Here is a 144,179-nt window from a genome sequence, read left to right on the forward strand (position 1 = left end):
TCGTCTTCCTCAAATAAAAAATTGAGCGGCAATACAAATTTGTGCCAATGGGTACTATAAGTGCCAGCACGTGTTTTATTAAGCAGTTGCTTTTATTATTTTGTGATCCGTCCTTTCGAAGTTTAGGATTTAGATAGTTAATCTGGAGTAGTTAGGACGAATGGACCACTACCGCAGATACATGAAGAGCTTGAGGATTCTGGTCATTCGCTACTTTTTATTCAAAGATCGGGAAATCCATCATACCCCTCCTGGCGCAGTGGTGCAGCGGCTGAGCGATGCGCCACTGCCCTGCGGTGGCAGGTGCTCCCAGCGGTGCGCTTTGTGTAGCCCAGGTAGCTCTTCCCGAGTGACCACTCACTAATTTATCTTTCACCTGCCACGGTGGGCAGTTTGCTCAATATCCGGTGGGCAGGTTGTGATGACGCCGCAATGACACATGACCTTGGTGGCCCCCCTTCCTCCTATAGGTTGCTCTATGGGGCCACCTGCCAGAGTCATGGACGTAATTTTTCACTCACAATGCAGACGACGCCGACACCGGATGTTCTGGACAACAGGGCCTTTAACGCTATTGTGTTAAAATATTGAAAAGCGACTGGTGTCCCCACCACCGGTCTATTGGGCAAGTAAAATGCACGCGTCGACACCCATATTTCGGCGGGGATCCCGGCCGGAGGCTGCGCCGCAGTGCCGTTCTCTTTAAAACAATGCCAACCCGTCGTCTTCGTTAAGAACGTCACCATTTTGATTCCACTAGTGGGAAAATTTGAATGTGAATTTTCCTCGGCGTGAAATGCAACCTTTGTTGCCAGGAAACCAAGAATGCACTCAGAAAAAGCCGAAGAGTTTATTTTCACTCAGGACAATATTTATGTCCAGTTTTCCCAAGAGTGTTTTAGAAACCATAGGTGGTCAAGATTTACCTGAAGACCTACACTACGACGCTTGTTTCTCTAAACTTTCAATCCCTAATTTCCGCACTTTCGCATGTGGTTATCGGGGAGCCGGAAGTGAGACAGTTACTGAGCATTTCCTTTCCTAAAAATTACTTTTTTCTTCTCACTTAAAGCCCACCGCACTGGCTCAGTAGTTAGGGCGCTCGGCTAGTCAGCCGGTGGACCTGGGTTCAATTCTGGCCGCCGCAGCCGCGTTTCGAAAATAGCTACCGTGTGCTGCGCGATGTCATTGCACGTTAAAAGCCCCAGGCGGTAAAAATAATGCCGGAGTACTCAACTACGGCGTCCCTCACAGTTCATTCGTCGATTCGGGACGTTAAGCCGCCGAATGTAGAACTTAGAATTTTTTGGTTAGCTCTTCGCGTTCGCTCTATGGTTCCGGCGTTTGTTTGTGGAATAAATTCAGGCAGTCTCAATGAAGGGAAATCCAAAACGTTCCATTGTGCTAGTGCACATAAACTTCAAAGTGTCTAAATTATTATGTAGCATACTATTACGGCTTCTTTTTGCCCAGTTATTCTCTAACTCCGCCCTTCATTTTTTCTCTCAGGATGTAGTTAAGATGTTAACAAAGAGCGAAATACTTAGAAATTCATTTCTTTACTAACAACCCATTTTTATTCGGTTATTCCTATGATGGCGGTGTGGAACCAAATGGCGGTGACTCAAAGTAACGACAGTTCCTCTTACAAGTACGAGTGTAAAACAGCTCTTGTATTTTAAGCGTCTCTGAAGCGTCAGCTTAAGTCACTGAAAATGTTTTTCTTGACTGCAGCCTTAGCTGGCTTGTCCTTGTTCTGACCGCCTTTCATTAACGAGAATATATTTCTCAGAGAATGGAATCTGTGCTTCAACGAAGAAGACAACTACACGGACCTCATAATTCCTGATCTGAGGTCCCAAATACTGTTTACTTGACTATAGCCCGCTTTCAACTATCCCAGCGTCTCCACTGCTTGAGCCATGAGCCTCTTCTTGCTGCAGCGGATTTTAAACGACTGGTATTTCCTTGGGGTGGGCGGATGTGCAGTTCAAGGCAATGTCAGGTGTCCATGACCCTCTTGCACTGCATACCGCGGCTAAATCTTTATTTACGTCGATCTGGGTTATCTGTGACGAACCTTTGTGAGTATTATGGCAAAATTGAGTCCGTAATTCGCTTTTTCCTCTTCTCCCTGCAGTTCGCTGCTATCCGTAGAATTTACTTGGAGATTCCCCTCGCTCGACTAGGGCTTCCTATATCCATTCCGCCTCTCCTATCCTTCGGGGCAAGCGCCAAAGATGTGCCCTAAATAGAGAGTTTTAATATACCGTATGTAGACATATGCAAAGGCATAGCGTACGCTATAAAATAGCGTCAGTCGAACTGCGCATGCGCCAAACGCTATTTCAAACCGATGTCTTGCGTACGTTTGCGTTACGTACGCTATTTTTCGAATTTAGCGTGCGTGCTCTTGCGTACGCCAGGAAAAATAGCGTCGTCAACATGGCGGCGCCCACGTCGCCCGCTTCGGAGAAAAGATGTCATGTTGTTGGGTTTTTAGGCACATTCATTTCCCTTAAATGGAACGTGTGATATTCGCTTTGCCTCCTCTCGCCGACAGCAGAACGAATGAGTGAAAAACTTGCCATATTTTGGATTCTGTGTAACGATTCTGCCGTTCCTAACCCTATCAAAACACCGCCGACTGTGGATTGGCTTGATTTGGATTTTTATGGCAAGGTAGTCATAGCCTTGCCAAAAGTAGCCGTTTCGGCTGTAGGGCAGTAGGTGTCCGAGAGAACAGTAGTACATGCCATGACGTTCTTAAAAAACCTTGCTCGATTCGGTTACCTAAAAAAATTAAAAAGAAAGATAGGCCCTGCCTCGACTGCGCAGTGCGCGACTCATCGGGGACGCCATGCAACCCAACGTTACTAGAACGAGTAGGTTCTAGTAACGTTGATGCAACCGGCTATCTACGTGATACGACTTGGATCAGCTTGGCCGGTGCCTTGGCTAACCGCGAAAAATAAGACACAAAATGTTTTTACCTTATAACACCAGATGGCGCCACTGCGGCCTTAGCTATCGTTGCTTTCGGGCTGTTGTACGGTAAACTAAAAGTGCTCTTGCGACTTCAACGATAACCTCCCGCTAAATGCTTGCGTATAGCGTACGTAAGCGCTCATACGCTATACTAAAACTCTCTAATATAGCAGTGTGCTGTTATGTTCACGACTATATAATTACATGAGGTAGATTCCTCTGCTAGAATGAGAATTCACTCCTTTTTCTTTTTCGTATTTTTGTACAAATTCTAGTTTTAAGTCCCAAAAATATCCAAATTTTCCATTCTTTGTACATGAGTGCGTTTGTATCCGTTGTGCACTCTGGCCAATTTCGAGCCGTGGGTATGTGCGGTTAAGGCTGAGGTCATCATCATCATCATCATCGATTCCTGATGCAACGCCTGTTGACGTGCGATGCCGCTATGTAAAACGAGGTAGAAGAATACCGGCATTGAGCAGCTGAGTGCGGCCTCTAACATCGTTGGCCATTTGTCGCCATCTAAAACGACTGCGCGTATTTCCGTGTTGTCCAACACATCCGCGGAGACATGATCGAGGCCTACGCTGCTGCAACGGTGAGACTTTTAGTTTTCGAATGGAGGGTGACAGCATTTTACGGCAGCACTTAGCAGTGCCGAGAAGCTGAGGCTTCAGGCTGCCGGTCTTTGGTGGGATTTGGGCTACATTGAAAGTCCCGTTTTTTTTTTTCATTGCCTCCGTCGACGCGAAATGGTGGGGTAGTTATGTCCTTAATGTTGCGGGCAAATGCTGCAGTTTCTTCCCGAAATACTCCGAAAAATATTTTTTGAGATGAAAAAAATATATTCGGAGGCCTGAGGTGATAGGGGGGAACACTCAAGGAGAGTCAGCTGATTTCAGTCTGAGACATTTGCTAAAGCTGCGCAATATATTTAGTACCTGCATAGTTTCTCTTGAATTTATGCAAAGGTGTAATCTTGTATGTCCACCGATTTGCAAAATTTAGAAAATAACGTGACCCCTTGATTTCGCGATGACTTTCGTGCGTGTTCAGACTAGTTATTTTGCATCTGGAAGAGCTTTGTTTAAGCTGCTCAGGTTCAGCTCAGATAGTGCATTAACAAGATAACCGGCAGGAATGAGAGCTCCTCTAATCCAACGACTTTAAAAATACTAAAACCGTTAAGATGCGAGCCACGAGGCTTTTTCATTCCTCCAGCTTAACGAACTCTAACCATTGGAGCCGATGTATGGTGCTGACAAAAGAAATTTCGAAAAGTTATGCTTTAATCTCCGAAGGTAATAACCAGCTTGAGTACTGCAGGTGACGTACAGAGAATTCCGGAAGCGTTCACGGACCTCATGTCATGCGCCCTCCTACAACCGATTTCATGTCCCTTGTATCTTTGGTGAATTCAAACGGACTACATGTAGCCGTTAAGTAATTTCTGTAGGCCGTTAACGCTGCTAGTGAATGCGAACTTGGGAAATGATTAGTTAATTTATGCTGCTCAGTTATTTCGCCGATTGCATGTTCCCAACTTTAGGCGAGAGCTTGACTATAATTGTGACAGCCTGAATAGAAAAGGGGGAAGCATAGGATACACCGGTGAGGGCTGTGTTGAAGTACTGAGGCTAGGAAGTATATAGTAAAAGCCTGTTTCTGAAAATTTTTGAAACTCATTGCATTTTCTGTACACAACACACAGCGCTTAGGAAAACTAACAGTACAGTTGCTGTGTCAACCATTGTTTTCTCCGTCCCCTGTGCTTAGGCTGCGGACAGTATCGCGACCTCGAGTGTAAGCAAGGAAAACAAGCATCATCTTGTGCACATAGGATGCGTGGTCATCGTGATCCTGGCGATCATCGACTGCGTGCTGCTCTATCTCTGGATCTCGGCACCTCCGTTACCGTCTGGTTCACGCAAGGCCGAGAAGCTTCGAAAGAATTCAGGCCGAGACTACGAATACGGTGAAAGGGACCCGCCTCTGGTGAGAGAGAGAGAGAGATAAAACGTTTTAGGTGTTCTTTTAAATGTAGGACGAGTCAGGTGGACCGACTCCTTTGTTCAGGACTACGGTGGCTTACGCTGATGCGTGGACCCGGAGCATGGTCGGACGTCGGCAGTACTGACTATTGCCGGTCAATGCTGCCGCCTATTGCTCGTATGCTGTCTGTGATATTTTTAGGTGAGATGATTTTCTCGCACACCACGGAATGTGGAATACCGGGGGCTTACCGCCCACCAAGGCGAGGCTGGTGAGTGACAGTGAATTACAGTGAGTCTGCCCTATAGCTCCACTCTGCCAGACCTGTCCTGTACCGGTACTCATCTATGGGGCAGAAACATGGAGGCTAACAAAGAGGGTTCAGCTTAAGTTAAGAACAACGCAGCGAGCTATAGAAAGAAAAATGATAGGTGTGACGTTAAAAGATCGGAAGCCGGCAGAGTGGGTGAGGTAACAAACGCGCGTTAATGATATCCTAGTTGAAATCAAGAGAAGTGGGCTTGGGCAGGATATGTAATGCGAAGGCAAGATAACCGCTGGTCCTTGGGGGTAACGGAGTGGATTCCTAGAGAAGGCAGAAAGTTAGGTGGGTGGATGAGATTAAGAAATCTGCGGGAAAACGCTCGGCGCAGCTGGCGAAGGACAGGGTTAATTGGAGAGACATGGGAGAGGCATTTGCCCTGCAGTGGGCGTAGTCAGGCTGATGATGATGATGATGATGGCCATGCGGGTTTTTTTGACGATATTGGCGGGTGACGAATTGTGGTGTTGCATTCCAAGAACTGTTTACTTGCCTGGTCATTTCGAGGCAATGTTTTGAGATTATTATTTTTATTTTTTATTTTTTTTTGCAGTTAGCAAAATACAGATGGGTGTTCTATTTATTGCGGTTTAGGGAGAATAGAAGTTCATTCGAAATCCCGTTGTTACATTAATGCCTCAGCGGCGTGTGAACTTCCTTCCTCTACGTATGTTTTAAACGTGAAAGTAAAAACTACTGCTCAGTAATATTTTGCATATTTTGCAATTCCATCACAGCGAAATAATTGTTTTATGATAATTGCTCATATTTGCGCTACGTTTTGACCGTGGTGGCTTCGGTAGGAGGGAGCATTGTGGAGGGGTGGGGGCAAAGGTGGATCTTAGCTTCCCCCATTGGGGAACCCTGCGCACGCCTATATTTTTATGGGTGTTCATTGCGGTAGCCGACCCCTCACCTGTCTCACTGTCACATGTGCTCCTGATGCCCCAGAGGGCGCTTCGTCTTCTTTGTGGCTAAGAGCTGAAGTCTATGGGTATTAGCTGCTAGAGGTTCTTCTGAAGGTTGATTGTCTCGCGGTGGTGTGGCAGCAACACCTCGTGACTAGGCTGTGCGCAGCTCGCATGTGTCTGTATCCGTGTCGACTTCTTTGCGGCTGAGAGCAGAGGTTGTGCGGGGAATGCAGTTTCTTCGTCATGGCAGACGCGGAAACGTCTCATCTACAACAGTCAGCAGCCGCATTCAGCGCCGGAAGCGGCGGAATCCAGCGGCACGTGACGCTAGGTTACGTGGTGAATTCGACCAACGTCGCGAGATGAACGCAAGATATCTCCGGTAGAGGAAAGCATTCGGACTAGCGGGTTGCCTTGACTGCTCCCTGACTCTCGACGGAACCGCATGGCAAAAGGGTGCAGAAGATGAATTGCTATTCTCGCAACGTGTAACATCGGAAACATCGATGAGTGGCAACCTTTCGCTGAATTGTTAGTGTCAAGCAGTAGCTTAGACGTTCAAGGTATTTTACTGCCCGGTACAGATGTGTACAGACGTCTGCTTGTACAGATGATTGTGACGCGCCTTCCCCCAGGAGGACTTCCCAGATCCCATTGGATCCAACAAGGGCCGCCAGAATAGTGCCGGTCGGTTCTGTTCAACATCGGCTTGTGCTTGGCTGGACTCGTACCTGGGAGAGGATGCTCCCGACGCTGAGGAGCCCTGCGACGACTTTTACGAGCATGTGTGCGCCCAGCACTCTCACTCGATCTACGCGGACGGCCGCGCTAGGCTCATGGTCGCCGTGAAAGACGTGCTTCTGGAAGCGGAGGATGCCGTCGCAGGGCAGCGCCACAATAGACCTTTCTGGCAAGAGCACGCTGTCGTGCTTCAGCGCTGCCTTGACGGCGGACAGTCCATGCTCAGCGCCGCCGACGTCGCCAGGCAAGCCGCATCATTCTCATAAAAGTACTTGTATCGCAAGAAGAAAGATGTTAGGAGAAGGTAAGTGACGCCAACCAAGTAAAATACAGGAAAAACACGACGTTTCGGGACCGGCTCGGCCCCTTCTTCACGGTGTGACTACGGGCGAGCGCAGCTTGGCTTTTTAAGCCCCTGTGTGGAGGACCTGCGGGTCAATGGCCGCAGCCCATGGACGTAGGATCCTACGTCCATGGGCTGCGGCCATTGACCCGCAGGTCCTCCACACAGGGGCTTAAAAAGCCAAGCTGCGCTCGCCCGTAGTCACACCGTGAAGAAGGGGCCGAGCCGGTCCCGAAACGTCGTGTTTTTCCTGTATTTTACTTGGTTGGCGTCACTTACCTTCTCCTAACATTAAATTTCCCAACCAGACAGACTTCTGTCGAATGTTTTCTTTTAAGAAGAAAGATGGAAAGAAAAATTATAGGTGCAACGTAAAGAGACCGGGAACAAACGCGGGTTAATGACATCCCAGTCGAAATGACAAAGAATAAGTAGGCTTGGGCAGGGCATGTAATGTGAAGGCAAGATAACCGCTGGTCCTTAGGGGTAACGGAGTGGATTCCAAGAGAAGGCAAGCGTAGCAGGGGGCGGCAGAATGTTAGGTGGGCGGATGAGATTAAGAAGTTTGCGGGGATGCGGTGGCTGCAGCTGGCAAGGGACAGGGTTAGTTGGAGAGACATGGGAGAGGCCTTTACCCTGCAGTGGGCGTAGTCAGGCTGATGACGGTGATTGTGGTCTTATCAAGACAAGAGCACATCTTAAATTCTGCATCAACGTACTGTGCTACCATGAGCGCTGTATGGGAGGTGCCGAAAGCCTTGCGCGGAGAACATACAGCAAGCAAGCAAGCAAATTAATGACAGCCAATAATACGGTTTCTGCCCGTAAGAGACACCGGGTTTCCTAAATTGAATCACTACGCTTTACCCAAAGATCAGGAGTGATGGCAGGGCGAATTGCCTTACTTGCAGTGGTTGCGAGGATCCCTTGCCGCAAGACTGCCCACTGAAGATGCCTGAAGCACCGACGATTACATCAGACGAATTCTTCCGAGCGAATCCCAATGCTACCGTAGACGACTTCGCTGAGTTCATAAAAAGGTGAGAGCTCCCATTTCGACATCATAACCAAGGACTCATGTCTATGTCAACCATCCAAACGTTTCTTCTGTCGAGTCCAAATTCTTAAATATATGTGGAACTATATTTCGAGACTGTTTGTTTCCATTGGTTTCATTTCCTTCTTGTCTATTTATTATTAAGCTATTGAACAAAATAGCTCTCTTCGCTTAAGAATGTGCATTTCTTTATCAGTGACGGTGGATAATTGTGCGGTTGAGTGGTTGTGCAGTTTTTCTTGTTACCTGTGTGTGTGCGTCTCGTTCTCTTGGCGCCGTCTTAAGCGCTCTAACACCCTACCGTCAATATTGTCACGTAGTGATGACGGTAGTCCGGCAGTAATGAAGACAGTGAAAGGGACTTCCAAAAGGAGCTCTTTATTCGATTGACCTGGTGCCGTATTTCATAAGCTCTCCATTTTAATGGCCATTTCTCGTATGTCTGGTCCTCTGTCATTGGCCACTTAGATTTACCTGCGGCATTCAAGCGTCTGTGAAAAAGCGACCCGGATGAGTGTTGGCAACCGGACCTCACCATTGGTCGGCATTGACTGCGATATGCAGCCTCTGGTGTAGCGCATCGCAGAACTCTGTCAATAGCAGGCGACCGGAACGGCCCACTGGCTGCCAATCGCTGCGATATGCAGCCAACGGTGACGTTCTGTCGCCTTCCACCCAGTGGCTGGGTCGCTTTCCATGGACACTTGAAAGACGCGGGCATATATGAGTAAACAATGACAGAGGAACAGATGATTGAGAAACCGCCATTTAAAGGGCAACTGCAACACTTTTTTAAGAATTTCGCGATATCCAAGAATTCCAATCTATATAGGCTGTAGGTAAAGCATACCAAGTATTTTTGCACTAGCATTTGAAATAGTGACGTTATCGACGATTGAATTTTGCGCTTCTTCTCAATGCACCCTAGGAGTGCAGTGAAGCTGTGCGTGACGTCCCGGAAGGTATGATTTCAAATTACCGCTGTCGTCAGCCACACCCTACCCTGGCTCGCTAGACGCTTCCAAACAACTCTCGGCAGGGTTCGCCTTTGGTGGCGTTGGTTTTTTTCCTTCAAAGCAGGGGTTTGTACGTTGGAAATGTACCGATACCTTCGATAACGTCATCATGCGCCCCCCACTTGGCGTTGTGCGCTGCGAAAAAGCTTGAAGGGTGTCCGGATTTTAATCGGCGATTACTTCACTATTTAGGGCTAGCCCAAAAAGACTTCGCATGCTTTGTCTGCAAGTTTCACACCTTCGACCCTCTGAAGCTCGTTTATTTCTGAAACCTATGCAGTTTTCCTTTAAAATGGGAAGCTTATGAATACGGCTCCTGCGCCCACAAAGCACTGAATGACTCGGCGGTGACGCTGAAACAAGAGTGCTCGGCGGTCGTCGGAACAGAATGCCCGCCGCTCTCGGCCGAGCTCAATGTAAAGATGGCAAGGAATCATTGAGATAAGTCGTCAAATCAAGTACAACAATCTCGAACAATGTGGAAGCAATCCCTTGTGGCGGCGATAATTTGAGATAAGTCTGGTCGCATCTCGCGTCACAAACAAAATGATACATCGTGGTGGAGCAGCGCAAAGGACGGGACACAAGAAACAAGGAAGGACGTACACAGGCGCTGTGGAGACAGTTAACAGAGCCCGATGAACAAGATATGAAGTTCAGAAGAGCAAGTTGCTGGGCTAGTTGGTGCTCTTGCATCGTGGTGGAGCAGCGCAAAGGACGGGACACAAGAAACAAGGAAGGAGCCTGTGTACGTCCTTCCTTGTTTCTTGTGTCCCGTCCTTTGCGCTGCTCCACCACGATGCAACAGCACGAACTAGCCCAGCAACTTGCTCTTCTAAAATGATACAGCCCAGCGTCTTCAGCTGCGAGCGTGAGCAAACAAACAGTACATAGATTTGTGACAATATATACCTAACAGCCTGCATAAGCTTGCTTCTGGCAAACTTCATCTCTCCTGCACAGCCGAAGGCTTGCCGCCGTTTGCCTACCTTTACCCCCTCTTGGAATCAATTAGGTTTGATTTGGTTTATGGGGATTTAACGTTCCAAAGCGACTCAGGCTGTGGGGGACGCTGTAGTGGAGGGCTCCGGAAGTTTAGGCCACCTGGGGTTCTTTAACGTGCACTAACATCGCACAGTACACGGGCCTCTAGAATTTTGCCTCCTTCGAAATTCGACCGCCGCGGCCGGTACCGAGCCCCCGTCTTTTGGTTCAGCAGCCGAGTGCCATAACCACTTAGCCACAGTGGCAACGGAATCAATTCGGTTACTCAAACTGGCAGTCATTCATCTTTGTTTTGCAATAAATTCCCTGCTCATAACCATTTTCAGTCCTTGATTTTAGACATTTGAGACGCGCCTCTTTTACATCTCTGTAACGCTTTCCCGACAGTTCACTCACGCGAGAACTCTGCGTTATAATTTGCCTGGAAGTAACCCATCTTATTAGCGTCTTTTTTTTTTTTGCATTTGCGACGTTGTAACGCCAGTCTTCTTGGCTCTACTTTATTGCAGAGTGGTCGACCAGGCGGTTCTCAGAGACGTCAAAGGCAGCGTGAGCGACGACGTCGCGCATCAAGGCGCCGGTTCAAGACCTTCCAGCTTTCCTAAGAAATGGCTGCAGTGGGCCTGCCGATGGGTGTCGCTAGCCGCACGCTGCCGCCTATCGGGTTCTACGAAACGCAGAACGGAAACCCTCCTAGCCTACCAGCGTGTCTGGAAGACCATCTACTTTGCACCCTTTTTGGGCCCACAGGTAAAGTTGCTCGCATCTAAATCGGACAATTGGAACGCGAATGAAAATGCTCAAAAAAAGTAAGATTTGTGTTTCCCCAAAGTAGCTGTCCAGAATATTATACAGAGATGCATCCCACAACTCTTCTTTTCTGAGCCACCGCGGTGCCTCAGTAGTTATGGTGCTCGGATACTGAACCGAAAGACGCGGCCGCTGCGGTCCCAATTCGATGGAGGCGAAATGCTAGAGACCCATCTACTGTGTGATGTCAGCGCACGTTGAGAAACCCCAGATGGTTTAAATTATCTGGAGCCCCCCACTACGGCGTCCCTCATAACCCGAGTGGGCTTGGGACGTTAAACTCCTTAAACATGCAAACACACACTCCTTGTATCGTTTGTTCTATTTGGGAAGGTGTAAAAAATGGCGAAGTGAGAAGTAGTGGGTTTGGTGAAACGACGGCGCCTAGCCATTACTATCAGCTTGGTCAGCTTTGTCTCGTAAACCGCTGGATAGATTCTCTAAAAGTAATCTCCAAGTGCTACCGTCTTCAGTTAGCAACGTCCGGTTGCAGTGAAATTTTCCTTATTCAGTTTGTCCACACTGATTCCCTCTATCCCATTCATTTCAGTCGTTTCATATTGATGATCGTCAGCAGCTGCGCTTTTCTGCGCGTAACCTTGATTTTTCTTTTGGGAACAGATTATATGCCCTATCTACCTGATTTACAAGTCTTTGTAGTACAGATCTCTGAACAGTTGTAAAGAGAACTGTAGGCCTGTTTGCTGTGCTGTGCCTTTGCAAAAGATCTATGTGGGCAACGTTTGTGCAACGACATTGCCGTAAATAATAACGCAGCGCATAGATAAGAGCAAAAGCTTCCAATTTTGCCGATCTAGACGAAAGGCGGTTCCCTCTGCTAGCAAAAATCTCACGGGAAAAAAATCTCTGCCTCTCCCGTAACCGAGAGTAGAGTAAGCATGAAATGTTTACGGGCATAACACATTGGTTGTATATGGTACGAGTCAAAATCTTGAAATGGGTCTAGTGTTCAACACACCACACCACACCCCACTCTTCTTGTTGCGTCCAAGCGATCGCCTGCAATAGTGCGGGCTTAGGTAGGCAGCCGCGAACCGTGGCGGCCCTGTCGCTTTCGGAAGTGGCCGCATAATCATGGCATTGTCGGCAGGGGCGAGCAGTCGTCTGCTGTGGCGTATCACTCGCAAAGCAATCGCTTTCCGCAAGACGCTTCCTACTTCTCCTTTCATCAGGCTCCATTGCTCGGCTTAAGCAGCTGTGACGGTGGCGGCATTGAAATGCAGGACGATGCAGAAGCGCACGCGGACACTACGAGACGCAGGCCTGACAAGAATGTATATGCAGCGCGTTTGAATGCTCCGCGAGCGCGTATAGATCTGCCTGCCAAAGGGGGAAATGTCATCAGCTGATGGGCCAGCGGCCGGTCTTTTACAAAAATGCGTGAGTATGGGACCGCAGCGCCATCCTTGGGGACGGCGCGGAAGCAGTTTTTTCGCCCAAAGCCCTTCTCGCCCTGGAGCTCCCCTCTTGCTCTAAGCGACCCTCTCTCAAAGCCCCTAACAGATCACGTATGTGTCTCGTTAAATCTCGTACGGTGCCCAGATGTTCTCGTTTCAGTGTCCGGATGAGTGAAATTCAGTGCCCGGATGTTGGCTCTCGGTCTCGGCGTGACGTCACCGCACTGCCGATAACGGGAGCTAAAAGCATTTCATGCTTAAAAATTCTGGTGTCCCAGGTTTTTTACCGTGACTTAGAGCCGCTTAGCAGTGGCTTCAAATAGTAACACGGAGAGTCTACTCAATATGTACAAAATGAGACAGGAAGCCATTTGCCATTCGTGTACTTGCAGGCGGAGCCCCTGCTTGGGCTGGTCTACCGAGGCCCTCCTGCTCCCCGCCTGCAGGCATGTATGAGCGTCATGTTGGATGCGTTCGAAGACGAGACGCTGGCCGCAGCCAAAGAGGTGCTGGCTGGTACTGTCGACGACCTTGACAGCTTTCTGTTGGAGCTCGGACGCGACGCACGTCAGGTTAGCGATAATTATGCGTTTCTAAACCATGCATGTTGAAGAGCCGGAGGGTATGTGGACCACCGTCCTTAAATAAAACCTGGGCGACCGTGGGCCCGTAGTTTATTTTAGACCTGCTCATCCTCGACACAGAAAAAAGGAATCCATACAAGGGTTAATATTCTGAGCAGTTCTACCAGAACCATTATTTATTTTGATATGGAAAGGCTTTCACCAACAGAGATGTCATTAACACAATGGCTGAAAGAAGGAACAAGAAAGGATGGAGGCGAAAACCGTGAGTTAATGACATTCTAGTCGAAGTCAAGAGGAAGAAATGGGCTTGGGCAGGGCATGTATTGAGAAGGCAAGATAACCACTGGTCCTTAAGAGTAACGGAGTGGATTCCAAGAGAGGGCAAGCGTAGCAGGCAGCGGCAGAAGGTTAGGTGGGCGGATGAGATTAAGAAGTTTGCGGGGACATGGTGGGCGCCGCTGACAAAAGACAGGGTTTATTGGAGAGACAGAGGCCTTTGCCTTGCAGCGGGCATAGTCAGGTTGATGATGATGATAAGGATGATGCAAAATGTTCGGTTAGAAGCGTCCCGAAACCCCGATTGTGTATAGGTTTCAGAAGCAGCAAATACACAGGATAATTGGAGGATAAATAAATTCGTGAAAATGTTCGCTGTTGCAGTGGTCTTCAGTACAGTCGGGGACAAAAGTCTATGGACCACGTGTTCCTTAACGAAGCCGATAGCTCTATTAATATCCGGCGGCTGGATACCACACTTGTAGAGATGAAAGAACAATATTCAGACTTTAACTTCCACAAGTGTGGTCTCAAGACGCCGGTAAATAGCAGAGCTATCGGCTTAATTTGAGGAACATGTGGTCCACAGACTTTTGTCCCTGACTCTACGTTCAGACGAGTTGGCTGCTCCGCATCCACTCTGACTGTGAGCATTTGCATACGCATAGAAAGGAATTTGAAGGCCATGTCAGATGAATATGGATACGTGTACTGAATTCTTTCTCATTTCAGCATTCCTAGAATTTCAGTTTAATAGATCCTTTCAGGTGCCATGAGTTCGTCTCCTTCCCATCGGCGCTTGACTCCGCCACTGATCTGTGTTTCTCTGTATGTACTTGGCCTGTCTGTGGGAATCGACGACGTTTGCAACGTTGACACACTCGGAATGGAAGAGTGGCAGAATTGAGAGGGCACTGGGCTGAGTTATCTTTCATGGAGGAAAGTGCGCCGTTGAAATACTGAGCTCATTTCTTTGCTAACCTCATATACCCTAGGGAACTCCTGGCCGTTTTGTTGTTCTGTCGATGGTACACTAATTTTGAATCCCTCAAAAACAAATCATCACCCTGAATAACAATTGACGTGCTGTTAACGATGACTGTCCCTTTCTCTCGGTCGAAGCAACCAAAGAAAAAGAAAACATATGGGGCTGTAAATTAGCGTAGAAAGTTCGGACTAGATTTCCCTAGGCACATTGACCAATTTCCCTATAAATACTGCGTCTCCGCGCAACTTCCGGGGCATCTCACGCGATTAGTTTTAATTTCATTAAGAAGAAAGAATTAGGCTAATTCGCGTTGTGGGGTTTAAAGATCGACCCTCCTTTTTTCTGCAACTCATAGCGCTTTCTTCTACCCCTTGCTACCATCTCTCCTTTCAGCTTTACCTCCAGACTAGGCTAAATAAGGTAAATGCTGTTAATTACAAAGCTAATAAGAGCGGTTTTTTAAATTTCGGAAGTGTGTCATGCCCTATACCTTCCTCTTGGCCGCATTTTCGTTCTTTCCACACTGGATATTTTGGTGAATGTTCCATATCATTTGGTAAAATACCAAAAAGCAACTGGTTCGAGGCTTTTCTCTCTAACCGCTTGTAATTCGTTTCAGTTAACGACATAACCTCAAAGCGGAGCCGACTTCACTCAGGCATACCAACAAGGCTCCGTGCTTCATATTCGCTTCTTGTGCGCCATCACAAATTTAGTTATCTGCTGATTACCAATTTTATTGAAATAACTTTTCATGGTGGTTTAGCAAAGCTCCAGTGTGAACTTGAGGACATTTCTGCATGGGGTAAATTCTGATTATTTGAACTGATTGTTCGGCGTGAGCCCACGCACGTATCAAATATTTATGGCGAGCTAACCGTGAACTTTCTTAATAAACTGCCCTCAGATGCTTTATCAACTTACATATTCCTCGCCTTTAAAAATTCTTTAGATCTCCCTTACAGCATTGACTTCGATATAATGAGGATATGAAGTCAATGCTTTCTACGCGGGACGCAAAATTGTAATGCGGAAGCAACACTGCGCTAGGTGTGAGTGATTTCGCGGAGCCCCGGAGAGCCCCAACTGCGCATGCGCGAGGAGCGAGTGTGAGACAGTTACAACGTAATTTCCTTTCATAAAACACCATTTTCACTTTCTTCATTACGGCCCCCCCTTTCTCTTTCTTTTTTCCCTCCCATTTCCTCCTTCCTCTACAAACGGATGATGGGTGTCCGCCGAGATATGCGAGACAGTTACTGCGTAATTTCCTTTCCTCAAATACAATTTTCAGTTTCTTCATTACGGCCCCTCTCTCTTCTTTTACTCCTACTTCCTCCCTTTTTAATGCGCCATTTCCTTTCCTCAAAAAGCGTTGTCTTCAAAGGGCAAGGCATCGCGCCGAACGGGTGGTAGCGTTCCGTGAACTCCCTGGCAGCACTACAACATGTTGTCGCGTTTCACTCCTACAGGCGAAGCTCAAGCGTCATTAATCAGCAGTTAATTAGTAATTAGTCATTGATTAGTAATTTTCATTACATAATAGTTATTACTTAATTATGTGGGGCGTCATCCAGTGGTGACGTCACCAGTGCCACGGAGGCAGTAAATTGGTGCAGAAAACGCTTTCGCCTCTACGCAACAGTCAAAGTGCAACCTGAGATGCCACCGCCGCTGCGATTGCCGCGCCGTTGCTTCCGCAATACTACTCGGGATGGCCATTGGTCAAACCACAGCCAATTCTTTTAAAGGCCTTCTGGCAACCACCCCCTCATTCACTTATATTACCACCGAAAGTCGAGTAGGCCGTGGCAATTTGAAATCCATGTCAAATATACTTAATGTGCACATTAAAACTGGCTCAAAATAATTCTGCTCATTTTATTATTTCTGACTGCACCAGGACCGCGAATGCCAGCACCATGAATTCTATCCTTGAATTACCATCCTTTTCATGTTATTGTCAAAATGTTTCCCGAGTGCCTTTTTAATAATCCCAAGAAATTACGCCATGACCTTACCTCACCGCCTTCGCGCGTAACGCGCAGACCAGGTCGGCATCCGAGGTCGGCATCCTGCTCTGGCGGTGAAAGGCTTTCTTTAAATATTTTTTATACCTTCCGCATCCAACGAGCGGAATAGCCATGTCTCGACGACATTCTTTTTCCAAACGGCCTGCGTGAAAAAACACGGCGCGCCTTGAAACTCGTTCTCCGCTTTCTCGAAGAAACTGCACTAAGAGCGCGATTACAGCCCTCTAAATGTCACTTTAGCATGAGACAAGCCGTCTTTTTCATGCAAGTTTCGTCCACAGCCCTCAATTTCGAGCGCTCCCTTTCCCATTGGCCCGCCGCTCCGCGAATCCGCGACTGCGCCTCCCACGGGTCCGCGCGTGACCCGTGAATGCTCGATTCGAGCCTATTTCTTCCTCTCCGCCTTTTTGCCGAATTTTTGTCCTTGCCTTGCCTCCATTTCCATTCACCCAGACCCTTTTCATCACTATCCTTTCCCTCCAACTACCCCAAACACGGCGCAAAGGAGGTGATTCCCTCACAGAGGAGGCAGTTAGTTGAACGCGCCGTGTCCCCACTTTTCAACTCATATTCACCAAGAATCTCAAGAGGAAGAAGAAGGCGCGCGACGCGGCCGGTTCTGCCGCTCGCTCTTCTCGTAGTGTACGCACCCCGCTTCCACCGCGGCGACTACAGGCTCTGGCCGATCTCGTTCCGGACGGCGAATGACTTGCTCTCCTTACTTGCGACCCGTGCTCGATTGGTCTCGCGTCTTGTCTGCCTCATTTGCCTTTCACCCAGACCCTTCACATCTCTATTCTATCGACCCCATTTACCCAACGAGGCGCAACGGCGGTGATTCCCTCAGTTAGAGGAGACAGTTGAATGCGCCTCGACCCCCCTTCCTTCCTTCATCATCATCAAGAACCTCACTCACTCACTCCCCTTTTCTAACTCATAATCATGAAGAACCTCAAGAAGAAGAAGGAATGCTATAAATAGCATCCTCTGTCTAAAACTATTTTTCATATGGTTCCACGATTGAAGTAACTGCACCCACCGCTGCGCTGCTATCTATATTTTCATATTTGTCCTCAGGGTGCACCAAACAGATAAATACCTATAATCCGCTCTTTGTCTGGAGGTGGCGTAAGACGCTAGGGCACTGCACCACCTTCCGAGTTGCACTTCCAGCCACTCCTGCAAAATGGTTGTGTCCTAACAAAGCAGTATACAATATGCGGTACAATTACACCTGCTCTCAGGCGGCGCTATTCCTTTAGGTTGCTCTTACGTTAGACTCTAGACGTCGAGGCGAGGGAATTCACTGGAAGCATGTCCATGAAATCACCGCGAAATCACTTCTGTCGAAGAGAGCATTCGTGCACGCCACACCTCCGGAACAAAAAATGCTTCACACTAATATGTGTACGTAGCCAACGAAAGTGAAGAACGAAAGTTCGAGGCGCTTTTTTATAACGCGGGCAAAGAGCGGTAAGAATAAAACGTATCCTTCTCTTGCAAAGCCTACCCAAAGCATTAGCCAAGGCTGTTAACATTTGTTAACATATGAGGAGAAGAGATAGAACTACAGCAGTAGTTGAGTTTTCACAACAAATAATAGATATTTACGTGCCAATATAAAGTATGGGTACTCAAAAGTTATTCTTTAATGAATTTGTAATTCCAAACGAGGCGTACGATTCTACTTAAAACCCCTTTTTCAAAAGAATTCAGTGCTCACGTTTGCAGTATGAATGAGCATGAAGCCAACGAAAGTGAAGAACGGAAGTTCAAAGCGCTCTTTTATAACGCGAGCAAAGAGCGTTAAGAATGAAATGCATCCTTCTCTTGCATAACCTAACCAATGTGTAGAGTAACATTTCTTCTCATATGAGGACGAGAGATACCGCTATAGGAGTAGTTGAGTTTTCATAACACGGAATAGATATTTACCTGCCAATATAAAGTAAGGGTAATCAAAAGTTTTCCGTTAATGAATTTATAATTCAAAACAAGGCGTACGGTTGTACTTCAAACCCCTTTTCCAAAAGAATTCGGTGCTCATGTTTGCAGTATGAATGAGCTAGCATGTTTCTCATTTTAGCCGTAACGACCTAGTGTTCGGTCATCAACTTTTATGCGTAGCATATTGCAATCACTCAGTTCAGCCCTTGGGCGCGGCCGGGCAGCCACCAAATCACGTGACGTGACGTCACGTGGTTTGGTGACGACACGTCACGTGGTGACGTGACGTCACCAAACCACGTGAAAAAAAAAGAGAGAAAGAAGAGAGAAGAGGGACAAACTAAAAAAGAAAAAAAGAAAAAAGAAAAAAAAGAATAAAAAGGACGGCTGAGCATGGTGGCGGTTGCCACCGCCCCGTCTCAAAGGGGGCGCTCCTATCCATCCATCCATCCATCCGTCCGTCCGTCCGTCCGTCCGTCCGTCCGTCCGTCCGTCCGTCCGTCCGTCCGTCCGTCCGTCCGTCCGTCCGTCCGTCCGTCCGTCCGTCCGTCCGTCCGTCCGTCCGTCCGTCCGTCCGTCCGTCCGTCCGTCCGTCCGTCCGTCCGTCCGTCCGTCCGTCCGTCCGTCCGTCCGTCCGTCCGTCCGTCCGTCCGTCCGTCCGTCCGTCCGTCCGTCCGTCCATCCATCCATCCATCCATCCATCCATCCATCCATCCATCCATCCATCCATCCATCCATCCATCCATCCATCCATCCATCCATCCATCCATCCATCCATCCATCCATCCATCCATCCATCCATCCATCCATCCATCCATCCATCCATCCATCCATCCATCCATCCATCCATCCATCCATCCATCCATCCATCCATCCATCCATCCATCCATCCATCCATCCATCCATCCATCCATCCATCCATCCATCCATCCATCCATCCATCCATACGTCACGGAGGAAAAGCTGCTGAGAAAATCGAGTGCCGCCAAGCAATACCTCGCGCAAAAAGACCGCGCAATATGCAACGCATTCTTGGCTTAACCAAGCTAAGCCTGGGCATCTTTTTTTGTTATTGTCTTCTTCTTGTTGACTGCGTTGTAGGTGATGCGGAGATTCTTCCGCTTCACGACTGCCCAAGCTGACACGGACGCCGAGTACCTGGCCTTTCCGCGCGACTTCTTGTCAGGGGAGAAAGACGACACGGTCACCGCTCTGCTGGGCCCCAGCGACAGCGCACCGGTCAACATCACGCTGTTCTCCCCACAGGTGGGTGCACTGTCGAGGCCAAATCCACTGTATGCACAAATACACCTATATGGGCATAAAAAGGGGGTAAGCTCTCTTCTAGCACACTCTCTTTTAAGAGCACTGTGTGCTACCCAGGTTCCTGGGTAGGTTTAGGTCACTAAACATACGTAATGCTTACTCTTGACAACTGGCATATATTCCCACTGGCGAGCATAGTAACTTGATGCCGCTAGAGATAGGAGGAGTCTTTTAAACGCAGTACCGGTGGTCATGAGGTTAGCAAATAGGGGAGACTGGAACCTGAGTTAAAATCTTCGTAACTGTCCGAACTTCCCACGTTTTGAAGAGATTATTTGTTTCCGTTGCCAATCGTACGCATTCCATATTTCTAGCGATTAAAATCTATCCTAGGACTTGAACAGCGCACCCTTTCCTTTAAAGGGAGTCCGCTATAGCGCAGCTTACTCCTTTTTGCACTTTTCGTGTTGACAGTGTCTTTAGAGAAAGGGGGTAGGGAGGTTGAAGCTTTTCTACGGGAAATATTTACTTAGGTCAGCCTCATGGTCACCAGAGGGTTTCGTTTGGTAACGTTCGCCGCACATTGCTCGAATTAGTTTGGTCCTTCAAAGTGTTGGGCCTGGGAATCTTCTGTCAGTGTGCGGCACTTTCGTACTGTACAGCTTCCCCAAAACCAATCGAGATTTGTGGAATCAGAAACGTCAGGGATAGGACTACCTGCGTTACATCGCTGCTATACCGTTACGTAATAAACTTTTGTGCATGCTAATTGTAAGCTGTTACCCGCGAGACAGCGTCTGCACTTTTATCAGATATTTTCGCTGGGAGAAAACACGAAGTGTGTAACACTCACGCTTAAGCTCAAAATATTTCGATTAACTTCTGGTTTTTCAAAGAATGCCTGTGACATCCAGGCTGTTCTCTGACAAACGTCCATGACCTTTCGGGCCAAGATGTGCATCTAGTTGCGAGAAACTGTTACGGGATACAATGATGATCGATTTGCATCGAATTCTATTCATCGCTTTATTTCCGCAGATAAGCAGTGGCCATCCGTTTGCATTGTTCCAAAAGGCTAATGCAATGGTTAACCACATTACAGAAGATTAGGGGCGACACGCTCGCCTATGGTTAATGAAGTAGTACTAACACAATTTGCAGTAACACGTATCTCGGTAGGTGGCGCGAATTGGGGTCGCCACATGCGGGGATTGATGTCCCATGGAAATATTTGTGCATATTGCGCTGTGACGAACCCACAGTTTAAGATATATAAGTGTGGACAGTTACTGCCCGCCATGGGGGAGAGCACGCAGAGTTACTGTTCGCGCTCTAGAACATGCGCCGACCGCAGCTACGCGGGGGCGCTGCGGCGTGCGGTCCGCTTACGATGCAGTAGTTGCGTGGCGACGGACACAGCGAAGAGGGAGGTCCAGCTTTCGGTGGCGTTTGAAGCTGTGTTTAACTCAGTTTTCTGCCGCCAGAATGGATCGCAATGCGTGAATGTTAGGTTCTTTGCCTCTACGGTGTGGCTAGCACTTTGCACGAGTAGCGTTTACTAAATCTAGGCTTTGGTGTCGCGGTTTGGTACCACCTACAGTGGTCGTTGCGCAGACTCCCGTGGTTGGCCGAGACCGTTCGTGGCGGCCTATCCGCCTGGTGGCTGTGATGTGTAGGCGGTAGGTGCCGGCTACCTGCGAAGTCCAGCCAGCACTGCCTTCGGATGAAATTCGCCTACTTACCATTTTGGTAGAGTACTGGAACACCTTAGACAAGCGGACTTGTAATTCAGTTTAAAAAGATATGCAGATGTCCGAAATGCGGAATATTCATGGCAGACAGCCTAACGCAATCGGCATGTATACCTACAGCATCCAACGCGGCTTCGGCGAAGGCTACAATCTCTAATACGATAGCATTAGAAACCTTACGACTCGCAAAACACGTCCTGGTTAGTCATAAACTTCGCTGTTTGGTCGAGACAATGATGACGTGAGAGGGTCACATGACATGGACGCGCGCTGGTTGGTCGACTTGGTGAGTGACGTCATGAGACATCGCCGAGTTTGCAGCTGTGCTGGCAGGTGGCAGGTAACATGGCCGAGCGCTGATTGGTGGCCGGTGTATGTGAAGTCAGGAAAGCACGTGAAATGCCAGTTTGCAGGTGCCTTAGGCGTCGGTACGAGCTCTGGTCACGTGATATGGTCAAGCGTGGTGGCGGGCTAGGTGACAGTTAGCAGCTGCACTTGGTTCTGTGCAGACATTCTAGTCAGATCCGCGTATCAGGTTGTAATGGAGTTGGAATCGACGCTGCGTGTGTCTACCGAAATCCCCGCAAGCGGACAGGGCAAACACGGAAGTAGGTCACTGAAGACGCAGTAACGGCGCTTGTTAGGCTCAGCGTATGCGGCGAGCATTAATGGCAACAGAGGAGGAAAAGGCAGAGTGGAATTCAGTTTTTAACGCTATCGCATTCTCAACACATACCGAGGTTAAGTTTCCCTTAGATTTTTATATTGCAGGTTACCAGCATCCCTGGAGAGGAAAATGTAAACAGCTGTGCTTGTCTACTACTCACCCTTGGGGTGGAAAGGCTAAGGAAATGGTTTGAACCTAAGTTGTTCAAAGCGCAGCCAGCTATGGAAAGGAAAACGACAGGCGCGACGTTGAGAGGGGAAGCGAGCCGAATTGGTCAGAGAACAAACGCGAGGCGATACTATCCTAGTTAGTTATAAATAAAGGAGAAATTAGTATGGGCAGGAGGTGTAATGCCAAGGAAAGACGATAGATGGTGCTTAAGGTTTGCTGAGCAGATTTTAAGAAATGACAAACGTATCAAGGGGCAGCAGAATATCAGGTGGCCGGATGAGATTAGGAAGTCTTTGCAGTTGAGGCCGTCGCAGCTGGCACAGGGCAAGATTAACCCGGTGAATATGGGAGAAGCTTTTGCCTTGGAGTAGCCGTAGTTAGTTTGTTGATGATGTTAATAATGTGTTTTTTACAAATTTTGTCACAAAATATTATTTTGGCCATTGTTGTTTCCCAACTGCAATGTTTTTGTGCAGCAACAACTGAAATAAAGCAAGACTCAATTCATCCTTAGGCAGCAGGATTTGTCCGCAAAGCAAAACGTTGACCAAGACCAGAAGTGATGGCTTTTAACCTTGCTCGTCAATTCGTCCTTAGGCAGCAGGATTTGTCCGCATAGCAAAACTTTGACCAAGCTCAGAATCAGTGGTTCTTACCCTTACTGCTAAATGTTCTGCAGGCCCGCTTCATATACAAGGGTCGGCAGCGTCGACTGCTGGTCGCACCGGGCCTCCTGGGCCTGCTGGTGAACGTCTCGTCTAGTATGGGAGCCGTGCTGGTCCCCGCTATAGCTGCGCCTATTCTGCGAGCTATGCTCACGGATAAATGGCTCGAGGAGGCGCAGACAATGTCGCCCGATGGACTCGTGAGCAGTGTGGCGCAGTGTCTGGCCAGTCGGCTGAACATGAGTGAGGCCATGAGCAGGGCGACTGCTGCCGAGTCCGTTGTCCTGGAGCCGCTGATGCAGTTGTACAGGTAAGACTATTTTACGTCTGTGAGGTAAGACAACGGGTTCGCGATGTATAGAGAGTCGAAGATGAATGAACGCAATCTTTAAGGCGCGTGCGTTATATGCACTTTAAGGTGAACTCTAGACGGAATTCAACTCAAAGGAACTCAAGGCGGATGAGAGGCAGCAGGCGTATCTTTTTTAATAAAAAGTACAGTCGTGTCTCGTTAAAATCTACACTTTCGTCTGCGAGAAAGAGTGTCCATAAATAGAGTGTTTCCGTAATAGCGAGTCATAAAAAAAGGCGTAAAAAATTTGCGATAGGTCTGTTCTGTACTCCGTGGCCGCCAGTGATGTGGGAATTGACGAAATCTGGGAAGCTGCAAGCTGCCATCACCTTTTGTGCATTTTCACCCTGTCTATTTTCCGGACAGCGATTTCCCATGCTCACTGGGCCTAAATACATTCAGAAAGTTTCGACCCCGGAAAATCTGCCCACAATTCGAGTAGTCGGTAAAAATCATCATCATCATTTATTGTCCCATAAGGGCCCTGGGTTGGGCATTGCATAAGGGGGGGGGGGGGGGGAGGGGGTAACCAGTAAAGTGTGCACGTGGTCATCTTATTATACAGCGAAATAAAAAAAACAGAGAGGCAAGGTAACGTTATATATTCCTATAAAACCGGGGGTAATGAAAGGACAATACGAAAAAAAAAGACGAAGAGAACACCCATGCAATTCATTTCTGCATATGTGTACATGACATTCAACATCGTCATTCACAACTGACATTCCATTACGGGTGTGTTTTCGTTGCTTGTTGCTTGCCGTGCCATAAACTCAAGATTAGCGAGTGACAGATCAAAGCTGTTGATATGTGGAATTGTTGACGGCCCCTGGTTGTGCGCATGTGATGTGACAAGCCTTTAAATATGTACTCTAGAGCGAAAAATAAAACCAGTTGTTAGTAGCGCCATAGTCCTTCAATGAAAAAAAAAAACATTGAACTACTATGGTAGCGCCCTTCTGTGTCGTGTCGTCGTTCTCTCACCTGGTGTTCGTCTTTACCTATTTCAAAGAATAAGTACTGAGAAAAACATTACAAAAATATGTCTTTGGTGTCAGTTTCGCTGGCTCATGGAACAGGAAGAAAGGTGAAAAATTTATTCCCCTACTTCCAGGAAACGACTGTCCGACTCGGAGGGAACCGGCACCCTACTGCATTCCAGCTACACCAACGGCCAACTCTTCTACGTTCTATGGGCGCTCGGATACTGTGGCGAAGAAGAGGGCTCTGCCCTGGTCAATTCCGTGGCAAGGAACTCTGATCGTTTTTCCAGGGCATTCCAGTGCACGCCGGACGCTGCCATGTTCACCTTGGAAAAGTGCCCGCTGAACGCTGCAGTGTGACGATACGTTGGAGTCCTACCAACGTCGATTTTGCGTTCAGTCTCTTCCATTGTTTTCGTAGAGTACAAAAGGAAATGCGTACAGATGTTGCCATGGCTCTGTTTATTTGAATCACAAATCGCTCCTTACGCCAGAAATGAACGAAGCGTGAAGCGCAAACTTATGCTTAACTTTCAAATTAGCTTTCCCAAATTTTCTTGCACTCTCTGTTGCACTTCCTGGCAGGTAAGTTTGAAGCGTTTAAAATAGGTAGCGCGTGGCTACCATCTGCTGCGTATTAATTGCGCCTGTGCGATGACGTCGGTATTGCCTTCTCAATGGTACTCTCTAATCACCTATGCAGAAAAGCGGCGATGAATTCCTCTGTTTTCAAAGTTTTCTATATTTTATCATGGCACAATTTTAGCTGGCAATTAAGTGCTCGAGCTCGAAACCTCTCTGAGTGGAGGCGCCGACGATACAGGCATTCAGGCAGTGGCAAGGATTGAAGAGTATTCCACTGACTTTACAATTTGTTAGACCTTCTTTGCTAACGCAGTCGGAAGTTCCTCTCAAATATTTCATTTTACTCGGCTGCAGGCCACGCCACTCTACGGTCACTAAAACTGAAAGCAGGAGTCGCGCTTGATGCCAGTTCGCTGTGATGCTGGTGTATGGATTGGCCGCGTTCTACGTTGTTAATAAAACCACTGATAATATCTGCATGGGTAGCAGTCATCTTGATGTGTTTCTCTGCCTGCGGTGGTCACTTTGTCGGACTTTCCAAGAAATCATGCGCACAAGGCCGAGGACGGCGAAGCAGTCAAGGTACGAATTATTTCGAAAGCATAGTGACTCTTCTCCGTTCGTCAAAAAGGCGAGATGTTTATCATCGTAACACTATTTTCTGCGAAACTTTCCTCATGTTGTAAGCAAAACTCTGCGCATATTGCCACGTATCATTGTAGTGTCCGTTCGTTCGCGCAAGGCCGCAGGAAATGGGTGTTATCATTTTTGTTCTTGACGCGAGAAGCGACTGGACTAATCTCGATTGTTCACAGCCATGAAGAGCTGCATCTACGCATTTCCAGATTACTCTAGATGATCTCGACCTGTTATCTAGAAGTTTCCTTGCCGGCTTTAAATTGAACGATGCTGCGAGCAGTGGGCATTGGTAGATCGACGATTGACGAGCACGCTTGTTGCTTACGCCGCAACCGAGTGATTCAGTTCTTTTGCGGGCGCAAGTCAGCCCTAATAAAGAGCTTCGTTTCCAAGTATTTCTGCTGTCTTCCTGACCGCTGGACTGCCGTCACTACAACGTGACAATATCATTGGAAGGCTTTCACGCCATAAAAAGGAGTGTGCATTTTTGAGAAGGGCATTGGTGCTGCCAGTGTTTCCTAGTTGGGGGACGTTTTTTTTTTTTTAACTGAGGTGGAATAAACTTTATTTACTGAACATAAGTAGCTCTCCCAAACCGGGGGGGCTCCTAAAAGACCCGGAGCCCTCGGGCCTCCACTTCGCTGCTTGCCCGGGTGACCAGTCTTCGTTGGTTTATCGGGTCGGCAGATAGCAGAGGATCGCCCCAAGAAAAAAGTGATGGGTTTACGATGCGGCGACAGGCCGCGGTTGCCGACAGGTCCACAGGTAATGGTAGAGTTCTGCCTCTGGGGCCGGACAGGTGGCACAGTGAGCGGAGTGTAAGGTAGGATGTGTGGTTCGCAGTTACCGGCTGTGCACGCAAGTTGTTATGGAGCGTTCTCCAGACACTGAACTTCCGTGTGTCGAGAGAGGGAAGTTGTGGATACAGGCACCTATTCTCATGGTAGTAAGTAGCCACGGCGTGGTAGTCTGGCATGCCGTCGACGCCGATGCCACGATCTAGGGTTGGGAGATGGTTCTGTCAGCGCTCGGAAAAATTTTTCGAGCCTGCACATGCATGGCACGTGTTCATTACCGTGATACCCTGGTGCCCAGTTCATCACATGACTGTTGCGGGGTGGGTGAGTGTTCTAGTCCGAGCACGCGTAGGCGTTGTAACGAGGGGACAGCTTGGCCGTTGACGCTGACTTCGATGAGGAAGGGTTTTGTGGGCACGAACGGATCACGAGGAGTTCTGTTCTGCGGGGATGAGCAGGATAGGAAAATCTCGCCCGTGAACCTCTCGGCCCTCTCAATCTCGATTCGAAGGCTGTCTTGTGCCGCGCCGATCGACCCTCTTGTGGTCCAGATGGTGACACCATCCGCGTACATGCGTGATGCAAGTCGGGAATGTCGGCCACCGCTCGTGCGATTGGAGTCACGGCCACATTGAAAAGTTGGAGAAGTTTCAGCTCCCTCTGGTGTGCGTCTGTTTGAGAGAGAGAATATCTGGGTGGACACCGCTCTCGCGCTGAATTCCCCTGTGTGCTCCGTGAGAAAAGCTTTCGCATATATTCCAGATTATCATGTCACACCTTATCCTGGCGTGCGTGAGGAGGACGTGGTCACGGTGGACGTGGTCATAGAGGATGTGGGCACTTGTAGTGCCCGTACGGCCCAGATGTCGCCCGTGCGTTTGCGCGTATGGCGGACGGCTGCTTTTAGCTATTGCAAGACGTCCTGCGCCGAAAGATTTCGGTTGGGGCGAAGAACCACGCATATTCCAGGTGAAGCGTATCTGCCCTCCTGCCTTAGTTAAGCATGCCAGTCAACTCCACGAGGGACCCGTCATGCAGGTCCTCCCGGAGCCGGAGGCGTGTCTTAAAGCGACATCTTCTGTTGGATTTGTAAAATCGTCCTGCGTCACCCTATGATAGCAATGTCGTCTCTATGCCCCCTTAAAAGTTGCAATTCAGGTGAGAAATGTTCGCAAAGTTACTTTAAACTGTAAAACGCGTCCCTGTTGTGGATGTTTTATTGCCTTTAGATGTCATTGCATACGGCGGCAACAGAGGTACGGGATTGGTTTCATTTACTGACAGAAATAAATTGCCTTTTACGAGCAACATATATTTTCGTTGTGCTGACGCCTATCAGGAATGAACGATGACGGCAAAGGACTTTCGAAAGAAATGGTTTATTGGGCGAACTTGTGCCCTCTAATGTCAAAATACCTTGGTGACAGTGATAAAGGAACTGCATGTGTCTGCTGTCGAGAACAGAATTTCATTCACCCTCGGTCACACTCAATCTAGAGACTACAGCAAAAATCCTGGACAACCAGTTTAAAACGCCGGCAACGACCTCGACCTTCGTCGATACGGCCGCCCGTGATCCCATTCTTTTGTAATAAAAGAAATTTTCGTGGAATTAATTATCGTACTCGGCAAAATGCCCTAGGTAATTTTTGAAAGCAAGCTTACGTAACCTTTGGACAGTTTCCTCTCAGTCGGAAGAAATGGGAGCGCCTTTGTCGCACTATCCGTCGACGAAGATAACGAAGTTCTCCGGTTCGCCCCGCGCAGCGCGCGGTGGCAGCGCGTGAAAAAGGTGACAAGGGAAAGGCAACACCGGAGGCTCTGGGTCTTGACGTCGCTGGCGAAAAAGGGTAAGTAGCGTGGTGACCGCCGTATTTATCCCGTCCCTTTCTTACTGCCACTTTTAGAGCCCTAGAAACGCGCTGGCATCGGTGTCAGGTCTAGAGCTGGCGCCTGATCTTTGCTTGGACCCGTCGTGAACGTATTCGGCATTCCGCAGCTCGGACGATTTCAAGAGTTGAAAACAGGCGTTCCGCAGACGGACATTGGTCATTCGTCACAAAAAGGCGTTCTGTAGCTGGCGCGTACTAGGATGTCGCAAACGCGACGTTCTATGTCTTGCACTCAGCCAAGCCCCATGAAAATCCCGGTGCACAGATTTGACTTGACCGTGTGTTATGAAGGTGCTGTTCCACTGCTTCCAACGTAAAGGCACCCGTGTGCTGTGTGATGTCAGTGCGCGTTAATGACCCCTGGAGGTCGAAATTATTCCGGAGACCTCCGCTACGGCACCTCTTCCTCTCTATCTTCTTTCACTCCCAACTTCCTTCCTTCCCTTACGACGCGGTTCGAGTGAAACGCAGCCGCCGCGGCCAGGGTCGAGCCCGGGAACTCTGGGTCAGTAGCCGAGTGCCCTAACCAGTAAGCTACCGCGGTGGATCGATCGTCAGAACCGCCGCAAGTTTTCTTGCCTGCTAACCGCAGCGTCCGTTTCGCAGTTATGATGTTCGGTGGCTAATGCAGCAGAAGGCGAGGTCGACTGCCAGCCAGAAAGAAGACATTTCAATTCAAAATAAAATAAAAAACTAAACCTTGGCGGCCTTTTTAAGCACATTCTAGAAAGGAGAAAATTCTATAGCATTTGTCAGTTGGCTCAACCCACGAATTTCTAAACGACTCTTAAGATATTGGATGTGCGCCCATTCCAGAAAATGGATTAAGGTGGAATAGTGGGTTGGATCAGTGTACTTCCATATGTTAATCCAGTGTAATGTACTCGAACATTATTTTAATATGTAACATTATTAGGGGTTATTGGGGAAAGGAATAGCAGTAACTGTGTCACTTCTCAGTCGACACCTATAGTCAGATTTTAAAATTTGGCGTTGCTGATGACTTCAGGACCTTCTCGACCAGAGAATTTCCTTACGGAGAAAACGAAAAATTTTTGAGAGGACGACTACCTAAATGCTATCTCGTTAAAAAGAAAACATTCCTGTGCTGTGCGATGCCAGGTGAGGGTAAATAATCTTATATCTAAATTCGAAGTTCGCTGTTACTGTCTTTTGTGTGCAGCCTTGAGGCTCTCAACCTCACATACCTGACAATGTTACTTTAACGCGAAAACAGTTCTTGTCTCATTAGTGGCGTATAGAGGACCTGTCAGCAGAGCGTGTCACCAGATCGTCTCAGCATGAAAAATACCATTGCAAAAAAAAAAAAAAAACTTCGCCGGCATTGCGGTTCAAGCCCCCGTCCTCTGTGTATCAGGCGAGCGCGCAAACAATACGCAGGGAAGGGTGCTCCATTTTGTTTGTTGCCTGTTTTGAAAGTTTACAATAGGTCGTTGGTTCAAGCCTGTTAGAGGGGCACCAAGTGATCGCATTGTGGTGTGTACGATGGTAAAGCGTGTTCGGGATGTGCACTGTTAGTAGACAACGATGAATAACAAAAAGAAGTTTCTGTCGCCATCCAAAAGTGAGATAGAAGCGTCACGTGACAACGAGGACTTGGAAAGAAAAGTTCCTGGCGTTCAAATGCAAATGCATTTCTACGATGCAGCAGACTACAGTGCTCTCCAACTTTTTCTCATCTATTCCTTTCAGTAGGACAAGGTTGCCAACGTCGAACCTTCTACCACCAGCTTTGAGAGGGTGACTGTCGTCTACCCAACGCACAACGGTGACCGATGGCGCGTAACGTGGCTACCTTTCTCTGGAGGACGCTGATTGTGCAGGCCATTTGCCGGCACTACGTCTACACAGTCTTGGAGTTGGCGTCCGTACCCCTGCTCACCTACCTATTCATTTCAAGCGCTGGCGGGTCACTGCCACTGAGTAAGGAGCTGGAACCGATTCAACTCCCGGAACCGGAAGTTCCCACGCACGTGGTGTACGGACCCGACACTGAATACAACAAGAAGCTGGTGACCGCCGTTTACGGAGTCATCCTTGCGGCAGCAGAAGAAAATAAAGGACAAGGTTAGTCGCACGCGCCTGCTCGTCCACTTCCTCCACACGTTGCAGATCTCCGTTTCCGATGCATGCAATGATTGTTTGTATTAAGTACTGCTCTACAGCCCGAATTAGCTACAATTTAATTACAACTTATAAGAACAGACTTAGATGTTGCATCCCATTGGTTCCAAATACAGGGTGTTACACGTGAGTCTTTACACAATTTTTAAAGATATGCTTTTGAGTAATAAGGGCGCCTTTTTCGACATAGCAGTGCGAGGGGTGTAGTACTATCGGGGACAAAAGTGGTATACTCCACGCGGCGGGAGCCGGAGCAAAGGAAAACTGCGTTGCAACGCCACCTACAGGCGCAATCTCGGACCCAGATAACCAATCTGTGACCTTTATTATCAGCAGGCATGTCGCTTGGCTCGTTTGTTTCAAAAATGAGCTGCTTCCACGGCAAGTTAGCCACGCGCGCGCGGGCGTTTGATCGCATCATGACGGTGCGAACGCCGGCTCGGGAGCCATATCTCGAACGCGCGTTGTTAAAAAGAAGACACAAAATGAAAAGACGGCCACCAGATTGCTACTGCTGCGGCGCCGCTCGACATTTTGGCGAGCAAAAGCACGAAACATTGAAACGAGTCAAAAAACATGCCTGCTGATAATAAAGGTCACAGATTGGCTGTTTGGGTCCTGGATGCCGCCTGCAGATGGCGTTGAAACGCAGTTTTCCGTTGGTCTGGCTCCGGTCGCGTGGAGTATACCACTTTTGTCCCCGATAGTACATTACTATAGAGTTTAGACGCGCTAACTATGAGGTTGGTTAGCTAACATTGAATAGTTAACTTTTAAAGTATTCTTGCTAGGGCGATGTAGTACATTAGGATACAGTTAAGATCTGCTATCAGGCTGGTTAGCTAACCTTGAATAGTTAACTTTTTAACTATTTTTGCTAGGCTCTTTAATTATTGAGAGGCGTGTAGCGCGCCGTAAGTAATATTCATGTCAGTTTTTAGGATCTCGAAAATGTGGTTACCGTTGGCGCTATGGCCCAACAATTTTTGGCCACTTAGACGACTAACGTGCACTGGAAAGGTTGCTTTGCCCGCAAGCTTCTCCAAGGCGCATTTATTTTGGCACGGTGTAGACAAAATTTGCTGGGTCACAGCTTCGAGGATAGCCGCGTTTTCGAAATTCTAAAAACTGATATAGATATTACTTAATAATTAAGGAGCCTAGCAATAATAGTAAGAGTCAACTATTCAGGGTATTGTGGCGGAACAGCGCAAAACACCGGGACAAGAGACAAGCACCGGCCCAGACGAATATTTTTATCTGTTCAGTTTCTGAGAAAGTCCTTAGTAGCCGTATGGCTGCGCTTGGGTGGATGCCGATGAGTAATTACTCCCTTATTACAAATCTACTCCACACTGGGGGATTCCCCTAAACATTTCAATACAAGGCGCAAGACGTCAGTTCTTAATCAGATGATGAATTCATTTATTTGAATAATTAGGATATAGTTCAACCTATTTTAATGTGTTGTATCCCATTCCCACCTGGCATCCATGGCAGGCGGAAAAGTAGAATGAGGCAAATACCACTGAAATTTAGGTGAGTGGGAAAAAGCGTAAGTGTGAGCGGGTAGAGAGGGTGCGAGGCGACGGGTGCCTTTTGGCTTGAGAGATTATGGCAAGTGCGGAGGTATACATTACAGGAAGGCGGCCGCCACGGAAAGAACCCCGAAGGTGACTACTCTGCAAGGAGGAGGGCGGAGGAAGGCACAACCTGAGGGTGGTTTCAAGCCAGAACAAAATGCAAAGTTATAATCGCTTCTCTGATTCACGCTCTGAGCCAGTAAGCTTGGCTAATATTGACACGGTGCATTCCTTGTGTTCGATCTGCGGAGCTACCGAGGGCGCGTCTCCCCGACGTGAAGAAGCTGAAGTGAAACCTGGGCAGCTAATGTTCAGCCGTTCATGGTTAGCCTTCATGGTCAGCTCAGTTAGTAGAGTGACTGCTCCGGATAGGCGGCGATTCCAGAATCAAGACCAAGACCGTGCCAGTTTTTTTTTTAAACTACGAAGATTCGGAAAAGCTGCATAGATTCCCTTTGTAGCCGCGGTGGCTTAGTGGTTATGGCGCTCAGCTGCTGACCCACGGGTTCGATCCCGGCCGCGGTCGTCGCATTTCGATGGAAGTGAAATTCTAGAGGCCCGTGTACTGCGCGATGTTAGGGCACGTTAAAGAACCCCAGGCGGTCGAAATTTCCGGAGACCTTCACTATGGACGCCAAACCTTCATAAACTAATAAGCGAATCATGTCAATGTTTTTCCTCTTCAGAGCACCCTCAACTGCCACCAAGTGCTCGGAGCGTGCTTCGAATGGCCAGCTTCGCGAAGTTGAAGGCTGAGGACGACAGCAGTGGTCCTAAACAGCCCGCAGTACCTCCGGCTGAGCCCCCTGGAGAGACCCCAGGTGGACCACCAGCCGGTCCTCCCGGCGGTCCCCCAGGCGGGCCCCCCGGAGGGCCTCCTCCCAGGCCCCCTGTGAAGTACATAAACGAGAAAAGTGCCGACACTGTGGCCGAAGCCTGTAAGAAGGTTTTCACGGAGATCCCAAAAGAGGGTCCACGCCACAGGATAGTGGCGCTGTGCGTATCGCTACCCTCACCACCCAAGACCGCCGGGGCTGGTAGCCTGACGTACACATTGTTCACGCCTGTTGAGGAAGCGGGGATGATGAAGACTACCTTTCCCTTGGGCCAATATCTCGAGAAGGACCATGAGATTGGTGAGTAAGCCGCGCGGATGGCGGTGCCGCTAAGAATGGTTACTGAGAACCAGGCCAGCTATTGTTTCCTCTTGGTAAATGTCGGTTGTGTAGCCCTTCGTGACTGCTACAGAGGGCGCATTTTGGGATGTGAAAGTTTAGCTTAGGAACAGAAGGTTTTTATAGCGCGATCGCATAAAAGACCCCGTTACGCAGAAAATTCGGCGTCGGCGTTGTGAGCGAAAAATCACGGGCATGACTCTGGCAGGTTGTCCCCAGAGAGCAACCAAGGAGGCAGATGGGCCCCCTAGGTCACGTGACCTTGCGGCGCCGTCACAACCTGCCCACCTGATAGAGAGCAAACTGCCCACCGTGGCAGGTGCAGTTAAATTAGTGATTGGTCGCTCAAGAAGAGCAGCCTGGGCTGCACACCGCCCACAACCGGGAGCACCTGCCATCGCAGGGCAGCGCTGCATCTCTTAACCGTTGCACCATTACGCCGGGAGGGGTATGAGGAGTCCCATTAATCTGTTAATGTGAAGTAGAGAATGACCTTCTGCTTATAAGGGAATCAACTCGTGGACGCTACCGCGGCATACTCTTAGTGTCTCCTCCGAGTTTTTTTTCTTTTTTTCACGCCAGTCTATATACAGGGTGTTTCACCTAAGACTTTCTGCAATTTTTTAAAATAAGCTATTTGAATTAGATGCGCGCTTTTTCTGCCATAGCATTGTCAGTGGTGTAGTGCATCATAACGCAGCTAAGACGTGCTAACTAGCAGGCTTGTTAACCAATATTTAACAGTTAACTTTTAAACTATTATCGTTGGGCTCCTTAATTATTGAGAGGCATGCAGCCCACCGTAAGTAATATCCATATCCGTTTTTAGAATTTCGAGAACACGATTATCTTCGGCGCTGTGGCCCAACAAATTTCGCCTACATCGCGCAAAATACATGCGGTTTGAGAAGCTTGCAGGCAAAGCAACCTCTCTAGTGCACGTAACTTGTCGAAATGGCCATAATTTGTTGGGCTACAGCGCCGAGGATAATCGCGTTCTCGAAATTCTAAAAACGGATATGGACATCACTTACGGTGTGCTACATGCCTCTCAATAATTAGGGAGCCCTACGGTAATAGTTTAAAAGTTAACTATTAAATATTGGTTAACAAGCCTGCTAGTTAGCACGTCTTAGCTGCGTTATGATGTACTACACCACTGAGAATGCAATGCCAGAAAAAGCGCGCATCTAATTCAAATAGCTTATTTTTAAAAATTGCAGAAAGTCTTAGGTGAAACACCCTGTATAAACTCTTCACGTCTCGAGAACAAGGATTCGGAGATCGGCGACTAGAAGAGCCAGCGACTAGACTCAGGGATGCTCGTATAAAAAAATTACTGCGGCCTGCTTGAGAAAAGGAGCGGTTGTGAGCATAACTATATTCCATACTTTGGTATTGTATATCCTGTAAAAACTACGTTATAAGTCTGAGTATTCAAGCTCAGTTTTTCCTCGATTTCCTTTCAGGAACAGGGTGTGCTAAAATGGAACAACAATTTGATTTTCGGTTTTCTAACAAAATTGAGTGCTAAAACGTTCCTGAATACTATTTACTGACTCGGATGCTTTTCCATCCTTTAGTGGAGGCATAACAGGCCTTTTTTTGCAAAAACGAGCGGCGAACGGGCACACCCGATTTCATCACTGCCTGCACCTGCTCACATATATGTGATAAATAACTATTAGAAGCAGAACAAGGAATTTCAATAGCCTCCGCAGGTTCTCGAACAACTCCAAGGGAAAGTGGGAACGTGCAATCGCTGAGAGAATAATATGGACCATGGTGCAGAACATTTCTGCAGAGGCGGAGAGATTTTGCGAAGGTGGGATTAATAATCGTAACGCTTTAAATAAAAAATAACAGGCACTACAAACCTTTACATCGTATAATGGGAGATCTTGTTTCTATCAATAGCCCTAAGCACAGACGATTCTGCAAAATTTCTTCCAAAGCCCACAAGAAAACGCACATTAGACCATCCCATAACCACCCACTCCTCCCCCCCCCCAAAAAAAATAAATAAATAAAACTAAATAAAGCATGCACGCTGTAGCGGCGTTAGAGCTTCCCACGCTGTAAACTCGGGCCCTGCAGAGTATGCCCCGTCTGCGGGCCATCGAGCAAAATATTGTTTTTTTCAATTCAATTTTCAATTCAATCAATTTATTTAGCATTTCTTTCAATACAGAAATAAATGCAAGGATAAGAACAAAAAGCTGCTTCTCGAGCAGCTTGACAACGGTTCTTACCCCTTGTTTTCTCTTGGCAACGGATAACAGCAGAAATAATACAAAGCTGCGATTAAAATTGTACGAAGATAAGAGCATGTAGTATACATAGAAACTGTAAACACAAAATATATAGTAAACACAAAATACATAATATACATAGTAATTCCAAACAAAAATGCTGCATATTAGTAAAAAGTAATAATACTGGTTCAATGTAACTGATAGACATGGATTCAATAAGACGAATACTAATACTTAATCACCAATATTTTGCACACTGAAGAACATCTAACGGCGAAATTGATATATGGCTATACAGGACTAAAAACATTTCCTGCTACATTTGCAGGCATAGAAGCACAGACCACAGTTTTACCACAGACAGTGTAATGCAGCCACCATTAAAAATACGTGCACAAAAGGCTGCAATAATAAAACAAGATTTCAAAACATTGACGTTACCTCCCTAAATTGTGAGTGAACAAACACTTAAGGTGTTGTTTCGATAGTGCGTGGATGTCCGTGTTTGAATAATGATAGTTGTTAAGTAAAGTAGGCATAATGTATTGTAGTCTGTTGTGACCATGATTCGTGCGGGACAACAATTATACCTTGCGGCTTATACGATACGTGCTCGCTACAGGCCATACGGCAGGTTCACTCTGAACAGAAAGGAGTGAAAAAGGAGAAAGCTATCTTCTAGCGAACTCCTTTATATAAAAGGAATTACGCTAGAGGACAGTTTACTCCTTTTTGACTCCGATACAGGCGTGTTTGCGTTTTTCAATAGCAGTAATGTTGTAGTATAGTGTAGGTTAGAAGTGTGTGTAGTGTAGTGTAGTAGTAGTGCAGTAGAACTGCGTGAGCCAACCATACTGAATTAGTGTTCACTTGATCTGAGCTAGTTTCAAGAGGCGTCTCATAATCATGTCACCGTTTTTCCAGAGAAAGTCATGGGCTACCAGAGCGCCATCGAATTCACCCACTTTGCTCTTCAAAAAAAGACTCTAGCATCGCGGCAAGCAGAAGATTCGGCAGGGGAAGGTTTGGGACTAAACGTGAGTAATTCTGAAGTTTTCTATTTTTCTCAGGCTACTTTTTTTGGGGGAGAGGGAGTAAATGCAGTAATATCGCTGTCACTGGGGCAGTTTCAAAGATTCTGTAGTCAATGAACATCAAACTCAATTCAGATCGGCTAGTGTCATACGGTAGTTTTCAATGGCCATTGAACTAGACAGGCATAGACTCAACGGTGGTTCTCGAATAGACATTGGAATCTCAAGGGTCACTGAGAAAACCATAGCACTCACCATACGTTGAAAAATGAAATAAAATTCTAAATAAAAACTGCTTATGAGGCACGAAATTTCAGACTGCATTAGCCAGTTCATGGACTGGTTTTTATTTGGTGGTCAAAATGACAGCGGCGCAAAAGGTCCGGTGGGTAGATGTAAACAAGCTTACTGACATCTGGCGGATCGCATGCTCACGACTCAATGATCATTGAAATTCCCGCATACCCAACCATTTTGTAAAATGCGTTCTTCCACGACAAAGAGTTTATGACCGCAATTTTTTTTCACATATTGTATGATTTCATTATAACAATCAACATATCCGCATATCTTCCATCAGCAGGCTTGCGTTGTTTTTGCTATTAACGTTTATGCTACCGTCATAAACGTGCACCATTGGGCTTCTATGAGTCTTGGCAGCTCGACGCGAACGATGGAAAAACTTTAAAGGATTTTCTTGTGCATTGGAAGAATAGGCCAATACCTTCACTATTGATGGCGCAAGGGCATCTGTGGCCAAACAACGCAATGACACATGGTTGTTTCTTCTACTCAAGGTGGGGTAAAAGACCCATTTCCAATCGTTTCACCCTAAAGAAGCCGAGCACTAGGCAGGTGAAAAGCTTGTACCCATTGTATCACCGGTGGGTACCCGGCGGCACTGGGGATCGAACCACGCACCTCCAGCATGTGCGGTGGATGCTCAAGCAACTAGGCCACCCCTGCGGTCTTACTTCAATATTTCCACAAAAGTAATTTATAATATCACATTTGAATTTTTTTTTTTGGCAGCGGTGCCTCTAATGGCTCTCGCAAATTTCGGCAGCCATTCAAATATAGGCGTTCAGATTTCCCGTTCTGGGGTATAATTCTTACTGATGTCAAGGTGTACGGCAGCTCCAAATTAATGTCATTTTTTTCCCGGTTTTAGGACGTCGTCGGTCCTTCGAGCTGTTCCTGTTGGTGACACTTGTAAAATGTAAAGCAGGCTTTCTTGAGCCGCGATCCTATCCCAGATGCAGGCGACGCTATGCCATACATTTAGGAATACTGATGCATAAGGCCCGCAGTTGTAATTTGTATCTTCTAGCTTGAGATCAGTCATCGGTCGAAGCGCTCGCACCAATTCTTTTGTTTATAATCCTTGCTCGATCGGCGGTGTTTAACGAACCCCCTCACCGATGTCCATCATAAAAAAATATAAACATTCGGGCATATTATCAATATTACATGCCTCACTCCACAAAACTACTGCACTCTTATCATTTCATGTATCTTGTTAGGTTTGAAGTTAAGCAATCCCTAGAGTGTGGATGATGTGAGAGCGAAGTTTGCATCAAAAGTGTTTCGGGCAATTAAAAGAACAAAGGAGACGCGCAAGCCTTTCTGAATCGCGACGAATAGTTTTTCTTGATCTAGGATAACATTGAATCATTTCTAATCTCAGATGGAAACCCCGCATCTAGGAGTAGCGCCATTTTCAAGAACGTCTATGAATTATAAGACCAGTGCTTAAATACTTCTTGGTCGGATGCTCGCGGAATGAAAGATATTTTAAAACCGGCAATGCCCATGTTAAGAGAAAGAACTGCTACTTTTTTAATGCGCGGCCGTCTTAAAGAGACCCCGAATTGGCATATACACGAGGATTCACACAATATATCGCTCCATACGTTGTGCTCGAAGTTAGTAGGTTTTTCATGCATCCAATCAATTCGTTAGGTAATCCTCTGTGCGGTGCTCACTGTCATGCAATTTTTTTGTGCTGCTTTTGACTGCCTTTCGCTTACCGATATTCTACCGGGGTGATATGAAGTTTGTTTATCTTGTCTTAAATTTTCAGGCGAAAATTTCGTGACATATGTGTTTATAGGACTGGTGACGCATTCCTTTGCTTGGGAGCTAAGAACATAAAATACCCTAAGCAGCTATGTGTCAAATAAAGAGCAAAGCATCGTCTCTGGATGAGAAAGGACATAAAAAACAGATGGAGGATGGATACAATACGTGTTGTTTTACTGCTTAGCTTAACGCCCCTTGGCCGCCATCGCCCCCCCCCCCCCCCCCTTCTTCCCTGTTTCTTAACTGGTTCCACCTTCTAGGGATTGATTATCCGTCAGCACATTCCGCGCTCGAAACGACTAGAGTGTTCAGCTTGCAAAACGAAGAGCCTTCTTCAGGCTTTAAGCTTCGGTTGCCCCGAAAATCCTGGTGCTCCAATAGACCGATTTCACAACACCTACTGCGCATGCGCGCGTTTACCGGAAGTAGCCAGCCGCCATTTTGGTTGTAGTCCTTAGTGGCGTCGTCTGCCCTACAGCCCACTTCACTTTGAGCCTTGATTGGCATTATACCCGGTCACAGTAGCTTCCCGCCCTTTCGTTTATTGTGTTCAGCTAAAGGAAACAGGGGCGCCACGCGGGAGTTTCGAGTGGTGCAATGCTGATCGCAGCAGGAGCAGCGCAGGGAGTGTGGCCAGTTGCCGCATGAAGTGGCGTGACCGCGGTGGCGGCGCTGCGCTTCAATAAAACTTGTTTTGGGCCTAGTTGGTACATGATGTTGTGGAGGTGTAGGTTGCGCAACCACGGGACAATCCACGTAGAAAAGACAGAGACACTCTCAAGCGCACTAACGCTGTGCTTGTTGCTCGAACCTTGTTTTGGGCAATGTAGCAGATGACGATGAAAAGTGCATCGTGGCGGCGGTGGCATAGCGCAACTGCTGGTGAATTCGGTCTATTGGTACGATGTAAAGTTAGGTTTTAGAAATTGTCACAGAAACGCAGAAATGTTTGAGGCCTTTTTCATTGCATTAAGGTCTGTGGGGGCTTTCAGGTCCCAAAGCGACTCAGGCTATGAGGGACGTCGTAGTGATGGGCTCCGGAAATTTCGACCACCTGGGGTCCCTTAACGTGCACTGACATCACACAGTACACGGGCCTCTAGAATTTCGCCTCCATCATAATTTTCAATATATTCAAGAGAACTAGTGTTCGTTTCAAGAGACGCAGGTGGCCAGTTGAAAGATAAAATGTTAAAGAGGTACGCCTACCGGCAAAAAAGCTTTAATATTTTTGTGGACGTAGTGTTGTATTTGCCGACTTGTATTTGCACTGCTTGAGTTTTTCTCAAGCAGTGCATTAGACCTGAATGATAGCCGCCGTTTTAATAATTGAAAACACTGCAAAATCAAACAGCAGAATTAGTAATGTTTTATTGAACCCTGTTGTCACATATATCCTAGATTTTAAATTTCTCAGTGAGATGATTACTGATGAAATCCTCTTCTTAATAAGGGAGTAATTACTCATTGACGCCCACCCGAGCGCAGCCATACGGCCACAAAGGAAAGCTATACAGCTTTCACAGAAACTTCGTAGTTAAAGAAAAATTCGTCCTGGTCCGGGGTTCGAAACCGGGACCACCGCTACACCGGAGCAGTCGCTGTACCAATTGAGCTAACCGGGTCGGCAAGCTTATGGTAGGGCGAGAGCAAATTGATCTATAACTCGAAGTGGGAACAGTGTTGACCAAATATTTAGGGGAATCCCCCTAGGTGGAGTAGATTTGTAATAAGGCAGTAATTACTCATTGACGTCCACCCGAGCGCAGCCATACGGCCACAAAGGAAAGCTATAGAGCTTTCACAGAAACTTCGTAGTTAAAGAAAAATTCGTCCTGGTCCGGAGTTCGAACCCGGGACCACCGCTACACCGGAGCAGTCGCTGTACCAACTGAGCTAACCGGGTCGGCAAGCTTATGGTAGGGCGAGAGCGAATTGATCGATAACTCGAAGTGGGAACAGTGTTGACCAAATATTTAGGGGAATCCCCCAAGGTCAATGAGTAATTACTCCCTTATTACAAATCTACTCCACCTTGGGGGATTCCCCTAAATACTTGGTCAAATCCTCTTCTTAAATTCTCACTGACTTTTTCAGTGCTCGTGGTTGACAGGTTTAACGATCATTTTTATCCATGCAGCTGGAGTTTACCAATCTACCAGGCTGGGTGTTCGGGATAAAAGCGTTTCAATACAGGGGCGACATCATGAAAATCGCCAGCATTCCATTCCTGCTTCCCTTAGTTCGGAGGATCAACGCCATCGAACACGAGTTTTCGTCGGGTCTCGCGGTAAGTGGCCAGCGGCAGAGAAATCTCTTCATTCACAATGGTTTCCTTCGTGATATCGCTTCTAATAATCTTGGAGTTTTTAATTAATGAACGCCGAGTGCGAGAGACAAAGCTTGTTTCTCTCGTTTCAATGCCACACTATTTTCCTGCAATAGGACGTTTGTAGGTCATTTGAGGAATTTTCATCCTCGAGTCGTCCAGCAATGGACAAACTGAGGACATCATAATGAGGACGCTTGGTCACGATGCAGTCAAAAAGTACTCAGAATGTCTTGCTCGGAATGAGGACGTTCTGACCATTTGAGGACGTCCCCAGGACGTTTGGTGTTGCCTGGAAACGTTCTTTCAGCGTTCCGAGGGGCGAACGTAGCTTTGACCGAGCATCGAAAAGTTCACAAGCGTTGCAGTTCCCTTCCTGAAGTGCACATGTAGACACAGTGCCTTGCTCTTTCATAGCACCAGCCGTTATAACCTTGTTTGCTTCTTAAAGGACGCCGTCGTTTTTAACGTTCCTATAGTGACGTCATCAAAAGGCTCCGGGCTGTTTGATCAGAATGAAGCAACGTCATGACTGACATCAAGAAAACCTGACACGCTAATTGGTCAAAAGGAAAATCAGTGATTGGTGCAAAAGCATTTTCAATTGTCGCGATGTCAAGAGTTCCTCCTGTTTTCCTTTCATCATCGCTCTTTCGGTGCGTCTCTCAACGTCGGACGTCCGGTATTACGGATAAACATTGATTGATCATTAAACGACCACGCGAGGAGCATGTGTGGCGCAGGGCTGCACCTGTGACACTTCGGGCCATCCGTAGCAGCAAAAGGCATCGGCCCAATATTAAGGCGAAAGCCTTTAATGGCTCATACTTTCGTTCGTTAGCAGAGGATGTCACACCTTTGGCAGCGTTTAACCCGTGTTAACTCGGGAACTAAGAAAGATAGAAGAAAATGAATAGTCGCTTCAGATAGGGGAGCAAAAAATGAACCTAGAAGCTATGTTTGATGACTGTAGAACAGTTAGTTAATTAATCATATCCAAAAATGTCAAAATTGCGTCGAAATAACGCAGACGTCGATATAGCCACGGGAACGGTGTGACGTCACATCCACCGGAAGTCGTCACGACATAGTGAAAATTGTCACAGAATGGTCGGGAAAACGCCGGATTTGGGTCAAATTAGATAGAAAAATGCGTCAGTGGACGTAATTGACGCTTAATATCCCCGAAAGATGTAGAATTTGAGTATCGATATAGCTACGGGAACGGTGTGACGTCACATCCACCGGAAGTCGTCAAGGCAGTGTCCTCGGCTTTCGGCTCTCAACACTTTAGTTGGCAAATTGTCCTCGGAATTTTTTTTTTAAATGTGTATAGTTCGATCCATTTGTTCCTCGACGACGACACAAGGAAAGGGCCCAGCCGGTCCACGCCCACTTGTTGGAATGGTGCCGTAAGCGGCAGTATGGGTTGGAGAAGCCCTGCAGATTTCACGGGTGGCGTTTTTCGCCGCTGGCAGTCGCGGAACGTCTTCACGTAGTGCTGGAATGTAGGCAGCCTCTTTGGCCAGCAGTACTTCGAATGGATGCGTGCGAATGTTCGGGCAACACCCAAATGGTCAGGCGACGGCTCGTCGTGGCCGGCATACAAGATTTCTGGACGGAGTTCGGATGACATAACCCGAAGGAAGGTTTCCTTGCTATGTGCGAAGTTCCTTTTGTACAGGACGTGATCTCGGAGGGGGAACAGCGACGTCAAGGCCCTCGAGATGCTCGATGAGCGGGCGCAAATTGGGGTCAGCCCGTTGACGCTGGGCCGTATCGGACGACGCCACAACGGCAAAAAATGGGAAGTCGTCCTCGGTGTCAGGCGGTGCAGCGTCAACAGGTGCACGGGACCAACAGTCGGCATCGTTGTGCTTACGACCGGACTTGTAGACACCTGTGATGTATTCTCGGAGCCGGAGGCTCCACCTCGCAAGCCGATCCGAGGGGTCTACACGCTAATTTACAAGCCTGCTAGCTAGCCCGTTTTAGCTGTATTCTGATGTGCTACACTGCTGACAATGCTATGCCGCAAAAAGCAGTTCTAACAGAAAAAGGCTATTTTTACAAATAGTTTGTAAAGTCTTAGGTGAAACACCTTGTATATGTCTGGGGCGGTTTGCTGTAATAAATTTACTAAACCGGATGCACGCGTCAACCTAAGCCCTTTTGAATTCATTGCCGCAAATACGTCCAATGCTGTGTTCCCAACTCCGAGACTTGCGACTAGGTTTTCAGGGAAAGAAGGAACGGGGGAAAAACATTGAAGGAATTGATAGCAGCGCTTCACTTCTGAGCACGTTCTTGTACAGCGATTTATTTCTCGCAGGAACACCAGGGTGTTATGGGACTTACCGACGCAGAATTCTTCGTTGGACACTTCCTGACTATCATGATCACCTGTTGTTTAGAAAGCGCCAGCGTGATGGGTCTCTTGTACTACAGCAAAAAAAATGCGCTAGCCTGGGCCCATGACATGGATCCCACCTTGGTAGCGTTCTCCTTCTTCATGTTTGCAGCCGGCTTTTCGTTTGAAATCATCATGCTAACTTGGATATTCCCAAAAGGTAAGCACCGAGTGAAACGAAGGGGCCCTTTAATTGAAGACACACTGAGTCTCATCCGTATGCCACCCAGCCGTAGTATGATGTCTTAGTTCTTGAGTTCCATTGGTTGTTTTGGTTTGCCTGCTTGTCTGTTCCGTGGCGTTTTTATCGGAATGCTCCACAGTATTCTGCATACTGTACTATACTTAAGTATCGTTAGTTCTCCCCGGACGTGTTGCGAGTCATTGAACTTTATAGTACATCCGGCGAAAGAAAAGTTTCATGCTTTCACTCTGCGCGTGGGTGGTGAAAAGATGGTGGTGCTTGTAGCTCTGCGAACCATTCGATCACACAAGCTCGCTCGTCTACGACGTCCACTTGAAGCGTGGACAAGCACACCGGAAGTCAGGACGTTTGATTTGATTCAAGTGGGAAATCGGCAGCTAATGCTGCAGCTAACTTTGTAAAAAGTTAGCTGCAGCATGCTTTGCACTCTACAAATGCCGAGATTATTTTGGTAATGACATACTCAGAACTATTTATTTCTCAATTTTTCAAAGCCAGTTATCATATTGCATTGAATCATGCGGCCACACCTACCAATCTTATTTGGAACCACTTAGGGTCTTGCAAAAAAGGGCAATTCGATTCATTTCACATTCAGGATACAACGCCCACACTGCTCCTCTTTTTAAACAGATGGATATACTGCCACTACAATCATTACTTGAATACAGGACTGTCTTGACAATACACACATGCCTTACAGACAATTACCCGTTACACTCATCGCTATTCTGTATCCCACCACTATGCACTCGCAACGCCACTCATAGAAATTTCCTTCTTCCGAAAACAAAAAATGTGTATGGAGAAAGAAGGATGGCCCATGTTGGTAGTAAGCTGTGGAACAAGCTTCCAAGTGAACTCAAACATTGTAAAACTTTTCCTGCGTCACTGAAGAAATATTATAAACAATGAGTGAAGCCACCGCTTTTTTTTTTCTTTTCATGTATTTTTGTGTGTTTGTATCTGTTTGAAAAAGAGGCTTGGTGCTCTGAATATTGTTGCTCTATGTACCCATTTATGTCTTTCTAATTTCATGAGCTTTTATATGAATGTAATTAATTTTTGTTATGCCTGCAATTTTCTTTGAAACTGAATTGCATGGATCCCAACTAGCTTTTAGCTAGGGATCCAGATGTTTTAACAAGCATGCCTTGTATGAATGTGGAGAAATAAAAATTGAATCAATCAATCAATCAATCAATCAATCAATCAATCAATCAATCAATCAATCAATCAATCAATCAATCAATCAATCAATCAATCAATCAATAATTCAAAGTTTTTTAAAACGCCTCGAGCGTGTAGATCGAGTTCCCGCTGTAAGACGACCAGCTCAGAATCCTCTTTAGTGCACCTTTAAAGAACTGCTAGCGCCCAGCGTTTTGTGACTGGCTTCGGTATATGCGCTGTTATTTATTCTGGGGTACCCTTTATTGTTAGCATGGCGCTCCCTCTCTTCTGTTAGTTCATGTCTGTGTATTTGCACTTAATTACTACTACAGCCAATAAAATAACCGAGTATGTATTTCGATATCCTATGCACTGCATTGATCATGCTTTGCAGTTCATGTCCTGAGTGACTTAGCAAGGCCATGTCATTAGCGAATCGCAAATCACTTAGGTATTCGCCATTAACTCTTATCCCCAACTGTTCGCATTTCAGGCCGCGGAATACCTCCTGTAAACAGGCAGTAAATAGCATAGGCGAGATCGTGTCTCCCTGCCTGACACCTTTCTTTGTTGAAATTTTATTGCTGACTTCATGGAGAACTATGGTAGCTGTGCAATCGTTATGAATATCTTCCAATATTTTCACATAACACTCTTCTACATCCTGATTCCGCAATTCCTCCATGACTGCTGAGGTTTCTACTGAGTCGAATGCTTTCTCGTAATCAATGAACGCTATATACAGGGTGTCCCAGCTAAAAGTAACCAAGCTTGTAAAAAAGAGGATGATCCCTAGCCGAGTGAGACCAACTGAGGGTTGTTGCCAGTCGCGTGTCCTAGTCTGTAGTATTTTTTTTATTATGCAAACATGATTAATTAGCAGAGACTAATTAGCTAACTTTTTAATTATTGCCTACAGGAAGAAAGTGTCAATGCAGGAGTTGTATATCCCTTAGAAAAATAACCGTTTGCCGTGTTTGTAGCCAAGTACCACTGATACAACTTCTTTTATTTGACTTAAAAGATAGCCCGCGAAATACAAAAGGAGCCACGTGATAGGGAAGCAGTTTCAGCGCTCCCAGACGACCGGCCAAGCAAAGACATTCGCTTATCTTTGCAACGTTGTCCCGCACGGGGTTCGGCGTTTTGCGATGGTTGCGAGATATACGCCAGCAATTCTCGTATCGGCGCTAGGGCGACCGTTTCTTCAGCGCGTGACGGTGCAAGTTAGCGGCACGGCCACATTCCTATCACTCGAGGCGAGGTTACGCGTGAAAAAGCGCTCCATGCGAGCCGCGCTTCACTTCCTTGAAAAGCAGCACCCGCTCACTTTCCATGACGCATAAGCAGTTCCTGGCGCATATCTCGCCGCCACCTCAAAACGCCAAACGCTGTTCGGGACAGCGTTGCAAACATAAGCGGATGTCGTTGCTTGATCGCTCGTTTGGGAGCGCTGTAACTGCTTCCCTATCACGCGGTTCTTTTTGTATTTTGCGGGCTTTCTTTTAAGTCAAATAAAAGAAGTTGTATCAGTGGTACTTAGCTGCAAACACGGCAAACGATTATTTTTCTATGGGATCTACAACTCCTGCATTGACACTTTTTTCCTGAAAGCAATAATTAAAAAGTTAGTTAATTAGTCTTTGCTAATTAATCACGTTTGCGTAATAAAAAATACTGCAGACTAGGACACGTGACTGTCAACAACCCTCAGTTGGTCTCACTCGGCTAGGGATCATCCTCTTTTTAACAAGCTTGGTTACTTTTAGCTGGGACACCCTGTATAGGGGCTGGTTATATTCTGCGCATTTCTCTATCACCTGATTGATTGCGTGAATATGGTCCATTGTCGAGTAGCCTTTACGAAAGCCTGCCTGGTCATTTGGTTGATCAATGATTTAGACAGGCAGAGCAGAACGGTGGGGCTAAAAATTAACATGCAGAAAACCAAAGTAATGTTCAACAGCCTAGCAAGGGAACAGCAGTTCGCAGTTGGTAGCCAGGCGCTGGAGTAGTAAGAGAATATGTCTATTTAGGGCAGGTAGTGACAGCTCATCCAGATCATGAGAGGGAAATAACTAGAAGAATAAGAATGAGGTGGAGCGCATATGGCAGGTTATCTCAGATCATGAATGGCAATTTACCAATATCCCTCAAGAGAAAAGCATACAACAGGTGTATCTTATCGGTACTCACCTATGGGGCAGAAACGTGGAGGCTAACAAAGAGGGTTCAGCTTAAGTTAAGGACAACGCAGCGAGCTATGGAAAGAAAAATGATAGGTGTAACGTCAAGAGATCGGAAGCGGGCGGAGTGGGTGAGAGAACAAACGCACGTTAATGATATCCTAGTTGAAATCAGGAGGAAGAAGTGGGCTTGGGCAGGGCATGTAATGCGAAGGCAAGATAATCGCTGGTCCTTAACGGTAACGGAGTGGATTCCTAGAGAAGGCAAACGTAGCAGGGGGCGGCAGAAAATTAGGTGGGCGGATGAGATTAAAAAATTTGCGGGAATATGGTGGCCGCGCCTGGCGAAGGACAGGGTTAATTGGAGAGACATAGGAGAGGCCTTTGCCCTGCAGTGGGCGTAGTCAGGCTGATGATGATGATGATGATGATGATGCACTGGATTTGCCTTTCTTTCAAGGGTGGATAGCGGTCATAGGTGCCTTTCTACTGTGGAACGTATTGCCAAGCAATGTGACAAAAGCCGCGGAACCACTGAGCTTGGCTGGATACATCCTGTTGCCGAAGTTCGACAAGCTCGCCACGGGTTTCTTCCCATCCAGCGGTCTGTCTTCTGTGCTGAGGATAATCGCCATCACCAGAGACTACGAAAGTAGGTACCACTACTTTTGGACTCTATATATGTGCTAGAGGGCAAAAGAATGGATTCCCCAGTCTACTGGGACGGAGAAATAAGAGTGATAGCATAGCTGGACTCACCCTTCAAACCCGCGAAGGCCCAGTCACGGGCCTCCTGGTTCACATAGCGACAGATGGCGCTGAATACCGGTCTGGAGCGTCTGCCGATGTATGGCGACAATGTTAGATAGCCGTATGGGTAAACATGGGCCACATGGACCAAGGCCATAGAACCAGCATTCTCTTCGGTAGTACGGGTTTTCGGTTACAACATAGAGGCACCAAAAGAGAGGAGGAGGAGGACAAACTTCTATTCTAAAACTGTACTGCGCTTGTCTTCTCGAGTGGAGCCCTCAGTCCAGGCTCCATGTGCGGCCGCGATCCTGCAGGCCCGCCGGAGCAGCTGTCGCTGGTCTTGCGGGTTCGTGCCGGTCAGAGCGGTCTCAAGAAGGGCTCTCAGTCCATGACCCCGTTTTCCACAGCTATTTTCTCGGCATGCTCGATGAGCCGATGCTGGTCGGTCAGCTCCGTGCTTAACATGGCAGTTTGTCGGGGCTAGTCGGTACATTGTTCAAACTGAAGGCACAGCGCACGAAAGACAGGACTAAGGCAGAGACAAACGCAGCGCTGACTTGTGACTAAAAGGCTTTATTGCTCGCACGCAATAAATAGGCGAAAAGGAGCACAATCAACAGATACAACAGCATCAGTGATGATTGTCAAAAAAACACAACGAACAAAAACACACAATCGCACCCTACACTTAGCGTACTCAACTGTTAAGATAGTCATTTTCTTTTTGTGTTAGTGCGACGGAAGGCTTGCTGACGCAATTGTCAAGGCCCCGGTGAATTTTATTTTATTTATTTTATTTCAAGATACCCCTAAAGGCCCTCTTCACGAGGGTATTACATAAGGGGTGGTAAAAATTTCAACTTGAATACATAGAAGGAACATTAACATAAGTAACAGGGCAAAAAAAAGCAAGAAAAGAGCAATAACTGGTAGTCAGCAAGAATCGAAATGTGGCGGAACAACAAGACACAAAAAAAAACAATAAAAAAAAACAAAAGAGCTTCAAAGATTTCCCGCGTACGTTGGTCCTTATGTTTATACAGTATTGAAGTACGGCTGAAAAAAGGGGTGCATTTACAAGAAAGCCAATGTAGAGCCAGATTGCTTTTGGGGGGTGGTTTTAGGGAGCGTTTATGTTCACTTAGGCGATCATGGAGGCAATGCCCTGTTTGGCCAATATAACACCACCCACAGGATAACTCGATCTTATACACAACATTTTTACGGCACTGCACATATGCTGAATTGTGATTTTTTTCACATCCGGCAGGTGGAGGTCCTTCACGGTTGGCGGTTTTACACAAGCGCTGCAGTTTGTTAGGGGCAGTAAAGAGGACTCTGAACCCGGATTGGCCGGTAATCCTTTTCAGGCTATGTGATACCCTGTGCACATAAGGTATCACCGCGAAGTTTTGGTTTTCTGCAACAAGGGAACTGGTTGTTTTCGTCCTGAATTCGGCAAGAATCTTCTCCGCTTAGTCCTGTCTTTCGTGCGCTGTGCCTTCAGTTTTAACATGGCATCTTACCAAGAGGAAGGGTTGGGCATGGTTATGAGTGGGACGCCTTCGGGTGATGGTGTGCAGGCCCAAGCGGAATGATAGTGTAGGTCGGAATTCTTGGCAGCTCGGGCATTTGTCCGGATGGAAGATGGGGAAGAACAAGTGTTTGTGACATAGGTCAATATACGTGTGAGTTTGAAGCTGACGCGATGCCACAGCTTTGGCCTTGGTCAGTGTTGGGTTCGGTGGTGGCAGTGTTATTCTTTGTGTGCGGAAATATTCTGTGATGTGAGTGTAAATGTGCATAGCCGTGAAGATTCCCTTCGTGTCTGCTTACTCCCCTGTTCCGTTGAGAGCGCCTGGAAGGTTGCTGCGAAGCCTGCGCACTTGCTGGTGGAAGCGCTTGAGTGCATGCCACAGGCACAAGCGTTTCCTCACTCGGAAGATTTGTAGCTCTAATAAAAACGGTTGTTCTTAGTTGTTTTCAGCGATTTGGTACCTTTCCACCAACCCCAATATGATGATCTGTTTGAACTGACAATCAGGAATAATACAAACGAATCGGTTTGCAGAGCTTGTTATCGCCTCCTCAAGGATATTTTGGCCCGGCAAGGCATAGCGCAAAATGAGCCTCTGGTTGCGCGTTTCGTATTATAGCGTTTAGACTTCCGAAAACGCAATAAAAAGAGATGCTTACCAACACATACATGACGGAAGCTAATAGTCGCGGAAACCAAGGAGAATATCGGCTGCCTTTTTTTTAACTTGTAGTTTTCATCAATGAGAGATTAATAAAAGCAGAAGAAAAAACAATCCCCACGATGGGATTCAAACTACGAGCTCAAAATTTTGCGTTCACAGAGTTTAACAATGCACCTTGCTCGTTTATGTATTTTACGGCCATACCTGAGATGGCAGTGCCGTAAAGGCCCGAAAGGACCATAAGCAGCACCAGAGGTGTGTTAACAACGAGATAGTTATTATGTGTGAGGTTAAAAACTTGTATAAAAAAGAATGAGTTTAGAGGCTGCAAATAATGTGCACTTAGATGCGGCCAACAGAGTTAAAGGTATGCGATCTCATGGCCAGTGTACTAGGCAGGAAAAAAAAAAACTTAAAAATGCCGCATATGCATAACTGACCACTTTCCTTATCATTGCAATCTATTTGAATGAAATGTAGGCTGTGCTTAAGTCTGTTTCTCATCTACTTTTCGAGACGGCAGTCAGAAAGATAGAACACAGATGGGCAAAAAATAAAATGTGCTCCAGGAACCATGTACTAGAATCTAGGTTCTATGTTTATGTCGACACATTTGCAGTCGGTATATGCGTAAAGTTTTAAAGATCCATTTAGTATCCGTATGGAGGAACATTTGTAAAAGAATTATAAAAATTACACCACTATACTTTGGAGGTCCCAGCCTCCTAACTATAACGGGCTTTCAGGTTTTGTTTTTTGGTAGTTGGCTTTCACTAGTGCATCCTTGATTTCGTCCTCTTCGATATTAGTGAAGGGACAATAATATAAAGGGACGTTCAATTCGCTTCCCTTCAAGGGCGCTCGATTGGTTTTAAAAAATGCTCCTTTCTAGGACCTCTTCATTTTTAATGTGTGGTGAGGGCAGAATTTGCTTGAACGAATTCGCGGGGCGGATTTTCTCCGTCCCTTTGTGCGGTTTTTCTATGTTCAAAAAAATTTCAAGCGCGTGCAAAAAGATATGGAAAAACAGAGTTTCAACATGTAGCATGTTGTTTTCAACATGCAGCAGGTTGTGAGAGGCGCCGACATGCAGCATTTTTTTGTCCAAAACATGTTTCTAAATCACAAGTAGCAGTTCTAAGACACAATTAGTCAAAAATCAAAACTTTAATAGATTGTGTTTCTCTTGAATGCGACCCCGTGCTGTCCAGTGCAAGTACAAGGTAAAGAGCCCCATGTGGGAAAAAGTTATTCGGAGACACTCAGTTACATCTTCCGTAGACTATCTGGTGATGTGTGATGTGTTAACCTCTACGTACTACTGCTTAAAATCTTTTGCCTAATCATTCATAGCGAAGTCAAGTTGCGTCGCGATCTTAATTATCATCACTGTCTCCGTCGGATTTTAGACAGAATTTTAATGCTGTCGAAATTCACTATCTCTTTTCATAAAACCTAAAAAAAGTAGAATCTTAAATCTTTAAGAGCGGTCGCCTAGTTTCGTCATGCAATAAAATGCTCTGCTTCTTTTCCGATTTTTTTTTCGGCTACAATAAATATCCTCCTTAAATATGGCAGCGCAAAGGAAACTGAGAGCACATCGAACAAACAGAGACCACAGGACAAGCGTTGGGCTGCTGCGTGTGCATCTGTTTCTGATTTTTTTTTTCTCAAGAAATCTAGCCAGGGCTTCACAAAGCGAAGCGCTAGATTCTATATATCCCTGGGAGCTTTGTTTATTTCTGATATCAGGTGGAGATTTCCACTGCGACGCGTAGTTGCTGTCATCAACAGCTACTGCCAGTCTTGGACGGCATGTTAAAAATGGTGCGTCAGTGGCCGAAGTGGTCCATGAAAGACGGTGTTCACTTGGAAAGCAGAAAAACGCAAGCTTCGCTTTTGAATGCAGGATTATCTCGCTTATCCCCGAATGAAAAAACATATCACCGGTGGCTTAACGTATGAAGCTTCGTCCTGTAAAGAAAGCACGTTAAGTTCTGATGGAAATAGTTCTCCTCCTTCTCTCCAAACAGCTGCACTGCAGAGCGCGTCAGAGACATGACGCTATGAACAATAAAGCACATGTTTTGTTCTCAAGAAAAGCCTTCATTGTCCCCTTTCCGTTACAAACTGCTAAATTTTCCAGAGGGTGGAGGGTGGTCCGTTATCACCAAGAACGCGCTGGAGAAAGATAACATCACTATTGTGGAGATCTGGGCGATGATGCTGCTCGCCGACCTTGTCATGGCGTTCTTGGCCTGGTACTTTTCTAAGGTTCTACCCTGGAGCACGGACAACCCCCAAACTCCTTTATTTTTCCTAATGGTAAGTATGTTCATGGCTTGTTACATTGACCCTCGCAAAGTGAGCCTCGGAAAGAGATTTGTAGTAATCGGGCCAAACGTTCCTTTTCTCTCTCTTTCACTGATGCTTCCGCTGCTACCATTATTGGCCGCACAATTCCGAGAGGTGTCGTTGTACTGCACACAGAAGAGTTTAGACTTTTCTCTTTGTCTCTTGAGGTGAAGGGATACTGTAATGCAACAACACATCCGGCCTCTTTCATGCGCCTACTCGAATTCCTTCCTATAAGTATATCGCCGAATATGTCATTGCCACTAACATCACAAGCCTAAATGAACGAAGTTCTACTCGGTGATGTGGTCAGTGCGAAAATTTTCGGTTACAATATATACTGTATGAATGACTACTGGGCCGCCATTTTTCCAGGCGAAAGTATTTGATTCACATATCGAGTTGAAATGCCGGTGTGATACCACATAATAAGAAGCTAACTCGTAAAGCAACCCACCATTCAAAACAATACCAAGAGTTACTTAAGGCGTAGATGCACGCCCACTGCTCCGGTGTGAGTTGCTCCTCCCGTGGTACCTCTTGCCGCAGTGATCCGGTTCAGTGGTTCCGTGGCACACACGCTCGGCTGATGAACTCAAACTTGTTAGTTTGATAACGGTCAACACGACGAAAAATTGTTCGATTACTGAGATTCCGGTACCTATCATCTCTCTCTTGCTTCGGCATGTAAAGACCAGTTCCTAAATCGTTGCGCAAAACTTATTAGCTGAAATTCAAGCATGTGCAAGCGTTGCGCTGGAACGGAGAACTTTTGGCGCTATCCTAATCGGCGGATACTTTAGCCGCAGCAAAAAGATCGTTGTACTGTAATGTTCTATAACACCCAAATCTTTGTATATAGGATGAGGAGTGAAAGATTGTACACTGAACAACATCATAAAGGCCTTCCCAAGGCCAGCTACAGAAAGCGCTGGCTGTTGGGAACAGGTTGTTTTAAATTGTGTATCCAAGCGCTAAATAGTGATCAGAACACAATGTGCAAATCGCATGTCACGAATTTGCGACACTGCAGAGTATAGGGTGAAATTTCTTTTCGGGAAGCCACCCACAACTCAGAACTGACTGCTTACTTGAAGAAGGCGCGTGTGGCATCAACGACGAGATGTAACTAGCATTCTCTCATATCAAAGTAATATTCATTGAACTATATGCAACACCATGGCAGGAATTATTCAGAAAGCACTGTCAAGCGCTGGTTTTAGCAACCAAATTTGCCATTATTCAAAATCTGGCTTTCAACATGGTCAGAATTTCAGACAAATTTTGGATACCTACAGTCACTGTGAAGAGTGAAAACATAGCACAGTGCACACATTGCCTAGAGTGCACAGATTGGGGCGTAGTTCACAACACATATAAGGCGTAGTTTCACTCCCGGTAGCATGTTAAGAAATTCCGCAGAATTAATCGTTCTCTTTTCTGCGTATTATATTATGAGCGAGCAGATCTCCCGAAGGAAGACAAAGAAGACCCAGCACCCGCGTTTGAGTTATCGACCTTCACGCAAGCAATACCCTGCAGCAAAGCTCAAAAATTCCCCTTCACCCATCGCTCAGGAATGCTTCCACTGTGTCCACACTGAACGGTTGTCGCCGCTGCCTGATTTCACGCAGATGTGTATATTAGTGTTGATATAACATTTCAGCCGGCCTACTGGAAGCCCAAAGAAGGTCAAACAGCTGAAGACACTCCGGAACAGGGAGATCCCGCCCGATTCGAGGAGCTTCCTGCCGACACACCTACCATTATCGTCGCCAAAAACCTCACCAAGGTGAGCGCAGTATTTAGAATACTCGATATATATTTTGTATTTAAAAGGAAATCATACTGAGTACCCTTGAAGAAATGGCGTCGCTCGAATTCTGTTAATTCACGCTCCGCAGCTCAGGAGCTGAGCTGCGGAGTGACGCTGCCGTAAATGGTAATCAGGTGTCATTAAAGTTATTGATAGGGTTTGCTGAGAGATGGGGACAATTCTCTCTGAGAGCGGCATCTCGAGCTCGAGCGTGGATCGGTCGCATCTGCGACCCTAAATTAATCGTGGGTACGGTGAGATATTCTGAGGATGGCGGGTCAGGAAAACGTACCAGCGAAGCGGGTGGGCAGCATGTCCATCTAAACGTCATGAGCGCGGCGAATATAGTGGACTGACCAGTGGCGTGCTCATTGCAGTTTACCCAGTGTAGTGTGGTTCCATAGTGGAAAGTTTCGGACGCAATTCTTATTTGGGTACCATCCCTGCTCTCTACTGTCAACGTGCTTTAAACAATAGTAAGCTGACATTTCAATTAGATAATTCATTCCGGAAAAAGAGGCCTCGAGCCTGGCTGTGTTTCTCTAGCAAGCATTACACTATTAATTCGAGATGTTCGTATGCAAGAAAACGCTGGTGGCCACGCCGGTCACCATAAGTAGCCGATGTTTCTTACAAATATCAAAACTGCTTGAAAAATGCCATTATATTTGCATTTATGTATGCAGAAACCTGCATATATAAACCTGCCGTGGCCATTGCAGGTTGAGAAATTTCCTCGTCTCTCTAAAGATCTGGAGAAGAGTGAATAGACAATGAAGAAACACTGTCGGGTCAATATATAATTGTATGCTAATCAAATTTTGCCCCTCGGTGTTAGCACAGCTTTGGTGTTGCACGGTTGAAGCGGTTTTTTTTGCCCCATTTCAGGTGTTTGGACAAAAGCCGGCCTTGAATGGCCTCGACATGAAAGTTTACGAGTCCAGGATCACGGTACTCCTCGGACACAACGGCGCGGGGAAGTCTACATTCATGAGCATTCTTACAGGTGAACAGCACAAACCAGCTCCTTTGTCCTGTGGTGCAGGAGTTAATCTTATAATGCCTGGAGTAACAAGCATAAACATGGTCATTAAAATTTAGACAGGTTTCATTTCTTATCAGAGAACTACATAAATTTCTAACACACTTGAAGAAACGGCGCTTCTGAACTGCGGCCCGGATTTCACTACATTTTTCGGAGCACAGATCTTACATCAAGCGCTATCTTGCCGCCGTAGCGGACGACCCCGAAATAGCGCCATATTCTTCTGTAACTTTCCACGCCACCTACCCTTCATGCCCCCTTCCCCAGAGATGCAGTTATGCGATAATGAAGAATTGACATGCGATAAAGAGGCAGTGCGTCTTAGGACACAACTCTTTTGGAATACTGATGGCCCAAAATGGGGCCATGGTTTCCACTTGTGGGGGAAAGGATATACATAGACATATTTAGAGTTGAGAAACGGGCAAAGGATGGCATACAAGCAAAAACTTTCCTCGCACGGAAGCTTAGCAGGTTTCTTGAACGCAGATAAATAAATTGGAAATTTACTCGCCAGTGTTTAGTTCAGATTCATGACGTGGCTCTGAGGACCATGTGGTAAGAGGAGGATGCGTAATTGATTTGTCGCAACTACCAAGGACCATTCCTTCATTACAAATGGACTGGCTGGCGAATGTTATATCCGGGTTTGAGGTGGTAGAGAAAGCCATTCTATATTTCGGCTTCGAGTCGTGTCCTCTAGACAGAAACTTCCAGGTCAAGTTGGGCAGAGAAAGTGATTCTATATTTAGGCTTCCCGTTTCGTCCTCTGGACAGCATCGCTAACAACTCCGAAACATTGTACTTTTACGCGAAGTGACCTAAGTGTTTCGGTGCCTTCCATAAAGGTGCAGCAACTTTTCACGATTTCTGTTGCGTTTGCAGCTTCAAATGCTTTCCCCGTTTCTTTATGCTCAGGAATGCAGGCGCCTACCAGTGGAAAGGCCCGAGTGTGCGGGTACAACGTGACCACGCACCGCAGCCGCGTACGCCAGCTGGTCAGTTTCTGCCAACAGACCGACATCTTCTTCGAGAACATGACCTGCGTAGAGAACCTCCTCTACTTTGGATCGGTATGCCCAGAGTCCTCCTCTACAGAGCGGGGACTAGTCATGAATGTATCTTCTTGATTTTGAGGCGAAAGCCTTATGAGTCTCATCAGCAGCGTTGTCGTCGTTTACCGCAAAGGTGGTCACGAAAATTCCGTGTGACGCCGTCATATTCCCGGAGACCAGAAGGGACTCCATCAGACAGGAAGTGACGTACGCCAAACCAGAAGTCACCTCTTCGCTTGTGATAAAGTGGGGCTTTGTGTACGCTTAATTCATGTGGTCTTTCTTATAGGACTTCAGGCTAAAGTCTTTTATCTAAAGGCCTTTACCGGATAGGCCTTTGAGACATTAATACAAGTTACTAAGTAGTACTGACTACTAAACAAATAACTATATAGTTAACTAGTATCACATAATTAGACACATGATTTTCCTTGCAGTAGAATCCAACTTTCTCGGTCAGTAGCCTAGCTGTGCCAGCGTTGACCCCGTAGTGTCCACTGAATGGAAAGGCAGGAGAGAGACTGTGTTTCTACTTTTTATTCGCTATTTATGCTATATTGGAATCATAAAATATGGTTTATTTATGAAGTAAACAGGGCGACTGCAGAGTAAATTTGTCGAATTACAGTGACTTCTGAGTATTTCAGACTAATTACACTTCGTTAATATATGAAGGCATTGAAAATAAATGCGAAAAGTATTCACCACCTCCCATTTCGGCAGGACAACCACAGAATATTTAGGCTCTATTGCAGACAGGTCTACCTTTTCTAATCAGTTGTCCAGTAATGTTCCTTAATTTCGAGCGGCTGGGCAGGAATATTGGGACCAGCTTTCCTACGTGCCAGTTTCAAGGAAATAAGCCTGCTGATAATAATGTACGTTTGAGAAGTTGGGAGAATAAAAATGGTATGTATTCGTTAGTACATTGCTATGAATACCAAATTTTTGATGACCGATCTATCTTTAACAACTTATATCAATGGCTCCTGTTACGGACGACAGGGCCAATCATGCGGACCTTATCCAAGCCGGCATTAGTCACGGGTTGGCTGCCGTAATGTTTCTTTGAATTTAGGATCTTCCATTCCCACGCCAACCGTTATTTTCTTTCTGATAGCTTCAGCTTTTTATATTTGTTGTCCTTGCTTGTTGGTACGTTCGTTCTTTAAATTTCGACGCATGCGCAATGCACCGCTCTGTGTTGTGCCTATTCTTCTGCCATCTATGACCACACTGTTTCCCTGTTATTTGAGAGTAGGCACCAAGCAGCCTAAACATATATTGTAGTCCCGCATTCCACTCTTTTCTGCCCCTTGTTTACGTCCCAAGGATCCATTGCACCGTTCAGCTGCTTGTTGCTAGTGGATGAGCATCGCGTTCCTGAGGCACGACTACTAGATAAACTTTGCTTACAATGGCTTCACAGGTGGTACTCCTGAAGTTTTTTTTTATTTACTTAGTAACATCACACAAACTTCTAGTTTTGCCGTGATGCCCAAGCACCATGGAGCTGTATGCCCTTGCTCTGGATTGAGGAAGAAGGCAGAGGTGTGCGTCCGAAAAAAAAAAGTTTTTAATGAAGGTTATCTACGAATGCGCGTTCTGTTTTCTGACGATTTTGCTAAACACTCCAGAAGTCACGACGAATAATGTTTTAGAACCTTCATTACATTAAATTGGCGCCGTCGTTGTGACGATTTCGCATTAAGCTTTCTTTTGATACTTATTTTGTCGGGCATGCTGGGTGTCTCGTCATGCAGTTTTATATTAAATAGAAAAGATTTACTGCGAGGCTTGCTTAAATTAACAGCACTGTTGCCACGAAAGTCGAAAGTTCCTTAGAGCATTGAGCTTATCAGAGTGGCGTCTCGGCCGTGACGATGCCGCCATCTGCCCGCAAAGAAACTTACTACACAGCGTTCACTAGTATTAACAAAGCCAGCAGTTTATGTGCCTCTGACATGATTCGCCTAGGGCGACATCCAGGAAATTGGTTATTTCCAGATCGGTGGTCACGTGGTTCCCAGCAGAGGTTGATGTGTGTTTAGCGTGCCCATGTTGGCGCCGCCACGACAGAAAGAACAACTGAGAAGGGGTGCGGCTGTGCGCAGTCAGAACTCCAACTATGTCCAATATCCTCGGACAAAAATGTGAAAATTGTAAGACACTGTTCGGGAAATATTCAAGGTAATGGTCCATTCTTCTGATATGTATAAAAATCTTTCTTCTAAAGTGTTTCCATCAATCGCATCGAACAGTTAAGACTACCACAGAAAACCAATAGGGAACGCTTCTGATGATAGCAGAAACGTTAATACAAAAAAAAAATGCAAGCCTGCCGTCGGGTGATCTGCGAGTATATCGATTGTTATAGTTAAATCCTTTACATGAAATAAATTTCGTGCATAAAAGGTCTCCCGCTCAAAAATGCTTTTGTCTAGAATTGTTGGGTGTGACTAGCCAAAATTTGAGGCAATCGCAGATTGAAAGTGCGCTTGTTCAGGCCACCGTGCCATGTCAGATATGACGCTAGTGGTGATACCCTGCGGTGTGGTAAAAGAGGTGCATATTTTTTTCTTTTTGAGACCTACTGCAATAAAACAATGCTGTAGTGAATTCTTACCTCTGGATAGTTCTTTGAACTAGGCCGTTCCTCTTCGCGCAGTTGAAAGGAGTCCCGATGGACAAGCTGCGGCGGTCCATCGCTTCCACGCTGGAGGTAGTGGACCTGCAAGACAAGGCATACTCTTTCCCCGCCGAACTTTCCGGGGGAATGAAGCGCAGGCTGAGCATCGCAATCACCATCGTTTCGGAGCCTAAGGTGCGCTCGCTTGCTGTGGGAAATCGTCATGGTCGTCTTATGGCATTGGTAGCTTGGGGCCGTTTTTCTATAAGCTCTCCATTTTCCGTTCATTTGGACCTCTGCAGTGATCACTCAGACATACCCGCGGCTTTCAAGCGTCTGGGGTAAGCTACCCAGCCATTGGGTGATTGGCGACTGGACCTTACCATTGGCTGAAATTCGATGCAATATGCAGCTAATGGTGAGGTGCATCGCAGCACTCTGTCACCAGCAGGAGACCGGACCTGCCCATTGCCTGTCATTGGCGGCGATATGCAGCCAATAGCGAGGCCCGGTAACCACCAAATGGCCGGGCCGCTTACCCCAGACGCTTGAAAGCGGCGGATATATCTGAGGGACCACTGAGAGAGAATCGAAAAGACGAGAAATGGCGAACGGAAAGTGGACCGCTTATAATACACAGCCCCTGCAGCTGGTCACCGAAGCTGTTTGTTTGAAGCTTGCTGACAGTGGCTAACGTGCGCCCGTCAGTGCGCCTGCACCTGGTCATTCGTTGCCCTTAAACTCAGCGTTTGCAGCGTGTATAACGCGTCACAGCATGAACGTCTTTGTCATCAATTTTTCTTGTGGCGTTAGACAAAGAACGTTCGCTAGAAATGTCGCATCTGGTTACCTATGATGGGGCTCTGTGGTTTCACATTTTTACACACTCTCATTTAGAATACACAGAGTTCGTTTACCTTGTAGGCGCCAGATATGGCGGATACCGCTGGTAAATGCGAAGGTCATAATGGCGCAAGAACATTATACACTAAATCACTTTCTAAAACCTGATGCATACTGCCAGATAGCATCGTAGTTTAAAGAATCTCAGTAGATCGAAATTAATTTCGAGTCACCCGCAACCTCTTGCTATTAGCTCATATGTAGCTGGGGGACACTAACCCCCACATATCACACCTTACTGCATTAAACCATGCCACTTCATGAAGTCATGGCTTAGAGTGCAATTTAAATCTCGTTACACTGAACTTAAAATATTTGGCGCATTTGAAAATCAAGGGATACCACAATCTTAAGCGGTGATGCGTCTGTTGCCTACAAATGCTACTGTAAATTGTAGTTGGTCACTGGGCGTAGCCACTACTATCCCTAAGCACCGCGTCGTTAACGGAGAATAGAAGGAAAGAAATGGCGCATGGGAGAAGCAATGAACCACTTTTTACAAGGGCCGCATATAATTGGCGCTCTATCGAAACTCTCTTTCGTGAACTTTGACTGCAGTCAAAAGCCAAACAACCCTCCCAGAGAGCATCGATCTCTAACCAAATTCCAGAAGCGAACTAGACTGAACATGCAAGCTAGTATGAAGTAATTGATCTCCCTTCATGCTCGACATTTTTTAGAGGTTTCGTTGATCATTAAAAGTGTTTTTGTAAAGCGAGGTCAGCATTGCACGGCCTATCACCAATTTATCGCCAGCTTCTCATCCTTGACGAACCCACGGCCGGAATGGATCCGGAGACGCGGCGGAACGTGTGGGACACCCTGCAGAACGTGGCCAAAGAAAGGACGCTGATCCTTTCGTCGCATGACATGGACGAGGCTGATGCCATCGGGGACCAGGTGGTGATCATGGCCAGCGGGAAGGTCATCTGTAGCGGCTCCACGGCTTTCCTGAAGAAGGCTTGCGGTGAGCGGCTTCTTTACCGCTGTGACCACAGAGACACGTGCAATGTTTTCATGCACTCGTAGTATGAGTCTGGATCGTGGGCACGATTGGCATGCCCATGCTGGCAACGCTTATTTGCTGAATCAACATGCTCCGCATCTTCCATCTTGTTGCCAAGTTGGGTGCATGAATATATTGGCAGTCATGGTCCTATAACACAGAGGGTCTGACTAAACGGCCATTGCAGGCATTATGAAGTAACACAGCGCAAACGAACGGAAAAGAAGAGAAAGACACACATGATCGCTCGTTTGTGTCTGTTCTCTTCCGTCTTGTTCTTTTGCGCTGTGTTCCTTCATAATATTCAGCCACCTACTCGGCCAACAACATGCCTTATTGCAGTTCTAGGCATACTGAGAAAAGAGGCGAAAAGATGGTAGTTATGGCTCTGTGGTCAGTATCACGACTTGGGTACATAGGCACATTAGCCCAAAATGTGTAGGTCTAATGGCGGGAATCCAATTGCACTCTATATATATATGCTTGCTGCAATTGATGCGCAAAATTACGAGCACGTTTCGCGTGCTTCTATAGGTACAACCTGTGCACGGAGTTTATGGTCAAGCTAGCCACATTGAAAGGAGCTCATAGGCATGCTGTCCACATACCTGTATATACCACCGATCTTCGAAGAAAAGATGCAGTGGTGCTGGTAATGCTTTTGCGGGCGCTTGTAGGGATCGCGGCCGTTACAAATACATGTAAAGAAAATATAGTGCAAATGTTTTCCTGCTTACGGCACCTATGAAGGTGAATTTATTTATAGATAGTGAGTAGACCATATAAGAAAATGTTATATAATATAAGTCATATCGTAGCCGACACACGTTTGAAGTGTTCAATGCGCGATGGTATGTGTTTTCTCAAATGCGGGGTCATACGGGATTCACCCGTCTGAAACAGGCCGGCGCGCTGCCCGTAGAAACGAATCTAAGCAATACATTTCTAAGTAAATTTATAATTTCTCCCAGCACCCACGAAGTCAACCTTAATTTCAAGACTAGCGAATGAATCCTAGAACGTGATGTGAAAGCATGGAACGCAATTTCCAAAAGTAAGCATGATACTGGAGGAGCGGTTGGAAAAGGCAGTACCCATAAGGTTGAGTGCCCACAATGAAACAAACGAATACATGTTGCGGTACCGCTCCGTGTTCCATTGAGGGGCCATAAATATGTGAACAAGCTGCAGTGAAATGACATTTCCGAGCACATAAGCTTTGCGGCGCACACATGCGATAGGTGGCTAAATAACAGCGGACGTAAAGAACGAACAAAGGTACAGGAACACCGCACTGCCGTAGAGAATTATCAAACCAAAGGCGCTGCAAGAATGGCTATTTTAGGAGGCGATTAGCAGTGGATAAGGTGGCCAAGTGACCTCGACATCACACCAAACGATAGTCATTAAACTCTGGAATTTTAGTTACAGTAATTAATCTATTTTGAGCATTGCTTACATCAAGAAAGTCGCAGAAACGACAAACACTGCATGGGTACACTAAGTCGAGTGTTGGCGCTGATGCTTACTCTATCACGAATAAATTCTGCGCAACAGCCGAATAGTTCAGGCTAGTAGAAGCCAATTCGGGTTTATTATGGTGTTACGATTGTGCATCAAGTGCTTCGTCCATTTCAACATCACACCGACATAATTCGCATCCACCTGTACCCGCGTGAAATTTTCGCGCTCTTTTCTCATTGTAATCTCGCACCAGCTTTAAAATTCCTAAGAATCGACATGCATTAAAAGACCTCTAGGACTTCAAATTTCGATAAGTACTCCAAATGCAAAGGCTGCATAAAGCGATATGAGTACCGGTGTCAGGTATGAGTACTGAGTACCAAAACTCGTTATGAAAATGCACATGAATAGACAAAGATGGGGAAATTAGGTTGGTTTATGGTTGGTTTATGGCGTTTGACGTCCCAAAGCGACTAAGGCTATGAGGGACGCCGTAGTGGAGGGCTCCGGAAATTTCGACCACCTGGGGTTCTTTAACGTGCACTGACATCGCACAGTACACGGGCCTCTAGAATTTCTCCTCCAAAGAAATTCAACCGCCGCGGTCGGGATCGAACCCACGTCTTTCGGGTCGGCAGCCGACCACCACAACCACTGAGCCACCGCGGCGGGGCTTGTAGTGAGATGCTTTGAATGAAGCCACCAGTCACTGAAGCCTTGTAAAACCCAAGGGAACGTCTCTATTCGATTAATTTGCGGTTGTAATAAATGAGAAACCAATTATGTAATCATTTTATCGTTGAAAGAAGGTTCATTAAAAAGTTAAAAAAAAACACATGCCACCGGTGGTCTAGGAATTCAGATCGAGTAACAAGCTGGGATAGGCCTTTGTTGAGAAATGAGCGCCTACCAAAAATAAGCCGGTAAATTAAAGTATACGACATTCCTGTCAGTTATCGCATGGACACTCGTAAGTGTAATTACCCGAATATAGACCGGATGCTTCCTGAGTGGCAGGACAGGTAATACCGGCGAGTTAAACCCGCCACAAAAAAATTCCACGGCGAGCTCAAGCATTCATGAGCGCAGTAAAGGAAGTGTCAAAATACGCTTTGCCTGTCAAAAGAGGATCTGAAGATGTTTGTGCATGTGCAACACATGTATGCAATATTCTGTTCTTTTAGCTGGCGAGTGCCAGATGATATCATAATAGTTAAAGCGAATATTTCGCAGATGCGACCAGGGCTACGCTGTATGGCAGCTTTCTCTTCAACGTCAAATGCTGGTGGTAAAAGGCGTGATATCAACACTTGCGCTCACAGCGTTATAAAAGAAACAGGGAATATTTCGGACCCTTTGTCGCTTAAACCGATTTACTACGGAAGCGCAATGTTTGTCGCCTTTCCACCAAGGAAAACGATGCAGTATTTGAAGAAGGAAATTCAGGTTACACAAACATCAGTAAATGTCTAGATGGTCATCCGCGTCTATCCTGAGATATTGAGTACCTTTTCATGGAGCTGGAGATTAGAGTTCTTGGCTGGGCACTAGGTTTTCTCCGTCGTTCTACGTTTTCAGTAGCAGTACGCAAATCCTCGGGACTAGCAGCAAAGAATACCTCACGAATGGGCCGAAAAAAATCTAGTCACTCGCTTTGAAAATAAATAGATTCACAACAGCGCTACGGAACAAGGACAGAAGGAACACGAAAAACACAGGACGGGCGCTGTTCTTTTTTTTTTGTGTTCCTTCTGTGTTCCTGTGTTTTTTCAGTGTTCCTTCTGTCCTTGTTCCGTAGCGCTGTTGTGAATCTGTTTATTAAGCATGACCCAACTAGCCCACACCAGAATCCTCTTAGAACGCTTTGAAAAGTCGTGCATATGTGAGCACACTGCTGAACAAAATGAAACGCACACAAGGTTGGAATTAATGTTTGCCCTTTCGAGATATGTTCTGTTGCGAAAGTATCTCTAATAAATAAATAAATAAATAAATAAATAAATAAATAAATAAATAAATAAATAAATAAATAAATAAATAAAACACTGCGCGAGACGCCGAGCCATTTCGCGAAGGTGACGAAAGGCCATACTGCGCATGCGCGAGGAGCCGTGACGTCGCGTGGCGCACAGCTGGCGCGCCGCCGCCGTCGCTGCGCGGGTGACTCAGAGGTGCCGCCGCCGCGCTCACCAGTTGCGCATGCGCAGTAGCGGCGCATAGCTAGCGTGCCGGGGCCGCCGCCGCTGCCGCGCGCTCTCCATCGCCTCTCTCTCTCCCCGTTGCTTTCGCAATCCTCTAGGTTTAACCAGAGCTAACACTGCCAGTTTTTCTTAGAAAGTATGAAGAAGACAAAATTTGACTTAGTGCACACAGAATAGGATGATGACAATGCACACAACGCCTGTGTGTGCAGGTGTCGGTTACAAGATCACCTTGGCAAAGGATCCGAAGGCGTTCAAGCTCAAGGAGGCACTAGCGGTGGTTCAGAAGACTGTGCCTACGGCTACTGTGGACGACGAGAAGAAAGGCGAAGTGACCATCGCCTTGAAGACACTGGACTACAAAGGCTTCCCGGCCATGTTCGGGACGCTGGAGGGGACTTCAAAGACTCTGGGAATTGAAAACATTGGAGTTTCAGTGGCTTCCATGAAAGACGTCTACCTGAAGTGAGTTGCAGGAACGAATGAATGAATGAATGAACACATGCCCAAACATCTGGCTGGTCAGGTTGGCCCAGCTTGCGTATTCTCTTAAACACCCACAGCATCAAAGTAGCAGCTATTACAAACATACCGCATCGCGGTATAGATCGGCTCTGCTGATCACCCTGCCACCAAGAGGGATGAAACCTGAACGTCAGTGCGAATAACGAATCAGCACTGGGTTAAAGCATTAAGCTTTTGATAGTAGATTCTGCACCAATTATAATAATTATTATTATTTTTATATAAATACTGCTGTCTCTGAGGAGAGACATAGCAGGAGTGGGTAAATACATGAGTAAAAACAAATAACATGGGTAGCATAGAAATAGATAACACAGAAGTATTAAAAACAGATCAACGGGTCAAATTGTCAGGCAACTGAACAACAAACTCTACAATTGGCAATGAACGAAGTGAGCCGTCCAATCCATTCCAAATTTCAACGGTTAGAGGGAAAAAAGAAAATTTAAAACAATCTATATGTGGTTTGAAGGGAACAATGTTTAATTAATTATTGTTTATGCGCCTGCATTCACAAGTTCAGACCATTTAGAGATAAGAGCTGTTACTGTGCCCAGCAGGGGACGTTGCTAGGACCGCCGCTATCACCAACCTCCTGTTACGTCATTCGCAGCTTTCGAACGGAGTCCGAAGCGCTGCTCTCCTGCCTGTGTAAAGATGTGAAGAACACTGTATTTTCGAAGTATTTCCAAATAACGCACTGCACACAGTAGCTGTGATGGGTCTTACCTTACGGTGCTGCTTACGCATGGGCCACAGTCACAGGCTCTTGTTTTCTGAAGGCTGTCTTGCTTTGCGAAGTTTTGCTTAGGACATGAAGTTCTAGTACTGAAAAGAAAGAGAACCTAAAGACCACGATGCCGACTTATTGAGCGCTTGCAGTATCTAGGAAAATTACCAAGCTCACAATCTACAAGGCAGTAAGGTATTTCTTTTTGCGGCGCTCCTCTATCACAGAGTCTTTGCAGTAGTCATTAACACGAATGCCTTCATACCAAAGTCATCACTTGGTGAAGTCATGGTCACAGTGCTCATGCCTTTGACGTGGGTCACTTTCGAGGTCACCTATGAAGTACCTCGAATAATTGTGTTGTTTGTAGAATGATGTAAGTGCGACACGAATTTTGCATGAGGTCAGGGCAATAAATAGGACATTGCATGCGCGTTCAACTGTTCAGTGTGAAGCGGTGATACCAGTCACAGGTCTGCTCACTTTTCTGCTTGCGGCTTAAATACCGAACCTTGGAAAGGAGTCTTTAAACATAACTAGCGTCTGTTACAGATGCCACAAGTCATATAATTTTCATTGGCAAGAAGTCGTTGTTTCCTTGCTGGTTCGAGCCCATATGAGCCCAATAACGAAGTCTACCATGAGTGATAAGCTTCGTCTTAATGCGTTCTGGTGAAAGTAACCGCGAAACCATATATTTGCTTTTTCAGGATAAACATGGACTGGGCACCGGGAGGGAAGGCACAGGAGGCTGCTGTCGAACGTAAGCGCTTTAGACTCGCCCCTCTTTGTGGAAAACTACTAATTGATTTCATGACTGCACCCATTAAATGCAGCGACAAAGGAGACATAGTCTTCGTTGTGTTATTTTTCCGCTTATGGTTTTGTCACCCAGTGTAATGCGGAGCGAACTGCAGTACGCTAGGTCTACTCATTAAATTTTGCATGTGAATAGCATATTTTAAGTAGCGAGGATAATTAAATTCGCACGGGCTATGTTGAAGGAGTGAATGCTTGACTTCCATCACGTAGACCTTCCTTGGGATGCCAGAAAACATATGGTTTCATGCAGCACCAAGCGTATTACAAGATCTTGAAGACTCCCTGTGTCCAGAGTGGGTAGCCCATGTGGGGTCGATGTAGGTTTTGCAGCTCAGGAGCCAAAAAAAGTTATATTGCGTAACTGTGAAAGGCTTAGAATGTTTTAATAATTTGCTTAGAACAACAACTTCTGTACACAAGCCGCAAATGTTAACCATCTAAAAACGAATGTATGTTCGGGTGAGTGGGCTTCATAAGCCCCGCTAGGGCCGACGTAGGACCAACTGTCGCAATGCATCGGCAGCCTCATTAGTCCTTTGCAAGGTTCTTCTTGCTTAATGCCCATTTAACGCTGCATTGGCTCTCAATACACCTACGAGAGACTGATGTGGGCAGTGTGCAGTTTTGCCCTCTCTCCATTCCGGACCATAGGACTATCATCGTTTTTTTGTGGGCAGGCACATTTGGACTTAGCGGCTTTTTTCCTGCGCATTATGCGCCTGCTCTCAAGTACCCGAAATGGACAGATGTGAGATTGGTGCTGGAACGCGGCTTCTGCTGGCCCTTGCAATAGCGATGTGGTACCCATGCCGGATCAGCAATGACAAGATAGGCTTTCCGACATGCACCCCACAAGAAGGTAGAGCCCGTACTTAAGGCGCTACCTCTGTTGCCCATGTGGGACCTAAAGGGACTCCGACATCGTTCGCTGTTTGAGGAGTGTCAAGGAATATATCAGTTCAAGTTAGTATCGTCTTTCATAACCATTAGCGCAGACCCGCTGTGTTAACCCGCTTATTTCGTCCTTGTCAATTATTTTCAGGTACTTTGAATGGTTTGGTTAGGTTTATGGGATCTAACACCCCAAAGCGACTGAGGCTGATGAAGAACGCCGTAGTGCAGGCGGCGATGATAACTTTGAATGGCGCGAATATTTTGTATGGCTGAGCCTGAGTGGTGTCCCCAGTCCGAGACTCCACTGAAGGTTGCTTCTGCTCGGGTCTCGATGATCAGGTTTCTCTGGTCACAGACGTCGTCCGAGCTTGGCAGCACTTCTTCCCTCTGCTCATATGTCGGGCTCGGTATTTTCGAGAAGGACTATCACAAACATACAAAGGAAGGAACATGCCCAAACTGACCGGCATACAGCCAGAATAGCCACCAATAACAAGGAGGACTTTCCACGAGAAATTCAGAAACGGATACCCTAGAAGTATGCGCCAGGAACACCACGCAGAGAGAATGAAAGCCGGGGCTAAATACCTACAAAAAGCGGGAGCGCACAACACGTCCTATATAAGAACGCAGTCGGATATAAGGGGATACATGCGATGGAAACAGCAGTCATAGATAACGCGCTAAACACCAGAGCAAGTGTCACAATTCGGAAGGCTGACGCAGAGTAAGCGGAGGAAACTGCAATCGCTATAGCCATTAAGGTAAATAATGCGTACCAGAGCCTAATAATCACAACCGATTAACAACCTTCATGTAGGAATTACACGAAATGGGAATCTCAAATACAGGACTACATATACTGCGGAAAGGAACACACAAGATGACAGAAACAACAATGTTTTGTACCCTGGACACGACAGCACACTCTACTGCGCGAAGATTGGAAGGACGGGAGTAAAGTTTCACAGGTTCCCTATCTTCCTTGCACCAGAGGTGCCCCGCCAGGGACGGTTTGTTCAACTCGAAGACAAGCTTACTTCTTCGCACCAGGGGTGCCCCGTCAGAGACGGTCTTGTGATCAGTTGACACGCAGGGATAAAAAAGGGAATAACTGAAGATTTATATACAAATATTTACAGAATATACAAGTTAGATACAACGGCAAAAAGACAAACAACCAAAAGGCGGAACTGGCTAATACTAGGGGAGGCCCCTACTCGGCGTAGCCGAAGATGCGTAGCATCTCACCTTAGCCCAGAACCCCGCTTCCGGCTCCGGGGCCCAGTTTTAAAGCCCTAAAGGCCCGGCCCACATTCCGTAGCTTCCAATCATGTTGCGGCCTTAACATCATTGGTTCATCCAGGGCATGGCCAGCCATCTAGCTTCCGTAAGATAGAGCACCCTCTCCACCACAAAATAAAAACAAACACAAATAGACATTCGTGCCAGCACGTGCGCGCATCGGTACCGCGGGGCGGGGTGGACACCCGTACTTCTTGGCGCGTTCGCGAGCGGCCGCGTTCCAAATAGGAGACGCTTTGCTTTGAGCGCCCACAGCCGCGTTCCGATGACTCCGCGTACACTACCGATCCCTTACACGCCCTTCCCAAGATTCTACAAAGGGCTCAAATGCCACTTTTAGAATTACAGCAACAAGGGATAGGTCCAACTCATGAAATCGCCGCGAGGACGACGTACATAGAGCAGTCACATATCGTGTCATCACAGGCAAACAAAACCTGACGCAAAATGCACACGCGCACCAACAAAACAAGCGAAATGCACACATTCAAGTACGCGTTTCACACAATCAAATACATACAGTGGCATGCCTGGCGTGTGCCGTAACACGGCGTCCATGTACCCTGTTCACTTGCATGCACGTCCTCCAAGTAGACACCCTCGTCCTACTCGCGAACGAGCCCACACACACACACACACACACAGACACTCGCAACTTGAGCGTTCAGTAGCACTCGCACGACGTCCGTAAGTGGCCACGTGAGCCTCCTTAGTCGCACCGAGCGTCCCTGTGCGCGTTTCGAGCCACCACGCGTCTCATTCGATACGATCAACGCCCAATGGCTACTACGCTCATTAGGCCGGTGCCACAGCGGGGCAAGAATTCAAAAATTGCTGCCCTCCAGGATCGAAAACAACGTCCTGATCCTCGATAAGTCCAAATACTTCAGCACGCGACACACTTGAGGGAAAGCTTTCTCCGGCGCGCCGGTTCGAACCGCGTACTGCGTGAGGAACATAGTCCCTGTCCAGCCTAATCATATCAGTGCGACCACTTTTGCCACACGTGATTTGGCGTTCTGCAGCACGGGACGTACTGCTCCACGCGCTGACTTTCAACGTGAAGGCCACGCACCTGCCTCCAGCTACTCTGCCTCGCTTGGAGCCATTTGTATCTTTACTGCACGGGCAAACCTTGAAATTGCCGCTCCGTGCTTGATCGGCGCTTGCCGGCTTCGTAGTATAGTCTGAGGCTGCATGAGCTCCCTGGCAGTCGCTTGACCCTAATTTGCCTTGTGGCAAGTCGCCGTGCATTTCCCTGTCCTCGAAGGACCTGGTCGAACGCCCATCGGGTGCGTTCGACAATTGCGCGGCGCTCCGCCCGGTAGGCGCAACAGGCCCACCTCCGTTCCCTGGCTCGGATGGAACGCTCCTGCCATCACTAACGCTAAGGGGCACTTCACGCCCTATGCCCGACACAGTGTGCGGTTGCGGCACCGCTAGGTTTCCTGCTGTCACTAGCTCGCCGATCTGACGTCTGTCGTCGCTGGTCGTTTCACGCTGAACCAACTGTTCTTTTTCGCAGCTTGCTTGAGACTGCGCTTTTGAAATCGTCAGGCTCAATTCCAGCGTTCCTGAACTCGCGTCCGTGTCCCAGGTGTCATTTGGGGTAGAGCTAACCTGTGCAGCTGGATCTTCGGGGTGCGCGTTCACCGCCTCTAGTACAGCGACGCTGCGCTCCGTCTCGATACTTTCTTCAACTGCGATTCCAGCTTCGCAGAAATCTGGCTCACTTGTTAGTTCTGCCTGGCTGTTTTCTTGACCTGTGCTTGACAGGCATATGCCTTTGCCTTCCAGCACTGGCGTCCTCCCCACTCGGGCCTCGGAGCAGTTCTCCCTGGCTAGTTGACTAGCTCTCCTAGACTCTTTGAGCTTAGCCAGCTCGAGCTCTAGCTGCTGGCGCCTTGCTTCTAATACCTCCAAGACGCACTTAACATCCTGAGGTTTTTCCTCGCACAGCGGCGCCTTTCCTCCATTCACTTTCGCAAGTTCAGCCTGAAAGTACGCTAAGCGCGCCTTCGCTAATTCCATTTGGTACCTCACATCGAGTGAGGGCCGGCATGGATAACCCTCCATACCGCCATCTGTACCCCTCAACTGTCCTACCGGCTCGAACACATGCACAGAGACGCTAACAATGCGACGAAGGAAACTCACAGTTTCGATGCGTCGATCCGCATTGCCAGCTCCTTGGCGTCGCAGTCCACCCCCACTTTCACCGGACGCTGCGATGAACTGCCGTACGCCGCTGGTCCTGTGCCCGCTGTCGTCGCTTGCTGCGACCCGCCGGTGACCGTCAAGTCCTCGACGCGCTGCTTTTCTTGACCGGATGCAGTCCCGCGTCGCTGAACTACTGCCGTGGTCCTTGCGTCCTTGCCGCCGTCTCTCCGCAGGTCCTTTCTCGAACGCTGCTGTTGCCTGATCGTCGCCTTTCTCCCTGTCTTCAATCTTCTTCCTGCGCCGTCTTCCGATGGCCGCAGGATCCTGTCGACTGCGCCAGTAAAGTTTCACAGGTTTTCTATCTTCCTTGCACCAGAGGTGCCCCGCCAGAGACGGTTTGTTCCAACTGGAAGACTGAAGCTTATTTCTTCGCAACAGGGGTGCCCCGTCAGGGACGGTCTCTCGATGAGTAGAGATGCAGGGATAAAAAAAGGGAATAACTGAAGATTTATATACAAATATTTACAGAATATACAAGTTAGATACAACGGCAAAAAGACAAACAACCAAAAGGCGGAACTGGCTAATACTAGGGGAGGCCCCTACTCGGCGTAGCCGAAGATGCGTAGCATCTCACCTTAGCCCAGAACCCCGCTTCCGGCTCCGGGGCCCAGTTTTAAAGCCCTAAAGGCCCGGCCCACATTCCGTAGCTTCCAATCATGTTGCGGCCTTAACATCATTGGTTCATCCAGGGCATGGCCAGCCCTCTAGCTTCCGTAAGGTAGAGCACTCTCTCCACCACAAAATAAAAACAAACACAAATAGACATTCGTGCCAGCACGTGCGCGCATCGGTACCGCGGGGCGGGGTGGACACCCGTACTTCTTGGCGCGTTCGCGAGCGGCCGCGTTCCAAATAGGAGACGCTTTGCTTTGAGCGCCCACAGCCGCCCACTGCACAAAAGGATGGGGGAAGGGGTGAAGCACAGCAGCACAGAAGCCAGGCACGAAGAAAACCATTAGACAAAGGCGAGTCAAACTGTTGCGCAAGAAATGTGTAGCGTGACAGAGCGAAATGAACACTCATTTGATGACTGAAGTTCTCAGCTGACGAAAATGAATTGTCGGCCGAAAATGTTAATATATATTAAAGAAACAAGCATAAACGAAGCGGTAAATAAGGACAGGAAAACAAGGGAAATAGGACATACAAGAAGACATCCGAATGAATTCACTGCCGTTTCTCTGAGATGACAACTAAGCGTTTGGACTTAGGCCTCGCGTTAGCCGATTGCTCCCCAGATGTGTAACTTGGAGTGCTTGGTTTACGCCTAGCTCGGAACGATGAACGTCAGTCACACATTAGATATCAGGCTTTGATTAGGTATTATTGCCCTGCGCTTTGAATACTGCGTGCGATTCTGAAACCAAGCCTACATTCCTGACATGCGTGGGCCTTGGTGCCCATGCACCGCGTGCTGCTCACTTATGTTTGAGACAATAGCCTCCAGTAGAAATTTTACAGCCCTGTAATGTTCCTCAGCAGTCTGCATTTTTCGAAATGAGGACCAAGAGGGCGTACAGTGCCACTGCAAGGCTTGGAACCATTACTTTGAAGTAACCTTGTTTGCAAAAAATATTGGTCAACCTCGATTCAAATGACACACTGCTTAAAAACGCTTTAGCCTTAGTCGCCCCTGTGCCAGTAAACCTCGGCCAAATTAAATAAAAAACAACTTAGAGCCCACTCTTTACCTCCGCAGTGTACTATCAGGCACAAAAGTTTGCGAGACACGAGTTCTTGGAAAAACGTTTATTGTAGCACCGCCTCGCTACCCAGTCGCCTGGTATTGTTACCAGTGGAAGGGGCATTTAGGACTTTAATACCTTCGTACAATATCAGGTGGCTGTGCAATGAGGGGTAGCTGCAATAAATGTTTGTCCTATAACTCGCGCCCCGCAAATATTTGTCCTCGATTGTATATGGAGCCTACAGTAGCGTCCTCCAAGTAACAACTGTCGCCACATCCCTAGGCGAGTGCGGTGCGAGCGTCCATTGAGGCTTCCCACTACGCTTAGAAAGCACTGGAAAGATTTTAAAGTGATCCGATGGATGGACGGACGGACGGACGGACGGATCGATGGGAGCGCCCCCTTTGAAACGGGGTGGTGGCAAATGCCACCATGCTCAGCTTTTCTTTCTTTATTTTTTTTGTTTACTGTGTTAACCTTATGCCACATCTCTGCTTTTCAGCCACCAATCCTCCAATCGCTTTTTGCTGACTTCCACTGCAGATTTATTTACATGACCATTGTTATCTTTAAACCCTAGGGCCTCAGAAAGAGTGACTGTGCCTGCATCAACATCCGGATGGATACCATCACATTTGATTATGAGGTGTTCAATTGTTTCCACAGATCTACCACACACTGCACATGTGTCATCTTCTTCGTTAAATTTCTTTTTGTAGCTGCGCGTTCTAAGACACCCTGATCTAGCTTCGAAAAGTAGGGCACTGCCTCTTAAGTTATCATAGAAAAATTCTTTACTGATCTGCCTTTTCCAGAATCGATATAGTTCTACACTGTTTCTTTTTCATTGAATTCATCCAATTTTTAACTTCCGCGTTTTTAACCTGTCGTTTAATGCTCTTTCTTTCTCCGTCCTCATGACCGGCATACTTACTGGTTAGTTTTCTAGTTCTTTTCCGCCACTGTGAGTCAACGTTCTTTCTGTATAAATATTTAAATACCTTAGCTGCCCATCTGTTATCGTCCAATTTCCTCAGGCGTTCTTCATATAGTATTTTACTCTTAGCTTCCCGTGCCTTGAACGATGCCCAGTCCATATCCCCTTGTACTGCCTCGTTTGTGGTTTTGCCGTGGGCACTTAGTGCTAATCTTCCAACAGCTCTCTGATTTACGTCTAATCTCGACTGAACTTCTGCCCTTAAGCACAGAACCGCATTGCCGAAAGTAAGTCCCGGCACCATTATTCCTTTCCAAATACCTCTTAGTACTTCATATTTGTTGTACCCCCATAATGCCCTATGTTTCATTATCCCGGCGTCTCTTCGTCCTTTTGCCCTAAGAGCCTGTTCATGCTTTTCCGTGTATATCTGCCCTTCGTTTAGCCATATCCCGAGGTATTTGTATTCGGCCACTTTGGGTATTTCGTGGTCTTGTATTGTAAGCACCTGATCAGTTATATCGTTAAAAATCATCACACCTGATTTAGTTGCACTAAAACTGAATCCTAGAGCGTCTCCTTCGTCTCCACAGCAATTAACCAAAGTTTGTAAATCTTCCTGGCTATCTGCTAACAGTACAATATCGTCCGCATACATTAAACCCGGGAGTTGCTGCTCAACTGGTCATCACTAGCACCATCTGTTGGCTGCTATTAGCGAAGGCCACTTACCTCCAAGCGCATATTTTGTTTTGTATTTGCGAGTCAAGCATAAAAGTGTGCGTGGTGCGGCACGAGCGTGGAAGTGATGATTTTATTGGTTTAGTATTGCTCCCAGCTACAGAATCTCACTTATAAAAGGGTTCCTGAACCCATCTCATTTAATTCCACCTGCCCTAGAGAATCAGATGTAACGAACAATCAATATTCTCGGAGTAATGTTGAGACATATTCATAGAATAACAGCGCCCTTCCTTCTGTGTATTCCTCGGCCTGGAGCCGTTGCGGTGTTATTCTACAAATATGCCCTAAATACAGTACTAGTTAGCCCAACAATTAACACTCCTGGAGAAATTTTGAGTTTTCAGCGTAATGTGGCACATGTTGGCAGCCGTGGAAACTAAGCAATTTCTGCAGATTCCCTTTACTTGAGCCCTATGCACACGGTCGTCCACTTACAACTTGAGCACCACTCTGCGCGGCCAGCGCTCCGCGGAGCGCCTCTCGCGGGCGAGTGGGGAACTATTCCGCAGGCGCCGAGAGAGCCACAGGCGGGTGCTTCGTCTGCTACAGTGAGCTGGCAACAGCTGCTACAGGCCGAAGAAAACGCAGGGACGCGCTGTAGCATGGCTGTAGCAGCATGTGTAGCAGGAGACAAAGCCAGAACGCCCACCTACGACTCTTACTGCGCCCGCGCAGTAGTTGTCCAGGCGCCCGCGAGAGGCGCTCTGCGCCGCGCTAGCCTAAAGCCCCCTTTACGCTGGCCGCACGGAGCGGTGTTCAAGTTAGAAGTGGACGACCGTGTACGTACTCTCGATCGCATGTCGTAATGCGCACAACACCTTTTAGCAGCCAATATTCCCGGGTGCAAAGTAATGCGCTGGCTATGAAACCTATTCCAATCGCAGAGAAAGACATCGATGCGGTGGTCGCGCCAATCAACAAGAATAGAACAGTGGTTCGCGTGTTCACCGCATTGTTCCTCAAGCGGTTCTTCAGCCTGATCCGCAGCTGGGGCATCTTGCTGGGCTTCGTGGTGCTGCCGCTATGCCTCCTGGCCCTGATTGGCTGGCAGCAGCCCTTGCTCTCATTGGCGAGCCAGCAGGAGTCCGCAGGCATGACTAAAGCCATTCCTCTGAGTTTTGGCGCCCACTTCTCTGGGTCACCGGTCGTGGTGGGCGAGTCGCCGGCCAACAAATTAAGCGAGACACTACGAGTTCTGATGGAATCCGAGGGTGCCAGCGTGCGGAAGACGACAGATGTTAGCAAGGAGCTGGACCCCATTGCCAAGCAGGACTTCCGCCACTACATCTCCACTTACCCGATGGCAGTGGGATTCAACAAAGACAAGTGAGTGTGCGTGCTTCACTTCTGGGTGATAAGAGAGCGCAACAATAAGATGAACGAAAGAGAGACATGGGACAAGGCGCTGCCAGGAACTACTAACAATGAGTTCTTGGTAGCGACTTCTCCCCTGTTTGTCCTGTGTGGATATCTCATGTTACGGTAAGTTTTTAGTCTTAAGCATGCGTGAACTTTCCCTGTGTGACTGGAGCTCAACATTAAGGCAACTCATTTTCTCTCCAGACTTGGAGAGTTTTTAAAAACCAATTCCGAACCAGCAACTGGTAAGTGTTGCTGTGAAACATGGAGTATTTAATGGTATTTTAATAGCGAGGAAGAAGCAGGAATTAAAAAAGGCACAATATTTCAAAGATTTGTACTCGCAGCCCAGCTTTGCGTGTTTCGCTTATCATATTTTTTTTTTATTTGTACCTCAAACGCCCCATCGAAGTGGTACTACATGAGGGGGTGGAATATTCAGCAGTACATTTCTTCGATGGACGATTTGAATGACTTGAATGAATATTTCACCTTCTCGAAAACTAAACACGCCGTTGTCTTGACCCAGAGGCTTCCAATGTAATAGCCTTTACTCGGAAGGTATTTGCCATGAAAGCCTTCACCTTAAAGGCCTTTGCTGAGGCATTTACCCTAACAGCCTTTGACCTAAAGGCATTGGATTCAAAGACCTTTGAGCTAAATGACTTTACCATAAAGGGCTTAAACCTAAAACTCATTACCATAAAGGTCTTCAACCTAAAGCCCTTTATGATTGTCATTAATGATCCTCATTATTTAGTAAAGCCCTTTATCGTTACAAAACTACCGCTATAACTTTGTACTCTGGCTATCCTGTCATTAACTGTCGTTACTTACCCGCCGCGGTGGTTCAGTGATTATGGTGCTCGGCTGCTGTCCCGAAATACGCGGGTTCGATACCGGCCGCGGCGGTCGAATTTCGATGGAGGCGAAATTGTAGAGGCCCGTGTACTGTGTGATGTCAGTACACGTTGCAGAACCCCAGGTGGTCGAAATTTTCGGAGCCCTTCACTAGAGCGTCCCTCATAGCCCAACTCGCTTTGGGTCGTTAAATCCCATAAACCAAATCACAGCAACTGTCACTACTTATCGCTTTCACTATCCGTGCCTCGTCTAATGTATTTGCTTCATTGCTTATGATTACGCAGTAATATCTCATGGTGTGTTGCTGACGGCATGAGAGGCCATGATGACGTCACGGGGCTTTGGTACCACTTTTCTTGGTCAACGCCATCGGATTTCGTTGCTGTCGAGCCATATAATGACTTTGCATTAAAAGTTGCTGTACGTCCAAACGGATTTCGGGCACGGGTACGCCACTATTTACTTGCAGATGGCAATCACCACTCCGCTCATGATGTCAAGAGTTTGAATAGAGTTACGGGAACACTTTTACTTCGTTTTTATGCAATGAATGCGCCTATTGGTGCGCGGCAAACGTAACCATCACCACAAGGAACCACAGACAATTTTTTTACAAGAAAGAAATGATTGATGAAGTTCTCAGTGCCATTTACGAGAACACCCATGGAGGAAGGAAAACGCAGGACAGGCTCTCGCTAGCCAAGCTGCACGCCAGAAAGTGTGCCGGAAGTTATGCGTTTCGCAAGGACTGCTGGGAGTATTTGACCGCCAGCGCAGTCAGTAGCAACGCTGGGCGCAGCGGAGTCGTCTTCTGCATTGTGCACTGCGCATGCGCAAGCGCACTGAAATGGCGGCAAAGTAGGGGGGGGGGAGAGCAGGGGGGAGCCGGCTTCAAAAAATGTGACGTAACCTCCTCTCCTGACTTCTTTCCTTCCTCCATGAGAGCACCATTCTTGTATGCGACGTAACTCGCAACATGGCGGCCGCCCCAACTGTGAAGATTGGTATTCTTGTTTAATAGTTTAACAGGTAAAAATAAACTGAAGCTTCCGGAGTGCATTAAGCGCCCTCTAGTGAGAAGGACTCGGAACATTCATGAACATTCACTTACTCCCCTTTTCGCCAAAACTAACAGTTTTAAATACAGTTTTTTCCCTAGAACAGTGCAAGATTGGAATTCGTTACCGGAATCTGTTTTTCCTCGCAAAATTTTTCTGATGCGTTAAATCGTCTACTTACCTGCTAATATTGCTTATATGTATGTTTTGTATCCGTGTGCTGCTAATATTGTGTAAGTTTATTCTTTTTGTTTTATTCTTTTGGTATCCGTGCGCTGCTAACATTGTATAAGGTTATTCTTTTGTTATCCGTGTGCTGCTAATATTGAATAATTTTATTCTTTCGGTTATGTAACAATGTAAGTTCACTCCTGCTTGGGCCAAGCAGTGGCCTGCAGTATTGTGAAATAAATAAATAAATAAATAAGAAGATAACTTATGGCTCTTCCGCACGCTCCAGCGTTACGCTCATGCAGAACCCGACAAGTGCCATCACCCTTCCAATCTTGGTGAATCTTCTGACAACTGCCAAGTTGCGCGAGGTGTTCGCGCAGCCTCTGGCGCACATATCGGCCAGCATCGCCTTTATCACGGGAAAGCACGAGTCAGCAGGCGTGACCATCATCCTGTACCGCGTGCAAGTCTGGTTCTACTGGGCCTTTCTTCCAGCACTGAGCTACTCGCTGGCCTTCGCCATTTACGCCGTCTTCCCAGTGCCTGAACGATTGGGCGGTGGCCGCGATGTACAGCTCATGACCGGCATGTCGGGTGTGGAGTTCGTGTTCGCACACTTTGTGTTCGACATGATCTACCACGTGCTCTTCTCAGGATGCTGGGTGTTGCTGCACTTCGCCTTTTCGGAGTACTCGGTAAATACAGCCGGTGAGTTTGCTTACTGTACTACAATCAAAACGTTTTGACCGCGAAACTTCATAAAGGGGGTTAAGCGTAAAAGTGGCTGGGGTTCAGCGTGGCTTGAACCTAGTTATACAAGCGAAAGCCTTGTTAAGCATGGTCTCCACTGTCCCAAATCAAATGCCAAGGCCAAGTTAAAGGCCAGCGTTAAGATTCAAAGTCAAAGGTCAAGGTCAGGTGCCCAGGGTTCGTAGCCATATGATCACCTGGTCATGCTACCGTACCATAGGCCGTACCACCATGCAGTTAAGCTGAGGCCAAGATCAAGGCCAACGCTGAGTCAGGGTCAGAGGTGAAGGTCAGGTGCGCAGTGGTAATAGTCATACGATAACATGGTTACGCTACCATACCTTGTCTCATACCACCAGGCAGTTCAGTTCGGTTTGACCTTGCGAGGCATTGAAGGTTATTGTCGATGTCGTGTCCACTGTCTCAAATCAAATGTCAAGGTCAAGGGTCAAAGTCAGGTACCCAATGGTCTAGTCATATGATCATCACATGGCCATAGTACCATAGCTTGCGCCATACCACCACACAGTTAATATCGCCAAAAAAGCCAAAAAAGCAAAGCTTTTCAGAATACAATGCTGACATAGGGCGCAGGCTCTTAATAGCCCCTTCTAGATGGCGCCGCTGTCATTAAGTACATGTAAAGTGGTCCCTGGTAATAGTCACTTATTGAACCGTAGTTTCCCGACTGGTGTGATCTAGGAGCTTTCTACTATAATAGCGTACAAATTTAGGTTAGTCGGCGGGGTGCTGTGACACAATTTCCGGAGCCCTTCATTACGGCGTCCCTGATAGCCCGATTCGCTTTGCGACGTGAAAACTCCATAAACCAAACAAGGGCGTCCCCAGAACTTTTTCCAGGGGGGTGCACCCGATGTCTGGGGATGGGGGAAGCGGTAGGTTTGTAGTTGTTTTCTTAGACTAGGGCATAAATAATATCCGTAATTCCAAGGGGGGGCAACCGCCCCCCCTTGCCCCCCCTTCCGGACGCCCATGAAACCAAATCATATTTCCCTTTGCAATCAACGTAAGCAAACTACTTTGGTACTGCTACCTGTTTCTCACAGAGGTCTTTCTTTATTTGCAGGAAACTACTACATAGCTTTCCTGTTGTCCGGACCGGCCATCATCGGCATTGCTTACCTGATAGCGGAGAGGTCCATTTCAGTAGGTGGTGCAATCTCCAGCTTCCTGCTGTGGGTGTACCTAGGAGGTAAGCAAACAGCGTCCCCGAAAAGAACTGCTGCAAGAGAACTTACACTGAACCACAGCAGCACAGCTAATCGATCCAATACTGTAAATGTGTTGGCAAATGCAGGTCCTGCAAAGGACCATAGTGAAACCATCCATTTCCAATATTGGACCGTTCACCTGTGCTGCTTGGAGAAGCCTTCCCAGTTATTCAACTGTGCTCGCGGAAGGCTGTTAAATGTTGTCTCACTCGAGTGCGTCCTCTGCGCTGCTTGGCCCCAGGCATAAGCGGCACGCTTATGCCCGGTCAAGGTCAACCTTGACCCTTGACCTAAAGGTCAAGGTCGCAGTCGCAACACTCACCTGGATAGCGAGACGGGCACGCTAACCATAGGCCACAAACGGTCGTCCGTTTAAGCCGGATGGAGCTGGACGTGGTGAATGTGTTCTGGTTGCATCCAGCCAAATACATGCGCTTTCGAGAAGCTTGCAGGCAAAGCAATCCCTCCAGTGCACGTAACTCGTCAGAATAGCAAAATTTCTTGGGCCACAACGCCGAGGGCAAGCGTGTTTTCGGAATTCTAAAAACTGATATGAATGGATATTACTGCCGATGCATTGCACGCGTCTCAGTAATTAAGGAGCCTAAAAGTAATAGTTGTTAACTTTTCAATATTAGTTTACCACCCTGCTAGTTGACATGTCTTAGCTCTATGCTAATTTACTAACACTCAAAATGATATGCTGGAAAATGCGCTGTTCTAACTCAAAAAGTCTATTTTTAAAAACTGTAAACTCATAGGTGAAACGCCCTGTATATATGGAAATCAATAGAGTGATCTCACGGGAGTGTTTGGATTAACCGGGCGATGTTTATAGTCACATCACGAACCGGTCGGTTAGTCCTAAGTTTTCGGCCACGCCGCTGGTGAATGGCGACATGGGTTTTTCCGCGACACGTGGACTTTAACGCCAGGGCGTTAACATAGAGCCACGCCATTGAATAAAAAGGAGCTTGCATATATATGCTTCCCTTTTTCTCCGAGGAAGTCGCGGACGAAGGATCACAAACTATCTGCCGCACCGACGTGAGGGTCCGTTGATGATGGTGACAGATGGCGCCACAAGTACCTCACAGCACTGACTTTGGTTCACTGCTGCGCAGCCTTCGCGGAGAGTACTCTCCAATAGAAACGAAGAGCATATACAGAGTGCATCACCTGAGACTTTCCATAGTTTTTGAAAATAGGCTTTTTGTGTTAGAACAGCGCTTTTTTCGGCGCAACATTGCCCGCGATATAGTAGATCAGAATACAGCTGAGACTTTCTAATTAGCAGGCTGATTGCTAATGAGCAGCTCGCATCAGCCCTCTTCCTTATGTCACACTAGTAAACACAAAGAAAAGTGAGGCCCAGCAGGGGCCTGCAGAGGGTTAGGCGGGCGGATGATATTACCACCTTGTAACATGTCCCCATATGGCGCAGCACTTACTCCGTTGGAGGCCAATTGGTGAAGCTTTCGTCTCTCAGTGGACATAGTGAGGCTGATGGTGAAGAAAAGGACGAAGTTTTCTCGATCAGCGTTCCGGTGTTGCGTCGAAGTGGCGCGATCAAAGCGGAAGGAGATGTTAACACAGGGACACTTGCGAATTGATCCTTGAACGGAGACAACGGAAAAGACTGCGCATGATTTTCTTTTATGAAGCCTTTAAGGCGAGAACGTTAAAGGCCCCGTTACGCACAAACTCCGGTCGGCATTGTCAGCCGTAAATAGGGTGGCCCATACAGTCACCCCTGGGGAAGCAACCTAATTGAGCTATCTTTGTCACATGACCTTGTGGCGACATCACAGCATACCAACCGGATTGCTAGCAAACTAACCACACATGACAGTTAAATCAATGGTTGATAACAAGAGGTTGCTCGGAAAGAGCACCTCGGCTTGCACAAGACCCATCAGCACCTGCCCTCCCGGGGCAGTGTTGCACTCCTTAACCTCTGCACCACTGTGCAAGGAGTGGTATGCGGACTCCTTGGGGATATATGAATGTAAAGTTCGAAATGACCAATTCCGCGTATATGGGGATTACTTCAATCATGCTCTCGCGTCATACCCCTAAGGCGGCGGAGCTTGTGTTTCCTCCAACTTTTTTTAATAGCGGTCGTGCAGTCATGCTTAAGCTCACTTTCGAGCTTTCTTTCGCGGTACATTCGGCGGCGGCCTTTGCGCTCTCCTTCAATGAGCGAAACGCCTGAACGATACCCTTTGCTTTGTGCGCAGGTCAGGTCTCGATAATCGGCTACGGGTTCGCATACGTCTTTGTCGGTGAGAGGGAGGCGCACTACCTCCTCCTACCGTTCCCGCCCTACGCGCTCCTCTGCTGCTTCACCAAGATCTGGGCCAAGGATGCTCAAGACATCGAGTGCAAGCTTGCACAAACATTTAAGCGCGAATCCCAAGGATCAGTCGACCCATCTAGCATCTTCATGACAGCTGGAGGACCCTTGGCCAAGGCAGCATCGGGTGAGGAGGGCCGCAAGGCCGTTATTCGTATTCGGCTTCGGAAACTGTCAAATACTTATTTGTACAGAATTCTATTGCTCTTAAGCTTCCAGGGTATATAGCAAAGCACAAATCTTCCTGAGACCCAGAGTGTAAATTGTCACCGATTTTACAGCTTTCGCAGTACGAGCGTCATTCCCGCCAAACTGCGGCGGTTGAAGCCGGGGGGGGGGGGGGGGGGGGGGGCGTTTACAGACCAGAAGCGCCACGCACCACCCAATTAAGTGCACGATGTCGCTGTGACGCAGACCCGTATGCAGGCTGACAGCTAGACACAGTTTTAACTCTTACTCTGTTTACACTACCTCTTCCCCCAATGAAGACCTCAGAATTCAAGCTCGGCTCAAAGAGAGTGCATTACTCTTTCGCCACTGCGTACCTTCTCTCTCTCAATCTTTCGCTCGTCTCATATGCACCACGGAATTTTCACGCTATCACTGAGACAATGTGCTTCTTTTCACTCCCGTGCTGGCTGAATCCGCGCTTCGCAGACTCCGTTACGATAACGTTGCGAGTGCCCACAGCGCCATCCCGTGAATACACTGTTTAACTATGACGGCGGTCAGGCGGTGGTCTTTCAGAGATAGCCTCCGATAAGGAGCTTTTTCACTAAAAGTAAAGTGCAAGAACGATGGGGTTAACGCGAATAATGAACCTAACAGGCGTACAAAACATGAATGCCGATTAGCTCTTCCTCCCCTCCTGATATTCTTGTATAGCTTCTACAACTGATAATATACGCAGCCCCTTGTGGCATAATGGGTACCAATTTGAATATATGTTATATGCACTATGAGGGATTCTTATCTGATGGGTATTCATTGGCTACACTGACCATCCCTACCAGTTCCGATGTTAAAGGTACAAAATTAGTGACGGTCTTGATTTGAAGTGAGATGCTACATTTCGAAAGAAACATTTTGACACTCACTTCACGTTGACAAAAACAGTCGCTGTCGCATTTCTCCTCCCACGTTCACGTCTTCAAAAAATTTTACGTGTGAATCAAATAACAAATAAAATACATCAATATATACTATTAGATGAAAATGTCATATTACAAACGACGCCGCGCAGTCTTCTTTTAAGCCCCTGTAATATAAACGGCGTATTAAGAAGATTTTTTCAAGGAAAGCCTTTGAGTGAAATCTTAAGCACATTGCCACCATCAGGGGAACATCAGGGGTGTGATGTGCAAGCCTTCAAAGCACATGTGACGCGTGAAATAAAAAAAATAGGTAAGATACGAATAAATAAATCGATATCCCTTCGCTACGGCGTGCCTCAGCCTCAGTCGCTTTGCGATGTTAAACCCCAATGAACCAATATTAATAAACTGACACTAATGTCAGTAAGAACGGCAGAGAATTCTTGATCATAATGAAACACAAGCGTCCTATTTGAAAAGTCTTAATTAGAAGAAGCACTTGAATGAAGAAAGCCACCGCGGTGGCTCAGTGATTATAGTGCTCAGCTGCTGACCGGAATGACGCGGGCTTGGTCCCGACTTCAGCGGTCGCATTTCACCTCCATGTCTGTGGGCGTTAAAGAACGCCACGTAGTCGGATATTAGTCGGAGCCGTCCACTACAGCGTCCTTTATAGGCTGAGCCACTTTAGGACGTTAAACCTATAGAACCAAACCGAACTTTTGTGAAAACTTGCGTGGTATGCTATGTAGGTGAGAGTCTGAAGCGTAGCACCAGGGACATTAAGCAATTCAGCAGCAATAGCATTTCATAGCAAAGGTAGTTCTCAAGTGCGAAAAAAAATATTCATGCATTATTTCTTTCTTTCCACGAAAGATGATCGCCCTTCCCTCTTTGAAGACCTGTGCAACCCCAGTCCGCTCTTCGCCTTGAAGTACGAGGCCATAGGTTTCGAGACGCTAGCCTTGCTTGGCACTGCCCTTGTGTGCCTGGGCATCTTGGCGTTCCTCACCTCGGGCTACTTGCCGCCAGCAGACGCGTTCGCGGGCAAGGAGATCCTAGCGGACGAAGATGTCGAAGAAGAGAAGAAGCTTATCGCCTCCCTGCGAGACAAGAAGAACCTTAGCGAGCACTCTATGTTGGCCTGGAGCCTACACAAGCGCTACGGGGACTTCCGGGCTGTGCGGGGACTCTACGTGGCTCTGAAGCCCTCCGAGTGCTTCGGCCTGCTAGGGGTGAACGGAGCCGGCAAGACTACCACCTTCCAGATGCTGGCCGGTCTCGAGAATGTGTCCTACGGCGACGCCATGACCAAAACGGCGATCCTCAGCGAAGGCGTTCGCAAGGTGAGAACGGTCGACTGAGCCTCCTGGTCCCAAATATGTGTACACAATGTGTTTTGTAACGTTGTCAGCTACTTGAGGCTAAAAACAATGCTTACACCATAAGATCATTTCGCCACGAGATCATAAACCAACCTGCACAACTTTTGACCTTGCTAGCTACTGTTGCGATGTAATGGACCATGAATGGCTGATGCTGAGGCGTCGAAGCTTTTGTGACAATCCCCTTAGAAGCATCATAACCTAAAAAACATAAGCGAACAGAAAAATCTCATTTCAGCATGACAACGTTCCCGTTGGACGTAAACGCTATACTGGCTCTGGACTGTACTAATTCCAATCGTTTGCTTTTCATGCATCAAGGATTTAAAAGAAATAACATGTGGTGAATTGTTTGCGCAATTAATTCCGGAGAAACAAGTCAAGAGGACAATGCGACAATTGGGGCTATTTGGTGTGTCATCTTTAGATCTGTGGCAGAAATGCGCTGAGTTGAAAAAGAACAAGACGATACAGGACTGGACGAAGCACTTCGTCCAGTCCTGTATCGCCTTGGTCTTATTATGCTCAGCGAATTTCTGCTACAGATCTAAAGTCAAGGTGACTATTAAGTCTATTAAACTACATCTAGTCACGACGACAACGTACGAGGATGACACAAAAACAGCACATATGTTTATTAAGGGAAGCTGGACTTATGACGAATCTAAGCATGTTTAAAATACTTAGCATGTTGATAAGTTTTCTTTCAATGCAAATACAGTTGAACCTCGTTATAACGAAGCTGAGCCCGGCGAATATGTTACAGCCGTAGCTTCATTATAGCCCCTGTTGACCAAGCTTCCAAAGGGAAATGTCATTCCTTCGTTATATCCCATATTTCGCTACAGTCTGTTTCGTTATAGAAAAGTTAGACTATAGTGCGTGACTACAAGGGGCAAAGAGCGAGAATTGTTCGGCTGTTCGGGCGCTTTCGCTGTCATCTCTGTGTACAGTGCGGTTTCTGTAAAGGGTATGCACAAGCCTGAGTTGCGGCCTGATCCCGGCTACCAAAAGCGACAGCACGCCCTCTCACCAGAACAGTGTTTGGTTACCTTGGTGTAGAGTGCCGCCACTATCCTCAATACGAGTGCACCAACTAGCCCCACCATCACTAACCTGCGGCTGCGGAGCAACCGGACAAGTCGAGGGTGCTAAGAACTTTTGGCAAATGACAGACCTTCGTTATAAAGAGAACGTGGTAACATTTAACAGTAAAACCTTAACCAATGAGGATAGGCTAGTGGAGCTGTCCTATAACCCAGTTTTTAATAAAGGGAATATCATTGGACATTGTAATATAAGCGGGACAGACGCAGGACGCGAAGCGTTATGAGGTGGGCACGTGCTACGTACGAATCTTGACTCCTGGCTTAATAGAAAGAATGTCCACCCGGTCATTATTTTGAGTAAAAGAGACGTTATGGGTGCTCCGTGCACTAAGAACTAGCGAGTTAGGAGATATGGGGAGCTCAAGCTGCCAGAGATATCGCGGCGGATATATCGGAAACATGTTTTCAAGAGAAGATCGACTATAAATTTACAGAGGTCACTGCGGTTCTGCAAATTCAACCTTAGGCATACTGATGTCTCCTCGAGTGTTTTCATACCTGAACAGAGAGTGGTTCGTGCTAACCGACGTATGGCAGGCAGGCAGAAGCGGGTAAAAATAAGTGAGGGAGACTACATGTGGTTGTCCTTCGAAAGAACAGGAAAAACTGCTGGAGAGTTCATTGAACTACGTGAAGTAGTAACAGGTGGGGGAGAATATGATATGACATGAAATTTTGTTACTTAATAGCAGCTAATTTTGTGCCGTCCAACAAAATTAACTAGATATTGATGTGCCATAACCCATCGCACGTCCGCTGCGACTGCGATATTGCAGCATTGAAGTGAAAAAGGGGTGGATGCCTACACGCTACCTTGTTCAGCCCTGAACAGCACAACCGAGCAGGCGTCTTAGACCGTCATAAGTAATTATTTATTAGATTTGTTCATTGGTATTAGCCAACGTTTACAAATGTATGCGCCCAGTGTAATTATGCTTATGTGCCCAGCGTAACTGGAAGCAGGTTGCACGTGGCACTAAACGCGACGTTGTGGCTTTCTGCAGGGACACTGACAATGAATATTTCTTTGTTGGTGGGTATAACATCTACCCTTATTTGATCGGTTGTTAGGGTTGCCGAGAGGCTAAAAAAAGTGGAAGGTACAGATTGCCAATTGACACGATGCAGGCGAAAAGCTGTCCTGCCTGAAGGAACACCTGAGAGCCCATGCAGTTGAGTGTCCCAAAAGACATCCACAATAGAACATTTAAAAAACCAGACAACTTTCAGCTCAGGCAGTGCTGAAAGTCTAAGCGCGTGCTTTTTTTTTTCCCAGGAAAAAAATGTTTACTTGTAAAAAACCTTCTCAAAAAGGTGGTAGCTCCGTTCCATGTGGTCTACAATCATGTTCACGTCCTGAGAACTAATCTGAATCTCCCATGCCCTCGACAGCAATGAATCAAAAGGTCTGCTATGAAAAGAAAAATGAAGCAAGTTGCGAGGATTGCAGAGATTCGAAAAGGTTTGGTTTATTGGTTTATTGGGGTTTAACGTCCCAAAGCAACTAAGGCTATGAGAGACGCCGTAGTGAAGGGCTCCGAAAATTTCGACCACCTAGGGGTCTTTAACCTTCACTGACATTGCACAGCACACGGGCCTCTAGAATTTCGCCTTCATCGAAATTCGGCCGCCGCGGCCGGTATCGAACCCGCGTCTTTCGGGTCAGCAGCCGAGCGCCATAACCACTGAGCCACCCCGGCGGCTGAGATTCGAAAAGGATCACGTAAGCAAACGACATGGGACATATGCCGCGTAAGGGAACAAATACAAGCATTTTACCTGCGCGGAAAATTGTCGTTTACCTCTCTTAAGCGATGTCGGGTGCAATATCACTTCGCATGTATTCCCGTAATTGGTAAAGTTTGTACTAACGACGTCTTTGTTTTTTTTTTCTTCTTTTTTATGCAGTGGCAGTCCCATATAGCCTACTGCTTCCAGATAGGAGGGCTAATCGACAGGCTGAACGCTTACGAGTACCTCTACCTTATCGGCCGACTACGCGGAATCAGCAATGCGGACCTCAAGCCCATGGTTGACAGCATTGTGAACGTCGTTGACCTGCACGAACACGCTTGGAAGGAATGCGGGGTGTACAGGTTAGGACGGTCTTCCCCTTCTTGGCTAACACTGAGATTGCCTTTGAATAAGTCCTTATGATTGTAAAGATTATCGTTTCTACTTTGATCCATTCCTGCTGCACGCCAGGGAAAAGCTATGCATATATTGCCCTGGACAGGTGGTGGTCCTGGATTTGATCCTTGGGCTGGGACGAACGCGTACTCGAAATACGAAGTTTCTTCAAAGCTGCGCACCTTTCTTTTGTAGGCGCAAGACTATGCTTGGGTAGAATCTAATTATTTATTTATTTATTTATTGATACTGCAGGCCAATAAACTGGCCCTAGCAGGAGGGGCAATACAGTAAAAAGTGTGACAATGCAAAACAACAACACTAACGAAAAATAATGCTGGGTGTAGCAGTGTTACTCAATTATTTATTTATTGATACTTATTTATTGATATTGATATTGATTCATTTATTGATATTTATTGATACTGAGAGAGTAATGGGTAATTACTCTCTCTAATTCCGATCTACTCCACCTTGGAGTTGACGTTGTGTCAACGACCGTCTAGGGGAACACGACCTAAATTTACAAAACAAAAAATTCGCTGTGGCTTAGCTTGGTTAAGCCCGGTAATTGCTAAAGCCTATATCCGTACCTACGCCATGGTACAGCTGGTAGTGTAGCTGATGGTGGTGCTTGTGGTTAGACTGGTGATGCATCGGTTATCCAATCAAATCAAATCCAATCCCGTCCAATCCAATTCAATTCAATCCATTTCAATCCAATCCACCCCTATCCAATCCAATCCAATGTAATCTACTCTAATCTAATCCAATCCAATCCAATACAGTCCAGTCCAATCCAGTCCAATCCAGTCCAATCCAATCTAATCCCATCTAATCCAATCTAATGCAGTCAAGGTCAAATGAAGGTCAATGGTGGTCACCGCCGAGGCACGGCAAAGGCGTGAAAGTGCAAGTAGTATTGCTTTCGCAATAAAACGGTAAATACAAGCATCTTGTTGCACATGTAAGTGTGGAGCATGTGTGGCCCGGTTTGAGTAGACAAAGGTTCTAGGTAAAAGTACAGACAGGACCAAACTTTATGTATAAACCAAACTTTATTTATTTACAAATGTGCATACAGTATTTAGGATGAGCCACAGGCCAAAAGCTAAAGAAAATAGCTTGAAAATGCCTGTGGCTCATCTAAGAGCCATTACAAAATAATAAAATAAACACATGCATACAACGGTGGCAGATCGCATACGAGTACACTGTAGAAAGAATTTATAATATTTACGATTGAACTGATGGGTACACAGAGATGTAGTTTGAAACTAGAAAAAAACAATTAAAACTGAACAAATGCATTTGAAAGTTATACACTGCTGGGTTGATTACAAAGGGGAAAATGACACCGATACATACACAAACTACAATATATGAAAAGAACTTATGGAATATTATTTACAAAGTACACTTTTAAATCATGAGGTCGGAGGTTATACATGCTCAGCTGGTTAGATTCGTAGCTGTTTAGAACATTAGGTATAAGGAAGTTAAGTGCTTGTTTACCATAGTTAGTTCTAGCTCGTGGAAGTGTCCATTTTGCAGTTGATCGGGTTTGAACATACTTTTCTATGGGCTTTAACAATGCGATATTAAGCAAAAAATTACATATTGATGGTGAAGAAAATTTGAGATGGTATAATAGGCGGTACTCAAGAAAAACATTGACACGAATTACTTCATACTTAGTAAACAATTCAGCCGTATGGGCAGTAAAACTGGCACCTGCGATAATCCTGATAGCTTTCTTTTGGAGAATTAGAATTTTCTGTAGATTTGTTTTGGATGTGGTAGCCCAAACTATGTGGCAATAGTTAATGTGTGATTGGAATAGGGCATGATAAATCATTCGTTTTATACAGGGAGGAAATTCAGTGCGGTATCGAGCAAGAAAACCAACGGAAGGAGCTAATTTCTTGCGAAGATGTATTGCGTGTGCGGTCCAGCTCATACAGGCGTCAAAAATTACACCGAGTGATTTGAAGGTGTCCACGATTTCTATTTTATGATTCCCAAGTTGAAGATCATCGTTTAAGTTAATTTTGACGTTTTTAGGCCTGAAAAAAACAGCTTTAGATTTATTGGTATTAATAGACAACCCATTTTGAACGGACCACGCATGCAAAGTTTTAAGAACAGCATTACCGCGATTTAATAACTGATCTGTTGAGGAGCCCGTTAAGAAAATACTGGTGTCATCTGCGTACAGAATGAATTTAACGTTACTGTCAATATTTACGAGATCATTTATGTATACGTTAAAGAGAAAAGGACCTAAAAGGCTGCCCTGAGGCACTCCACAGTTTATAGCCTGAAGAGTGGATCCATGTCCATCACAGAAAACAGCCTGTTTTCGATCAGTGAGGTATGACCGTAGAAGATGGAGACACATTCCTCGAACACCATACATTTCTAGTTTAGCAAGCAAAATAGTGTGGTTAAGAAAGTCAAAAGCCTTACTGAAATCAACAAAGATACCGAGAGTTAGACATTTATGTTCAAAATTTTGCAAGATAAATTCTTTTTGTGAGAGGAGAGCAGATTCGGTAGAGCGTCCTTTTCGAAACCCGAACTGTGAATCTGTTAGCAAGCTGTGTTTAGTAAAAAAGCTACCCATTCTTTTTAGAATAATCTTCTCATATACCTTCGAAAAAACCGGAAGTACGGAAATCGGGCGGTAGTTGGTTAATACGGCTTTATTACCTCCTTTAAAGATAACTGTTACTTTGGCATTTTTCATTTCATTAGGGAAAATAGAGCATGAAAGGGACTGATTAAAAATGAAAGCTAGATACGGGGCTATTAGGTCTGCAACAAACTTCAGCGGTTTTATTTGCAGCCCATCATAATCCACACAGCGTGTTGATTTCAGATTCATTAATACTGAGAACACTTCTTCCGAATCCGTTTGATAAAAGACTAGTGATTCATTAGGCATATTGCTAATTGTACTAGTGGCAGGTTTTACATCTCCGGTTGGCTTAAAGGCAGTAAAAAAACAGTTAAATTTCTCTGCAAGGGAGGCCCCGGATAAAAGCTCATTTTCGACAAATAGTTCACCTAGTGTTTTGTTATGTTTTTTGTGGACAAAAGCTTCATTCAAAACTTTCCATAGCTGTCGGGGATTGTGCTTGTTATTACTAACTAAGCGCTGCTGGTAAGCTTGCTTAGCGCTCCTTAGCTCACTTGTTAGATTATTACGATATTTTTTGAATGAAACTAAATCAGCAGGATCCTTAGTGAGCATAAAACGCTTGAAAAGCTTACTTTTGCGGTTCATCATTTTCATGTGAAGGGGGGTTACCCATGGTTTTCGGATCTTAGATTTTTTAGTTTTTGTCTTTCTTGGAAAGCAGCGTGTGTAGTGTACTTTTAATTTATTAAGAAAGTGATTATAGCAATCGTCCGGCTGAGAGTAATTGAAAATTGAGCTCCAGTCTTCAGAAAGTATTGACAGCCTAAAACGGTTAAGGGATTCTTCATTAATGCACTGGTAAGTAAAGACGTTATGTTCACAATTGACAGCAGGTGTTTGGGCAACAACAGAAGCAAATACAGCGCAGTGATCCCTAATATCCGAAACTATAGTTCCAGCACAATTGACATACGAAGCGATGTCAACAATCAAAAGATCAAGTGTACTCGAAGAAGTAGCTGTAAATCTGGTAGGTGTGGTTATTAAATTCAAAAATCCATTGGACCAGACAGCTTCTAAAAAGGCACTGCTGTTACGACTATTATCTTCAATGTTGAGATTAAAGTCGCCACCAATAAGCGTAGATTTTTCCCGAGAGCAAAAGTCAAGAAAGGCATCAAAAAACTGAATAAAGGTATCAGTGCAACCTGACGGGGGCCTATATACCACTGAGACAATACTGTCAGCAATTTTGACTGTAAGTATCTCAAAATCATCCTTCATAACAGAAAACTCGGGTAGCAGGTCTGCTTTAAGACCGCATTTGACGTAAATGGCTACACCGCCACCATGCGTGCTTCGGTTCAAATAGAAAAGAGAATAATCAGGAAGGTTTATAAAATCAATTTCATGCACCGCCCACGTTTCTGTGAACAACAGCACATCAAAACTATGTTGAAGGTGTGCTAAGAGATAGGGCAAGTGGTCGGCCTTGTTTCTTATCAAGCGAATATTTAGGTGTAAAGCTGAAAAGCTGTTTTCTATTGCTAAGCTGCTCTTAACTTCGTGCGGTAGGAGAAGCTCGTGGTACTGCATAATGTGTAAAAAGCTTAAGAAAGCTGAGCGAGGTCCGCTTCAGATCGGACAACGACGACTGAATCACCTTGCTTCTTTCTGATCAGGATCCTGCCGTTTGCGTGCCAAACAAACGCATAACCATGCTCCTTAGCCCAGTTCTTTGTGACAAAGAGAAGATTACGAGCGTGCATTGTCAGGTTTTCCAGGATGTACTGGTCACTATTCTCGTCACTCAAGGCACGTTTCTTGGCAAACCATTTATCCCTTAATTCCTGACGGGCAAAACGAACGATGACACCAGGTATTTTGTCGCGTTTCGACGGCAGCCTGTGGATTGCTGTGACGTCGTGCGTGACGAGGGGTTCCAGACTCAGTGTTGCACCAATTTCATTTACTTTGTCGAGAAGAATTTCGTTATCCGTTTGAGAAATGCCATGAAACTCCAGGTTCAACCTTCGGCTTCGCCATTCAAGGTCATTCAGTTCAGCTTTTAGTTCTGCTACTTCATTTGAATCACATTTGTTTTCCAAGGTGCTTACCCTATCTTTCAACTGCTTCGTTTCTTTTTCTTGAGCATCAAGACGTGTAGCAAAGTTGTCGAACTCCGCTGAGAGCAACTCAATAGAATTCTCAATCGAATCAACTTTGCCTGGTAGGCAAAGGAGAGAGTTCAGTTTGCCATTTATGTCTAGAAGTACTGCATGTATGTCTGTTTCCAGCGAGACCGGAGACTCAGCACAGTTTTCTTTTGACCCACCTGGCTTGCATGAGCTGCACTTCCAATTTTTCTTGAGTGACTCTCTTTTGTTTTTGGTTTTAAGTGCTCCCTCAGCAACCCCGGAGCACTCCCCCACATGGAATAAGAATGCGCATTCAGTGCAAGCCAAGCGAGCAGAATCCCCAAGAAACACACCCCTGCAAGCACAGCAACGCGACATTGCAAGATACGTCAAACAGCAGCCACTGAACGCAAAACACTTCACATTGGCAGCAGCGGCGGAAAGTTGATAAGAAAGAGGTGAATTTGAAAACTAACCTGCAAAAGTTCAAGAACGAAGAATCAAACAGCGTCCCTCAGACGAGCCGCCGCCGCTGCCAAATGAAGTGTTCCGCCCACGCCGGGAATCAAGCAGATCTTGTCACAAGGTGTCGCCGCTGTTGACGAACGGTATCTGTCGATGATGCTGGCCCTCGAAAAGCGATGTAATCACTGAATTGCACCCGTCTTGAGCTTGAAAAATGCAGATTGCTGTATGGCCAAGGACCAAGTAGAAAGGCAGCACTTTGGTGATGCACTCCTTGGGTCCACTGCAAAAGTTCAAGAACGAAGAATCAAACAGCGTCCCTCAGACGAGCCGCCGCCGCTGCCAAATGAAGTGTTCCGCCCACGCCGGGAATCAAGCAGATCTTGTCACAAGGTGTCGCCGCTGTTGACGAACGGTATCTGTCGATGATGCTGGCCCTCGAAAAGCGATGTAATCACTGAATTGCACCCGTCTTGAGCTTGAAAAATGCAGATTGCTGTATGGCCAAGGACCAAGTAGAAAGGCAGCACTTTGGTGATGCACTCCTTGGGTCCACTGCAAAAGTTCAAGAACGAAGAATCAAACAGCGTCCCTCAGACGAGCCGCCGCCGCTCTGACGAGGACAGCACGGATAAGCCTAGAAACCGACCACATACAGAAACTTGGCAGCGAGTGTATCAGCGAACCTTCTTTATCTTTGTTCCAGGCTAAGATTGACTATTTTAATGCAGCTACATGTTGATTAGATGGAATATAAACGGAAGCGTGATGCCCTTGCCTACCCGCGCATGCGCTCGAGATTTGATGGCTCTGACACAACCCTTGTTTTTGTTTTTCTTTTTTTTTGTCAGCTTTTCTGTCACGATCATTCGGCCTATAAAAGGTGTAGCTTTTGACGAATAAATCCAGTTGACAGTTAGCGCATGTGTGTGTGTTTCGTCTCTCTTGTCCGTGTCTCTGTTTGCGCTATAACATTTCTACTTCAAGATGAATTACCAACTCGCCCAACAGGAAGTTTTTAATCCACCTTGGCAGATTCCATTTAATTTAGGATCAATGTGGGAGACTTATAAGATGCTCTTTAGGGTACGGAGCAGGCTAGTTATGATGGATGTGTAAAACGTTACGGTGCAAACTACTATTGTGTGTCATCCTGTCTCCTCGTGATGGTTTTCAACGTGATAGCGTTAAGGCTTCCATTCTAAAGAAAATGCAATGGTGTCGTTGGTTTTGTGAGCGAAAAATCCCCGGAGAAGCAACCAATGTTGACAACATAGGTCACGTGACCTTGTGGCGTCGTCACAACCTGCCCACCGGATTTCGAGCAAACTGACTGCCATGGCAGGTAGCAGTTAAATTAATGACTGACCGCGAGTGGTTGCTTGGGAAGAGCAACTTAGGTCGCATAAGCCCTTACTGGTGGCAGCACCTGCCAACACAGGGCAGTGGCGCTCGCTTAACTCCAACACTGAGTCAGTACTGCTATGAGAATTCAAGGATCTTGGATGTCGAGAATGACGACTTCCGCATATATGGGCATTAAACCCCTAACGTTATCACGTCATACTCTTCAGGGGAAGCTTAAGAGTCCCCTCCTATTTCTTTTTCCTTTAGTTGCCCTGCAATATTGTAAGCGTGCCGAGAGTAACAACGACTGACTGTGAACGCAGTTTACACCATCCCAGAAATGAACGATGCGTGATGGCGTGATGGAAGTTGTGAACGACATATAAAGTTGTGAACGAAAGAACTACAGCGCATGTCCACATCCCAAGAGGCCTTTGGCGGATTGTAAGCAGAAGAAAATATGAGAGAGCGAGTGAGGAAAGGGAAATTACAGTCGCAAGAAGGTCTTAAATGTTAAGCAAGGAGCAACGAAGGGCGGTGGCAGAAATCGAAATGAAGTCGTCGAGGATACATTGAGGAAAAGTCCAGAAACGAAATACGCCCTAACCAGCATTGGCCCCTGCCATACCTCTGCGAACCCTAGGTCCTAAAGCAACTGAGGCTGAGGAACACCGTAATGAAGGGCTCCGGAAATTTCCGGAACCCTTCACTACAGCTTCCCTGATAGCTTTAACGCCAGGTGTCGAAATTCCCGGAGCCCTTCACTACGGCGTCCACCATAGCATGAGCTGCTTTGGGACGTTAAAACCCCTAAACAACAACTTTCGGTTAAAGTTGCCTTATCGAAAAACGCTTTGAAATGTCCCTGATAAGGGTGCGTAGCAAAGAAGTATACTAGGTACGATTTGTAAGCTTGCCCTCAATCGCCCAAGATGCCACTACTCACGCGACCAAACACGTGTGAGCAGTCTCTGCATCTCCTGCGCAGTGGAGGCAACCGGCGCAAGCTGTCCATCGGCGCCGCTCTGCTGGGCCTGCAGCCGTTCGTGTTCCTCGACGAGCCTTACGCCGGCGTGGACGTGGTATCACGCAACAAGATATTCCGAGCCATCGCTGAGATCAAGAAACGGTCGACGACCTCGTTCATGTTGACCTCGCACAAGTGAGTGGAGTTACATGCACTTGGCGAAACTGTAGATGGCCAGTTCGGGCATCCCCGATAGACAGCATTAAAGTGACCTCTGCCCCCACTGGCGTCGATTTGTACTGCTAACATTGCAGGAATCCTTTAAGGAGTATAAACACCTAATTTTGGCGGCATGTTTTCTTCTCTACAATAATGCGAAAGACACTACTGTGCATGAATCACCAAGTGGTATTCGCCCAAGACCGCTAAATAATTAATGACCGAATTTTTCTGTCATGCCGTTTCGATTTCGGTTTCAACTGCCGACCGATGCTGTGACATCAAAGAGTGGTTATACGACACATAAGGCATGGAAAAATGTCGATAAAATCGCTGCTTGATCATTTTAATTCACTACAGTGCTGAAGCCAGCATTCCTCAAGAGCTGGAATGACAATGAGTGGATAAGCAGCGATTATATTGGATTTTTTTCATGCCTCACGTGACCTCTAGCTTCACTTTGACGTCACAGTCATCGGTTGGCTGTTGAAACCGAAACAGAAATAGCACGAAAAAGAAATTTGATTGCAAATTGTTTAGCAGTCGTGGGGTAATTCCGCATGGTGATTCATGTATAATACCTTAACCATAATTACAAACAAGAAAACACGCGCCCAAAAGTTAGGTGTCTGTACTCCTTTAAGTACTGACCGCTCAATGTGAAGTGGGAATGTTGCGAAGTAAAGTGGGATTGTTGCGTTGTGAACAATGTCGTACCCAATATTTTTTTTATTCGGGCACGGAAGTAATGTTATCCTTGTGCATCTCTTAAGTCTCCCCAAAAGGTGGTGGTAGTGGAATGTCCGGGAGCCCGGCAAAAAAGTTTTTATGATTGTCCATGAGCAGGCATAACTGGGAAGCATCAGTGTTCACGTATTCAGACGAACTTGTATTTTTGCGCAGTTCAGATGCTTTGCAGGAGATGAGCAGTGATATTGTATTTATTGGGTGATGAAGTACAAATGCGGTAAAGCTTCTGACGCAATGCGAATCTGGAGAGCGTAGTCATGCTATAATAATGAAAGGCTGTTACAAATGCCTTCTCGAAAACATGGGGATATATTTAGAGCGATGACATCAAACGTGAAAATGCCGCCCTAGTGTCCTAATGCCGGGAGCAGTAGAAGATTGGATATGACCAAGGACTTGTTACTCGAGTTAGTCCATTCGCCATAAATACTAAAGCATGTCCTGTACCTTGAGCGAAGGTGGGTCGTGTGGTGGAACGTCCTGATTTATTCATTACTAAATGTTCGTTGTTTCCCTCTGTAATGATGCATAGTACAGACTACCAGAAAAACCATGTGGGGTGTGGGGTTTAAATGGGGGAGATAAACACGTTCTCCCCGTTTAAGGGCGGCTGACATGGTTCAAAGCCGCGCAGACCCCACCCCGTGATCGCGTACGCTACCGAGCGCACGCCGACCACGGCGGGCCTTGCTCTGCGGGAACAAAGGAACGACACACTGGCTGACACAAACAAGGCATTTACTGCTATAACAACAATAACGCCAGCTAGCAACAAAATACACTGACGAATCGAGGAATGTCCGACTCGCCAGCACGGTTACGAGCGAACGTTCGCCCACGGTAGGGCAAAGGGAAGATCCGAGGCCCGACGGGACGGGGTGGCGGGAGCAAGTTCCAACCACAAGACGCCCGCGGCGAAGAGCGGACCGGCGCGCGGAAACGTCCGCGTGCTTCCCTGTCCCAGGGAGAAGAGAGCGAGCGTTCCCCCGCGCGCGAGAGGCAAAACACGCCATCCGTGGCGCTGGTGTCGCTACGACGCGAGCGCCCTCCCCTGTTAGTTAAAGTAACCAAAACTGAGAAGAACGCGTTTCGGAGGAGCTAACAACAGTGGCGTGTGCGATGCGGGAAAGCGAACGCAGGGGACGAAGGCGTCCCCACATTCCCCCAACCTTAAATAGACCCACGCGCCTGCAAGTTACATGCTATGGAGGAGTCTCCTGGTCTTCATGCACTTGAGGCAGGTCTTGCAGCGGAGGTCACGCCGACAGCGTGCACGCAGTCTTCCGCGGTATTCCGAAGGCGGCGTGAAGGTCTCCGCTAGTACGGCTCGCATGGCCCGCGGACTACGTGTCCGCAGGCCCGCAAAGAGTAGGGCCGGTTGACCACTGCAGGCCAGGATTCTGCAGTAGTCGCCAGGGTAACAGCAGCCAGAGGTGGCTGCTGTCTGGTCTCGCCACGGCTGCCCCGGATGGATGCGGCGAACAGGATACAGGCCGCTCCGTCGCAGCAGGCGGCAGCGAGACGATGTGCACACACCAGCAAGCCGGAGTGGCTCCACTGGATCTGAAAGATTGCCAAAACACACTCCGCATGCCTTTAACGTAGGTCACGGGAGGGGAAACGGCGTACACAAGGGCCTCGTGGCTCAATGCTCAACTCGCTAGCAAAATGTGTCGGGCGGCAGTGCAACGCAAAGTTCGAGTGAACAAAGCCCTTTCTTGAGTTGAACGAGAATGCTCGTTTCATGCGAGGTTAAAAAAACGGGTGGGCCAGCAAAGTGCGCCCCCTCTCAACACCACGGTCCGGTGGTCGTGTCACTTTTGACAAAGTGCAGGCGACTATGAATAGCCTTAGGCCTCACTACCATAGTGGCGGTCGATGACCCCCAACAAAAGGAGGACCCGAAACGGGTTTCGTGCGCGCAGCCGCGAGGAGACATCAGCTTTGTGGGGTGGTCCTCCCCGCTCACTGCACAAAGCAGCTTCTGAGCGATCGGCGCCCACCGTATCGGACGGTGTCGGACCGCCCGGTGCCGAGCTGCAATACCAGCGAGCTCGTAGCTGCACCCGTGGCCTCAGGCCACCCGGCTCCCGGAGCCGCGACTCCCAGAGTCGAAAAAGAGACAGCGAGAAAATATATACAGAAAACTCGGACCACCCACGCGGCTTCCGTACTCACTCGCTTCGGGCTCGGCAATTCCGCGGGCGCTAGGCCTCGCGCTCCCTCGATGCGGACCAAGTGGTTCTTGAAGAAACTCCAGGAAGAAAACTTCACAAAAAAAACATGCTGAGCATGTCGAAAAGTTCAAACATGCTGCAGCGCAATATACCTCGCACTCAAGAAAGCATGCCGCAGGTCCTAGCGATCAAAATTCACACTAGGCCTACCACTTGTCAAGTCCGGACAAAGAGCGTTCCTTGAACCGAACGGACAGTCGTCCAATGTTCCAAGAGCAGGCCCCACGTTGGGCTGCCAGATGTGGGGTTTAAATGGGGGAGATAAACACATTCTCCCCGTTTAAGCGCGGCTGACATGGTTCAAAGCCGCGCAGACCCCACCCCGTGATCGCGTACGCTACCGAGCGCACCATACGTATGCGACCGCTAAATAATCTGCTGCTGTATTTTTTTCTCTTATGCTCTTTTCTTTTCGGTTTTATTCATCGAACGACGCTTGTGACGTATCAGGTGAGTTTAGAACACGCCAGGCACGGAAATGTCGGCAGTATAATCACTGACACGTAGTGTAATTGTGCTACAGCTTCTGAGCTAGCCTGGTGTATTTTCTACAATGGTAACAAATTACATACCATCGGTTATATTGCAGTTTTTTCATGTTTCACGCGATCTGTAAACTTATTGCCCATTCAGCCATCGTTCAGCTTTTGAAACCGACATAGCGTCACGAGTAAATATATTTTAAAATTGGCGGGCTTATATGAATAAAACGTGGCGATATATGTATTGTAATGTCTAACCAAGAGAAAGCTTCGAGTGCCCAATGCACCGGTAACGATTCTTGATTTTGATGTAAAATAAAATAAAAAGAAAGGAGAGGCGAATTCTTCGGAGCAATTTCCCTCTGCATGTCTTTCTCTTTTGACATTTCCTCCCCTCTTAAACGTACCGACCAACGGCAACATCGCAAAGCCCAGGAATCGGAAGCTTACAAGCTGTGCAAAAAAAAAAAAAAAAATCAGACCACTGGTGCTTTCTTGTTCTGTTTCGCTCCGCACACGAGCGGCCACTGTCACCAAAGTAGACAACAGTAAACTACATACCGGAACTCACTTGTCGCCGCATTATAGCTTTATTGAACAGTGCTCCATGCGTTTCAGGTGAATAATAACTCGGAATGGGCGACTACGCAAATCCTACAATAATGCCGAGCTTAACACATGAACTAACACAGGAGCGGCGGCAATGCGTAGTTGATGTTTAGGTCACGTTATCCACGAAAAAAAATGGCAATATTGTTACGTAGCCGTTGGGGCTCGTAACCGAAAGGCTTTAATGGGGGGTGACGTGGACGGCACCGGAGAACAAACCAAGAGCACCCAGAGAAGGCCGGAACCGATCTTCTTCTTCTTTCACACGGCGGTGCACGCGCCTTGCGAAGAGCAGCCGCCTAGTGGCTGCTTTTGGAAACGTGGCATTACCCCCCTCCCTAAAAAAAAACATCGACCCGATGCATGCGCAAGAAAAGAAGGTAAGAAAAGCAGTTCACAAGAACATGGCAGGAAATAAGCAGTTCGTAAGCTAGCGGTGCTCGCGCGAAAAGTACGGCTTCATTCGCACGACATGGACGACTTCGGTTTTCTGCTGGCGGCGATGAGAAGTAGAAGAGCCGGCTGGAAGAAGTTCGTATGTGACGTCACTGAGCTGACGGACCACTCTGTAGGGACCGAAGTACTGCTTTAGCAGTTTTTCGGAAAGCCCTCGGCGTCGAATCGGAGTCCACACCCACACCATGTCGTCCGGTTCGAAGGTCACTACTCGGTGGCGGTGATTGTAACGCCGAGCGTCTCGGCCTTGCCGGGTCCGGATGCGCAGTCGCGCAAGCTGCCGTGCTTCTTCGGCGCGCTGAGTGAATTCCTCGGTACCAGCTTCGGGGTCATGACCGTTAAGGAGCAACATGGCCTCTAGCATGGTGGACACCTCGCGGCCATACAACAGAGAGAAGGGCGTCATGCGCGTGGTCTCTTGTTGTGCCGTATTGTACGCGAATGTGACGTACGGTAGGATGTCATCCCAAGACCGATGTTCAACGTCCACGTACATAGACAGCATGTCGGCGAGAGTTTTGTTGAGACGTTCGGTCAGGCCATTCGTCTGTGGATGGTAGGCGGTGGATTTACGGTGGGCAGTGCCACTCAGCTGCATGACGGATTCCAGCAGCTTGGCCGTGAAAGCTGTGCCTCGGTCCGTTATGACAACTGACGGGGCGCCGTGCCTGAGGACGATGCGCTCGACGAAAAATTTCGCTGCTTCGGCTGCCGTGCCTCGTTCGAGGGCCTTTGTTTCAGCATAGCGCGTGAGGTAATCGGTAGCGACTATTATCCACCGGTTGCCCGAGGAGGAAGTTGGAAAAGGGCCCAACAAGTCCATGCCAACCTGCTCGAATGGAAGTCTGGGCACTTGGACAGGCTGCAGTAAACCAGCTGGCCTTACAGACGGTATTTTCCGTCGCTGGCATTCGTGGCACGTTCGTACATAGTGGCGCACTGCCGCCGCAAGTTTGGGCCAGTAAAAACTCTTTTGAATGCGAGCCAAAGTTCGAGCATAGCCGAGATGACCGGCGGTGGGCTCATCATGACATGCCTGCAAGACTTCGTCGCGGAGAGTGTCTGGCACGACGAGGAGATAATCCCTTCCCGTGGGAGAGAAGTTGATCTTGTAGAGCACGTCGTTTAGGAGACAAAACGAGGAGTGCGTTCTGGCGAAGGGACGGGGTACTTCCGTAGTACGCGCTTTCAGGAAGTCGATGAGTGGAGCGAGTCCCGGGTCCTCACGCTGGCGCTGCGAAACAGTGACTGCGTCGACAGTTGCGATAAGAGGGAAGTCCGGCTCTTCGTCTTCGTTCGCCGACTGGATAGGCGAACGGGACAAGCAGTCGGCGTCGTTGTGCTGGCGTCCGGACTTATACACGATGGTCATGTCGAACTCTTGTAGACGTAAACTCCAACGTGCAAGGCGTCCGGAGGGATCGCGCAAGTTCGTCAACCAGCAAAGAGAATGATGGTCGCTCACAACCTGGAAGCGGCGGCCATAAAGATACGGGCGAAATTTCATCACTGCCCAGACAACAGCGAGGCACTCTTTCTCGGTGGTGGAATAATTGGTTTCAGCACGAGACAAAGTCCGGCTAGCGTACGCGATGACTCGCTCAGCGCCATCCTGCCACTGTACGAGCACAGCGCCGAGGCCTACGTTGCTTGCATCCGTGTGAACCAGGGTCTCGGCATGGGCATCGAAGTGGGCAAGCACAGGCGTTGTTTGCAAGCGGTGGCGTAAGTCATCGAATGCCTTTTGCTGTTCGTCTGTCCAGGCGAAGGTGACATCATCTCGGGTGAGACGCGTCAACGGGGCAGCAATTCGTGAAAAGTTTGCAATGAATCGGCGGTAATAGGCGCAGAGTCCCAAAAACCGCCGGACTGTCTTCTTGTCGGAGGGAGTAGGGAAGTTGGCGACGGCTGCAGTTTTGGCGGGATCGGGCTGAACACCTCGACGGCTGACGACGTGGCCCAGGAACAGGAGCTCTTCGTAACCGAAGTGGCACTTTTCAGGTTTTAACGTGAGGCCGGCAGATCTTATAGCCCGGAGCACGGTGGAAAGGCGTTGGAGGTGTTCCTCGAACGTTGGGGAAAACACAATAACGTCGTCCAGATATACTAAACAAGTTTGCCATTTAAGGCCGGATAAGACTGCGTCCATCATTCGCTGGAATGTCGCTGGAGCGGAGCACAATCCAAACGGTAGGACCTTGAACTCGTAAAGTCCATCCGGCGTGACAAACGCAGTCTTCTCACGGTCCCGTTCGTCTACTTCGATCTGCCAATAACCGCTTTTGAGATCGAGCGAGGAGAAGTAGCGCGCATGGCGCAGCCGGTCCAAGGAGTCATCAATGCGTGGTAGCGGGTAGACGTCTTTTTTTGTGACCTGGTTGAGTTTGCGGTAGTCAACACAGAATCTCAGACTGCCGTCTTTCTTCTTAACCAAGACGACAGGTGAAGCCCAGGGACTCCTCGATGGCTGTATGACACCGTCATTCAGCATTTCGTCTACCTGCTGAGCGATGACTTCGCGTTCCCGCGGTGACACTCGGTATGGGTTCTGTCGGACTGGTCGGATACGTTCGTCGGTTATTATGCGGTGTTTGGTGAGGGGCGTCTGCTTGACCGCGGAGGCAGACGAGAAACAGTCTTGAAACTGACAGAGCAGCCCGACAAGTCGATCCTTCTCGGTAGGTGATAGAGCGGGGTTCACATCGAGGGCGAATTGGGCCGTTCGGCTGGCAGATGTCCCGGTCTGGAGTGCGATGCAATCAGAAGTTTCGGCGATATCTTCCAAGTAGGCGACCGTGGTCCCTTTAGCGATGCGTTGTCGCTCATTGCCGAAGTTGGTAAGGAGTACATCCGCGAGGCCGTTGGTCGGATGGACGATACCGCGGGCAACACAGACGCCGTGATGGAGCAGCAGCTCAGTGTTCTGTTCGGCCACCCCTGCAGCACTGGACTTGTCATCGCACCTGACGGTAACGAGAGTACATGAGCGGGGCGGCACGGTTACATCCGCGTCAAGGATGCGCAAAGGTGCGTGGCGTCGTTCGGCGTCTGCGGAAGTCGGTGCAGGCGGTGAAAACGTGACCAAACGGCGAGGAACGTTAATGACGGCACCATGCTGTCGTAAAAAGTCAAGGCCGAGGATGAGGTCCTTGCAACAGTTGGGCAGAATAACGAAAACCGCAACAAACACGGAGTCGGCAATGGTGACTCGTGCAGTGCAACGCCCTAAAGGTGTCATAAGGTGGCCACCAGCAGTACGAATTTGGGGTCCAGGCCATTCAGTCCTAACTTTTGCGAGCCGATCCGCGAAATTCTTGCTGATTATTGAGAAGTCTGCTCCTGTATCTACTAAAGCAGTCACTGGGTGCCCGTCAACAAGCACGGGAAGGTCGGCGCTAGCTGTGTCATCGGTATGAGGGAAACTCGGAGTCACGGAATCACGCTGCGTCGTCACGGGGGGGTCTTCGGGACGTCGGTTTCGTTTTTCAGCAACCTGCCCCCCTGAGGTCGCCGCCTTCAGTTTCCCCGGCGTGGGCTTGGCGACCGCCCCCTCATCGTATCGCTGAAAGTACGACGGCTAGGTGACGAGTAGCGGACGGGAGAAGGTGACCGTTGGCGGCCGTTCGGTGAAGTCTGCTGGGCAGCAAGGTATTCCTCGATTTCCCGAGGTCGCTCACCGAACCGTGGGCGCGGGGCGTGACGTGAAAATCCCTGAAGCCCGAGTTCCCGGTAGGGGCAGCGCCGATACAGGTGGCCGGCTTCCCCGCAGTGGAAGCAGAGCGGCCGCTGACGAGGAGTGCGCCAGATGTCGGCCTTCCGGACCGGTGGTTGCATGTCGAGTCCCTGCTGCGGTGGCCGCTGGTAGGAGGGTGGCGGCAGAACGGACGGCGGCTGCGAGTCGAACGGGATAGGCTGCGCGGGAGGCACCGCGGGCTGACGGACAGCTGCTGCATAACTCAGAGGGCGTGGCTCGGGCAGCAACTGAGGCGGTGCAAACGCTTGCCGGATCTCCTCGCGCACGACTTCAGTGAGGGCAGCGGCTGTGGGATCAGGCGAGATGATGTGGAGTTTCCGGAGCTCCTCGCGAACTACGTCTCGGATCAACTCTCGCAAAGAGGAATGTTCACTGGCGCTGCACGAAGCGGCCACTGAGCTGAAGGGCTGAACGCACGCAGACTCATTTCGTCGGGAGCGTTGCTGCAGGGCTCGCTCGATGAGGGTTGCTTCACTGATGAAGTCGGCAACGGTCTGGGGGGGATTCCGCACCAAACCAGCGAAAAGATGTTCTTTTACCCCCTGCATCAGGTGGCGCAACTTCGCGGCCTCCGTCATGTCGGGATCAGCCCGCCGACAAAGACGGGTCACGTCCTCGGCAAACATGGCGACGCTCTCGTTGGGCTTTTGGATACGGGCTTCCAGGAGGCGGCGCGCTCGGTCGCGGCGGTCGGGGCTGGAAAACGTATCGCGCAGCTGCTGGCGGAAGGCATCCCAGCTTTGAAGACCGGTCTCCCGGTTCTCGTACCAGGTTTTGGCGCCGTCCTCCAGCGCGAAGTATACGTTGCGCAGCTTCATGGCAGAACTCCACTGATTAAAGTTGGCCACACGTTCAAACTGTTCAAGCCAGTCGTCGACGTCGTCAGCAGGAGCGCCATGGAAACTCGTCGGTACACGGGGCTGCTGGAGGGTCAGATGAGGGGAACTCGCCTGCGCCATGGGATGAAGCTGGACGGGGCGGCGGTCGGGAAGGAGACCGAACTCTGGGGAGAGGCCGTGAACGCGGCGGCTGCTGCGATGAACGGGCGTAGACACCAGCGGGAGTCGGTCGGGACTCGCTGAACCGCTGCGAGAAGAGGTCCGGGACATGGGATCGTGAATGCACCTCCACCAGTGTTACGTAGCCGTTGGGGCTCGTAACCGAAAGGCTTTAATGGGGGGTGACGTGGACGGCACCGGAGAACAAACCAAGAGCACCCAGAGAAGGCCGGAACCGATCTTCTTCTTCTTTCACACGGCGGTGCACGCGCCTTGCGAAGAGCAGCCGCCTAGTGGCTGCTTTTGGAAACGTGGCAATATAAACGCTGATACGTAATTTCAATTCACTACAGCGCTTAAACCAGCCTGCTTCAATATCTAGAATTACAACAAATGAAGTATTAACTGTTATATTGCCGTTTTTTCATGCCTCACTCGACCTAAACATTAACTACACGGGATAGATATCGTTGGATAAAAAAAAAACGAAACTGTGTGAAGACGAAATTCAATTACAAATTATTTAGCGGTCGTAGGCAATACCACGGGGTTCTTTGTGTGTACCAATGTATAACGCGTCGTTTGAAAGAAGAAAACACAAACCAAAATTTGGTGTCTACAGTCTTTTAAGGTTGCTGAGGAACGTCGGCTCATTTCACCGGCGTCCTAAATTTTTCAAGTCCGTTCTAACCGCTGCTCATGTACCCCGACAATGAGGCTTGTCTTGTGTTCGTGACTTACTGAATGCTTTCCGGCCGCGTGCAGCATGGACGAGTGCGAGTATTCGTGCGACCGGCTGACCATCATGGTGAACGGACAGATGATGTGCCTCGGCACCCTACAGCACCTCCGAGAGAAGTTCGGCCGCGGGTACCGGATGGAGTTCATGCTGAAGCACACTGCGGCTGCCGACGCCGGGAAGCTGGCAGAGGCAGTGGGGCAGCAGTTTCCCGGTATCAAGCTGACAGAGGCGCACGAGGTAAAGTTGTGAGCAGGGGCTGCCTCTAGCAGGTTCCGAAATAGTGTTTAAGTAGAGCAGTGTACATGTTCTAAAGGCGGAATAATGGGTGCGAGTTTCCGACTAGCCGTCCAGGCTGCCAAACTTCAAGCAGTGAAGGACAAGGAAGTGCGGCCCAAAAGTATCAAAGGCCCAAAAAGTATCACAGCGAACGCCCCTGTGCCTTACTTTCGAGAAGGTGTATCAATACCTTGGCATTTAATAAATTTTTTCTTCCAACTGCAATAGAAAATTGGAACCTGCTACCCGACTACATTGTTAACGAGCGCGACGCTACTAAATTTCGACAGGCATTAATTAATCACTGTACTGAATAAAAGACACTTCACAAAGTTCACCCAGTTACACTTATTCTTTTTCTTGTTGTTGTTGTTGTTGTTACCGCCTAATTCAGCCTTGCGCCCTTCATTATTGACCAACGTTGTATTGTGATGTATCGTTTTTCATTTTATTGTATTGCATTGTGTTTTGTTGTATTAACGTATTATTATCAGTTGCATTTGCTTTGTCCCCCCCCCTTTATGCAATGCCTCAACAGAGGCCTTTAAGGGTAAAATAAATGATGAAAATGATAAATGATGATGATGATGATGATTAAACATTGCATTCACCCCAATGCCGCGGAGGAGTAATCAGCAGGCTGTGGCCCTGGAGCCCGTATCTATACGTTGCCGCGTGTTGCGAGCCAGGAAGTTAGTTGGGCAGATGAGATTAAGTTTGCGGAGATACGGTGGCCGCAACTGGCGAAGGACAGGATTAATTGGAGAGACATGGCAGAGGCCTTTGCCTGCATGCAGTGGGCGTAGTCAGGCTGATGATGATGATGATGATGATGGATGGATGGGTGGATGGTGCGTCCCCTTGGAAAAGGGCTGGTGAAAGGCGCAACCATATTTGGGATTTTTAGAGCGAGAACACACATTCACTAGCAAAGCTGAAAAACTCGGGGCATGCGTGAAGCCTCAACCTCTGAGCTTTGGTCTTGACCATGAACTTTGACCTTGATCGGGCATGCGGTTGCCTTGTTGCCGTAAGTGCTTTCGCACGTCCTACTCGGTTTACCTAGTTAAAAGCCTACTACTTGGTTTTGCTTTATATTTCTCGAACAAATATGCAAGTTTGACAGGTACTACAGAAATTTGCCTTTTCGAAAATAAAAAATTTTATTCAGTTCTAAGCTATACCTATTTTGAATCTTTAATGTGTCTAGCTAAGGTTTTCAAGGTTACTTTTTATAATGCGTGCACTAAGTGGAGTAAAGGTTATGCAGCGTTCCTGCAGCGGGAAAATCTTCAAATCCCATCCGATAATTTGCAAATGTAAGAAGTTCTCATTTCCGAGGCATCGTGGTGTGATCTCCGCTGACGATCTCTGGAGCGAGTTCACTGATTCGACTTCGTAAGCGCACGCGAAGCTGCGAGTGAGGGGACGTGGTTTGCTCGCCAAAAACCGCAACGCTGTTCGTAGAGGATAGGGGGGAGAAGAGCGGGCTGCACGAGCGACTATACACGGCTACGTGTGGCTACCTTCCACTCTGCCCTCTATTCACTATTCTAGATCACTCCTCGCCACCAAGAGTCCACCACGAGAAACCGACGATACAGGTTCAACACTAAAGCGCACAACAGAGCGGGACGTATGAACACATACCTAATCGCCGAAATTTTACCCTTACTGATAGAAACGGGCGTTGTGTTACGCGTGCGAGGTAAAACAGCCTCTCTGCTCTCGTGATGCCGCTGAGTGAAGGGCGACGAACACAAAACCGAACACCGAAATAGTTTTGCAGTGTCCCATTCCGGGTGTATTTTCGTTAGAATGTGCGCACAGTGTAATTTTATCGTTCCTCCGAGAGAATCGGACAGCACTCCTTGGAAAGCGTTATGAATTAAAAATCGGAGGGTTGGAACGTAGTTCACCCCGATCATGGTCACTGATTCAGAGCATTTGATTAGGGACGACTACTTTTTTCCTGGTAAGCATAATCTTGTCCTGTAATCACCGAGTTACTATCGGATGACCGAGCTTTAATAGTGGTTTCGTTTTGTAGGCGTGTTCTTTTCAATAACATACTTTCCTTCATAATTCTGGTACCATCGAACTTCTTGTACTAACTCCAACTCTGTTTGCGTTTCTATAATTGATATTTGGGCTTCACGAGTAAGCCATGAGGATAACCTTACAGTGCCCCTAGCGGCTGAGAGTGCCTACATATACATGGCCATGTGCGCTAAGCGCGTGCAGACATAATTGTGCAGATGAGCCCATTTCAGCGCCGGACTTAACCGTTTGCTGAGGTAACCAAGCTTTTTCTTTGTCTTGCATTATAAACCTCCTCGCCCCATTCCTTTCTTACTCCTCTCTAAATTTTCCCTCGCTTAACGCCGTCGAATGGAAGCATCAAACTATCCAGGCATCATGCTCCGATGCTGCCTGTCCTCCTTGAGAAATTCGGAATCGTACAATAAGGAAGCGTCGGTCGTCGCGCTAAGACGGCGAAACGTAGGGCGAAGACAGATTGGTCCATGCAAATCAGGACTAGTTCAAACGACTCCTGCCTAAGATCAACTCTACAAACAGTTTATCTCATTTTGCAGTATCGTGGGCATTCAAAGCATGGCTTCGGACTTGGTTTACGGAACTGCAGCTTTACTGCAGCCGCAGGCAGTTCACCGTTCCTCATGCCATGATTGCATGTTGTTCTGGTGCGGTACCCATAGCCGGCGGCAGCAACCTGGCCAGGTTGACCTGGCTACGCTTTGTTTTTCGGAGTGCGTTTTTGTGCTTGGCCTGTAATCTCTATTACTTTTTTATAACTCGTCCCGGTGTATTAGTTAAAGAGGTAACTGGGGACGGCCGTCTTTAATTTCCCGTATCTCTGGATATACGTCGCTGATGGCGTGCTGCAGTCCGTAAGGACACAATTTGACTGCCTGCAACACTTTAGCACTGCATTCATTTTCTCGGGCCTTGTCGTTCTAAAAAGCGGTGGGGACGTTGTTGCCAATGCTTATTCTTTTTTTTTTTGCATCAAGAATGCGGATAAAATGCTTGTCCAGACGCAATAGCACGGCTAGTTCGAAATTGCTGCTGTGCGAGTTTCGACACGTCAGTAGGACAGGTGCGTTTGCTGTGAACATTTTGCTGGCCACAAGAGATCAGTTCTAGCTTTCTGAGAAAAAAAAAACACAGCATCTACTGTGCTGCGTTGCTCTTGAAAATTACCTTTGCTACGTTTGAACGACTGCTACGCCACTCTCGCGTCCATCGCCATAAACTCCTCAATGGCAGTATGTACGAAGCCATGCTCCTTGAAATTTAAACACCTTTAGGTTAGAACTGCCCGATTAGCATGATTTCTTAAATTACTGACGCCAGCTGCGGTCGAGAGTTTGTGTCTGAAAAGAGTTTCTTCCTGTTTGAAGTACGGTCATGTTAGAAATTTTCAAAAGTGATTGCTGGCACACCTTGTATATTTCGCAACAACGCAATCATGCTCGAACGGTACTTGCTCGCATACTAACCCACCTTGGTTTTCCAATGTCTTGGGGGCATTGCAGAATGTGCTCTCCTACCACCTGGAGGAGCGCATCCCTTGGAGCGCGCTGTTCAACAAGCTAGTCCAGCTGCAGAAGGACTTCCAACTCGAGCACGCCTTGGTGGGCGAGAATACGCTCGAACAGATCTTCCTGTCCTTCGCCAAGGGGCAGGTAGCGGCCGCCCAGCCTGACACGCTCGCGCCGCCGGTGGTGGCGCCACCTCCCGTCGTCGTTTGGGGGACGCCAGCCGCAGTCGCCCCAGCTGCATCGGCGGCTAAACTGCCCAAAAACGCTTAAAGCGCAGGGCGAGTAAAGCGTCCTGCGAACGCTGCCATTTTTTTTTTGTTTGGTGAGGCTTTGTTTTTTATTGGCAGCCATATTGAACCGTTGATTTAAAAAGCCACCATTGCCAACTTCTGCTGTCGACTGTGACTTTCACAAAATACAATCCTATAGAGGTAGACACATGAAAACAAGAAACAAAGCGCGAAACAGATGAAAGGTCAACAAAATTGAGCCTTTAAAAGAAGCTAAGCGAGGACACCGAAAAAGCATGCGGAGCATCGGGCAGAATTGCCCGTAACGGAGGGGGGAGGTTGGGGGGGGGGGGGGGGGGCCTTCATCTTAGTGGCACTTCAAACGAAGAATTTCAAGATGCCTGAATTCAACCTTAACTGTTTCGTTGTCCAATACAGTCTCGAATTAGTGAAATATTCTTCGGGCGGGCTACTCATCTCAAGCGCAGTCAACAACTGCCCCGCCCACAGTACCAGTATAGCTACCTGGCCCAGAATGAATGTAATAGTGTACGTGTGAAGCTGGTCATGAGCTCCTCCGGTGTACTGATAGGTGGCGCTGTTTCGGTGTGTGTGTAGTATTCTTGGTGCTAAATGTTTTGTACTTTGTAATAGTGAAGACCATCAATAAAGAAAACTATTCTGAGCGCGTCGCAAGAACACCCACGTTTGCATTCACAGTTCTTTGGTTGGTTTGCAGCTTCCTTTGGGCTTTAATATATGTTAATGATGCTCCCGTTAATATTCCAGTCCAAATGAGGCTATACTCTGATAACTGTTATTTACACCCAAGTAACGAGTGCCTCAGATCAAATTCTAGAGGCCTGTGTACTGTGCGATGTCAGTGCACGTTAAAAGAACCCCAGGAGGTCGAAATTTCCGGAGCCCTCCACTACGGCGTCTCTCATAGCCTGAGTGGCTTTGGGACGTTAAACCCCATAAACCAACCAAGCCAACCCAACAAAATTCTACTAAACTGTGCGTTGCGAAAGGTTTCTGCACAGTGTGAATGCATGAAGTGGCAAGGTAAAAACGTAGCGCAAAGAAACAAGGACACAGAAAGACAGACAACACACGGCGCTAACTTTGTTGTCTTTCTGTGTCCTTGTTTCTTTGCGCTACGTTTTTACCTTGCAAATATGAACCACCAAGCCCAAGCATATACCGCATGAAGTGGAATGTCTATTAACTTTGGAAAACTTTGCGGATCACTCACAAAAAGTATTCTTATTTTGATTACAGTACTAATGGTGCCACACTTTCAGAAGTAACAGACTATAAATATCTCGGGCTCAGGGTCACTAATGATTTTAACTGGAATGAGCATTCACTTAGTAAAGTTTAATTAACGGCTTTCGTAAACTGTTTTAAGAACTTTAGACTTACTATTTTCAGGGATCCATTAGAGATACTGTCGATACACAAATCTCGTTAAGCCTTCTTTTTACCGACGTACAGCCGTGAAGCACGCATAACACGAACGCTCGATTGCGCATCGTGCACTGATATTACGGCCCCTGAGCACTGGGCTACCTCCTGTCCGTTCTAAATGTTTTCATCACCACCATCACCACTCCGAGACCTTGCTGCACGGTGTATTTGCGGCGGTTGAGGACAGCTCGTGCCCTGCCTCCGCCCTAATGTTGTGTCTCGGACCCTGCGGCCGACCCTCAGCGGCGCTAATGCCAGTGGAAGATAAGCGCTCGAGCAATCGTGTTTAAGGGACTGTGCAGTTAATTAATCGAGACCACGTGAAGCAGACGAGAGAGAACCGTTCCATCACTCGTCACCCACGCGGAAGAATTTTTGAGCTAACAACAATAACAACGATGTTACAGACGATTAAACATTACGCTCCTCCTCTCCCCCCTCATCTCTTACATGCGGGCCGCCCGAAAAAAATTAGGAAAACAGCTCTGGGACTGGGCCCCGCCCATGGTACGTCATTTGCTGACGTTCGGTTTGCGACTTCCGGTTGTCGCACCCAGCACCCCAGCAGCCGCGTGGGCAGCGTCTCCCCGGTCTCTCTTCGCCTTCCTGGATTACGGCGCACGTCGGGTTTCTTCGCTTGTCACTGAGACAAAGGCACTGCGAGTGGCTCCCGAGCTTTCGACAGAAAGAGGGGGCAGAATGAAAACCATGTGCGCGAAGGTAATGCCCTGGCTCGTGCTTGCTCGAGGGTATCGCGCGGCGGCACGAGCAGACGATTTTCACGGCTACCGGAAGTGTGCCCGTGACGTCGTGGCTGCTGAGGCTCCAGCGAATAACAGCGTGTGGTGGCGTGCCGACGTCACGGGACTAGTGACGTCTGTTTTCCCAATTTTAGTTTCAGAATCGGTCACTACGAAAACACCAATCGGCCCGCGAATTTTAAAAAACACGGTTTTTAAAAATTCATAATAAATTGCCGGCTCGGTTCCGAAGACTCATACTTGGTGTGAATGCTTCTTAGCATCATTTCTAAGCATTGAAAGCATTTACAAGCGGGTTTTAATTCTTTGCATAGTCCCTTTAAGCTTGCGGAGTGAGGGTAGTACACAAGTATCGCATATTTTAATCAAAGCTGGCCTGCCGACGATAACACAGCGCGACCGTGCTAGCTGACGAATTTATGTACTAGTAGACTATAGGTATGAACACATCGGTTTGCATATTTTTAGTCTGAATGTTTCGTCTGGCAGCCCGACAACGACATCATAACTCCTTCTCGAGCTCGTGATAACTGCTTTAAATTACTCTTTCTGAGTGGAATAACCTCACTAACACTGATGTGTTGCAACCGTGAGCTACATCGTTCTGCCAACGTATAGGCTAGTTTGTGTTGCTGGATTGGTCACGCTGCTATTTTATTGCGTATTTTAAGACTTTTTCTTATTTCTACCATCGTTCTCAAATGATTGTATTGCTGATGCTGGCAGCAGAGCCTCGAATTGTGCTGTTATTTTATTGGTTATGTTTGCCTGTTTTGTGAAACCGTTTTATTCTCTCATGACAACAAATATTTTTTCGGCGGCGCTATATATCAAGACGATACATAGGAAATGACAAACACGGCGCTGATTGCCCGGTCTTGTTTGATCCTATGTATGGTTTTGTTGTCTAGCGCTGTTGAAAAATATTTCTTGTCATGAAGCCCCAACTCGCCCAGTATGCCGTTCTTCTACAGTTCATTTCTTGTCCTCCTGCTATAATCCGCGCACCAACGGGAAGCAATATCAATAAATAAATCCCGATAAGAATAGTTTTCATTTTATTAAGGCGGAAGCCTTTAATGCCTCATCGTTGTAAGCAGGAGTTGTCGACAGAAATGTCATGCATTTCAATTGGTCGAAACGGTCGTGACGTCACAGTGCGCAAATTTCAAACGGGGCCAATTGTACTTTGGCTAGTAATCATACAACCAATTAGTATAGTGATGCTAATTAGTGAAGCTAGTGAGGATAAATAAATAAAACCGAGTAGGAAATTGGCCGAGATAGGGAATTGAACCGGGATATCCGGAGTGCAAGACGAGCACGCTAACCACTCCGCCATGCCAGCTCGATGGTTTGGAATGAACAAAGGCACGTCTAGTAAATATGGTGTCTTCGTTCACCCCCTTCTTTCTCCCTTCCCGTTACGGCGAGGTTCAGGTGTCCACCGAGATATGCGAGACAAATACATTTTCTTTCCTCAAAAACAATTTACCGACGAGCAAGGCATACAGCCGAACGGGCGATGGGGTTCTGTGGACTCCCTGATAGGGTTGCAAGACGCTGTCGCGTTCCACACACAGAGGCGAAGCTTAACATCTTAGCCACACATCAGTGACACAAGCAGCAACACTGCGCTCAAGGCTTCCGCCTCACCGCACTTTAGGTCAACAATGTGCACCCCTGAATAATATGAATTGACCAATTTGTGTCAGTTTACTTTTTCCAGGGCGTTTGTGAAATTCTTTCGACGAAATTCTCTACTACCATGAATAAGAATCGATGCGAAAATTGCCCCTTACTAGGCCACTGATAGAGTTCATGGAGGTCTGCCTAGTGTTAGGACACGAACACCACTGACTGCGGTGGTCGCTTTCTCCCCGTGTAAACTCTAACATGCCTCACTTATGTCACTTATGCATCACTTATGTTCACTTATATCATATGATTGCCCTGTCATATCCCGATATTAAATTTATAGGGGCCTTTCGTTTTACTGCGTATAAACTATCAACCACATATGAGAAAGTCTCATTGGAGGCAGAATTACACGTCAATTGCAAATTCTTTTATACACGATTGGGAAGTGCTAATAAAGGTTACGCGTTTTGCGTATTCGGATCATCTTCCGGTTTATACGCCTGGGGCATTATGATTTGTCTAGTCCATGCATCTGGCGCGGTTATGATGGATACACCACCCCCACAGAGAGCTGAACTTGGGGGCCCTTGAATGTGCGCGTCCTATTCCGCGAGCCCGTACTTTAGGATCTTGCCGTCTGACACGGACGGCGTGGAGAGGGCGGGCGCACTTCTAAGGTATCACACGTGCATTACGGTTCGTCTATACTCCGTTTCATACATAGCTGTCAACGCAGCCAAGGCTACGGCGCCTGTTCGCGCTCCTCGTCCGCATCGTAATGTAGTGCGTCGAAAGTGAAAAGAGTAATGAACTCAATATTAAAGTTATTGTTGGTTAATATTGCAGTATAATGATAATGGTGTTTTATTTTGCAAAAAGATTGCTTTTTTCTTTAATGTTCTTCAAAACAGAGTGCCTTAGTTTTCTGGGGTTTTTTTCGGCTCCTCCTGTATCAGGTTTTTGCAGCTAGGCCGGCCGGCGATGTCGTCTGCTTTCGTCTTTCGGTTTCCGAGTATGCGAAAATGGCACCGCTATCTCCTACTCGCTTGTTTTCTTCGCCCACTGCGGCTTTAAAAACATCTCCTGCTCGCATATTCTCCAAGCTGAAGCCTCCGAAAATTTCGAGAGACTGCAAGCAGGTGATTGTCAACGTTTACTGTAGCGTAAGGAAGCGCTTCCCGGAGAAGACTGCGCGTGAAGTTCTCGAAACTGTGGGCGATGTGACCGGGGTGAGCCCTCGGACAGTTGCGAGGTTCAAGAAAGAAGGTATCTCTACTGGAATAAGATCACCTTGTGTGCCGCATGCTAAAAAGTCGCTCATTGCCCGAGAAAAGCACTTCGCAATCACGTCCGTCGCCAATAGACTACACTGCCTTTTCCCTTCGAAGCAAGTAAAGAGCGCTGTGTTTTTCAAGGTAGGCATTAGAGTTTGACAGTTTCGACTTTCTACCTAATGATGATTTTAATAAAAATAAAAAAGAAATGAAAAAAAAAATTAGCCAAGCCCGGAGTCGAACCTTGGCATCTTGTAAAATGAACTCATAGGCGCGCGCTTCGTACCACTCAGCCACGACGCGAGGCGGACGGATACATTTTGCTTGTTTTTTGCAGCGGACTACTTTCGTACCTTTGGCAGCGTTGACAGCTATGTATGAAACGGAGTATAGGCTCATTGCTCCGGGCGCAGCAGCAGCAGCTAACGGCTCTAGTAGCAGAAGCTAGAAGCAGCAGCACCAGCTGCAGCAGCAATGTTTGAAACAGAAAAGGCGCGAATGGAACGGCGACAAGAAGGAACGTAAAGCAACAGGACAGCCGCCAAGCCAAGCCATTCCATTTCATAGCAGCAGCAGCTAGGAGCAGCAGCAGGAGGCGAGTCAGAAGTAAGCGGACTGATATAAATACAATAACCTCCGTTTCCGCCACCCACAATGCGTGCGATAACAAGGAGGGGGTTATTGGATTTCTTTCGACCCGCTTGCTCCTAGTAAAGTGAACCCAATATTCTAGTACACTTCACTCCTAGCTGGGCTGCGGCTGCTGGATGGATGTTAGGAGCGTCCGCTTTGAAACGAGGTGATTGCTTGTGCCGCAATGCTCTGTATTTTTTCTTTGTATTTATCGACCGTAACTCTTAAAATTAAAAGTGTTGAATATATTTCTAAAAATTTTTAGATATAATGTTACTGACTTTATATCTGACATATTTTAAATCCGTGACATGCACCCTCGCATCGCCACACTGCTCTTGAGCCACCAATATTCCACTCACTTTCCGCTACTGCCTAGCGCGGATTCATTCCCATTACCTTTATTACCTCTGCACCCAACGTATAGTGTACTTCCTCTCTAGAGGAGGTGCTCCTTTTGCATCTGCCAAATCAGCCCTCCACCCGGGACGATAAGCGTATAATGTACTAATAAATGGTGCAATGGGGCCACAATGAACCACGCTCGCTTAAGAAGTGAGCTTTGTATGGCCACCTACTGGAGCCTAGTGACATTAGATACTTGGAAGCATGGTTCCTGAGATCTCTGGCGGTGCTGAGAAAGTGCAGCGCTCAGAGGCTGTGCCGAGATTCCAGGACGTTTTGGCCGCCTGCCAACAGGTAGCGCAACCTGCCTTTAGAGCACGGAGACTAGAAAAAAAAGGAGCGCGTTTTTTGTAGGCAAGTATGAGCACTTTGAGCAAAGGGAATGTTTTGCTGGTGGTAGGGCGTGGAATTCACAGCAAAATGGCTTCTGCCATTTTCGCACGCACGCACGCACGCACACACACACACACACACGCACGCACGCACGCACACACACACACACACACGCACGCACACGCACACGCACACACACGCACACACACACACGCACACACACACACACACACACACAGAGAGAGAGAGTGGTAAATAATCGCGGCGGCCGAATTTCAATGAAGGCGAAATTCTAGATGCGATGTCAGTGCACGTTAAAGAGCCCCGAGTGGTCGAAATTTCCGGAGCCCTTCACTAGGGCGTCCCTCATAGCCTGAGTTGCTTTGGGACGTTAAACCCCAATAAACTAAACTAACTAGTCGCTGTGAACCCAGGATGCATTTTATAGATGAGATTTTGGAACGATGAGGAAGGGCCGTCAAAAATAGTCACCACAATTGTGCAGAATATTTTTGGACATCATTAATTTCTCAAGACTAATAGTTCAAAATATCCCCATTCCGCTACGCGGTGCTCGCGACTAGCGGCCAACAGATGACGTTAGTTGATGACCCCAAGAAAAGCTGGATATGTTTGACTACCAAGCTACCGACAGTCTACTTCAGGGGAGCAGCACCGGTAGCATTCATGAATGTTCTGCTCTCCGCATTCACTATAATTGCCTTCTTTCAGGAGCAGGAAATTTTGTTTAGCGAAATCTCGTTCGGATTAGTACTGAGGTGTACTGGGTCATTTCTATACGCCTTATGCATATAAATATGATGACCAAACCTCGGGCCCCAGTCATACCTCCTTGGTTGCGTCTCCCGTACACTGTGATTAAAACGCAGATGGACGGCATTCAGCAAGCTCATTCCTTAACAGCGCTGGCAGACGATTGTACCCGAACATGGTCATGAATCATTGTTTTATTTCTTCGCTTTGACGATAATGTTATCGCTTGGCGATGCGCAGTAGAATCAGCGGAATCGTCTGGCAACCATGGGTATGAACATCGGACGAGAACTCTGTCATACCAGTGTGGGAGGAAGGAAGGAAGGAAGGAAGGAAGGAAGGAAGGAAGGAAGGAAGGAAGGAAGGAAGGAAGGAAGGAAGGAAGGAAGAAAGGAAGGAAGGAAGGAAGGAAGGAAGGAAGGAAGGAAGGAAGGAAGGAAGGAAGGAAGGAAGGAAGGAAGGAAGGAAGGAAGGAAGGAAGGAAGGAAGGAACATTTTTGAGGGAAAATGAAGTTGGTTGAAGCAAAGCAGGCGCAGTGGCTCTGGCCGACGCCGTGGAAATGACGACGGGCGCCTCCTGGTCTTCCAGGGTAGCAATGGTTAGCCGCACCTCCTACTACTAGGCAATATAGAGTTGGATAGACGCTGTGTAGATGTTGGAGGTTAGGGAAAGAGTTTGGACTCGGCGGTGCATGTAAGCATTCAGCGAAGATGGGTGTTTGAGAGAAGGGGGTAGATGTTCCGACTGAGTAGTAAGGTCTCAAGGCGAGTAGAGTAGTGAGTCGAAGTGGGGTACAAGAATGGGCTGTGTGCCGCCGTTCGGTTGGTGTAATCATGAGCTAGCATGCCAGATGTGACGTTGCCTTCTAGGCCTGTGTGTAGGGGTGCCAAGTAACATGATCTTGGTGGAGGGCTTTGTCTTGGTTTAGCTTGTCAATACCACCGCTTGTCTTTTAAGGCGTAAGCCTTACTTTCCACATTGAGGGAAAACCTATCTGTGCGTGTGTGTTCGTCGTAACATCATCATCATCATCATCAGCCTGACTACGCCCATTGCAAGGCAAAGTCCTCTCCAATAGTAAAGTTTCACACAGGTTCTTTGTCTTCCTTGCACCAGGGGTGCCCCCGCCAGAGACGGTTGGTTTCAACTCGAAGACTGAAGCTCGATCTTCGCACCAGCGGTGCCCCGTCAGAGACGGTCTCAAGATGTGTTGACACGCAGGGATAAAAAAAAGGCAATAACTGAGGTTTATGTACAGATATTTACAGCGTACAGAAGTTTAGACACTCGAGACAAATTAAACGGCAAAAGACAAACAACAAAAAGGTGGATCTGGCTAATACTAGGGGAGGCCCCTGCTCGGCGTTGCCGAAGATGCGTTGCATCTGACCTTAGCGCAGAACCCCGCTTCCGGCTCCGGGGCCCAGTTTTAAAGACTTAAAGGCCCGGCCCACATTTGGTGGCTTCCAATCATGTTACGATGTTCACATGATTGGTTTATCGAGAGCCTGGCCAGCCCTCCAGCTTCCGTAGGGCAAAACGCCCTTTCCACAAACCCAAACGCACGGTCGTGTCAAATGAAAATAAACACAAATATACATTCGTGCTCGGTACCGCGTGTCGGGTGGACACCCGTTCTTCCCGGCGCGTTCGCGAGCGGCCGCGTTCCAAGAAAGGAGACGCTCCGCTTTGAGTGCCCCCAGCCGCGTTCCGATGACCCCCGCGAACGCTACCGATACCTTACACGCCCTTACCAAGATTCTACAAAGGGCTCAAATGGCACTTTTAGAATTACAAACAAAAGGGATCGGTGTCTGACACGAAACTACCCTTCGGGTGACATAACATAAACAAAACGTACACATTCAAATGCGCGTTTCACACCTGTAAAACCAGCGCATTCACCGAAGTCCAAGTTGTCGCGGTGCGACCAGTTGCACCAACAAAACCAAAAACAACAAAATGCACACGGGCACCAACACAACATCACGCAAAATGCACACTTAAATACACACAGTGGCGTGCCTGCCGTGCGCCGTAACACAGCGTCCAAGTTGGTGCGTTGCACCCAGTTCACCAGCATGCACACCGTGGTCCTGCTCGGGAATGATCACACACACACAGACACTCGCAACTTGAGCGTTCAGTAGCACTCGCACGACGTCCGTAAGTGGCCACGTGAGCCTCCTTAGTCGCATCGAGCGTCCCTGTGTGCGTTCGAGCCACTACGCGTCTCAACACAACGCCTAACTGCCACTCGGCTCATTAGGCTGGTGCCACAGCGGGGCAAGAATTCAAAAATGCTGCCCTCCAGGATCGAAAACAACGTCCTGATCCTCGATGAGTCCAAATCTTTGACCCCACGACGCACCTGAGGGCCCGCTCTCTCTGGCGCGCCGGTACGAGCCGCGCGCTGCATAAGGAACATTATTAGCCTTGTCCAGTCTAACTATAACATTGCGGCCGGCTTTGCTACATCTAATTTGACGTGCCGCAGCCCGGAACGTACTGTTCCTTGCACCGACTTTCAATGTGAACGCCACGCACCTGCCTCCAGCCACTCCACCTCGCCCGAGGCCATCTGCACCTTTACTGCACGAGCAAACTTTGAAACCGCCGCTCCGTGCTTGATCAGCGCCCGCTGGCCCCGTGGCATAGTCTGAGGCTGCATGAGCTCCCTCGCAGTCGCCCGACACAGTGTGCGGTTGCGGCAACGCCAGACTTCCTTCTTTCACTCGCTCGCCGATCTGACGTCTGTCCTCACCGACCGTTTCCTGCTGCACGAAATGCTCTTTTTCACAGCTTGCTTGGGACTGCGTTTTCGGAATTGCCAGAGTGACTTCCAACAATCCTGAACTCGCGTCCGCGTCCCTGGTCTCATTAGGGGTTGAGCTAACTTGTGCAGCTGGATCGTCGGAGTGCGCGTTCACCGCCTCGAATACCGCGACGCTGCGTTCCGTCACGATACTTTCTTCACGAGAGATTACAGTTTCGTGGAAAGCTGGCTCCCTCTTTTCTTCTGCCTGGCTGTATTCTTGACCTGTGCTTGACAGGTATACTCCTTTGTCTTCCAGCACAGGCGGCCTCGCCTCTCGGGACTCAGAGCAGTTCTCCCTGGCTAGTTCACTAGCTTTCCTAGCCTCCTTGAGCTCAGCGAGCTCCAGCGCTAGCTGCTGGCGCTTTGCTTCTAATACCTCCAAGACGCACTTAACATCCTGAGGTTTCTCCTCGCACAGCGGCGCCCTTCCTCCATTCACTTTCGCAAGTTCAGCCTGAAAGTACGCTAACCGCGCCTTCGCCAGTTCTACTCGATACTTCACATCAAGTGAGGGCCGGCTTGGATAACTCTCCATACCGCCTTCCGTACCCATCAGCTGTCCTACCGGCTCGAACACAGGGACGTGAACAATGCGACCAAGGAAACTCACGGTTTCGATGCGTCGATCCGCATTGCCAGCTCCTTGGCGTCGGAGTCCACCGCCACTTTCCTCGGACGCTGCGATGAGCTGTCGCACGCCGCTGGTCCGCCGCCGGTGACCGTCAAGTTCCCGACGCGCTGCTTCCTTGACCGGACGCAGTCCCGCGTCGCTGGACTACTGCCGTGGTCCTTGCGTCCTTGCCGCCGTGTCTCCGCAGGTCCGTTCACGAACGCTGACCTGTCACCTTGTCGTCACCTTTCTCCCTGCCTTGTCTTCTTCCTGCGCCGCCTTCCGATGGCCGCAGGATCCTGTCGACTGCGCCAGTAAAGTTTCACACAGGTTCTTTGTCTTCCTTGCACCAGGGGTGCCCCCGCCAGAGACGGTTGGTTTCAACTCGAAGACTGAAGCTCGATCTTCGCACCAGCGGTGCCCCGTCAGAGACGGTCTCAAGATGTGTTGACACGCAGGGATAAAAAAAAGGCAATAACTGAGGTTTATGTACAGATATTTACAGCGTACAGAAGTTTAGACACTCGAGACAAATTAAACGGCAAAAGACAAACAACAAAAAGGGCGGAACTGGCTAATACTAGGGGAGGCCCCTACTCGGCGTTGCCGAAGATGCGTTGCATCTGACCTTAGCGCAGAACCCCGCTTCCGGCTCCGGGGCCCAGTTTTAAAGACTTAAAGGCCCGGCCCACATTTGGTGGCTTCCAATCATGTTACGATGTTCACATGATTGGTTTATCGAGAGCCTGGCCAGCCCTCCAGCTTCCGTAGGGCAAAACGCCCTTTCCACAAACCCAAACGCACGGTCGTGTCAAATGAAAATAAACACAAATATACATTCGTGCTCGGTACCGCGTGTCGGGTGGACACCCGTTCTTCCCGGCGCGTTCGCGAGCGGCCGCGTTCCAAGAAAGGAGACGCTCCGCTTTGAGTGCCCCCAGCCGCGTTCCGATGACCCCCGCGAACGCTACCGATACCTTACACCATTGTCTTTCCAATTAACCGTGTCCTTTGCCAGCTACGGCCACCGTGTCCTCGTAATATAGATGGACACAGAGAGAGCAATACTCTCACATTAATCAGTCTTATGTGTCTATGCCGATTTTTTTTTCTTTTACCTCTTAAATATCTCGGACAGTTATATCAATGAATTTTGTTATTGCATCAGTTTCAACCATTCTGATGCCAGGCGGCTGGGCATTGATCACCAGTCTCAAAGTTTGCAACCTGAACACAGGTTCGCGTCATTGATTGCGAGCGGCGCGGCAACCCATTAATACCCCGAATTTTGGGTCACTTCAGACCACCGTTTTTTGATACATGAACCCTGTGGCAGCTTTCGCAACTGGTAATATCAAAGGGCCCTTGGACCAGCAGCCCAGCGGTTGAAGACAAACGAGCGGCAGACGCAAGATAGACTCCGCACTGTACGCAAGCTTTATTCACATTCAACTTCACTTTGTTAATAAAAAGTTATTTCCAAAACTTCATTATGTATTGTACAGCGCGAAACAGACGAAAACACAAGAGAAAGAGACACACACGAGCGCTGACTCGCATGTCTCATGAATATGATGAACAAGTTTTGTGTTCTTTTCAATAAAAATTTTAGTTGCGAGTCAGCGCTCCTTTGTGGCGTCTCCTTCTTTCGTGCTTTCGTCTGTTTTGCGCTGTACCACCGACAATGAAATTTTACAAACTCGCCCAGCTATCCAACCTTCTTGATGTTATTTGCAAAAGTAAAAAGGCATCTTGCTGTGGATTCGCGCCCTCAACCAAATTTTCCCTGCAATATTCTCGAGACACGGTGCTAAAGATGTTAACAGTGTCCTCCCACGACGTAGGAAGTGTTGAGCACATTTACAGTAGTTCGAGACAAATCTGGTAGAGCCTCGTATTAGAAGCAATGTGATGAGGGCGCATGCCGGTAGCGGCGAACAATGAACCTGACAAAACAAACGTTAGAAACTTCGCGACAATGTTAGAGAGCCGGAGTTGTTGTCGTCAGTCTTTATTACGCAGCGATTTGCAATGACGCATAACAAGAAACCTCTGTGAATACAATCTGTCACCCAATTCGACCCAATCAACTCGACCCAACAACGAAAAGCAGTAAAAGACCAATTTCGCCGGCGGTGCACTGTTCAGTATGTAATATTCGTTTCCAGACGAAGCGCTCGGGCGAATCCTATAGTCCCTACCACCCGACCCAAATCGTCGTCGCCGTCCCTGCTCTAAATCGATGCAAACGAGCAGACACGAATGGTCGCGGAATTGGCCGCCTGACATATGATTCGATTTGGCTAGACGACCGACCACGCCAGCCCCGCACCGGGAACATGAACGACGCTTCGGGCGGGGATGATCGCTCAGTGTCACGTGATTCATTCACGGGTCATTTACCATAGGCGCGCCTGTCTCCTCCAGGCTACGTGTATCGTTTTTCATGTACATTTTTTTCCCCTTTCCGATGCCAAGCAGACGGAATGCATGCAGAAATCCTCGCTCGGCGCTCCGCGAAGCGGTGCGGCTCGTTTGAGGCTACAGGTCTGGCACACCTGGTGAATAATTTTCTTCTTATTTGCCTATTTGTGGTTTCGTTCCCGCATAAACTGGAAGCGCAGTCGCCTTGTGCCCTTATGTGCATATAAATACCGATAAACATCGTAAGCATGACGGTCTTTGCATGACAGTGTCTGTGCTAGAAGTACACTCTAAGCAGAGAGGAGTAAGACTGTAGTAAGCTGTCCTTTAGAGCAACACTTTTTATAAATTTGAGCGCGCTAGAGAACAGTTAAACCCTTTTTTGCTCCCATATAGGCGTATCCATGTTTCGAGTGTAACGCTTGCGGAGCAAGACAAGCCAAAAGCAGACGATACGCGTAGACTGGCGCCGGGGTCCGACGTATACGCAGCAAGCGGAAGGACGACGAAGCAGACGAAAACAGTTCGCGTGTCATCGTGTCGTCTGCGACTCGCAGACGCATTACACTTCCGGTACGTAATTTCCGCAGTGCGTCCTAGAGAAGGATAGCCTGCACGACTGAAAGACGTTATTTATGCGGAATGAAGCAAATATGTGTCGCAGTCGCCGTTGACTCATAGCAGGAATTTATTCGGAGAACGATAGATACTGACTTCCCAGTTCTTCGGAACGGCAGACTTGGCTTACTTTGCACTGAGATACGGTAAAGTCAGAATCAATACTAGCGTAATATACTTTGTGTGAGCTGCCGAAGCCTAATCAACATTTCCTGCTTTGATAGTCACTTGCAATCAACATTTCCTGGTTTGATAGTCACTTGCTGTCCTATACAAGTGACGGTCGATGACGACGGAACCAAGGGGTCAGCTATAATCATTTATTCTTCGGCCCCTGGCATAATAAGCTTCGACAGAACCCTGCCTGACATGGCTGAGCCGAATGTAGTCCCGTTTATTAATGCCCAAGCATTATACGGCTGATCAACTGAGAAACCCGGCGTTATCGGCGTTGACCGCAAAAATGGTCACGAAAATTCCCAGCAACGTCACCACGATATCGAAGAGAAATCAGATTTCTTCCGAAAGTGCGAGGAATTAAACCCAGGACTTTCAGACTTTTTTTCATAGGCTATGAAACCGCGTTTATTTTTGGGCAATAAAGATGAACCTAGCATACGCGTCGCCTTACGACTGTATGCTTATGAATACGTGTCATTAGCATGGAAGAGAAAATATTTCAAAATAGACAAAAAATAAAATGGAAATAAAAACAAAGAAAAGCGTTTTCGCATTCGAAGCACGTAAGTAGTCGTAAGTGTTCCCGTAATTTTTTTATTCTGACCATGCAATGACGACGGATTGCGACTCTGTCAGCTCTATTCATTCTCTCCTGAATTAGCTCGTAGGTTACATATATAGTAGGGCAGACAAGATATTTCGCTCCTTGAATGCCCAGAGTGTGAGCGAACGATGATGAACGAAAACAGGCACCAAGTGGACGTATAGCGCTACTATTAATTAAATGTTAATAAGTAAAAAAAACAACAAACATTTCATGTGCAAATGAGAAGCAGACGTTACCGTTGAACAAACTGCGTAAGGGTCGAAATTTAGCTCTTTTTCCTCCACACCCACCGTTTGTCAGCTGCCTGCCCACAAACTCAATCTCATCGGGGGTCAACGCTATTTATGGTGGCGTGGTAATACAAATGTATCCTGTGTGATTGATAAAATATGCCTTCATGGCTGCTCTCACTATCTTATCATGCAACCAGTTAGTACATGCGTTTTTTGTAGCGAAAGCTACATTGGCCACGAACTTGCGATTTCCCTGTGGCGGTGCTCCGAGGGGGCACAGAGACCGACCTTGAGCCGTTGCCTAGCAACCGCCGCATCTGGCGGACGCCGCGCGCTCACCGCGCCATCTGGCATGACGTCACACCGCGCGCCACACCGCGGAGCCGCCGTTTGGTATGACGTCACACCGCTTGCCTCGTCGTTGCGCTTGCTTTCGCTATGTATGTCCTGGCATAGCCGAGCTAGCCACTGCCATTTTTTTTTTACAGCTTGGAGTGTCCGTCAAGCGTAGGCGGCGTGCTTATGTATTGCAAGGTTCTCAAGTGTTCCTGCAACCTTACACTGGGGCAGCGGCCGGTTTCCACATGCACATGAAACCGCCAACAATGTAATGCAGTAAGTGATCTCTTTTTCGGAGCTCGAAAACGGTACCCTCTATCTTCAGAACAGCCGAATAAGAAGAGTAAAAAACAAAAAAACACCAAAACAGGAAGGAAAGGCCTAAACTGCGACACGCAAGCGATTTTGTTCAGAGGTGGTCCGCGCTTGCAAGCTCCGCATAAAATGACTGTTTTTTTTTTTTTGTCGAATAAAGGTTCATTCGATATTTTCACTCTGTCCAGTTCATCTCCTCATTCATTCCTCTGCATTCCGTCTACACTCAGCGCATTCAAGTGGCAAAATGCAATGCAAACCTGCCGCTTTCCTCGCACTATATACAGGCAAGATATCTGTCTATTATTCGCAATGGCCAAAGTTTCTTTCCACGTTTTAAATACTCGATGATTAGCCTTCAGCACAGAGAATTCGTCCTCTGAGTTACGGAGATAAGATGGCCGAAACTGGCAAAGGACCTCTTTGTTATTATTGTTGACATGGGCATAAAATGAGATTTTTGGTTTAGGGGGTTTGACGTCTCAAAGCAACTATGCGCGACGCCGTGGTGAAGGGCTCCGGAAATATCAACCACCTCGGGTTCTTTAACGTGCACTCACATCGCACAGTACCACCTGGGTGTTCGTAATTTCCGGAGCTTTTCACTATGGCTCCTCTCACCGCGTGAGTCACTTCGGGGCGTTAAACACCACAAACCAAACCAATCATCTTTCAATGACGTCTAGCTTAACCTGTACCTGTTCTGACTACGTGGACTTTATTTTGTTTCTTATTTATTTTTAGCCCGGTGCAATTTCACAGTGGTGGCAAGGCATTTATTTACCTGGTAATTTATTTATTTTATTCACCTGACACTGCCAACTGTGTTCTTTTTACGCCCGGTTGGAGCTCAATCCCTGTTTCTCCTTCTTCCTATTTAGCTCTCAGCCTCCGCCCAACCCGTTTGTTTGCACACGTTCAGGTTTGCGTGTCTGACACCGCGGCTAGGCGACCGCAATTAGGCGAGCAAGCGGAAGTGAACGGCGTGGTTGCCTTGGTTGTTTACACAGGGCCCCCCAATACGCAGCCAAGTTTACCCCACGGAAACTAGCTCGTGCCGGAAACTGCAGTAACGTCGTCCTGCGTAGATTCATTCCAATCCAACTCGTGCTTCCTCTCGCCTGAGTCGTATACGCTGTCAGGAAGCATTCCCTGCATCAGCAGTTTCGGTACTGCACGCGTCTAAGCAGAAAATGCATCTTGCTGCTTGGAAATGCCGTTCACTACCAACGCGAATATTCATGAAGCGCGGAGAAAAATGTTTACGTAATATATGATAATCAGAAGCAGCTCCCAGAGTTTCGCAGACAGTTTCAGCTACAGCTGCTGAAAAAAATAAAAAGACCAGCTTTAGTAAGTGTATTTATATAATGAAATCAAAGAAGTCGCGCATCGCCCACGAGGTCGACAGAAAGGAAAATATTGCCGCATGTACCAGCTAGTCTCCTTTTTGCCGTTGCTTCATCTTACTGCAACATTTAGTTGAGCGGCAATCGATCACCGAAATCTAGGTTATGTTGTGTTTCATTGTTCGGGTTATGGGGCTTAACGTCCCAAAGCGACTCAGGCTGCGAGGGACGCTGTAGAGAAGCTCTTCGGAAATTTTCGACCACCTGTAGTTCTTTAACGTCCACTGGCATCGCACAGCACACGGGCCTCTAGAATTTCGCCTGCATCGAAATTCAACTGCCGCGGCCGGGATCGAACCCGCGTCTTTCGGGACAGAAGCCGAGTACCATAACCACTGAGCCACCGCGGCGGCGTATGTTGTGCTTTATGGTGCGTAAGAAACTGTCTGTCATGCTCGACACATAGAGTTAATGAAAGGTACTTTTCGCTGGGAATGTGCTTGAAGTTTTAATAGATATTACATCATTTTGAAAGACTCCCTTTGATATTCACCAGACGGGATGACCATAATAAATTTAGAGGTAGCATGCAAGCCGAACAGTAGAGCGGGCAAGTTGGTTAATCTTGCGAGCGAAACGCTACAGCCAGAGCGAAGAACAAAGAAAGAGAGAGGAAGGCATAAAGACAAGGACGTGCGCTGAGTACAAAGTGAATTTATAGGCGAAATACCCGCACTTAAGCGGGCTACCCCGTACGGCTCTCCAATTATTTAGTAATATGAAGGGAGCATCGACCAGACGGTCGTTTAGCATCCCGTGCATGACAGCAGTTGCAAAACGGACGAGAATACGCGTGTACGCACATCGCGAGCCACAGAGTTTCGTACTATCACCTAGAGGGAAAGGTGGCGCCCCGTCTATAGGAGTTTGAGTGGAGCTCTCCTTTTTTTTCAACTTTTGGCCAAAAAATAATGCAAAAGTAAACGATGTTTTATAATCAAGAATGTCCTAACATTCAATATCATGTATAATGATTACATTGCAACAAATGAGAAAAGGGCAAGTAACTGCAAAGTTTGCCCAAAATAAGAGATGGCTAGCTCTCCTATTTCCCAAGCAGTGCACACTACAAAACAACATTTCGTGCTTAACAGGCGCACTTTTAAAAGCAAATATATTTTCAAAAAAAATTTTGTTGCTTAAACATTTTAAGATGTTTTTTTAATGGCGTTTCAGAAAAGAGAAACTTTTTATTGGCGTCGTGTGCTGTTGCGGTTTCGCTACTATGATTTTTGCACACTGCGTTCACGCCAAAGTCGTCTGCGCATACAAAAACAGCGTTTTCGGAATGAAACGTCTCAGTAGTGCCACACCGTGTACCCGAAAAAGTACGACTGTCCCGCACCAAGTAGCTCACCGGCCCATGATTCTTTGAGTGTCCATGGTGGCTGAAGTGCAGCGCTGCGAGCTTTCCCTCCCTTCCCTTTCTGTTACCTCTAGTTAATAGTAAGAAACTCTATGTCGCAAGCAAAAGATCAACGGAGTGTAGATACGTCAGCAAAACAACCGAGCAGACGGCACAGCAACTGGAAAGGGCTTTGTGCGCATGCGCGTTACGCACATCCGTTCTTGACTGCGGTGCTGCATGGGACGCTGAATGACCGTCTTGTTGATGATCCCGTTATATTGCAAAAAATATACACTGGAGAACACTACGATGACCTAATAAATGAATCAAAACATTTCACTTTCCGACGGAGTCACGTGTACGAGAGCAAGCAAGCCGAGAAAAAAAAGCGGGCTCAAAAAATGTTTGCCATGGAACTCGTCTGAAACCGAAAGAAAATATAACAAAATAAAACAACAAACGTATTCGGCAAGAAGCAATTGAATTAAATCGACCAATTACGCAGCGTGAAATGAAAGGAAGTGTATAACAAAGTACGCCAGAAGATGTGTCAAAAGGTCGTAGCAAAAGCAGTGTCAAAAGTAAAAGTCACAGGTAAAGGCGGTGTCACCTAAGCATATAACATAGTTTATAGTTTAAAGTGATTAACGTGTCAATGTAACTCATGCTGTGAGCAACGCTGTAGTGAAACGCTCCGGATAATTTCCAAAAGCCAGGGTTCTTTAGCGTGCACCGAAATCTCATATAAACCGGCCTCTAGCCTTTCGCCTGCATCGAAATGCGACTGCCTCGCCAGAGATCAAAGGATAGCCCCAGCAAAAAACAAAAACAAAAAGCTCTTATTCAAAGAGTCACATTACTGGTATCAGAAGCAGAGTCAATATTTAGACTTTTAGAAATCAGGCATTGCCGAAGGAAAAGCAAAAAATAATCTTAAAAAAATAGAGGGCTTTTATTATGGACATACCAAGTCAAAACTCAATCTGGTTGGAATTAAATGGTTAATTTAAACAAAATAATAGGTTTAACGAAGGAATACCCATTTTGTCTGTAAGCTGTCATCTCTCTTCGTTGCTGGGTTTGACTTCCTAGAAGCGGCTAACTGCTGACGAAATGAAAAGAGAAAACTAAATAAACTTGATTTGTTGTACTAACCTTCTGCTTGCTCGCGCATGCGTTCTACTATGTTGGCTGTGCCATAAATGCTTGTTATGTACGCATATTTCCGCCTTATATAAGAGGTCACCTTCCGGCAATAAAATCAGTTGTCATATAGCGCTTGTGTATGTGTGCCGACTCCCTGTGGTTGTCTGTTATTGCGCTATAACTTTTTACCGAATCATTATACACCCACTCGCCCAAAAAGAAATTTTAATAGACCTGCTATAGGACCCCGTGTACTTGTTTTCTTCTTTTTAAGAGGTAAAATTTTATTCCGGCTGTATATAAAAAACTTTCAAAGAATCACTGCAACCATTTTGCGTTGGGTATTTTCATTTGCAGCCGAAACCAAGGGAAAACTTGTTCCGCCACAAGCGTGTCCTGCACAGAGCATTCGTCTTGACGATTTGTGACTTGAGGCTGGCGACGCGTTCTTCGTCGAATATCGGCTACAAGATCCACTGAACGATGCTACAGTGCGTTGTGTGCAGGGTCCGCTAGGTCATGCTGCTCCTGAGCTTAATAAGTCACTAAAGTTCTCCCCTTCTTCAACTTTCACGCTCCACAGGACGAACACACACTGCATTTCAGGTTCCATGTACAGTCTTGTACAGTCTTCCATGTACAGTCAGCATTGTCTTACAGATGAAACCGCTGGCCCTATGCGCTTGGTGGGCTTGATGTTACCGCCGTTCCGCTGGGTTCACAGACCCGACCCAAGCAGCACTGCTGATCAGGCCAATATTGGCAAAAGCCGGGCCTACAAAGAACCAGAGTGAAACCATCTATTTGCAATATTAGGCCGATTACCTGTGCTCCTTGGGAATCGGCAGAAAACAAACAAAGGCGCAGAACAAGTTCAACTGACCAGAAGGCGGTCCTCCTCGAAGCCTTTGGTCTGACCTACGCACTCGCCACAAGACAGTCCTGTCATGTGATGAACTGTTGTGCCCCGTTTACTTGTGAGCTATGCAGCAAAGCCAGCCAATAGGGAACTCGTGACGAAGCTGCTCCTCTTTTAGAAGGCCGTCCTTTACAGTGGAGCGTACCGGCTTGAGCACCTGAGCACTCAGGAAACAGAGCTAAATATTTCGAATGGGTCTCTCGCTGTGAGCTGCAACATTATTTCTCCCGTTTTCTGGCGCTTAAGCCCATGCCGGCCGAGGATGAAACGGACGCGCGTACGCATATCCGGTTGGTGTGAGTATATTCGCCACGCTGGGTACACTTGTTGTGCATGTTGATAGTTCTGCAAGAAACATCGGCTGCACACTAATACCCCTGTCACACGAGCACTTTCGATGCTCATTGAACTCGATCTGCATCGAGATTTTCGAGCCCGCTTGAAACATCCGGTGCTACACGGGCATTTTCAATGCTCCTTGAAAAGTTTCTCTCATGTGTTTTCATCATCATCATCATCAGCCTGACTACGCCCACTGCAGGGAAAAGGCCTCTCCCATGTCTCTCAAATAAACCCCCCTATCCTTTGTCAGTTGCCGCCATTGTATCCCCGCAAACTTCTTAATCTCATCCGCCCACCTAACTTTCTGCCGTCCCCTTCATGTGTTTTAGGTGGCGCCAAATGTTCCTCCAACAGCCATAACAAGGTGATGTCCGGCAACACTGTGCAGTCGGGGGCAGTGGCAGCCTAATCCGTAGCCAGACGTGCGACGCACCTCTGTACCTCTGCTGTTGTGCGATGGAACCCGAGGGTCCGCAACGCCTCCGCGATTTCTGCGTAGAGTACGGCGTTTCTCTTTTGGCGCCGCAAATTATCTAGGCGGTCTTGCCAGCAGCCGATGGGAGCGGCTGTCTCGCGCTCGCTCCACAGTTTGCGCGTCGACGATCAGGACGACGCCATCTTTGTTGTTTACACTGACGGCGAAGCTTGGAGCGTGGTGTCGAGATTATTTATAAGTATGTTTGCATATAAGCAGGCATAGTGCCTGAAAATGTTCTGTCTTGCATTTTAATCAATTACAACAACAACAGTTGCAGTTTTGTTTTGTTAACTAGTGTTTATTTTTATAGCTTCGTGAGAGCGAGAGTGCTTTCGATTGTGCTTGGAACCTCAAGCACTCTTGAGGGGCCGGCATCGAGTCAACCAGGATCGAGCTCGATTGCGCTTGAAAGTGGCCGTGTGACAACCGTAGGTCTGCATTGAGTTCGATGAGCATTGACTCAATGAGGATCAAAAGTGCCCGTGTGACAGGGGTATAAATGCCAGATACAGTGCCCTTGGTATGCACAGTGACAGGCGAGCCGATTGGCCAACGACGGCTCCAACCTAAGTTAGGAGTCACTATTACGAAGCAACGGCTATAACGAAGAAATAGCGGGACCATTTCGACTTAGTTATACCGACGTTCAACTGTAGGGCTTCGTCACTGAGAACAAAGCGGTTCTCGTAAACACGTACAAATGTGAATTAAAGCCATTTCGGTCAGAAAAAGTGCAATCTTTCGCCATGAAACGAAATCTCTTATGCTACTTAGTTTGGGTGACCGTTTGCTTCCTTCATATAAATTTCCTCTGGGGAGAGATGAATTGATGACAAACTTAGGTAGTTAGGTACTCAAAGTAACACACAAATAGAGACTGCAACTTAAACACAAGACGATATCACACAGAGAAACGTTTACAGAGCCCTGGCGACGCACGTGCTAAGCACGAAACCTCTGAGACTGCCCCGTGTGGGCTTTTTAAGCATGAAATGCTTTTAGCTCCCGTTGTCGGCAGTGTGGTGACGTCACGCCGAGACCGAGAGCCATCATCCGGGCACTGAATTCCAGTCATCCGGGCACTGAAATCCACTCATCCGGGCTCTAAAACGAGAACATCCGGGCACCGTACGAGACTTAACGAGATTTAACGAGACTCTCTAAGCCCTCCTACGCGACCGGCATGCAAGCGCCGGTTGGTCTCCAAACGAGACAAAAAATAACTGCTGCCAGTGCCTTCTCAATGTTTATCAAGATATCAGTGGAGCTGTGGGTTTGATAATGCACGGAATTATAATTTCCGATTTCTAATAACGCGTGCAAAAAGCACATAAATGCCATGTTACACTTCGTTGTCATACGTGATCCGGGGGAGAAGCGCTGCGTTCAAAGGGCAAGGCATCGCGCCGAACGGGTGGTGGCGTTCCTCCCTTCCTTTACGGTGCGGTTCGGGTGTCCACCGAGATGGCAGAGAATTACTGCGCCATTTCCTTTCCTCAAAAAACCTTGCGTTCAAATGACAAGGCATCGCGCTGAACGGGTGGTGGCGTTCCTCCCTTCCTGTACGGTGCGGTTCGGGTGTCCACCGAGATGACATTAGGCCAGTAAATATTTCATGCTTACTCTACTCTCGTTTACGGGAGAGGCAGAGATTTTCATTCGGGAGCAGTCCCGCTTTCTAGACAGGTGCGCCTTCTCTTGGAGTGGAGGCGTTGCGGGCTATATGCGTTTCCGTAGGGCGTTTTCATGGTGCTGGTTTTTATTCCAATTTTATGCTCTTCCCAAATAAATAAGTTAGGGCGGCAATGTTACGAGGCCCGCCCTGGGCTTAAAGTTTTAATACGACGTATCCACAACCCCTGGCGGTTGGGCACAGCCTCGAACCCAGGGCTTGGCAAAAAAAAAAAGGAAACAACTAAGAAAACATTCAGGACGCCCTTCACCGCGCGGAAATCCTCGCCCTTTCTACGCAATGATTCCTCGCGTCCGGCGTGACGCCGCCGCACCTGCGTGTCACTCCTTGAAGGATAACGTTTCCTTTTTGCTAACTGAGAGGGCGCCTTAATCGCGTTAGCGCCGGTTGTCATAACGTCGTTGACGGCAAAGTCTTTCTCTACGGCAAAGTGCCGGATGGCGACGCGCATGATAGGAAGCAACGACCTAATCTAAAAACGTTGATAGGAAGCGACGTCCGCGATGCTACGGCGCAGGCATCTCTTCGCAGACCCGCATGTTTCTGCTTTACGGTATGCGGAACCGCTGGCGTGGGGGCGCAGGGCCTAATGGAGTGCCTGTCGACTGCCACCCTTTGTATGCGCCACTCGTGCTTTCTTCGCGCCGGCGGGGGACCGGTGGTTTGAAATGCTAGGGGTCCTCGTTTATCGTAAGGGCGCTGTTAAGACGGCAATGGCTGCATTTGTTTTTCAGTCCCGGACTGTCCGGGACTACTTGCGGACTCGAGTCCGGTATTTGTTTTTCTCGAGCAGCCCGAAAGCTCCGCCCACCTTCCGGCGTCGCCATGGCAACGCGTTCGTTTTTCGCCTATGGCAGTTCGCGGGCTACTTGGGGCTGCGGGGAGGCAGCAGACGACAGCTGCACGCCACGCTGCCAGCCATATTGAGTTACACTCTGTGTGCATTTTGCGTACTTTTCGTCTTCCTGGAGGACGATATTGTGCCTTAAACCTTCACATGAGGTCCGTAGCTGCTTTCTGAGCCATCGTACGACTTTGTTCTTGTATCTTCGTTCTATTTTTTTGAAATCCATCGCACATGGACGCGCAATCGGAGCTGCGAGCGCATATTGTTTGCTCGTGTCGTCAAGAGGTTCTTGTTCGCTTGTTTTGCGACATGCTGTCTGCGCGCTTACCTGAAAGCATCGCAGGTGAACCACTCGTATACTGGAGCAGCTGTAGCGCTTGCTGTCAACATTTTTTGCGAAAGCTTTCGTCTATCTGCCTATCCGCAACGAGTTGGGCTACTTTGTGCAAACTTGGGCGCGGGCAGTAGCGGCGAGCATACCTGCGAAGCTGAGTTCTGTAATGTACCTACGCTAAGCTGACAGTACGGTCTTCAAATCGACTCAGTATCATGATCGAGCGCAGGGCGTTGCTTCGGCGTCGTGGTGGCCATGGCTTGCGTCGTCTGCTTTAGATGACAGCGTCCAGGTACGGTAACGGAGGGGGAGCCCGGCTTTGGCGGCGAGTCCGCAAGCAGCCTATGGCAAGTAGGTCATGTGACCAAGACGCTGTTTCCTGTCAGAGCGGAAGCCGAGACCTGTCAGCAAGTAGTCCGGGACTGGAAAAACAAATGCGGCCAATGACTTATCGGTGCGCCGCACTTTTAAGCATGAAATGCTTTTAGCACCCGTTGTCGGCAGTGTGGTGACGTTACGCCGAGACCGAGAGCCAACATCCGGGAGCTGAAACGAGAGCATCCGGGCACCGTACGAGATTTCACGAGACTCTCTAAGCCCTCCTACAGGACCGGCATACAAGCGCCGGTAGCTTCGCGCCGAACGGGTGGCGGCGTTCCTCCCTTCCTGTACGGTGCGGTTCGGGTGTCACATCTATAACAAGATGTCACCAACACAATACAGAGCAAACTGCCCCTGGTGCGGCGACACACCCACACTATACCACATCACATGGGAGCGCGAACGAAATAAAGCCTTCCACCAACACGAATTCCCGAGTGCGGAGCAATGGGAGAGCCGGCTCACCAGCAGCGAGCTCGCGGCCCAAAGGGCCTTAGTGCGGCACGCTACTGATGCAGCGCGACTCAGTGGAGCCCTGGACTAGGGGCCCAACCTTGCTGAAGAGAAGCCTCAAGTCGCCGGCGCCACGAAAGACGACGGAGGCTTCGAATCCGCGAATCTCTTAAAAGATCTCAATAAAAGTTTTCTACTACTACTACTACTACTCGGGTGTACACCGAGATGACAGAGAATTACTGCGCCATTTCCTTTCCTCAAAAAGCGTCGCGTTCAAAAGGCAAGATATCTCGCCGAACGGGTGGCGATGGCCATGAGGCTCGCGAGTATGCCCGTCGTCTTCCTTACACGTGGACTGCCTGGCAGCGCTACAACACGCTGTCGTGTTCCACTCCTAAGGGTGAAGCTTAAGCGTCATTAATTAGCAGTTAATTAATATTAGTCATTAATCAGTAATTAGTCACTAAATAATAATTTGTCATTACTTCGTCATCAATTGTGTGTGACGTAATACAGTGGATGCCCGTAAACATTTCATGCTAACTCTACTCTCGGTTACGGGAGAGGCAGAGATTTTTTTTGCGACAGGGGGGTACTTACGGTCACACGTTAAAATTTCACATATTCGAACATCCATATCCTTGTCCCGTGCGCCTCCATGGTACGACCACAGCGGCAGCTCTAATGGTTGAGTTGTTAAAACGGGGTCGAATGACGCTGAATCCCATGAACCTTGTAAGCATTTAAGGCCCCTAAAACATACAGTAGACACCATCCCATGATGGAGTGCGTTGAGCGACGCTTCTGTCTGGGATGGAAGGTGGTGTGTTCCAACCTGGGTGTGGTGTTCACGTGGCATTCGCTAGCACGACAGTGTTCAGTCCAGAAGTCATAAGCACCCCCCTGTTCGAGCATGGGCCGATGGAATTGCGTAGTGGCCCAGGTTTGCCTGACGGCAAGGGCCGGACCCGGTCTGGTTATGCGGTTCCTGAATGGCAGGCTTGTGTAACGTCTGTGCAGTGGCGGTTAGTATAGGAGCTTTCTCCGTGCTTGTGTACTGAACAGACCTTTACATAGGTTAGACCAAGTGGGAATCAGCGGCTGGACCCGCCTGTAATGGTTGCATCCATTAACTTCATCATGGCCGTGACTTTGCCTGACAACGAGTTTGATTGCCTTTGTCAAGAACAACGGCGCATGCCGTGCGAAGTAAAGCCTTTCGCGGTTTAAGGTGGACCTCTTACAGACTCAACCAGGGCGGGAATGAGAGGGGGCCCCGTCTTCAATAGAAGTGGGGTCGAGGTTGGCAACTGTACCAGCCAGAGTCTGAGGGGGCGAGGTCAGCGCATTCCTTTTTTTTTTTTGTCGTGGTGTCGAAGATCACATGGTTTCAACATATATAGGAGGTATTCACTGAGGCCGCTCTACCAGTCGGCGAGCATCGTCGCGGCAAACGCGCCATGTTTGCGGTCGTTTCACGCCAGCTCGCGCAGTGTCACGGAACGCCTTGAGGTAGCCGACCTGAACTGTTAGTGATCCGTAACATATTTGCACGTTGTTAAATGCGGCAGCAACCACTTATATTTGTGGAACGCTTATTGTGCATGAAGTACGCAGCAGAATTCTTCTCTGCCGTGATATCTCAGCTCGGCAGCAAAACTGGCTGGCTGCACTGCACGCGCGCAAGAATGTACACGACTTGCAGCTTTTAATGTCAGTTGATAACTGTCAGCTAGTCATGCAGGGCACATCGCGGACAAACAGCCCGATTAATTGCCGAAATTCCGAAACTGGCGCCGCAGAAACTCATTTTTTCATCGGCGCTGTAGTCCGCGAACTGCTGAAGCCTCACAGGCGGTGTTTCAGCAGAAAGGCAAAGCGTCATAACCGCCTTGTTTACACGACAAGAACGGTCAAACAAATACTGCCATGCGCTCGCAGCACGAACGGTAGACTTAGCGAGAATGTTTTGCAGTTTTGATTGCAGCTACGTAGCGCTGCTTCGAATGCACAAGACCTCTAGTCATTTCGCAGCGACGCAGTATGCAGTGATTCCGCTAGATTCAGTAGTAACACGTCACTTTCAGCAGAATGAGGTAACAAGTTAAGCTACAGCTAAGGAAAGAGACCCTTCGAATAACTCACCTCTCCAAAAACGGCACTTCGGCCTTCGGCATCTCGGACGTCGGCACCCTAAGCACGGCTCTCTTGGACAAACTTGCTTGTCAAGTAATTGCACCCTCTCATAGGTTTTTATGCTTTAATTCCTTGGCCTGTCAGCAAACTTAAGACGTGCACAATGTGGGCCTCGATACCGGTGAATTCAACGTGCGGCAGTAGTCCTGTACGTCGCACACCATGCCGGCGCCTCCACTTTTCTACGCGGGGTCGACGTTTTCACAAAGTGGAACCTTTTGAGCGTGCCCAGTCTTTTCAGCTTCGCGCAGTTCACGGAATATTCACTCAGTCACGCGGTGTTACGGGTCGGACAGAAATTATCTGCGGCGAGACGCGAAATACACTTACATTTCACACATCACCAACTTTTAAACGCTGCGGCTGGCTGCGGCGGACGCGCGCGCGCGCGACCACCAACATGGCGAATGCCGCGCCGGCCGCTAGCGCCCCTTGCGGATGACGTCATGTGAATACATCCTATACTGGGGCAGCGGACGGTTTCACCACGTAAATGAAGTCGCAAACAATGTAATGCAGTAAGATGTTGAAAACTTTATTTGGAACAGGGGAGTTTGGGACACGTCGGTCCGTGGGCCCCCGCACGGCCCCACTGCACTCAAACGTCCATGTCCCGGAGGCTCATGACGCTGGCAGCCCGGCATGCGGCGATGGCTTGCTTGGCCGGGTCCTCGGAGCGCAGTGGGGTTTCCCAAGCCTCCCAAGTGGTAAGGTGCTCCAGGCCCCGCGGGGGAGGATCCGCCGGGCAGAGGAAAAGATAATGGTCGAGAGTGGCTTTGGGGTGGTGGTAGAGGGTGCAGGAGGGGTTTGTGTGGACTTGGTGATATCGCGAAAGTATATAAGGCAAGGGTAAGGTGCGTGTTTGAAGCCGCCTCCAAAGTGTCTGATGATAATGGTCGAGGGAGGGATGGGGTTGAGGGTAGAGCCGACGCTCGGCTTTGCTGGCCTACGTCATTTCACTGAATGAGTGCATGCGCTCTCGCGAGAACCCCAGGTCGGAGGCCGCCGGTGCCCGATTGAGAGAAGCTCGGCCTAAAAAAGTTGGTCTGTGCTTCCAAGCTCCACATAAAATGTTTGTTTTTTTGTCGAATAAACATTCAGTTGCTATTTTGCACTCTGTGCAGTTCATTTCCTTATTCATTCTTCCGCATTCCGTCTACACTCCGCGTATTGAAGTAACAAAATGAAATACCAACCAGCCCCTTTCCTCGCACTGCAGGCAAGATGTCTGTCTATTATTCGCAACGGAAAAAAGTTTCCCTTCATGCTTTGAATACTCGATGGTTAGCCTTCAGTAGAGAGAAGTCGTCCCCTGAGTTACGGAGATAAGATGGCCGAAACTGGCACAGAACCGTTTTTTTATTATTATTATTGACATGGGCATAATATGAGATGTTGATGCCTGACTGTGGCGCCTAAACCTTTGCCAATAATTAATGAAAAACACTTGAACTTGAACACAACACTCCACAAAGAACAGCTATAGACACACAATCCACGACAAACATAATACAGAGGACACGCCAGAAATGCTAACATAAAGTAGAAAAATAAACTACAAGTAATTGTATTAGCTAGTGACATAAAATGAGGTTATAGTATAATCCCCCATGTGTATTAATCACACTATAAAGGGTATAAAAACCACAACTTCAAAACTTCAAAAAACTTTAAAACTTCAAAAATTAAAACTCTGGCCTACATAACGTTGGTTCGTCCCAAGCTGGAATATGCATGCGCACATTGGGACCCTCACATTTTTATCTAACTAAAGCACTTGAATCAGTGCAAAACCGTGCAGCTAGATTCATCTATTCAGACTACTCTTATCATTCTAGTGTGACTGCCATGAAGTCAAGAGCTAACCTGCCTGACCTCGAGCTGCGACGCAAAATCTGCCGACTCATCCTTTTCCACAAGTTTTATCATTCATCCCTTGCAGACCTAAAACCAGCTCATCACGTGTCCCCTCACACCAGTCACAGCAAAGCCGTTTATCCCACCCGCGCACGCACTACTGCGCACCTTCATTCCTTCTTTTCCCAGACTGCAGTAGACTGGAATGGCCTGCCTGCCGATGCCGCACTCCACACCAGCCCCGTCCATTTTAAAAAAGCCATTGAAAATGTTTTGTTTTAAACCCCATGTCATTCATTTCAGATTCATTTTGTGTATTGTTCCCCCCATGTAATACCCCTATTCAGGGGCATTTGAGGTGTGCAAGAAATAAATAAATAAATAAATGTAAAAGAAACAAGCAGCTCCAACAATAAAGATATCACATACATCAGATACGTAATAGAAATACATAAATGAATGCCAGGACATTACAGAGCAGCAACAATAACGATATCACATTCATTAGATCCATAATAATACACATATAAATGATTTCCAGGACATAGGACAGCAGTTCCGAGCTGAACAATCACAGAATTTACACAAGCAATATCTAGTACTTCCTGAGGATGCCGCTGTCCACGAGGAAAGATTTCAGTGCAATGATTGCACGTTGGCCCTGGACCTGGACCTAATATCTTTTGAAAACTGAAAGGCCTTTATCAAGGGTGGTCAAGTCCCTCTTCAGTCGTCTCCAAAAACTTTTATGCTCTGGACAAAACACAGCAAACGAGGTATACATCCTCATCCTCGTGACCACATGCGCATCGTGGATTGTCTGCACGCCCAACTGTGTGTATAAATTGAATCGTGTAGGCGGTTCCCAATAGTAAGCTGTGAATGAGCGTTTCTGGATTTCTATTCAGTGGTATACTTACCGAAGCAGTGCAGATAACTGGCCCAATATTGGAAACGTATTGGCAAAGGCCATTCCTACAAAGGGCCAGGGTAAATGCAGCCATTTGAAATTATGGGGCCATTACATGTGCTCCTTGGATTGTAAAACGTGAGAAGAGGGCCAATTTCATAACAATTAAAAATTTGCATAATTTGGCTGCAACCACATTTTCCCGCTGATACTGACTCCCATATCTCTTAACCTGTGTCTTTTGGTTCGGCAGTCGAGCACCATAACCACTGAGCCATCGCGGTGGCATACAAGTGTCTTCGTTCCTTAATATTTATTAAGAACATCTGAGCACTCGTGGGAGCTGTGAGTAGGCTTCATATCAAAGGAAGGTATTTGCACGACAGCATAATCTTCACATTGCTGTCTTCTTGTGATTCCTAACGGGCTAATTGACAATTTGAGGGTGTTCCATTCCAAAGCCTGAAGACGCTGTTCCCTCCCTCAGCGCCTTTGGTCGCATGCAAGTGTTCGTCTTTCTCTTTCTTTCTTGCTTGCCGCTGCTGTGGCTCAGTGGTTACGGTGCTCGGTTGCTGACCCCAAAGACGCCGGTTCGGTTTCGGCCGTGGTAGTCGAATTTCGATGGAGGCGAAATTCAAAAGGCCCCGTGCACTGTGCGATGTCAGTGCACGTTAAAGAACCCCAGGTGGTCGAAATTTCCGGAGCCCTCCACTACGACGTCTCTGAGAGCCTGATTCGCTTTGGGACGTTAAACACCCATAAACCAAACCAAACCTGTCTTGCTAGGAGCAACCGTAAGAGCGCGTTTGTACGGTAGCACGTTCTGTACAGACAGGAAAGGAACGTTGCGCCAAACACGCTGATAACACGGCCCAGAGTTCCCCCAATATTATGGCTATCGCCTTCTACAACGACTCCTAAAATGTGCACGACCGTCCAGATATGCTTTTCATGCTGTTGCCTACTTTATTCTGGCAATTTGGAGCACAATTCTTTTTGTGGTAATAACCGCAAAAACTTCGTTTGTCCTCTTCCTCGTTTCGATACCGTCTAGCTTAACCTTCACCTGTTTTAACTACATGGGCTTTGTTTTGTTTCTTATTAATGCAAAAGCATTATATGTCTATGTCGCGTCAGCAAAAAGTGTCCGCAAAACGTGTCCGAAAATTTCGTCCGCACGCTTGCGTACTTCTCTGAAGATAAATACGTGAAAGTGTGATTGTGATAGTGTGTAATAGAATGTTGCCGTGGAAAGAATTCGGTTGATGAGGTGTTATTAGGGCATTATTTAGACGCAAAAAAAAAACGGGGAAAGAATGCAATTAAACCTCAAAATAGCTGTTAACATAGATTTAGTACATAGATACCTGAGCAGCCACGGACGTCGATATAGTATGTGGACGTTTTTCTTTCCCGTTGTTCTAATGCGAGTTGTTCCAGAGATCTCAAAGTGTTTTCTTTATATCCCGGGGCAAATTCACAGTGACGGCAAGGCATTTATTTACCTGGTACTCTATTTATGTTATTCACCTGACACTGCCAACTGTTTTCTTTTTACGCCCGGTTGGAGCTCAATCCCTGTTTCTCCTTCTTCCTATTTAGCTCTCAGCCTCCGCCCAACCCGTTTGTTTGCACACGTTCAGGTTTGCGCGTCTGACACCGTGGATAGGCGACCGCAATTAGGCGAGCAAGCGGAAGTGAACGGCGTGGTTGCCTTGGTTGTTTACACAGGCCTCCAATGCGCAGCCAAGTTTACCCCGCGGAAACTAGCTCGTGCCGGAAACAGCAGTAAAGTCGTACGGCGTAGATTCATTCCAATCCAGCTCGTGCTTCCTCTCGCCTGAGTCGTATACGCTGTCAGGAAGCATTCCCTGCATCAGCAGTTTCGGTACTGCACGCGTCTAAGCAGAAAGTGCATCTTGCTCCTTGGAAATGCCGTTCACTACCGACGTGAATATTCATGAAACGTGGAGAAAAATATTCACGTAATATATGATAATCTGAAACAGCTCCCAGAGTTGCGCCGACGCTTTCAGCTACAGCTGCTGAAAAAAAAAAATCAGCTTTAGTAAGCGTATTTACAGAACTCAGAGAAGTCGCACACTGCGTATGAGGTCGATAAAAAGAAAAATATTGTCGCATGTACCGCTAGCCTGCATCTTGCCGTTGCTTCATGTTACCTCTATGTTTCGTTGAGAGTGAAAGGATCAGTGAAGTCTAGGTTATGTTGTGTTTTATGGTTCGGTTTATGGGGTTTAACGTCCCAAAGCGACTCAGGCTGCGAGGGACGCCGTAGAGAAGCTCTTCGGAAATTTTCGACCACCTGGAGTTCTTTAACGTCCACTGGCATCGCACAGCACACGGGCCTCTAGAATTTCGCCTGCATTGAAATTCAACAGTCGCGGCCGGGATCGAACCCGCGTCTTTCGGGACAGAAGCCGAGTACCATAACCACTGAGCCACCGCGGCGGCGTATGTTGCGTTTTATGGTGCGTAAGAAACTGTCTGTCATGCTCGACACATAGAGTTAATGAAAGGTACTTTTCGCTGGGAATGTGCTCGAAGTTTTAATAGATGTTACATCATTTTGAAATACTCCCTTTGATATTCACCAGACGGGATGACCATAATAAATTTTGAGGTAGCATACAAGCCGAATAGTAGAGCGGGCAAGTTGGTTAATGTTGCATAGCGAAACGCTACAGCCAGAGCGAAAAACAAAGAAAGAGAGAGGAAGGCAAAAAGACAAGGACGTGCGCTGAGTACAAAGTGAATTTATAGGCGAAATACCCGCACTTAAGCGGGCTACCGCGTACGGCTCTCCAGTTATTTAGTAATATGAAGGGAGCATCGACCAGACGGTCGTTTAGCATCCCGTGCATGACAGCAGTTGCAAAATGAACGAGATTACGCGTATACGCACATCGCGAGCCACAGAGATTCTTACTATTACCTAGAGGGAAAGCGGGCGCCCCGTCTATGGGAGTTTGCGTGGAGCCGCCTTTCTTTCAACTTTTGGCCAAAATATAACGCAAAAATAAACGCTCTTCTATAATCAAGAATGTCCTAACATTCAATATCTTGTCTAATGATTGCAACAAATGAGCAGACGAGCATGTAAATGCAAAGTTTTCACTAAAGAGATGGCTTGTCCTCCTATTGGCTAAGCATTGCGCACTACAGAAACTAATATTTCGTTATTAACAAGCGCACTTTTAAAAAGGCCGCCGCGGTGGCTCAGTGGCTATGGTGCTCGGCTGCCGACCCGAAAGACGCGGGTTCGATCCCGGCCGCGGCGGCTAGAATTTCTTTGGAGGAGGAATTCTAGACGCCCGTGTACTGTGCGATGTCAGTGCACGTTAAAGAACCCCAGGTGGTCGAAATTTCCGGAGCACTCCACTACGGCGTCTCTCATAGCCTTAGTCGCTTTGGGACGTTAAACCCCATAAACCTAAACCAACTTTTAAAAAGACATATGTTTTCAAAAAAATTTTTTTGCTTAAACACTTTAAGATGTTTTTTTAATGGCATTTCAGAAAAGAGAAACTTTTTATTGGCGCCGTGTGCTGTTGCAGTTTCGCTACTATGGTTTTTGCACACTGCTTTCGCGCCAAAGTCGTCTGCGCACACAAAAACAGCGTTTTCGGAATGAAACGTCTCAGTAGTGCCACCCCATGTTTCCGAAAAAGTACGACTGTCCCGCATCAAGTAGCTCACCGGCCCATGATGCTTTGAGCGTCCATGGTGGCTGAAGTGGAGCGCCGCCAGCTTTCCCTCTCTTCCCTTTCTATGACCTCTAGTTAATACTAAGAAACTCTATGCCGCAAGAAGAAGACCAACGGGGTGTAGATACGTCAGCAAAACAGCCGAGCAGACGACACAGCAACTGGAAAGGGCTTTGTGCGCATGCGCGTTACGCACATCCGTTTTTGACTGCGGTTCTGCATGGGACGCTGAATGACCGTTTTGTTGATGCTCCCGTTATATTGCCAAATATATACACTGGAGACCACTACGATGACCTAATAAATGAATCAAAAAACATTTCACTTTCTGACGGAGTCACATGTCCGAGAGCGAGCAAGCCGAAAAAAAGAAAGCGGGCTCAAAAAATGTTTGCCATGGAACTCGTCTGAAACCGAAAGACAATGTAACAACATAAAACAACAAACGTATTCGGCAAGAAGCAATTGAATTAAGTCGAGCAATTACACAACGTGAAATGAAAGGAAGTGTATAGCAAAGTATGGCAGAAGATGTGTCAAATGATCGTAGCAAAAGCAGAGTCAAAGGAAAAAGTCACAGGTAAAGGCGGTGTCACCTAAGCATATAACATAGTTTATAGTTTAAAGTGTTTCACGTCTCAATGTAACTCATGCTGTGAGCAACGCTGTAGTGAAACGCTCCGGATAATTTCCAACACCCGGGGTTCTTTAGCGCGCACCGAAATCTGATATAAACAGGCCTGTAGCCTTTCGCCTCCATCGAAATGCGACTGCCCGCCAGAGATCAAAGGATTGCCCCAGCAAAAACAAAAACAAAAAACTCTCTATTCAAAGAGTCACATTACTGGTATCAGAAGCAGAGTCAAAGTTGCCGAAGGAAAAGCTGAGTAAAAAATAATATTAAAAAATAGAGGCCATATTATGGACAAAAACGGTCAAAACAATCTGGCTGTAATTAAACGGTTTATTTAAACAAAATAACAGGTATAACGAAGGAATACTCATTTTGTTTGTAAGCTGCCATCTCTCTTCGTTGCTGGGTTTCACTTCCTAGAAGCGGCTAACTGCTGACGAAATGAAAAGAGAAAACTAAATAAACTTGATTTGTCGTACTAACCTTATGCTTGCCCGCGCATGCGTTCTACTATGTCGGCTGTGAAGTAAATACTTATTATGTATCTTTCCCACCCTTTTCACGCATATTTAGGCCTTATAGAAGGTGTCATCTTTCGGCAA

At 47.5% G+C, this 144,179-nt stretch overlaps 3 protein-coding genes across 4 annotated transcripts; 2 read left to right on the forward strand and 1 right to left on the reverse strand.

Annotated features, from left to right (window-relative positions):
- The first annotated feature begins 13,064 nt into the window (after window positions 1–13,064).
- Window positions 13,065–24,649, forward strand: LOC149329389 (uncharacterized). Its single transcript, XM_089559237.1, has 4 exons — window positions 13,065–13,175; window positions 19,536–19,700; window positions 22,969–23,264; window positions 24,421–24,649. Exons 1-4 carry the CDS (start codon window positions 13,065–13,067, stop codon window positions 24,647–24,649), a joined length of 801 nt encoding a protein of 266 aa, XP_089415363.1.
- A 31,802-nt stretch (window positions 24,650–56,451) lies between these two features.
- Window positions 56,452–71,557, reverse strand: LOC149329390 (uncharacterized). The gene is made up of 5 exons (XM_089560238.1): window positions 69,004–71,557; window positions 65,462–65,560; window positions 64,439–64,616; window positions 58,631–58,735; window positions 56,452–56,501 (listed from the first exon to the last, which is right to left on the reverse strand). The coding sequence occupies exon 1, from the start codon at window positions 70,557–70,559 to the stop codon at window positions 69,279–69,281; it is 1,281 nt and encodes a 426-aa protein (XP_089416364.1). The 5' UTR covers window positions 70,560–71,557; the 3' UTR covers window positions 56,452–56,501; window positions 58,631–58,735; window positions 64,439–64,616; window positions 65,462–65,560; window positions 69,004–69,278.
- Window positions 71,558–74,965: 3,408 nt separating this feature from the next.
- LOC149329391 (ATP-binding cassette sub-family A member 2-like) lies at window positions 74,966–109,622 on the forward strand. Of its 2 annotated transcripts, XM_089560236.1 has the most exons (9): window positions 74,966–75,401; window positions 77,817–78,238; window positions 79,368–79,493; window positions 81,753–81,995; window positions 83,839–84,308; window positions 87,365–87,552; window positions 95,169–95,342; window positions 105,418–105,631; window positions 109,231–109,622. In XM_089560236.1, exons 1-9 carry the CDS (start codon window positions 75,169–75,171, stop codon window positions 109,504–109,506), a joined length of 2,346 nt encoding a protein of 781 aa, XP_089416362.1. In that variant the 5' UTR covers window positions 74,966–75,168; the 3' UTR covers window positions 109,507–109,622. The 2 variants fall into 2 exon arrangements, with proteins under 2 accessions (XP_089416362.1, XP_089416363.1); XM_089560237.1 differs by lacking the exon at window positions 81,753–81,995.
- The last annotated feature ends 34,557 nt before the right edge of the window (window positions 109,623–144,179 follow it).

Source organism: Amblyomma mixtum, chromosome 9, assembly GCF_055824585.1.
Source record: "Amblyomma mixtum isolate Tamu chromosome 9, ASM5582458v1, whole genome shotgun sequence".
Taxonomy (NCBI): Eukaryota; Metazoa; Arthropoda; class Arachnida; order Ixodida; family Ixodidae; genus Amblyomma; species Amblyomma mixtum.

What these genes read in the sequence shown, in the direction of transcription:
- LOC149329389 (XM_089559237.1), top strand. Translation starts at nt 13,065, where the DNA reads ATGTTGGATGCGTTCGAAGACGAGACGCTGGCCGCAGCCAAAGAGGTG. An exon ending in TCGGACGCGACGCACGTCAG is followed by an intron (nt 13,176 to 19,535) that starts GTTAGCGATAAT and finishes ACTGCGTTGTAG; the next exon opens with GTGATGCGGAGATTCTTCCG. An exon ending in TCACGCTGTTCTCCCCACAG is followed by an intron (nt 19,701 to 22,968) that starts GTGGGTGCACTG and finishes AATGTTCTGCAG; the next exon opens with GCCCGCTTCATATACAAGGG.
- LOC149329390 (XM_089560238.1), bottom strand. Translation starts at nt 70,559, where the DNA reads ATGGAGGGTTATCCATGCCGGCCCTCACTCGATGTGAGGTACCAAATG.
- LOC149329391 (XM_089560236.1), top strand. Translation starts at nt 75,169, where the DNA reads ATGACTAAAGCCATTCCTCTGAGTTTTGGCGCCCACTTCTCTGGGTCA. An exon ending in GTACTCGGTAAATACAGCCG is followed by an intron (nt 78,239 to 79,367) that starts GTGAGTTTGCTT and finishes CTTTATTTGCAG; the next exon opens with GAAACTACTACATAGCTTTC. An exon ending in CTTGGCCAAGGCAGCATCGG is followed by an intron (nt 81,996 to 83,838) that starts GTGAGGAGGGCC and finishes TTTCCACGAAAG; the next exon opens with ATGATCGCCCTTCCCTCTTT.